The sequence below is a fragment of the Lynx canadensis genome, chromosome B2 (assembly GCF_007474595.2).
Source record: "Lynx canadensis isolate LIC74 chromosome B2, mLynCan4.pri.v2, whole genome shotgun sequence".
NCBI lineage: Eukaryota > Metazoa > Chordata > Mammalia > Carnivora > Felidae > Lynx > Lynx canadensis.
Genome location: NC_044307.1, coordinates 111,065,910 through 111,210,088, shown reverse-complemented (window position 1 = coordinate 111,210,088; position 144,179 = coordinate 111,065,910). Strand labels below are relative to the sequence as shown.

Below are 144,179 nucleotides of genomic sequence, written 5' to 3'. Positions count from 1 at the left end.
AAAACAAGTTTTATTAAAAATTTGATTATTTACTTAATGAGGAATTATACACTAGTCACCTCAAAAAGGCAAAAACACTCATTTTAAGTTGTTATAGTGATATATGCTCAACTTACTATTATCTGTCAAGTATTTATGGCTAAGCAAATAACTCTAGTTAACAGCAAAGAAAACGCTCAACAAAGACACATTTTATTGTTCACATCAATTTTAAAACAAGTAGTGCACTGAAGAAACCACATTTATAGATTCATCTCTCAAAAACCTGTTTTCTCATGTCTTGAATTTTATAGTTTTCATTTTGTCCATTTTGGATATACCAACATAGATTAATGACATATAAAATATATATAACTATCTATATAACATATAATAGCATTATATATTATACAGTATAATATACAATATAATAATATATAACAATACATAATATAACAATGTAACAATAGAGCAACTTCATTTAAATAAAATCAGAATGTTATAACAAATGAAGATATTTATTGTTTTCAAAAAGAGCTATTTTAAAAATACTTGCTATTCAACTAATTTAATAATTAATGTAAAACTGCTCCTCACCTGTATTTTCACAGTGAAAAAATAGAATGAAAAGAATTATACCTAATGAGCTCAGAGTGGTTACAAAAATTAAATGCTATAAAAGTCAATTAACCCAAAAGAAGGCAAGTACAAAAGAAAAAAGAGGAGCTAAGCCCAAACTGGATCGGACAAATAGAAAACAAAGGGCAATATGGTAGACTTAAATATATATATGCATGTTTTTCTACAAGAAATTCTAGTTTAAATATGAAGTCACATATGTTATAAGTAATAGAAAAAATACCATGCAAGTGCTAATCATTAGAAAACTGAAGTGGTTGTGTAATTAGGAGACAAAAATAGAACAGGAAAAGGAAACTTACTAAGGATAAAGAGGGACATTTTATAATGATGGAAGTGTCAATTACTCAATTACTATTCCTTGCAAAGGGTCATGAGGAAGTAATGCAATACAGAGTGATGAAAATATTCTCCATCTTGATTAGTCTGTTGGATACTTGGGTGTGTACATTTGTCAAAATTATCAAACTGTATACTTTAAATGGTTACATTGTTGCATTTAAATTATATTTTAACAAAGTTAAAAAATGAAAAAGAATAAAATTGACTTCTGCCAAATGAACCATAAGTGGGCTAGAGTAGCATTATAGCATAGTGATTCAGAGCATACACACTTTGGCCAGACTGCCAGAAGTGAAGTCCTGTCTCTGTTCCTTACCATAAATAAAATTAACTGAATCCCTTCATTTCTCTGTGCTTCAGTTCCTCTTTAAAATGAGCAGAGTCATAGTTAAATGGTCATTGTAAGGATTAAATGAATAAATACAAATAAAGTGCTTAGTAAGTACTCAATAGATGTTAGTGATTATCTAATACAGATTATATTCTGTATTTCCTGCTTAACCTTGGTTAACAGTGGACACTTCTGACGATCTGTAACATTATTTTAACACACTAAAGGGAGAAAAATAGGAGAAGAAGAAGGAGGAAGAAAAATAGCCCTTTGCTGGAAATCATTTTTTAACTCAGGGATTAATAAGAATTAATTTGTGTGTCTAGATTTTTAGCTTGAGTGATGACAAATATCTTCCTATAATTTGACTTGCATAGTTGGCAGACGCCCTATGGGGAAAGATGGCAGCCAAACACAATTTAGAATTGTTGCCAAGAATTCTTGTTACTCGATTTGAAGACTTTTAGGAAGAACTTCTGGACTGTGTGCTGTTACACTACGCAGATAGGATGTGCTTAATTAGTATGTTTGAATAAATGATTGAATGTGGGTGGGGGAGGGTGGAAGACTCATTCTGAGTATGTGATGCTTGGCCCTGCCTTATAACTTTATAAAGGAAAAACCCAAGAAGAAAACAAAATATGACATTGGTCCCAAGGGAACTTGTTTCTTTAAGAAACTTCTCAAAGCATCATGTAGCTCTACCATTTTTCACTGTAAGAGTTAGAAGCAGTCTTGCTAATTGATGTCCTATTGAGCAATGGTCTCTAATTATTTTTTATTTTGCACCCCATCAATAAAAAATGCTGTGTCCTTCATATATATAACTTATTCATAAGTTATATGTATACATAACCATATTAACATAGTATGAATATTATGAATAGTATGAATTTTATTACACAAAAATATAAACTGAAGAGAATGAGATGAAGATGAAATAAATAATATTTTTTATATTGTCTTGTTAATTGCAGACAGCTTCATGTTACCATTAGCTACTATTTTGAGGTCAAACAAGCTTAAGGGTGAGGGTTATCTTCAGTAATAATGTCCATAAATTTTCACATTTCAAGTGATCTTCTTGTAATTGTGAAATTCTAAGCCAACTCTTTTTTTGTTAAAACTATTTATATGCTCCCAATTTATATCTTATGATGTGACTTAGAAAAACTCACACTAGGAATAGAAACATATAAGCAGTCATTTTTTGTTCTAAGGTTGTATGTTATTAGCATTGTCTTAACTCTTCAGTATTTCTGTAGACATTTTCCCAGTCTTTTCATCTCATTTTATAATGCTTCATTTAACTAAAACTCAGTAACATTATTTGAGAATTCACTTACGTGTGTCCCCACTCAATGCCAGTAATTCACAGTAAGCTGAAAGGGGATGAAAACTGGGACTACCTCTAGACTACCACATGCACTCTTTCCTCAAGACATTTCATGACAAGTGACTGATAGTATGCCTGTGTAAAGGGACAATGTCAATCCACATATAAAGATACTAAAGATTAATTTAAATCTCATTTTATATAAAATTAAATATATGTAGGAGTACTAATAATTTCTTCTGGAATCTTTCTTGAAGTAGGCTACACGTGGAGCCCAAAGGGGTCTTGAACTCAAAAGACCCTGAGATCAAGAGTCAGAGGCTTAACCTAATGAGCCACCCAGGCACCCCATCTTCTGGGGCCAATATTGTATTGCAGAATCACTGAGATTCATGTACCCTCCTTGAGAGATCAATCAGGAAAGAAAGTCCACAAACCACATAAGGAGGAGAGAACCCTCAAGGATAGCAGGTATGTATTTGTAGTCTAGACATACATATAATAATGTAGGTCTTTCTTTTCCTATAACTGTATTTGATTCCTAACTCAACTTCCCATTTTTATCTAAGTGCAGAAACTTTATATAGTCAATTTTCTGCAAATTCAGTAAAATTTGTCGTTACTGAGGCATTTTAGGTTTCCTTTTTTTTTTTTTGTTTATTTATTTGGGGAGAGAGAGACAGCGTGAGTGGGGGAGAGGCAGAGACAGACAGACTGAGAATCCCAAGCAGGCTCTGCATTATCGGTACAGAGACTGATGTGAGCCTGACATGGGGCTCGAACTCACGAACCATGAGATCATGACCTGAGCCAAAATCTAGATTGGGTCCCTTAACCAACTGAGCCACCCAGGTGCCCCATGGCATTTTAAGTTTTCACTAAGGCAATTCAAGGATTCCTTCTTCTTCCTTCTCTATGAGGTTTCACCCAAGATCTGAAGACAGGGGGATGAGATGGAAGTGACAGAGGCCAGGGGCCAGGAAGGAAGAGAATTATGGTGGTATCACAATATCTAGTTCTCAGTCTTCTTTGGACATTGGCACTCATCCCCAGTGCATCTAATGTTGATGGTCCCTGTCCCACACAAGAGAAAGGGCACTGTCGAGAAAGATTACAAGATGTTTGGCTGGAGCCACTGCTTGAAGCTAGACTTTGAGGCACCTATTGTCACCACTGATGAATAGGGAAGGGGAAAGCCAAAAAAAAAAAAAAAAGAAAGAAAGAAAGAGCAAAAAAGAACTTGTAAAAGCCAACACTTTTGAGTTGAAAAAGGCTGAACTTTTGAGTTACTTGAAAGTCTCAGGATCAATTAAGAAAAAGGGTATAATCCCTGAAGAGATGTCCTTGAGAGGGTAGACGTGTCTGAGAACGACAGCGCAGTGAAGGAGTTGCCATAGGAGGGGGGGCATTCTGTCATCTAAACAGAAGGGATGGCGGAGCACATGGGCACTGAAGCAGGGAATCTAGCAGATTTGATGGGAGAAAATGAGAAAATACTTGCCTGATTTTCCTCTGTGAAATATGATACATTCATCAGCTGAAAATAAACCTTAAATGAATGAAGATTATCTAGGTTTGATGGAGACTAAGTAGAATCTACTTTGTGCAATTCCTATTTGAACTTAAGTTTGAATTTAGAAAGATGAAGTTACACGTCTTATACAACTGAGTCTTGCGGGCCCATGGTGGTACCCAGATACGTTGAAGCCTGTCTGTAACAAATACATGCACTACAGAGCGAAATTATGTTGAGGTGACAGATGGAGAATATTGGTGGGTAGGAATGAGGCAGACTCTAAAGTTATAGTACTTTCAGATAAACCTCTTGGTGTGAGCAAATTACCGAATGCTTTAAATTTTCTAGGTAGGTATATGGGAATCAGTGTAAGGAAAAAAACAAGAGTCAATAGAGCTTTATGAATTGCCACAGGAATTCAATCTTCTAAATCCCTAGAGAATACCTAGGAAAGAATGAAAGTTATATTAGAACCCATTCCTTAGGTTCTGAATTTCTTTAAAACACTGTCTACAAAAGCACAGCAAGACACAGAGCTCTAGTTACCTTGCAGATTAGCCATCAAGCAGTGGCAGGTAGGTGCGTGCCAGGAGACAGACCTTGCTTGTTCGGGAGAGGAGTTTGGACTCCCTGGTAAAGCCAGAGAGAACCACTTAGTCACAAATAAAGAACCGTATCAGATAGCTGCTAAGCATTTAGTCTGGAGGAAGCACACTTCCTTTTCTTTGCTTTTATGAAGACGGCATTTTGTTCTTGGCTTAAACTCTTAAAAGAAACCATAACTAAAACCAACTAAGACCATGCAGGCCTAGGAAAGCTCAACAAATCAGAGAGGGGCCACTTACCCTACGTAGCCTAAGCTCAACCACATTTTCTCGAACTGAACAATTATGGCAAAGACTAGCCAATCACCACGTGGTGGGTGTGGACATGGCTAGGACTTTGGTGGGGAACCTGGCTACATTGGCTGTAAACTCTGAGTGCCATAAGGCTTGGTTTGCTAGAAGGGAAAGTGATTATCCTAGTTCAGACCTATTGTCCTGGCATAATTAGAAATGGCTTCCCCTTTTACTTTCAAAAGTTTCTGAAGCTTAGACAAAGTGCACAAAGCACCCTATCTATAAGCAAAGCCAATTCTTCTCCCCTTATGTAAAAGTTTTCATCAGGGCTTATTCATGAAGGACAGCTTCAGCCTGCATTCTGGTCAATGTCCTCAGAGGAGGGCAAGGAGGGATGTGAGTGGCTTAGGCCAGCACTGAAGGAGAGAAACCCCTTTAAAATGACTGGCAGTTCTATTCAAGAGGGTTGCATATGGAAGCCACTATTTAGGCTTAACCCTGGAGGCAGAGCAGGAAAGTACCCACAGTACCATGGGATACATTGCGTGATGAGGAAGTTACTAGTCTTGTGAAATAGATTTTGGATGGGAAAACTAGGTCTCAGTATTTTTGGACATTGCAGACAGGGACAAACACACTTAAACGAGAAGTCAGTTTTCTTTCTCAGAACACAAAGCTACTAGAACAAAATAATATTTCAAAAAGTAAATCATTGATTCTTTATTTTTGATCCTTAGCCTTTTTCTCAGTCAAACTAGTAAATCACCTAGCTAGTCAGCTAAGTCACCAGGGAAGGAGATTTTTTCCACAGAGGAAAGCAGAAAATATGGGTCTGGTGGAAAGCTGGGGTAGGGCAGTAGATTTTCAGTTATAGACATCTAAGCATTTGGATTTGGGGACTCAGGCTTAAACAAGAGCCAGTCCCCTTGCCGCCCCCCCCCCCCCCCCACACACAGATTCTATAAGGTCCATAGGGAGTAAAGATTACTTTGGGCAGCGGTAGACGCGTGAGAGAAAAAGAAGGGAGTGGAGCAGGGAAGCCAGAGAGCTTGGGAGCTAGTGAGTCCCTGATGAGGGACTAACTCCTTTTCCACAGGCTGTGAGGTGTAGTATGGAACAGAAATCCTGTATATGTTTGGAAGGATCTGAGAGACAGATCGTGCCTCAGTTTTCAGGTGGAGGGAGAGGAAGTGGCAAGCTTAATGAAGTTCCCTTCTTCCCAGAACCATAGCAGAGTGTTATACTAGAGGTTGCCATTTGCATTATCTAAGTAGGTGTGTCTGACACAGAATTTCCCGGAGCTAAATGTGCTGAAAAGAGGTGTGAAAATAGCTAAGTGTGGCATGAAACCAGAAAGGAATGTAGACAAGATGCGGTAGTTACCTGAGTGCAAACCTTGGAGGAATGGAACTTCTCAGCAAGGGTACTGGCATGCATAGATGATGAAAATCGAAGACAAATTGTATCCTACCACACCTTACTCCCTCAAGGACCCACCATCATGATCTGGAATGTATGCCTAACAGCAAGGATAAAGGTGAAGGTAATAATACTAGTAGCAAAAATATAAGACTTTCTACAGACCGGCCACTATTCTATGTAGTTTCCATGTACATTAACACATTTAACCCTCACAATAATTCTATGATGTAGGTACCATTATGAAACTCATTTTGCAGATAAAGAAACAGGAATACGGAGGTTAAGAATAAAAATCCTGAATTAATTTAGATAAAGTAGACTTGACTGATATCAGTTTCATGATACCTTGACTGGTCAAAAAAGTTATATTTATATATGCATAAATTTATGATACATTGAATTTTCACACAAAGATCTAAACCCACTGAAAAGATGCTTTGTGTGAATTTTTAATTATGAGGTATTATATATAACAGATAATGGCAAACTGAAGCATATTTCGTATCAAAGAAAACCACAAAATAAACCCTCCCCCCAAAAAAATCCCAAACCAGAAAAAGTGAGAGTAACTGATGCAATCCAAAAGAACAGGGTAAATGCTACAATCTTTCCTTTTCTCTTCAGTATAAACCTAGTGTTTCAGTGTTTCCTTATTTTCTCTATCAACTACCTCCTGACTTCATTTTTCTCTCTTCATGGGCCTTGCCCTGAAGTAAATCATCTCAATCATGCTTTTATCAACACCTTAAATTCTGTCACAACATCCAGGTTTAGACCACATTTCTTGTCTCTGTCCATCCTGTAGATCCCACAGTAAGAGTACAAATGGGGGCTGTTAAATGTACGTTCTATGATTTCACAAGGCTGAAAATTAGCAAAATATCAAAGACAGAAGAATTCAATTTGCACTGTTAATGAACTACCAATGTATGATTGAGTAACATTGACAAGCATATTTTATGAATTATCATACAATTATTCCATAAAATATATTTTCTTGCCTTCATTTAAGCAAAATAACTATGTATTAATCATCAAGATTTTTTTAGTTTTTTTGTTTAATGTTTATTTATTTATTTTTTTTTTTAATTTTTTTTTCAATGTTTATTTATTTTTGGGACAGAGAGAGACAGAGCATGAACGGGCGAGGGGCAGAGAGAGAGGGAGACACAGAATCGGAAACAGGCTCCAGGCTCCGAGCCATCAGCCCAGAGCCCGACGCGGGGCTCGAACTCACGGAACGCGAGATCATGACCTGGCTGAAGTCGGACGCCCAACCGACTGCGCCACACAGGCGCCCCAATGTTTATTTATTTTTGACAGAGAGATAGACCACAAGTGGGGGAGGGGCAGAGAGAGAAGGAGACACCGAATCTGAAACAGGCTCCAGGCCCTGAGCTGTCAGCACAGAGCCTGATGCGGGGCTCAAACCCAACTGTAAGATCGCAACCTGAGCCAAAGTCGGAAGCTCAACCAACAGAGCCACCCAGGTACCCCAATAAGAAGGATTTTTCACCTTTTTTTTTGTATTCTATTGGAAACAATTATTCTTTTTTTTTTTAATTTTTTTTCAACGTTTTTATGTATTTTTGGGACAGAGAGAGACAGAGCATGAACGGGGGAGGGGCAGAGAGAGAGGGAGACACAGAATCAGAAACAGGCTCCAAGCCATCAGCCCAGAGCCTGACGCGGGGCTCGAACTCACGGACCGCGAGATCGTGACCTGGCTGAAGTCGGACGCTTAACCGACTGCGCCACCCAGGCGCCCCTGGAAGCAATTATTCTAAAGGATTAAAAGAAAATATGTAATTCAATATGTATAAAGCATGAACAGTTTCATTAAAAAGTAGATTAAAATTCATGTAAAAATCTAAAAGTTAAAATTATTTTTATGTGTTTTCAAAGTACTTTTCTTCTGAAATATCCAACATGATCTATTAAAATTGTAAAGCCCATACAAAAAAACTAATGAATATTAAACATTTAAATTAATAAATAGTATTTAATTTTTAAAATTCACATACATCTTATTATGTCTGTCAATAAAGTTTAAACTACTCAGTAGAATTCCAGCATTCAGTTTTCATCAGTTGAATTGGACTCACAATGTATGTTATATTCGAAAAGTAATATAAATTACATAATACTGTCAACCTTGATAATAAAATAGCCAGCTACTTTGCCAGCAAAATGAGTTTATTTGAGAATAGCAGAGGAAGTGCAATTTGGGACAGGCAAGACACGGTGAACTATAAGCAAGTTCAGGGAACAAGGTAGAGTGGTGCTCTTTTACAGAGGAAAGAAGGAAGTTAGGAGGGGCTGTTTGGAATGAAATAGATGAGTGTTTGAGGCTGCGCAAATTCTCATTGGCTGAAATGTAGCAGTTTCTCATTGGCTGGGTTGTCGCTGGGCCAGGAGCAAAATCTTCCTTCCTCCTCCCCTGGTAGTAAACTAAGCTTCTTCTTGTTCGGTAAAATAAACTGCAACAAGTGGCACATGGGTGAGGGCTCCCCATCCAGAGCTTTCCAACCCAACCCCATTTTTGACGAGGTTTTCCTTCACACATTTTCACAATGCTATAAAATGGTCCTCCATCATATGCAAGTGTCTTGAACGCTGTTACAAGTTATGGTTAATACTGTAACCACAAATTGCAACACAAAAAGAAGCAAGAATGTCTGGGATTCTGGGAAATTATATTCCATAATACAAAACTCTACTGCATCTTGCTGCCTGTGAGAAAAATTTGACAAGTCGATTTGCTTTTTATCTTGGCTAGATGAGTCTCCTGCTCAAATCTTCCCTGCCCTTGAAGCATTGTTTCTGACGATGGCAAACAAACAGCCCACAAACAGTCATGGCAGTTAGGCATAGTTGCTTCTCATTTCATATAGGCTACAGGGAATGATACGCAAGAAAGTGGCTCCCTGGGGCCTGTATGGTGTTAGTCATGAGAGAGGATATATAGGATTATAAATCATGCTACCCCATTTAGGAGCACCACATTCCTAAAAACAGAGATGCACTTATTTTCCCTAACATGGAAATGCTCACATATACACAAAAATAGGGAGAATACTAATCATCTCTTAGCTTCCACTGTTATCACCTGGGTCATATGTTCCTTAATAAATTTGTGCAGGGGCATCTGGGTGGCTCAGTGAGTTGAGCACCCAACTCGTGATTTTGGCTTGGGTCTTGATCTCACTGTGAGATAGAGATGGCAGTGCAGAGCCTGCTTGGGATTCTGTATCTCCCTCTCTCTCTCTGCCCCCACCACCCCCCCCCCCGCCCCCAGTTCACACTGTGTCTCTCTCCCTCTCATAAATACATAAATATTAATTTTTTTTAAAAATTTCTCTCCTTCTATGGAATTCCATTGGGTTCATATGGGGCTGACCCTCCCGTTCCTTGCCACAGTGGGAAGAAAGTCATTGCCCATCCAAGTGCCTTCTTTCTAGAGTGAGAAGGTTCAGTACAGGAGCATATCTCCAGTCGGACTGACCAAAGTATTCCAGAAATTATTTCCTGGATCTGTTGGGGAGCAACAGTCTCTTCCCCCAGTGGGATGTTTAAACTGGGAGTTAGAAGTCTGTGGTTGTTGGTGGCTGTCTTGTTAGTCACATATGTAGACCCAGTGTGAAAAATCAAGCCTGACAGAGACAAGCAGAACCAAGGGAGAGAGGCAGAACCCCTGCACACAGCTATTAAGGCACCAGACATAGAGGACAGAAAACAACAGCATTATTGAAGGCCCTCGGCCCCTTTTTTCAGAAGTTACACCTCTGGACTACAGTTACGTGGATCAATAAATCTTTTTGTTTAAATTCAGATTGAGTGGAGGCGCCTGGCTAACTCAGTCGGTTAAGCATCCAACTCTTGATTTTGGCTCAGGTCACGATCTCACAGTTTGTGGGTTTGAGCTCTGCATCGGGCTCTGTGCTGACAGCACGGAGTCTGCTTGGGATTCGCTCTCTCCCGCTCTGTCTGCCCCTCTCCTGCTTGTGCTCTGTCTCTCCCTCTCAAAATAAATAAATAAAACATGCAAAAATAAAAAAAAAATAAATTCAGATCGAGTGCCTGCATCCTGCAATCAAAGAGTATTATGATAAATTTAAGTTAATCTACAATAACTTGATTAAGATGATCACATATAGGTTCATATAACAGATGCAACCTAGCATGACAAGCAGGGAGGGGCTGGAGGAAGGCAGAGAGGAGAGAGTAGCCACTTATCGGTGCTAAAGAGACACAAATTGCCCCATCAAAAAAAGTGTGCGCTGAAGACTGGTTCCCAGCTAGTTTAGCAGTATTGAGTATCTGTGCAGCAAAGATCAATTGGTGTAGTGTCCTCAGATAACAGACGTTTAGAGGTTTGAAAATAGTAGACAAGGTGTGAAGACCTTGCGTGACACGAAGAAAGTCACCATTTCCGTACCTTCAGCTCTGCCGCCCGTGCCTTCTTGTGGGTTCACATCTTCCAGAGAACTGAAAATCCTGAACTTGTGGGACAAGCTGTAGTATTTCAATTACTTTAGTTTGAGATATGGGGATTTTTAAAAATCATAATAAGAACCTTGAGAAATTAATCATCTTTATGAAAAATAAAAGAAAAATGCACACTAATTTACCAATTTCTGTGAGCATTAGCGTATGTGTAAGAAACAGGAAATTGTTAAAATAGAGCTTTTCTTCTCTTTTCACAAAATGTACTTGACTAGAAATAGCAAATTTAGAACAACAAACATTAAGTTTTTAAATCCTGATGATTAACTTGACTAAGAAGCCATATAATCCCAACAATAAAGTTGAAGTAGTTTGTTACCAAAGAGCCACAGGGGAAAAAAAACCTAATTTGATTAAAGTGTTTTGTGACAGTTTATCAGGAATCAAGATTTAAAATGTTTCACTGCTTTAAAGGAATTAAGAACCACTATAAGAAAAGTTTGACATTTAAGAGCACTATCATAGGCATTTTTGTTAAAGCTGTAATTCTCACCAAATATTAAAAACTATAGTCAAGCTTAAGCTTGGTGTATCGTAATTACTGGGAATCTTTTATTCTAAATATATTCTCAAAAACTGTAAGATACTGGGGCACCTGGATGGCTTAGTCCTTTGAGCATCTGACTTCAGCTCAGGTCATGATTTCACAGTTCATGAGCTTGAACCCCTCACCAGGCTTGCCGTTGTTAGAGCACAGAGCCTGCTTGGGATTCTCTGTCCCTTTCTCTCTCTGCCCCTTCCCCACTTGCACTCTCTCTTTCAAAAATAAATAAACATTAAAAAACCTGTAAGATACTAAGAAATATATAGCTATTATAGCATATATTTTATTATTAAATGACAGTTTTGTTTCATTATGCATGATTCAACAAGGGGAAAAGGTATTTGCTTAGTTAAAAAACATGTATTATGCTTAATACACCATACTTCTTGGAGATTAAGTACTCTACATGTTGTTACAGATTTATTGTAAATATATTAAACTAGAAGAATCTCTGAAGAATCTTTTATGAAAGAATTCAGCAGGTACATGCCAATGAGAGGTGAATCTGGGGAGCGAGGAGGTGCAGGAATGGAGGTGCTTTTGTGAGTGGAAACAGGGCAGAGACTGGGGGCGGGGGGAGAATACGGGAAAAGCACCCTTCCCCAAAAGCAGCTGGAGAGAAAGTGGAAAATTGGAAACAGTTGCAGAAACTAAACTAAAAAGGGATGAGGGAGAAAGGAGAAAGGAAAGGGTTTAACTTCCACTAAGACTGTAAACAAAGGGAGCACAAAGGCTGCAACTCCGCAGCTCAATACTTGGTGGTGCTCTGGTGGGAAGGGCGAATCCCCAGGAACAGAGTGGGGTCCGGGAACAGAGTGGCGTCTGGGAGGTCCTCAGGCCACACAGGGAAAAGCGGTTCCACTGCTGGAAGGACATTTGGTAGAGACTGTTGAAGCCACCTGGTCCCAGCAGACCTCAGAGGCGGCCACATTCGCTGGTGCTGGGGCAAGATCGTTGAGGGTGAAGCCTGGTGCCAGATGTGTTTTGTGATTTTCCATAATCCCTGAGACGCTGCTGCTACACTGTTTCGCGAACATTTTCTGGGACGGGCTGGCACGTGGCCTCAGTTTTGGGGCACTGGCAGCAGCAGGGTCCAGCAGGAGTTCCTGGGTGCAGCTGATATTCGGCCATTGCTCATTCGGCCATTGCTCAGTGAGACCCTCCCGCAGAGGGGCGGAACGGGTCAAAGACGCAGCCCTTCTGAAGTAAGGGGCCAGGGAAAACAGCCGCATCTGAGACAAAACTCGGGAGAGAGGTACTGCCTGGGGCCTGGTCACAGAGAGTGAAAAAGTGGGGAGTGGACGAAGGCCGAAGACAGAGAATAGGTGCGCAGTTGCTAACCCCAGAGAAAATTGGGTAGCTGGGTGGCGCCATTTTTCCCATTCTTGCACATGCACATACACACCTACGAGCACTGCAACAATCCACCCCAGTAGGCTAGCAGCGCCTCTAGTGGAGAGAGGAGCCATTACACTGAGCCCCGCCCAACTGGGCCAACTTCAGTCTTCAAGAACACAAGTCTCACCGCCAGCTTAGTTTATGGACTATAAAGCTCTACATAGACTGACTTCTAGGGGAAAATGAAGCAATTTCAGTCCTACTTCAATTGTTAACAGGTCCATCTATTCAATTTTCTTTCTTTCTTTTTTTTTCTCTTTTACACTTCTTTTTCTTGAATACAGAAAGAGAAAAAATTCATTTTTATTTTTGATTTTCATTAAAAATATTTTTCTTTAATTTTTATTACTATATTTTTTACTTTTGTGTAATTTTTTCAAATTCTATTTTACTTCCATCATTTTATTTTAGTCTACTTCAGTGTATTCACCTTTCAAATTTTCAAATGATTTTCTTTTTTTTTCCTTTTTTCTTTCTCATTTCCTTTCTTTTTCTTGAATGCAGAAAAACTTCATTTTTACTTTCAATTACTATTAAAAATATTTTTCTTTAATTTTTTACTATATTTTTTGCTTTTATGTAAATTTTTTCAAATTCTATTTTACTTCCATCATTTTATTTTAGTTTACTACATGTATTCACTTTTTCAAATTTTCAAACGATTTCCTTTTTGTCTTTTTTCTTTTTTCTCTTTTTCATTTCTTTTCTTTTTCTTGAAAACAGAAAAATAAAAATTCATATTTACTTTTAATTTTTATTAAAAATATTTTCTTTATTTTTTTCTACTATATTCTTTACTTTTGTGTATATTTTTTCAAATTCTATTTTGATCCCATGATCTCATTTTAGTCTACTTCAGTGTATTCATTTTTTCAAATTCTCAAAAGATTTCCTTTTTCTTCCCCCTCCCTTTTTTTTCTCTAATCTGTTGAACCACTTTCAACACCCAGACCAAAACACACCTAGTATCTAGCATCATCTATTCAATTTGTGTGTGTGTGTATTTTTAATTTTTTAATTTTAATATTTTTTAATTTTAGTTTTTTTAATTTTAATTTTTCTACCTCATTAATTCCTTTTCTCCCTTCAAAATGACAAAATGGGGGCACCTGGGTGGCGCAGTCGGTTAAGCGTCCGACTTCAGCCAGGTCATGATCTTGCGGTCCGTGAGTTCGAGCCCCGCGTCAGGCTCTGGGCTGATGGCTCAGAGCCTGGAGCCTATTTCCGATTCTGTGTCTCCCTCTCTCTCTGACCCTCCCCAGTTCATGCTCTGTCTCTCTCTGTCCCAAAAATAAATAAACGTTGAAAAAAAAAGTTAAAAAAAAAATGACAAAATGAAGGAATTCACCCCAAAAGGAAGAGAAGGAAGACATGATAGCCAGGTATTTAACCAACATAGATACAAGCAAGATGTCTGAATCAGAATTTAGAATCATGATAATAATAATACTAGCTGGAGTCAAAAATAGATTAGACTCCCTTCCTGCAGAGATAAAAGAAGTAAAAAATAGCCAGAATGAAATTAAAAATGCTATAACTGAGCTGCAATCACAGATGGATGCAGCAGCAGGAAGGATGGATGAGGCAGAACAGAGAATCAGTGATATAGAGAACAAACTTATAAAGAATAATGAAGCAGAAGAAAGGAGGGAGATAAAGGCAAAAGAGCACGATTTAAGAATTAGAGAAATCAGTGACTCATTAAAAAGGAACAACATCAGAATCACAGGGGTCCCAGAAGGGGAAGAGAGAGAAATAGGGGTAGAAGGGTTATGTGAGCAAATCATAGCAGAAAACTTTCCTAACCTGGGGAAAGACACAGACATCAAAATCCATGAAGAACAGAGAACCCCCATTAGATTCAACAAAAACCGACCATCAACAAGGCACATCATAGTCTATTTCACAAAATACACAGGCAAGGAGAGAATCATGGAAGTAGCAAGGGAAAAAAAGTCCCTAACCTACAAGGGAAGACAGATCAGGTTTGCAGCAGACCTATCCACAGAAACTTGGCAGGCCAGGAAGGAGTGGCAGGATATATTCAGTGTGCTGAATCAGAAAAACATGCAGCCAAGAACTCTTTATCCAGCAAGGCTGTCATTCAAAATAGAAGGGGAGATCAAAAGTTTCCCAGACAAACAAAAATTAAAGGAGTTTGTGACCACTAAACCAGCCCTGCAAGAAATTTTAAGAGGGACTCTCTGAGAGGAGAAAAGATGAAAATATACATATATATACATACATATATATATATATATATATATATACACACACACCATATATATACCATATATATGTACATACCATGTATATGTACATATATATACCATATATTATATATATATACATGTGTATATATATATACCCCAAAAGCAACAAAGATTAAAAAGGACCAGAGAACACCACCAGAAACTCCAATTCTACAAACATCATAATAGCAACAAATTCATATCATTCAGTACTCACTCTAAACGTCAATGGACTCAATGCTCCAATGAAAAGACTAGGATAACAGAATGGATAAGAAAACAAGATCCATCTATATGCTGCTTACAAGAGACCCACTTTAGACCTAAAGACACCTTCAGATTGAAAATAAGGGGATGGAGAACCATCTCTCATGCTAATGGTCAACAAAAGAAAGCTGGAGTAGCCATACTTATATCAGACAATCTAGACTTTAAAATAAAGACTGTATCAAGAGATGCAGAAGGGCGTTATATCATAATCAAGAGGCATATCCACCAAGGAAACCTAACAATTGTAAACATTTATGTGCCAAATGTGAGAGCACACAAATATATAAATCAATTCATCACAAACATAAACTCATCAATAGTAATACCATAATAGTAGGAGACTTCAACACCCCACTCACAACAATGGACAGATCATCTAATCAAAAAATCAACAAGGAAACATTGGCTTTGAATGACACATTGGACCAGATGGACTTAACAGATATATTCAGAACATTTCATCCTAAAACAGCACAATATACATTCTTCTCCAGTGCACATGGAACGTTCTCCAGAATAGACCATATACTCGGACACAAAACAGCCCTAAGTAAGTTCAAAAAGATCAAGATCATACCGTGCATATTTTCAGACCACAAGGCTATGAAACTCAAAATCAACCACAAGAAAAAATTTGGAAAGGTAACAAATACTTGAGACTGAAGAACATCCTACTAAAGAATGAATGGGCTAACCAAGAAGTTAAAGAGGAAATTAAAACGTACATGGAAGACAATGAAAATGATAACACCACAACCCAATACCTCTGGGACACAGCATAGGCGGTCATAAGAGGAAAGTATATAGTAATCCAGGCCTTCCTAAAGAAGGAAGAAAGATCTCAGAGACACAACCTAACCTTACACCTTAAGGAGCTGGAAAAAGAACAGCAAATAAAACCCAAAACCAGCAGAATACAAGAAATAACAAAGATTAGAGCAGAAATTAATGCTGTAGAAACCAAAAAAAACCAGTAGAACAGATCAATGAAACCAGAAGCTGGTTCCTTGAAAGAATTAACAAAATTGATAAACCACTAGCCAGTTTGATCAAGAAGAAAAAGGAAAGGACCCAAATAAATAAAATCAAGAATGAAAGAGGAGAGATCACAACCAACACAACAGAAATAAAAACAATAACAAGAGAATATTATGAGCAATTACATGCCAATAAAATGGGCAATCTGGAAGAAATGGACAAATTCCTAGAAACATATACACTACCAAAACTGAAACAGGAAGAAATAGAAAATTTTAACAGACCCATAACCAGTAAGGAAATCAAATTAGTGATCAAAAATCTGCCAAAAAACAAGAGTCCAGGGCCAGATGGCTTTCCAGGGGAATTCTACCAAACATTTAAGGAAGAGTTAACACCTACTTTCTTGAAGCTGTTCCAAAAAATAGAAATGGAAGGCAAACTTCCAAACTCTTTCCATGAAGCCAGCATTACCTTGATTCCAAAACCAGACAGAGACCCCACTAAAAAGGAGAACTATAGACCAATTTCCCTGATGAACATGGATGCAAAAATCCTCAACAAGATATTAGCCAACTGGCTCCAACAATACATTAAAAAAAGTATTCACCACGACCAAGTGGGATTTATACCTGGGATGCAGGGCTGGTTCAATATCCGCAAAACAATCAATGTGATTCATCACATCAATAAAAGAAGGGACAAGAACCATATGATCCTCTCAATAGATGCAGAGAAAGCATTTGACAAATACAGCATCTTTTCTTGATAAAAACCCTCAAGAAAGTAGGGATAGAAGGATCATACCTCGAGATCATAAAAGCTATATATGAAAGACCCAACACTAATATCATCCTCAATGGGGAAAAACTGAGACCTTTCCCCCTAAGGTCAGGAACAAGACAGGGATGTCCACTCTCACCACTGTTATTCAACATAATATTGGAAGTCTTAGCCTCTGCAATCAGACAACAAAAAAATAAAAGGCATCCAAATCAGCCAGGAGAAGGTCAAACTTTCACTCTTTGCAGATGACATGACACTCTCTATGGAAAACCCAAAAGATTCCACCAAAAAACTGCTAGAATTGACCCATGAATTCAGCAAAGTTGCAGGATATAAAATCAACGCACAGAAATTGGTTGCATTCCTATACACCAACAATGAAGAGACAGAAAGAGAAATCAAGGAATCGATCCCATTTACGGTTGCACAAAAAAACCCATAAAATACCTAGGAATAAATCTAACCAAAGAGGTGAAAAATCTATACGCTGAAAACTATAGAAAGCTTATGAAAGAAATTGAAGAAGACACAAAAAAATGGAAGAAGATTCCATGCTTCTGGATAGGAAGAACAAATATTATTAAAATGTTGATACTACCCAAAGTAATCTACATATTCAATGCAATCCCTATCAAAATAACACCAGCATTCTTCACAGAGCTAGAACAAATAATCCTAAAATTTGTATGGAACCAGAAAAGACCCCGAATAGCCAAAGGAATCTGGAAAAAGAAAACCAAAGCTGGAGGCATCACAATCCCAGACTTCAAGCTATACTACAAAGCTGTAACCATCAAGACCGTATGGTACTGGCACAAGAGCAGACAATCAGATCAGTGGAACAGAATAGAGAACCCGGAAATGGACACACAAACATATGGGCAACTAATCTTTGACAAAGCAGGAAAGAATATCCAATGGAATAAAGACCATCTCTTCAGCAAGTGGTGCTGGGAAAACTGGACAGCAACATTCAGAAGAATGAACCTGGGCAACTTTCTTACACCATACACAAAAATAAACTCAAAGTGGATCAAAGACCTCAATGTAAGACAGGAAGCCATCAAATTTCTAGAGTAGAAAGCAGGCAAAAACCTCTTTGATCTTGGATCAGCAGCAACTTCTTACTCAACACGTCTCCAGAGGCAAGGGAAACAAAAGCAAAAATGAACTACTGGGACCTCATCAAAATAAAAAGCTTCTGCACAGCCAAGGAAATAATCAGCAAAACTAAAAGACAACCGACAGAATGGGAGAAGATATTTGCAAATAACATATCGATAAAGGGTTAGTATCCAAAATCTATAAAGAACTGATCAAACTCAACATCCAGAAAACAAATAATCCAGTGAAGAATGGGCAAAAGACATGACTAGACACTTCTCCAAAGAAGACATCCAGATGGCCAACCGACACATGAAAAAATGCTCAATATCACTCATCATCAGGCAAATACAAATAAAAATCACAATGAGATACCACCTCACACCTGTCAAAATGGCTAACATTAACAACTCAGGCAACAAAAGATGTTGGCAAGGATGCAGAGAAAGAGGATCTCTTTTGCATCATTGGTGGGAATGCAAGCTGGTGCAGCCCTCTGGAAAACAGTATGGAGGTTCCTCAAAAAACTAAAAATAGAACTACCCTACAATCCAGCAATTGCACTACTAGGTATTTATCCAAGGGATACAGGTGTGCTGTTTCGAAGGGACACATGCACCCCCATGTTTATAGCAGCACTATCAACAATAGCCAAAGTATAGAAAGAGCCCAAATGTCCACCAATGGATGAATGGATAAAGAAAGTGTGGTATATATATGCAATGGAGTATTACTAAGTGATCAAAAAAAATGAAATCTTGCCATTTGCAACTACATGGATGGAACTAGAGGGTATTATGCTAAGTGAAATTAGTCAGTCAGAGAAAGACAAAAAATCATATGACTTCACTTATATGAGGACTTTAAGAGACAAAACAGATCAACATAAGGGAAGGGAAACAAAAATAATATAAAAACAGGGACAGGGACAAAACAAAAGAGACTCATAAATATGGAGAACAAACTGGAGGGTTGTGGGATGGGGGATGGGCTAAATGGGTAAGGGGCACTAAGGATTCTACTCCTGAAATCATTGTTGCACTATAGGCTAACTAATTTGGATGCAAATTTTAAAAAATAAAAAATGAAATAAAAAAAGAACCTTTATGAAAAATATACAATGTAGTTAATTAATTCAGTTGAGTAGTAAAACATGTCAGTATTTTTGCAAATAAAGGTTTTTTAATTTAAGCATAAACTTGCACATATTTGGGTTTTTTTTAATTATATGGCTAAGAATTTTAGAAACTTGTGGGCATTTCCAAAAATTTTTTTAAAAAGTTAGTATGTCAGGGCACCTGGGTGGAACAGTTGGTTAAGCATCAGACTCTTGATTTCCACTCAGGACATGATCTCACAGTTGTGAGATTGAGCCCCGAATCAGACTTTGCACTGACAGCACAGTCTGCTTGGGATTCTCTCTCCCTCTCCCTTTGCCCCTCCCCACTAGCACATGCCCATTCATGCACACTCGCTTGCTTGCTCTCTCTCAAAATAAACAAAGATTTAAAAAATTAATATACTTGGGTGCCTGGGTGGCTCAATCGGTTAAGCATCCAACATCAGCTCAGGTCACAATCTCACAGTTCATGAGTTTAAGTCTTGCATCGGGCTGTGCTGATGGTTCAGAGCCTGAAGCCTGCTTCAGTTTCTGTGTCTCCCTCTCTCTCTGCCCCTTCCCTGCTCATACTCTGGCTCTCTCTCTCTCAAAAATAAACAAACATTTTTTAAACATTTTTTTAATGTTTATTTATTTTGAGAGACAGAGTACAAGCAGGGGAGAGGCAGAGAGAGAGGGAGACACAGAATCCGGAGCAGGCTCTAGGCTCTCAGCTGTCAGCCCCATGTGGGGCTCAAACCCATGAAACCTGAGATCATGACCTGAGCCAAAGTCAGATGCTTAACCAACTGAGCCACCCAGGCGCTCCAAAAATAAACAAACATTGAAAAATTAAAAAATATATATATCTATAGCAAATATACCTGAAATAAATTTCTTCACTTCTATAGATAGAATTTTATGTTCAAATTTTCAAAATAAGATTCAGAATGATTATACAATGATGACGAAAAATACTCTAAATAGCATTAATGAGTTTTTTCAGATTTTTGTTGTTTTTTGTTTTTGTAGACCTATATACACGTATGCGTATATACATCTGTGTGCATGTGTGTACATTTCCTTCTCATCAAATGAGGTACTGAATCAAAGTGAACAGTTTTTGCTAAAAGGATCATCTAGGAACGTTTAATTCATCATGGTTCCCAAACTAAGATTGCTAGATCCACTTTACAGTGTTATTAAAAACTATTTAGGGGGCGCCTGGGTGGCGCAGTCGGTTAAGCGTCCGACTTCAGCCAGGTCACGATCTCGCGGTCCGTGAGTTCGAGCCCCGCGTCGGGCTCTGGGCTGATGGCTCGGAGCCTGGAGCCTGTTTCCGATTCTGTGTCTCCCTCTCTCTCTGCCCCTCCCCCGTTCATGCTCTGTCTCTCTCTGTCCCAAAAAAAAAAAAAAAAAAGTTGAAAAAAAAAAAAAACTATTTAAAGCGTGTTAAGGACTACTTAATATTTCATCAATACATCATCTAATTGCTCATTAAAAAGTCTGTACATTTCCACTAACATGAGAGACACAATAACTTATTAAGATTAAACTCTTAACATGCCCTAGGAACTGTGCTGAGCACATTAATCTCATTTAAAACATTGCTAATCACTCTAGGAAGTAGGTGCTATCGTTATTCTTAATTTACTATAGGAAAATGGAGACTTGTTCAGGGTTTGCAATCTCAGAGGGATAACAGAATTCTCTCAGGTCTGTCTGCCTCAGACCCAGGCTCTTAACCACCATAGCATATTGCTTTATTTTGGCTAATTCAACAGTCAAAGAAAATAAAATATGTATTTTTCACATTCTTATTATTTCTTCAAATATTTGTTTTTCCTCTTTTGTGAACTATTTTCTACTATCATCCCTTATTTATTTTTTAATTTGAATACTAATGCTTTTCTTATTGTTTTGAGTTCTTTTATATTGTCTAAATAATTGGAAATATTTTGCTCAATTTTCATCTTTCATTTTATATAATGAATTCTTTCTTAAATAGTGAAATCTATAAATTTTTTCAGACTAGAACTTGTAAAAGAGTATCTGCATCAGTTCCTTCAAGTAATATTTCAGGATAATCAAGGTTACACACTCAGATAATTGCTAATCTCTTAGTATAACATGGAAGGCAGCAGGTAAGAAATATACTATATGAACATTATATACCAAATTAGATTGGAACTTTCAAAATTATTTATTTAAGTTTATTAATTATTTAATAATTATTTTTGAATTAGATCACTTTTTATTCTTTTTTTAAGATTTACTCAGAATTAAGATGTGTGGCTATCTGGCTCAACTAAAACATAAAAAGGTCTAAAATAAGTATGCATACATATATAAACTATGCCGAATGACACAGAATACGCAGAGTTGTGGTATGTCTGCTTGACTTTTTTTTGTGTTAGCTAGATACAGGAAAATAAATACAACTTAGCACAAATCCACCGCACTTTTCTTGGCTTTCTCTACTTCATTCCTATTTTGGAAAAAAATCTCGACCTTCATCCAAAGAGGTGGCCAAGGGTTGAATATTACATTGGTCTTGCTACTAGTCCTGCCGTGAAAATAGAGTTTACTTTTTTCTCTGCCAGATGAAAGTGAGAAGTAAATGATTGACAAAGTGATTCCCAAGGAGGAAATTCAAACATTTGCGAGGGCCAAAGATAATTTTTTTAATTTCATGCTCTCCTCCAATTCGTTGTCTATAAGCATAAATGTTTATGATCTAGGATTCATTCTATCCCACACGACAGCATATGATTTGGCAAGTTTGCTTTATAGAAACCTGTGTTCATATGAAGGAAAAATAGGGTGACAAACACAAAGTATGTTTCCAAACAACTTCTCAAAAAATTCTCACACTCTTTACCCCTGTTTTTGCTTAGGAAAAAGAGATGGTGTGAGTCATTATGGAAAATAATCCCTCTTACTACTCCTATTTCCCCACATCCTCTCCCACACAACTTCAAACATACACACACACACACACACACACACACACACACACCAAGAATTCAGCCCCCAAAATACAGGACGGACAGTTTTGTAGAGATGGGTTTATTTATAACAATGTAATATTAACATTTTCTGGAAAATACAGTAAACTGTAGAAAAGACAAATTCAAATAGGAGCAGTAAAGCATTTAAAAACACTTTTTATTTTTTATAATTATTTAATTAAACAGAAAACAGTGATAACAGAATCCATAGGAGCCAGATGTTAATGGAAGATTAAAAACAAAACAAAAAAAAAAAAACCCTCTTGTAAAAAGTGACATTTTTTGTCTCTACACTAAGTAGCCTCAAGTGTACCAAACTCTTGACATGGAAAAATGCTTCTCAACAGCAACCTTGGCAATATGTAAAGATGATCTTACATTGCCAAATGGGCTTTGAGCTGCTTCCTAATTTACTTTTTCCTCAGTTTGTTACTCGATGTTACACATATTAATATGCCATCCTAGGCTAATCTGACTCCAAAACTCTCATCATGCTTGTGTTTCAATCTTCCTATTCTTCTATTACACACCAAATTGATTGCAACCAACCACTTCTATTGTTAGGAGAAAAGCATACTATAGAAAATATGGCACTCATAACTAATATGCCTGAAACATGATGGTTTTCCAGTTGATACTCGTGGAGCCAAAAGACTCGAAATTCAGGGTGTGTTTCAGCAACTATTCAGTAGAGACGGAACTACTCCTCATTAAGTTGTCTAGGCAACCATTTGGTGAAAAATCTGCAGTTAAATTTTTTCCTCTCGTTTTCTCTTTTTCTAGAAGTGACTATTTTTCCCCTTGTTTTCCACTATCCATTCCTCCTCACGTTTCTCTTTATACATTATCTTAGGCACTTATTCTCCTCTTTCTTTTTTTTTCTTATTCTTCTACTAATTATCCAAACTTTCTTTCCCTTGGAAAAGAGATCAAAACAAACACTTGCCTTTACAGTTGGCCTATCAACTACCATCTGGTTATTATTTTGTTCCTTTTTAGAAAATCAACTGTAGATCTTTCGTAAAAATGGAAATTCTGCTCACTTATGCTACCAGAGCGTGGTAGAGTGCCAGCTTATTAAAATGCGGGAAGTGTCAGTGCAGAGACAACAGTGGTTCAGACTACTTTCCACATCCGCCTGCTTTCTTTTAAGGCTGAGGGCATTTGAAGTGCTATTTCTTAAGCAACACCAAAAACAAACAAAGGGTGAAGAAACTTTGATTTGAGGAAAGATTGCTTTTGTTAGCAGATCGCTAGCTAGGATGAGTTAGATTGGTAAGAAATAGATCATATGTTCTGGGAGGGGGAATATGGGAATGCTGAGCGGTCATTCGTATGGACTGAGGTTTCTTACAGCATCTGGATGTGGGTCTCTGATGTGGAGCTCTTTTTGACAGATTCAGCTAGTTTTGATTTGCTGCCACCCATTTCTCATGTGACTAAGAAGAGAGCATAATATTTTCATTTATATAATTTAAAATAAAGGTGTTTGCTAGCTTTCATCGTACTGCTTCACTACTCAAAACAACAAGCAAAACCACCTCTTTTCGGTGTTGCTATTGCCTACAGGGTAGGGTCCAGGTGCCTCAGCCTGCCTTTGCCAAGTCTCTAGAATCTGAATCTCATTTCCAATCTTATTTCCCAAGTGTCTCACTACTCTCTGCACCTCAGTGTCAACCACACCAGCCCACTTATCTCCAAATACGCCATGTGCATTTCTGCCTCCTCTCAGCCTTCGTTCACATTTGAAATGCTCTTTACATCCCACCAATTGTATTGTCTATTATTTGCAGCTGGGCCATCAGTAGATACTCTGAAAAGAGCATCTAGAAAGGCAGCCACTGTGGTCTCCCCTCCTGTCTTTTCTGACCATTATTGCCAAAGACCTCAAATTCCAGAGCCATCTAAGAATAAGGACCAGACGAGGTGAGGGGTAATAGATTATGTCAAGGGATAAAGTCTTAAGAAAGGGAGAGTAATGTCCTTATGGTCACTGGCCACTCATATAAGGTGGTTCCTTACTAAGTGTGAGACGGTGTTTCAGGACATAGGTAAGTCAGACGTGTATCAGTGGAGAGTTGCCAATTTCCATATCTTGAAGAAACAGTGACGGGGGAGGGACAACAGCTTCAGAAAGGCACTCAATTTAATTAAATTGAGTAAGTCAAAGTTTTATATAGTATTACTTGTTATGGAGTCTCTGATCATTTTTTCATTTAATACTGCAAATTTATATTATCACTCATTTGTTGAAGATGCAGTTGTGAAGACTGGACACACAATGTCCAGTCTGCCTCCTCTTACCTGGAAAACTGAAAGAGCCAGAAATAAAATTAAAAACAAGCAAAACAAAATATCAATTTGTTTTCAAGTTAAAAGTGTACATTCCACTATTGCTGATAGCCAATTTTATTTTCTCAAAGCAGCTCTTAAAATGTGCCTGAAAATAAGAAACTAACAGAGTTAGGTAAGATTTAGAGGCCTTCTAAATAACTTCATTCTACATGTAAGAAAACCAAAGTTCCAAGAAATAAAGACTGCTTGTATTTGAAAAGAACCTGTGAATGAAAAAGAACCTCTCTTTCTTTCTTTTTTGGATTTTCTGTCACTCTTGGTGACAGAATCATCCAAACCACTGGGCCTCATTTTCTGCTAATTAAGTGAAGTAACTACTAAGCTATCTCCTTGGGGTCTATAGCCTCTGATGAAACAGACTCCCTTCCCCTCCACCCCAACACAGGCTCACATTATCTCCTGACCAACCACCTAAACATCCATTGCTGTAAGAAAGCAGGCGTTCTCACTGGCAGAGTGGGACCGTTCATTTTGTCAATTACCAATGGGGGGGGACAAACATTTGGGGAGGGGACCCAAAGCCATCTTGGCTGTGGGGGGAAAGGGGAAGACTGGTAGGAAGATGGTAACTACGGAGGGCAGGCTGGAGCTAGGAAGAAGGTAGGCTTCTGTGAAGTTGCCCCAGAACCTTGGTGCAAAAGCAGCACCATCTCAGCATGTAGTGCTCGGCAGAGGAAGTTAGCGTCTCTTGTTCTATTTAAGGGCATGGGTTTCAAAAACCCCAGCCATGATAGGAAGCATCAAAAGAGGAAACTAATCCCCATACCTAGACCAAAACCACCAAAGAGAGGCAATGTGGCTCGGGGACAGCCTGCAGGCAGCGGCATCTATGGAAGTAAGAAAACCCCAAGGCAAAGGAAAAAGGAGAAAGGAGTTCAGGGCTCAATTCTGAGGCTGCTGAGTATTCTTTAAACAGACTTTGTTTTAAAATCTTGCCTTTAAGCACACCCTCAACTTCAATCATTATCTTAAACTTTTTACTGGCCTGTGCCTCAGTTTCTTCAGCTGTGAAATGGGGACAGTAATGCCTACATCAGCATTATGAGAATTAAGAGGGTGTGCGTGGGTAAGGCACTTAGAACAGCACTGGGCATATAGTTCACACTGTGTTTGCTCTCCTTTGGAAAGGTGATACAAGTTAGTGGTTAAAAGCACAGATTCTGGATTCAACTTGCTTTGGTTTGAAACTTGGCTTTGCCATTTACTAGTATGGCCTTGGGCAAGGATTTGTCTGGCCTGTTTTTTTCATATGTTGTGCTCTTAAGAGAATTAAGTAAACCAACACACATAAAGCCCTGGTAAAAGTCTTTAACGTATATTGAGTGTTAGCTATTAATGCATATTAAGCATTGTCTCTCCATTCCCTTCCCTGCCCACCCACATGTGGCCTATCACTGAATCTGGAACTTGGGTCCAGTGACAGCACTCCAGAGATATCAAGAAGCTGTGCTCAGGGCCTCTCACCTCCAGCAGGGACTTTGCCACGACTATCTGGCCAACACCCCCTTTGTGCATGCAAGTTTCCCACACAACGTGCAAGGGAATTTATGGAAAAAGTTTTCCCTATTTCCCTTTCTGCCTTCAGGAGACCAGGAATAATCACTTAGTTAACCCACATTATATTTTCATGAGACTCATCTTCCTCCTAAGTGGAGGGGAAACTCTGAAGTGATAGAAGGTATTTTTAATTAAATCGAGAATAAAGCCACACATTCATATACCATTTACTTGCGCTCAAGCTGCCAGGGGCTTTTCAAAGTCTCAAAGTCACAATTGAAAATAGCACTTTTAACTTTAAAAACATCAAAGGCCAATTCTAATCTAAGACTGTAGAGAATTCAGAACTGTTTTTAACTTGATTTTAATGAATAAGACATTTGTGCATAACCATCTTAAATTAAAAAAAAAAAGAAAGTTGCCCCTGTTATACAGAAAAAAGAACTCTTTGTTGCATGGAAGAAAAAGTTGTAGCCTTTGTATTTCTAAGAAGTGTATTTTTAAGATGTATTAGAGCACCCTCTTTTGGTATCTAAGAACACAGATATCCTAAAAATTCAATAATCAGAGATTAGCACATTTTCTTAAACCCATAATTTCCTTTCTAAACTGTCTCAGAAAAATTGTTTGAAATAGTTATTTTTGTTTTCTGCTGTTGTTTTATTTGTTTTTGCAATAATCCTGAACACACACATAGCATAATTGCTGAAACAAACAAATCAAAACAAAACAAGTTGGAAACCTTAGGAAAACATTAAATGTGACAGAAGTGAAATCAGTAAGAAACGTGATGCCAGCACCACCTAGTGTCGATTTTGAGCAAATGTTGCATGTAAAAAAAATTTACCCAAAGGAATACAATTTAGGTTGAATTTAGGTCAAAATTCTGAAACCAAATTCACATCTATTGACTGATATCCCCTTATTTTTTCTATTGTTCTCCACAGTCTTTATAATATCAAATGAAGAAATATTTTAAAAGTGAATTTTTTTTACACGAATAGAAATCCAATTTAAGTGCAAATGTAATTATAAAACTGGAATATTCGAATGTCTAATGTCTCTAAATCACCGCGAAATCCTTCCAAGAGCTCTAAAAGTAAATTCCATACACTCAAAGGTGGGGCAAGACTTTTTTTTCTCATCTTACTCTGAGAAGAATTGTTCCCCGAGGCCTCTGTAGTGATGCCTGTCCAGGGCTTCAGGGACTCCTCTGCCATCAGTGCTGCCAGATATTATTCAGCCTCTGAAACATACCTACATGGAACAAAGGAGATCATTTCACTTGCCTGTGAGGCCCTACCTTTAAGATATTCACAGTTCATGACAGATCATTTTTGTGATTCCCACAGAATATCAGTGTGCCCTTTCCAGTTATAGGCAGCCCCAGGACAAATGTGAAATGCGTCAAGTTTGGGTGTGGTGCCTCTCTCTTCAGTTCAGCCTGTCCCCACTTTGCATCATTTCCAGGGCACTACTTCCCTCCCCAAAGAGCCACAGGTGCCTCACTATTTTCCATTCCTTAGAGTCCTGCAAGCGAATGGCAAATTAAATGGCAATTGCACTTGTCATATAAAATCTTTTTTGTGATAAGGTAAAATATAAATGAATAAAGGAGGGAGTGAATAAATAAATGCCAAGCAAATAAATAAAATTCCTTCTGCTAAGGCATAAATGCCTCATGAGGGCTTATGTGCTATTCTCTCTATATACAACTTTTTAAAAATTTTTTAGGAATCCTGAGTGGAATTCTGTTTTGAGCAGAGGATCTTTTGGTGCAAGAGAGGCAGTCACATCCTGACTCTGAGAGCCTCATCCTGGGTCACTCTTGCCTTTCACACTTTCACACTTTCTTACTTGTGTGAATTCCCAAAGGTACTCCCTGAATCCATTTTCTTCATCTGCAAAATGAGAAACATTAGCAACTATTTTGTATGATTATTATTATGAAACTTCAGAGGGATCTACTATGGTACTTAGTAATCACCAGTCACTCAAAGTATGACTATATAATTATTATTACTATTATCATTATTATGTATACATATTATTATCATTATTCCTATTGGTATGTGCTCAATAAGAAATCCTCCCTAGAATTTTAACAAGGAGCAACAATACCTTTCCAGCCTTTTGCTTGAGCCAATGTTTCCACTTTTAAACAGCTTCAGATTCTCCATGTTCAATAAGAATTAACATCAATAACTCTGGAAAAAATGGAATCCACTCTGGTTAATCAGTCCTAGTTTTAGCTAAAGACGTGCTGCTCACAGGAAGAAAAGAGAGCAAAGGAATAGGAGGAAAATGTACTTTAGCAAATGACATAGAAAAGAACAGACATTCACCTTAAAGTCTGCCACTCTTTATGCTCAAGCAATTAATAGTAATGATGACGATAAAAATAAAAAATAATAATAGCTTCTCTATGTTCCAGACACTTTCCTTAGCAATTTACTAGTATTCACTCATTTAATTCTCATAATTCATCATTTTATATATTGAAGCACAGAGAGTGCTTCAAAAGTCCTGACAGCAAACAGTAGAACTGTAATTTGAATTTGAGGTGTCAGTTTTTACAGATAAGACAACAGGCTAGTGTGCTTTGTAACTCTTCCTGTCTCTCCCTCTCCCCCTTTCTCTCTCTACAACCATCACCTCCCAAACTGGTCAAAACCACCTAAGCTAGAGAAATTGAAGCAAACGCACCATTTCCTCTTGGAAGTAGGATGCCTTGCTCTGTGGTAAATCACAGTCTAAGATGGTTCCCACCTTTCCAGCCCAAATTACAAAAATATCTCTTGGCACAAGGAGCAAAATTGTTTTTTATTCTGCTTTCTCTTCCTTTGAATAGTCAAGTTTCCAAATAACTGCTTAATAGCTTTATTATTCCCTTTTGTCCTGGTTTATCTGACAAAAATAATTATTATTTAGCTACTGACTAAGCCAAGTGGCTTATATATAGACAATGGCAAAAATGGGCTTCGAGACTTTCTTTAATGAGCCCAACTAGATAGTTTTGTTGACACTGTCATTGACAATAAGCAAAGATTCCTCCAAAAGAGCCTGATTTTTTTTTTTGAAAAGTTGGTAGGCTATTTCAATTTTGTCTTTAAACTACAATTGACCTCTCATTCCCCTTTGTCTGGATTTTATCTTAGAAAAAAATCCTTTCATTAGTAAATATTCAACAAGCCTGATACCTCCTGTAACATATAATACTTATAAATATGTATATAATGGAACATTTCTGTGTGCCTTGTGATGAATAAGTGGTTTAAGATATACATTTGGAATGTATGTCATTGCCAGAAGTAGTGAAAGGGACATGGCTTCGTTTCTGGTCTCCTAATCCTAAATGAGAGATAAATACCATATAATACTGTGACCCAAGAGTTGTTAATTTTTTTTCTTTTACATTTTCATGGAACACATTACTCATTTAAGTACTCGAAATTCTGTTTTGTTGCAGTAACTGTCATAAAACACTAGTGAGGTGACTCATTGTTAAAGGGTAATGTTCATCACCTGTCAGCAGCTTATTAGTGTGACTGAATTGGCACTAATGTGGTAATTACTATGAATTGTCAATTTCCATTATAATGTCTTCTCCCAGCACCAAGAACTAGGGATGTTTGTGAAAGCACACAGAAAGGCAGAGATAGCCAAATTAACAAACTCAGCTGCCCACAACCTCCACCACCAGAAAATAATGGCAAAAGCATCTGGAATAAAAATGATGATGATGATAGTCAATATTTATTGAATAAGTATTCTTTACCAGGCATTCACCAAGTGTTTTACATATAGCTCATTTATTACTTCCACTAACCCTATAAAGTATGTACTATTCTTAATATCACTGTACAGAGGATAAAGCTGAGACTTGGAAATGATGTAAATTTCCCAAGATCATGTAGCTAGTGAGTAGGAGAGCTACTCAAATTCAGGTCATACATATCCAAAATCCACATGCTTACAAAACCCACCAACCAATTTAAAAATGGGAAGAAGACATGAATAGACATTTTTCCAAAGAAGACATACACATGGCCAACAGACATGAAAAGATGCTCAACATCACTGATCGTCCCAGGGAAATACAAATCAAAACTACATTGAGATATCACCTCATACCTGTCAGAATGGCTAAAATCAACAACACAAGAAACAACAGGTGTTGGCAAGGATGTAGAGACAGGGGAACCCTCTTACACTGTTGGTGGAAATGCAAACTGGTGCAGCCACTGTGGAAAACAGTGTGGAGTCTCCACAAAAAGTTAAAAATGGAACTACCCTATGACCCAGTAGTCACACTCCTGGGTATTTACTTAAATATAAAAACACTAATTCAGGATACATGCACCCTGATGTTTATAACAACATTATCTATAATAGCCAAATTATGGAAACAGCCTAAGTGTCCATTGACTGATGGATAAAGAAGATGTGGTATATATATGTATACACACACACACACACACACACACACACACACAATGGAATATTACGCAGCCACAAAAATGAATGAGACCTTACCATTTGCAATGACACGGATGGAGCTGGAGAATATTATGTGAAGCAAAATAAGTCAGGTAAAGATAAATACCATACAATTTCACTCATACGTGGGATTTAAGAAACAAAACAAATAAGCAACAGGAAAAAAAGAGAGACAGAGGCAAACCAAGAAACACTTGACTATGGGAACAAACTGATGTTTACCAGAAAGGAGGTGGATGGAGAATGGGTGAAAAAAGTGGTAGGGATTAAGGAAGGCACTTGCTGTGATAAACATTGGGTATTGTATGGCAGAGTTGAATCACTGTATTATATACCTGAAACTAATATTACACTGTATGTTAACTGGAATTTATTTATTTAAGTTTAATTGAGAGAGAGAGAGACAGAGAGAGAGAGAGAGAGAGAGAGAGAAACATAGCGTGGGAGGGGCAGAGAGAGCAGGAGATACAGAATCTGAAACAGGCTCCATGCTCTGAGCTGTTAGCACAGAGCCTGATGTGGGGCTTGAACCCACAAACCTCAAGATCATGACCTGAGCAGAAGTTGGACGCTTAGCCAACCGACTGAGCCACCCAGGCACCCCAACTAATGGAATTTAAATAAAAACTTTAAAAAAATAGAATGAGGGACCAAAACAATAATTATTTCAGAAAGTGAGCCTTCATAAATTTAAAAGAACAGGGGAGCAATGAAGACTCAGTTTGATGTTTGCCATCGTGTTTTTATACATAATACAATGTATATAGCTCATTCACACAGATCGAAAAAGGAAATTATAGTACAAATACTAAACATTTGGACAGTAGGAATGTTCTGAAAATTTGTAGACAATAAAGTACTAGTGATTAATTTTTAAAAAAAATCCTTGTGCTTAACAGTTTAACTCTGCTCCAGGGTTCCTCAAGTTCTACACTACTGACATGCATAGCCAGATAATCCTTTGCTGTGAGGGTCCACCCACCGTGAGGGTCCACTCCCGGGACTGCAGGATATTTGGCAGCCTAGCAGCATCCTTAGCTTCTGTCCACTAGAAGCCAGCAGCGCTTTCTTTCCCCGGTCCCCAGCCTAGTTGTGGCCGTCACAAATGTCTCCAGACATTGACAAATGTCCTCAGGAGGTAAAATTGTCATTACCCTGCAAGTTAAAAATCACTGTTCTCCTCTAATACTCTTTATACTGTTTATACAATATCATGTCATCAATAACTTCCTGAAATACAATTTTAGTGTAATACATTTAATTGAAAATTAAATTAGTGCTAGGGGTGTCTGGGTGGCTCAGTCAGTGAAGCGTCCGACTTTGGCTCAGGTCATCATCTCATAGCTTGTGAGTTCAAGCCCCGTGCTGGTCTCTGTGCTGACAGCTCAGAGCCTGGAGCTGCTTAGGATTCTGTGTCCCCCTCCCTCTCTGCGCCTCCACTGCTCGTGCTGTCTCTCCCAAAAATAAACATTAAAAAATAATTTTTTAAAAAGTTAAAAAAAATAAATTAGTGCTACACCTAAGATATTACTTTTGATTATTTTACCTAAAAAAATTATATTTGAGAATTTAAAACAATCAGGTTCTTTGCAATCTACCCCTTTGGTATATATAAGATATGAAGTTAGGCTTCGCCAATGAAATAATAAGTAGGAGGTGATTTATGTTGCAAAGTTTATTAACTTCCTCCTCTAAAGTGTGTCACCATTTTTCAGTTGGTATACTTTAGAAGATAAAATTAAGAAGACTTGTATCAAGAACAAGTTTCTTGAGCAGTGAAGAGTTTATTTGATTACTGTATACAGACATGGCCTAAGTCAACAATCAAATAAAATATAACTGCATGCATATATATCTGAAAATTAAAATAAATTCATTAGTCCATTTTCTAAAAATTCAGAATTTTACTATTTTTCTAAAATGTCTAATAAAATTTACTACAACTTTGGTTTTGCTTTTGTTCCTTTTAAAATATATACTTAAATATATATTAAAAGCAAGTATTTTGCTATTTCTACCTACAACATTCACTAAATATTTGTGTCATGTTAGTTACTTTAGGGAAGATATAAAAATGATGGTCTGCATTCCTGAGGAAATCATTTCAGAAACAAGTCACAATACACATAAGCCCTAAGAAAGGAAAAGACAGTATAAAGCAACTAGTAAAGTGTTTTGAATAAGTCTTATTAAAGAAAAACATATGCACACACATACACCAAAGTTAAGGAAGATAGTGAAATTCATTTTAATAGGCATGTTCCATATAAACAATTTGTCACAAATTTTGTATTTTAAGAGTCTATAAGAAAAATCACAGTATGCGTAGACTAGAAGCAAAATACATCAAACAAAAATATCCTAAAGATATTTAAGTTGTCAAAGTTTTGCAATTTTTCCAAATCATTTTAGGGTTTGGGGAAAAATAGTGCATTTTTGCTTTAAAAACAAATGTTCTCTATGTGTTTTTGACTATTATTCCTTCTCATCCAAAAAAAAAAAAATATTGCCCTACAAATTCCATAGTTTTAAATGAATGGTGTTTGTTTTATATTTACTAAGAAAATGGTTTGCCCATTACCATAAAAACAGAATTAAAAATACATCTGGCTAAGTAAATCCAAAAGAGAACAGTGGATTTTGTTGGGTTTATAGATAATGATATGTATATAAGTGACCATACATTCTTAACCTTTTCCTTGGGTGCAATTTGGAAGTAATATGCCTTTTAGTAGCCTACATTGGACATTGTGGTTGCATTCCAAGTGAGTAGCTTCACAACAAAATTATCTAATACACACGTGTTGCTTAGGGCTGTAATGTTACCATAGTTACTACCAGATCAAACATCTCAGGAAAGCAGGGCCACTAAGTCTTTCAGTTTACAGAAATTCAGCACTTTTGATAGTTTATGAGCCTTCATTTTTCTTCTTTTGGGGGCTTTTCCAATTGGCATTGTGTTGTTTCTTCATCTTTCTTTTTTACATCTAAAAAATAAATAAATAATTCCGTTCATTTATAGAATATAGTGAAATATATTTTATACTATAGTGGAATGAAACCATTAGTACTTCCTTTATGCATCCTAATAATTCTCTCCTTTATTAGGAGAGGCTTTGCCCTCAATCTAGATATGGAAACTATACAAAGAAAAGAAATATGGATAGGTTTGGGAATCAACATTCTCCTAGTTACCTTTCCCTCCTATTCTCCAGAATTATTACATGCGAGGCAGTCTCCTAGGTATTATCACAATCTCCATTTATAGATTAGTCTATTGAAATACAAACAGGTTAAGTAACTTGTTCAGTCACAGAGCTAGTAAGTGACAGAAACACAGTTTGGACCGGGTCAAGTGGCTCCATAGCCCAACCCCCTTAATGATCTCCCTAAAGTTCATCACACTCTCTCCAACTTCCTCACAGTTTCTATCTCCTTTGCTCTTAGGAGATGATCTCACTACTTTGCAGAAAAGAAAAAAAAAAATCAAAATCTTCAGGTAAAAGCTCCCTCAACCACCAAATTTCTAAAACCCCGTAGTCTGTACTTATTCCTTCTACCCTTCCTCTTATTACAATGGAAAATGTGTTCCTCAGGACTGGTTACATAACTTATTGGAGCCCAGTGCAAAGTGGGAATGTAGCACCCCGTCTCCAAAACATATGGAAAACTTCAAGACAGCAACAGCAAGTGCAAATCTCTTCTGAACCCAGGGCCCTGTGCAACCAACCACACCTCACCGCACAATCCTGGAGCTGGCCGTGGTGCTGCTCAGACTATCCAAGTCTATTCCTTCAAGATCTGGGACCCTCTCCATTTCTGCCTCATCAGCAAGCTGACTCTAACAATCATCTCCCGCCTCCATTTCACCTGACTTTCCCTTTCTCCTGACTCCTCATGTCCTCACATCACCACCAACTTCGAACTAACAAAGGCCTTCTTTTAACTGAAAATTTTCCACATACTATCTTGTCTTTTATCCTTTAAAACGTATCATCTCTTGAGGTCTCCATTTTAAATGAAAGCTATTAAGTCTCTTCTGCCTCCCTAATACTCTTGCCAAAATCATCACTGGCATCTTTGAAGTTCAATATGATGGATTCTATTCAGTTCTTCAATTTTTATTCAGGAAATATATTATTAAACATGTATAATATACCAAGCAGTGAAAAAAAAAAATATTCCAGCTCTCAGGAGACTTCTAGTGAGGGATATGGGGAATAAACAAAATAAGTAAAATGTATGGTATGTGAGGAGTCCTAAGTGCTATGGAGGAGAATAGTCCTAACTGTTATGGAGGAGAAGTGCTATGGAGGAGAATAGGAGTTTTCAAGAAGTCTTGGGGCATGGAGGTTGTGATTTTAGCTAAGGTTAGCTGGGGAGAAGGGCCATGCAAGTAAAGACCTGAAACGGTAAGGGGTGAGCTATGCCAATGGCAGGGAGAGAGCATTCTAAGCAGAGGGAAAGTTAGAGTCAAAGCTATCAATGTGCAGGAAGGAACTGCAGGCAGGATAATACAGAGAAAAAAGAACAGAAGATGGCGTCAGAGGGATACCAAGAGACCAGATCTTTTGGGTGAAAAATGGCAGCTAGCTGAACAAATCTGAAAGTAGAACTGACAATTATTGCTGATAGATTAGATACACAGTTGAGAGAAAGAGGGGAGACAAGGATGATTCCAAGATTTTGACTCTGGCAACTGGAAGTGTGAAACTGCCATTCACCAAGACGGGGAAGAGGCAGGAAGAACAGGTATCAGGGAGAATATCTGGACTCCGCTTTATTATCCATTAAGTTTGAGATCCCTCTTAGATAGCCAAAGCAGGGGTCAAATAGGCAGATGGATTTATGAGTGTGAAGTCAGTGGAGCTTCTAACTGGAGAAAATAAATCCATGAGCTATCAGGAAAATGATATCGTCCCAGTGAAATCGGACAGTATCTCAAGAGGAGGGAATGTTGATAGAGACAATGTAAAAAACAAAACCAAAAACAAACAAGCAAACAAGAAACCACTGAGTTCTGGTACCATGTAATTCATTAAGAGATCAGAGAGAGAAAGAAACAACAGCAGGAGAGGAACAGCCAGTGAAGCAGGAAGAAAACCAGGAGAACGGAATGTCCAAGAAGCCAAGAGAAGAAAAGTCTTAAGGGGAAGAAAGGGACGGTGCATCATGACAAAACTTCCAAGAGATCATGTAGGATGGAAACTAAGAATGGACTGCTGATTTCATCAGACACAATGCTACTCGTAATCTTGAAACAGAGGGGTGGTATGGTGAGGATCAGAGGAACAAAGAGGATTTGGAGGCATGTCCATTCTAAGGGCTTTTTACTGGCTGCTCCTTCTGCAAAGACAGCTCTTACCTCTGATCTTTGGTGCCTGCTGCTTCCTTCAGTTGTGATTCAAAACACATCATTGTCATTCAGATTTCAGTGAGGGCTGTCCTAATTTCTCAATCTAAAACCACAGTAACTCTACCACAACATCCTATTTAATTCTCTGATAGAACGGATACTGTTGACATATATTTATTTGTTTATAACCTAACTCTCCCATTGTAGATATCATCCAGGACAGCAAGACTTTATGTCTGTCTTATTCACCCATATGCTGCTAGTTTTTAGAATGGTGCTTAGCACTCAGTGGGCACTAAATTGAACAATGGATCAAATGAACAGTGATAGAGGGAGTTTAAGGAAAGGCCCTTTGTGACATTTACAGCTGCCGCCCTCTGTCCCTACTTGCTCATATGTTATCAGGCATCATTGTCCTCCCTATCACAGTTATTAATTTATAAGAGATAGATTAAGACAAAGTGTGAACTGGGCAAATTTCAGACAGGTTAGTTTCATGCAGGATGCAAGACATTTGTGAGCCTAGAATTTTTCCCACCTAAAAATATTTATCAACAACAACAACAACAAAAATCAAAGAGGATAGATCTGAGGGAAACCACTTAACCACCTACTAATCCACCTAATAACCCCCTTTCCTTTCCCTCTAAGGGAATGTGACCTTACTTAGAACAATCCTTATTTTCTTTTGCTAATAACTTCCTTGCCTCACCTTCCTTCTTATAAAAACCTTCCATTGTGTACAACTCCTCAGAGCTCCCCTCTACTTGCTGGATAGGATGCTGTCTGATTCATGAATCACTTAATAAAGTCATTAGATCTTCAAATTTACTAAGCTGAAATTTTTGCTCTTTAACAATATAAAAATAGTAACTATATTGTTTCTGATAATGGTCTCTCTAGCGACGGAAGTAAAATGGTGAAAACTACTCACTCTCCTACAAAGAGTTAACCAGGTAACATCAGTAAGCATTAAGGTTTTGTGTGTATGCAGTTAGGGTACGTAAACTCTAATTAGGCCCATTATACTAATAAGCAACTTAGCTTCTCTCCCTCTCTAGTTGAGGATGGCCCTTCAACAGCAACATTATGTTCTAATAACCATATTCCATTTTCAAACTTAAAAGGCCGAAATGATTACACACATTTTTATTTATTTTCCTTCTTTCCAATTTCCCATCTTATAATAGTTTGTGTGTGTGTATATATACTTTTTTTACTACTACTTGTAGTATCTCATAAGAGAAATGCAATGACCTCTGGGAAAAGATGAGGTGTCCCTGGCCAAACCAAGATTTACTTATTTCATAGGGATCAAACCAGGAACATTTGTAACTTTACCAGGTAGCAAATAATCTCCTGAAGCAAAGGACCAAGAGCCCTCTTCTGGGACTTGCATGAATAGTGTAGATATGCACAAACTTCTACCTTTCTCTTGCCTCATTGCCAGCGAGCATAAATTTCTGTACACATACTAAAGTCTACCTTGACGTCTAACATGGGGCACAAAGCACAGGTATTCTGGTAACACTTTTTTCTTTAACCTCTACAAATATTTTTAAATAAAAAGACTCCTTTAAAACTTCACTGAGAGTATCATTATATTTATTTCCAGAAGACTAAGCTCTGGAAGCTGTATGAGATGTATGTAAGAATGGGGTGAAAGACCCGAGATTTCCCTTCATTAGTTTGACAGCTCCCTTTTTTCCTTAATTCAACTTTTTCCACTGAAGAACAATCACCTTTTATACAAATACTCACCTTAAAGATTTCATCTTTAACTGATAATAAACTTCTTCTTAGATGTGAGAAACAGAAGGACTTGAGAATACTACAGTGAAATAGAACCTGCCAAAGTGGTTTGCCAATGGATGACAGAAAGAAAACTATTTCATTTCTGAGTGTTTCTAGATAAATGTTGTAAGTTTGTTGAGGGGATTATATCTGTTCACCTCTGATTCCCAATTACTAGCACTGTGCATGGCTATACACGTTCAATGAATAAATAAATGTTCAGCTTCCACATACACATCGAGACAAAAAGGTAAAACTGTCCACTTTCAGAAAGCCTAAAAAATGTACTTAGCCTTAAACAAACACTGAGAGATTTTAGTAGGCACTTGTGAAAAAAGGCACAGAAAAAAAGAGCACTTATGACTAGTTAAAAGAGAGACTGTTCCAGAGGAAAGGACTAAGAAGAGAGTGCTACTGTTTTGAAGAGAATTTGTGTGTTACCTTCCTCCATGGAGAGGGCCTCCAGTCTGAGGGGCAACTCCGAGATTCCACTTGTCCCCGCTGAGCCCTGGATGTCTGGCACCGCATTCCGGCGGCCTGTCCTTGCTGAAGATGCAAAATTGTTGACCACAGGCTCCACATCAGTCATTTTCGATGAATCTGTCCTCATAGCAACATCTACAAATAGAATGTGCACATGAAGAGGAGGATGAGCCTATTTTGAGGTAAATGTTCACAGTGGTGGTTGAAAGGCATGGCTAGATCAAAATCACAACAGGCTGGAGAATCTACTCATTGATCACACCCTGCATCTACGTCTACTGTTATGGTCCTGAAGCTTCCATTTGCACATTAGCACATTCGCTGAATAGAGAAGGAAGTTCTCAGTGTGAGCCAGGTTGCTATAAATACACCCTGAGCCGAATAAGCCACTTGGATGCTTTAGGGTGCAGTAATCTCTGGCTTTTGTTCTGTTTTTCTGTGGATGGATCAGCCAAACTAGGGCTTGGAAGGAAATGAAAACTGACTTGCTTGGCCACTCCTATAGAGACCCTGCCTGCCAGTTTTTGTTTGTGGTGCTTGTTCAGGCTGAAACTAAATTACTATAATTTGTATGGATCAAACAAAACACACTATGCTCCTACTCTTTAAATATGAGAAGTTCCACTTTATCTCAAAGGCATTTTTCCCCTAGTGACAGCTGTGTATTTCTGCCAGTTCTAGTCAAAGACCTAATTTTCAAAAGCCTCATGTTCATGTTTAGGAGAGTAGAACCTGTATTACCTTTCTTGCATTTAAGTGGAAATGGTAATTACTCATGCTTTCCTAAGCATCCTTTATCTTTCTAATAATTGTACCTATGAAAGAATTCTTAGGAAATCATTTACTGTACAGGGAGGGAAGGAGGTAGCAGATTCTGTTTATTCTAAAACTAACCCTCTTTAATATGATGTTTTCTAATGAATCTTTCCTAAGAAGTCAACACTGAATAGTATCTCAAAAGCAACAGAAGCGGCAGCAAGCATTTATTGAGAACCTATTAAGTACTAGGCTCTCAGTTGGGCACTGAGAACACAAAGGAATAACATACTTTCCTGTTTTTAGGGGACTTGCACTCTCAAAGGGACTTTGCACCCTCTTTTTCCTCTTTGATGCATTGGTATACATGCATACCACAGAATGTGCTGAGTATCAACCAAGGGATGGAGATAATCATCCTTTGAATCAATTAGACTTCTGTTTAGTATTTGCCAACTGTCTGGCATTGACAGACAACATAGATTAATATAAAAAGCACTGAACTATTAGTCAAAAAGAACTTCACTCCATTATAGGCTTGCAGGTGATATTGGCTAATTCATTTAATTTCAGAGTCAAGGTTCCTCCTCTGCACAATGGATATAAAAAAAATCAGCCTAACTGGTACACAAGATTTTTGTTAAGAACTAATGAGATAAAGGATATAGAAACTCTTGATAATTCTAAAATTATGTCTGGTTATTGGCACCATTGTTCACATCTCACAAAGTTTTATTCACTCCACTGCCCTTCTATGTATCCTTTTAATCCTACAAAGAAACATCTTCCTACTGGAAGTCCTCTTGAACTTCCTAAGAGGGAAACCAGAATGTATGCAATACAACATAAACATTTTCATATCTATTGTCTCATTTTAAGTCTCCCAATAATCCTTTGACATAGTAAGGAATAACCCTCACTCACTACGTGGATGTGAAAACCGTGGATGTGATTTATTTAAAGTCACAAAGCTGCTCATGTAGCACCCAAGAATGCAAATCCAGTTTCAGTTCACTCTGAAGGCAAGATGACATGGATCGCCACAAAATTATCTTTCCAAATCTCTGTGACATGCAGACAGTCATACAATAGCTACTTTTGATTCTGCCCTTGATTACTTTTTAAATAGGGAAAATATCATATATATAAATACACATATATATACATACACACATACTTACATATGTGTGTGTGAGAGAGAGAGAGAGGAAGGGAGGGAGGGAGAGGGACAGATTCCTCATCTTTTCATAGGTGTTCCTTTCTGGCTTTGAATGGTTATCTTGTGAGACCCCCACGCCCCACCCCTCCATGTTACATGAATGTCAATTACAGATCTCTTCTCTAGAGCTTGTGAGAAGTGTCTCACACCAAGTTTGGAAAAAGACCCCGTTTGCCAGCTTCCACTCTGTCTTCAGCCAATTAACAGCACATCGAAAGCCATGGCCACGATCAATGGTGTATTTCTGTGGAGCATTGTCCTGTGTCACACAAAGAAGTTAGCTATGGTAAGTTTGGAAGAGCAGCTCTGAACACCTTGATCATTACTGGCCTGACAGTCCAAAATCTTAAAGATAACAACACATATAAAAATATTAAGATATGCTATTTAAAATACTTAAATATGATATATTTTATGTTAAATGAAGTGAGTGAACTTCTTTAGTAAGACAGTCTATGTTAAAGACCTATTGAATTAGAATTTGTATATTGAAAAAGAATTTCTAAAAGGTGAACTTCCATCAAATGAAGAAATTCTAGGCTCTGGGTTTATTTCAAGGTTTCCTTGCTTTTGGCTGCTATTTTGCTTTTGCCTTTATATTATTATTTCAGACACAGGCTTTCTAAATTAGTCCTTTTTTGTCGGTTAGTGTTAGAAAACAAGATCAAAAAACTATCTAAAAGTCTGTCAAGATTTTACTCATTAACTACCATTTTAAGGTAAAAATCAGAACTGGATGTGTAGGAAAGCCAGACAACAATAGGCTGCTTTACCCCGGAGCTTTACTTGGTCATTTCCCAGCTCTCCCTCTTCCTACTACCATCTTCCTTTCAGAGCCGGCCACCGACGCTGATGCTGAGTGACCAGGATGTCATGCTCCAGCACAAAACAGACAGTTCACCCAGCCTGGACCCACAGGACTACAGGGAGACGTAGCTTTCTACAGTGAAGAGTCATCTCATCTTCCTGACAGAAGGTGTCGGTGACTTAGAGGCTGCTGGCTGGAAGGAACATTGGAATCCACAGTGTGATTCTCAACTGGGCTCTTTTAATCCTCTAGCAAAGACATTGCCTGCAGCATTGGAAATAACCTGAAAGTCCCTAAGGGAAGAATGGCTGAATAAACTATGTATATAATATTATGGAACGTTATACAGTGATTAGAAAGAATGTGCTAAATCCAGTTAGATCCACCTATGGAGATGCATCCTTGACACTGTGAAATAAAGCAAAATTCAAAAGTAATATTTACAGTGTGTGGGGGAAAAGTAATGAATATAATATGATCTCAATTTCATAAAAAGAATAAAAAATGCTAGTGGGGAGTGTAAGAGAGAACAAGGAGAATATTAATCATTTTTTGGTACTTCCTTACATATATAAACTTGTACAATGAGCATAGATTATTGTTGTGATTTAAAATAAATGAAATACATTCACCTGGAAAAATTATAAATATACAGATATTCTAGCACAGAAAGGTGCTAAAAGTGATATTTTGATAATTTAACCAAAAATAGTGTATCTTGAAGTGTAAGCCTCTTCCTGTACCAAACAGCCATCTTACCTGTCTGTTGTTATTGTCCTCTGCAACATTGATTACATATGCCTGATTTTTCTTTTAGAGGGATGATTATATATATAGTAAAAGATTTCAAAATGGAGCAAGCAAGCAAGCTTGGCTAAGAAAGTTTCCTTTAAAGTAGGGCCAGGATGGGTGCTGGGTGGCTCAGTCACTTGACCATCCAACTCTTGATTTTGGCTCAGTTCATGATCTCATGATTAGTGAGTTTGAGCCCCAAGTCAGGCTCCATGTGGAGCCTGCTTGGGATCCTCTCTCTCTTTCCTTCTCTCTCTGCCCTTCCTCCACTTGCTAAATCTTTCTCTCTCTCCCTCTCTCTCAAATAAATTTAAAAAAATTTTTTTTTTAAATACAGCCAGTAAGCCATAAGGGAGGAGGAATTTATGCACGTCCTCAGCAGAGAAACTATGAACTTTTTGAACTTTTAAGCTATCCGCAAGCCCTCAGCCTAGACTGAACTTCCCCCCTCACCGTGACAATTGGATCTTCTGTGGTCTTCACTTCTAAAGGAGCCAGTTGGGTTTAACAAGCTTCAACCATGCATTTGCATTCACAACCAATCCCAGTTAACCTAATTTCAATTCCTGTTTTGCAGAGGATCTAAATGAAAACTACATTCCTAACCTTCCACCTTTATATAACCTTGCCCCACTCTTTGTCCTCCTTGGAACACAATTTGGGTTTCTATCTCAATCTATGGCTCCCAAACTGCAATTTTAACTGCCCACATAAATGTCTGTTTTAATTTTCAGTTAATTCTTTCTTTGTCAACATTATATATAAAGTAGAGACAACTGGTCTCTTCAAATGCTTTGTGATGTTTAAAAAATATATAACCTATAGAAAGATGAGGAAACACTGCTAATAAACACGGAAGAGAGATTAACTTCCAAATTCTTTTAAATTTCTGGGCTTATGCTTTGCATTCTGTGTGTGTCTCTCTCTCTTTGCCCCTCCCCCACTCGTGCTTTGTCTCTCTCTCTCTCTCAAAAATAAACATTAAAAATAATTTTTAAAAAATTTCCAGGCTTAAAAAGCTAATTACGTGTATGTTTGCTAACTAAGGCAACAACTCTTCCTCTTTTTCTTCTACAGAATTAGTAGAGGAAATCTGGAAGAGTGCTGCTTTGTCAGCTGTGAGTGCTTACAGAGCTGAACCCATTTGGACATTTGAAGATTTCCCAGAAGTCCCTGCATGCCCCCAGCATGCATCTCTGTTGAAAATACACAATTTTCAGGATGCCTGACCAAAAGACCATTAAACAGTCATAGATACACACACATGCCAACATCTCTGCAGTCTCCACAATATTGAAAATTCAACACCAGCACAACTGAAGAGAACAAAGATGTCCAAGTTAAATGAAGCATATACAAAATTTTGATGTATATACAAAATCACTAGCCAGCTCCCAATGGGCTTAGAAGAGCCTGCTAAGAACAGAATGTATGTTACAAGCGTAATAATAAACAAAAGTTTGGAACACCTGGGTGGCTCAGTCAATTAAGTGTCTGACTCTTGGTTTTGGCTTAAGTCATGATCTCACAGTTCATGGGTGTGAGCCCCATGTTGGGCTCTGCTCTGATAGTGCAATGCCTGCTTGGGATTCTCTCTCTCCTTCTCTTCCCTCCTCTGCTTTCTCTCTGTCCCTTTCTCTAAAAATAAATAAATGTAAAAACACTTTTTTTTTAAGTTTCTATAAACAGGAGCACCTGGGTAGTTCAGTTGGTTGAGCATCTGACTTCAGCTCAGGTCATGATCTCACAGTTCATGAGTTCGAACCCTGCATCGGGCTTGCTGCTGTCAGTACGGAGCCTGCTTCTGATCCTCTGTCCCCCTCTCTTTCTGTCCCTCCCTCACTTGTGCTCTCTCTCAAAAATAAATAAATAAATAAACATTTAAAGAAAAGATTCTATAAACAAAAGTTTTTGCAACTTCTTTCTCTCCCAACTGAGATGATCTACCCTCTTAGCTCACACTCATTCTTTTCCTTAAGTTTCCTTACTTGAAGCCAAGACTGCAAGGTCATTACCTTTTTTCTAAATCTGTGGATCCATATCACTCTCTTCATCTCCCACAGTGAAACTACTACTCATTCTGCATGTAAGACTTGAAATAAACTTCTCACACACTAAATGAGTTCTCTGGGAGAAATGAGTTCTCTGGGAGTATGAGTCAGGGTATCTCAAAAAACACTGAAAGTAACAAGGAAGAACATGTACTTTGGAAAGTCATTGTTTTTCCTGGTCAAAAGAGAGGATGAAATAGAGAGAGACATACACTGTTCTCAGTTGATTAGCAAATTCCTCATCTGGCTCTCTCCAGCGTTCAGTATCTTAATACCTTATGCTAGGTTTCTTCAGTTCTCTGCCTACAGCTATTATTTTGCAAGATTTTATTTTGGAACATAAACACTTCTTCCAAATGAGGTGAGAGAACTGTAACAATTGCATCTCAATGTGGACCAACAGAAACCGCTTCCACTGAATAATTAAGTGTCTGGCCCTGTGCTAGGCCCCCACACTACAAAGAGGAACCCCCAGAATGGTGAGGTCAAACATATTCTGATCTTTTCAGTACCTTTCTTGACCTCAAATCCTACTCTTTGGAAATAAAGCAAAAGTATACACCTCGAAAAATGGGAATCCTAGCACATCTATTTACCTAAGTATCAAGACAATTTTAGGGTAAATAGAGCTTACATGAAATGTATACCTGTATAAAAATTATGTTTTTAACTTAGAGATTTTTATTTTTTATTTTTTTAATTTCTCCATTTTTGGAGTTTCTGTGCCTCAAGTCTAAGCCAGAGGAAATTCTACCTCTTGTCTATTGACACATATTGTTTCTCATGCTTAGATTCTTGCCTGATAATGATATAAACAGACCCTTCAACATATATTGGTAGATGCATGAAAGCTATTTTTACCATGCATAATTTTTGACAACTTAGACCTATAAAATTCTAAATATAAAGCCATATTGATTTTTCTATAATCTCCTAGGTAAAGTAATGAACAAATCTGAATACCTGTCTGGCACAATTACATCGTTAAACTAAGATAGGGTCATTTAGGACAATAATATGGACTGATGTGGATAAAGATAAAAAAAATAACTGCAATAACCACGCAACACCCTTGAGTGCAAGGGTCACATTTAACTGGTCATTCTACTCTAGAAAAAACTTACCCCAAACACACCCTCCATTAAAGACTCTACGGAGTTAGTTTGCCATAGGCCTACTCCTACCCTTGCAGCTTCCCCAAAGGACCTGTAAACTTAAGTGATGCGGACCCAGACACTGAAGTGATGCGGACCCAGACACTGAAGTGATGCATTAACATCATTAACATTAACAACATTAACATTAACACAGCCAGTTTGTGTCAAAGTCTTTTCTAAGTTCAGACAGTACTGTTCTGTTGCTTTGAAACAGACGTCCCTAATTATTAGTACATTATCTTGGGTTGCGTGTGCATGGGCGCGTGCGTGGGCGGGTGCTTGCGTGCGTGCATGCGTGTGTGTATATTATGCCAGATAGGTGGTATCCGGGACACGCAGTGATATTTTCAGTTCTCCTTTAGGTGAATGTAATTCTAAATGGTTATAACCTGTAGCACAGCATCCCTCCTATCTTACATCTTACATAGTTTGGACTTTTTGCTTCTCACCTTTTTATTTCTATCTTTCTGAGAGATTAGAATTGAGAGCACTTAGCTTGAATTACAAGGAACCATTTTCATTTTTTCCCCCACTTTACCTGAAACCCTGCCTGTATTCCTCCATTCTCATTTACTTTTCACATTTTCCTTTCTAACTGAGGGACTCAAATACCAGTGTGTTCTTACTTCATTAAGGTGGCAGAGCCTACTTAAGAAAGTATTTGGATTCTATTCAAAAGTACTTATTTAACAACGACTCTGTTCAGAGCGCTGTGCTAGTAACTGGGATTTGCCACAGTAAGGACTTCCCCTGCTTCAGCTGGAGACCTGGAGAGGCTCAGTGCCAGGCAGCTCCCCCAAATGCACAGAGGAGGTAGTGGTTAGTTCCAAAAGAGAAGATGGGGTAAGAATGCACTGAGTGGGGTCCCAGAGAAAGGGCTAGAAAATTCTAATGAGAGACTGCTCTCAGATCATCCACTTCTCATCTTTGCCTTTTTCCAACTATTTTTGGACACAAAGTCTTCCTAGATTTCAATAAAGGCACAAAGATTCTTCAAGCTGAATTTGCACTACCAAGAAAATGAAATAATTTTGAGGATTATATGGTTTGCTTGCACCAGTCCCATCTCAGAGTGAACACAACCTGTCTGTGCAGGGGGGTTTTAAACGCAAGTCCTAAGAAGTCAGTTCCTTTTTTAATGAGACAGTGGTTTTAAACTGTCAAGTGACTTTTGATGACATCAGTAGGAAGGAGAAAAAGGGAAGTTAATCTGACCAACATGGTCACAGTAGAAATGTCTTTGTATCCTTCTGCCTAGTATGTGGACTGGCACACAGTTGCCTATTAAGTTCAATAAATATTTAATTCATAGCTGATACCTATAAATTATGGGCAGGCAAACACAGCCAGTGAAGGTGCTTTTAACTACTAATATTCTTAATAAAGCCTGAAAATTCATTTAATCAAATATTAAAATGAATTATATTACATTAACAATAAAGTAGCTTTGTGGGCAGGACATAGATTAGTGGTAAATACAATGCCTTGCAGGTGTGGGTAACATCAATTGTCATATGCAGAGCAGGAGTTAATGTAAAAACTCTTATGGAATCACCCTCACCCATGGCATCTAAATAGTTATAGTTTTCAGACATTGGCTGTCTCAGAGGATTCATAAACATTAAACTGTGAACCGACTGCCCAACCTAAAGTCAGTTACACACAATTAATCAGCTTTCCCTTGTGCAAATATGCAATCCTCTAACACTTTAAAATGTTCTTTTTATTTTGACAGAGAACAAGTGTGAATGAGGGAGGGGCAGAAAGAGAGGGAAAGAGAGGATCCCAAGCAGGTTCCACACTGTCCGTGCAGAGCCAGATGTGGGGCTCGATCCCACAAACCATAAGATCATGACCTGAGCCAAAATCAAGAGTCAGATGCTTGGGGCGCCTGGGTGGCGCAGTCGGTTAAGCGTCCGACTTCAGCCAGGTCACGATCTCGCGGTCCGTGAGTTCGAGCCCCGCGTCGGGCTCTGGGCTGATGGCTCAGAGCCTGGAGCCTGTTTCCGATTCTGTGTCTCCCTCTCTCTCTGCCCCTCCCCCGTTCATGCTCTGTCTCTCTCTGTCCCAAAAATAAATAAACGTTGGAAAAAAAAAAAATTAAAAAAAAAAAAAAAAAGAGTCAGATGCTTAACCGACGCCCCTCTAACACTTTAAATAGACAAGATCCTGTATTTTTAAAGTGTTCAGCTAATTCTCTTTTACCATTTTCATTCTCAATAAGGGGGAAAATAAAACCCTTTATCCTCTGGATTTATTTTCTTTGCCTATGATTATTATTGAGAGTGATACATCTATGACAAAAATAGTTCCATAACTATTCTTCCAATGTAGAAGTAATCTAAAGCAATAGCTTAAGAATGGACACTTTAAACTGCATACTTTTATTTCAGAAAACTTTTATAACTTATATACACTTGTCTTCAAAAGGAAAAATGCAGTGATACAAAAGAATTATTTTTACCAACATACAAAAATTTATATATGTAAATGTGTACCATATCCATCAAAGCCATTACTTTAGGAAGCTACATATGTATTCCACCTCTGAAAATATTTTTATGACTCCATCAGTGTAATCCACTTTATACTCATATTTAATATAGTGGTAGAATAATACTATGTTTAAAATATAACATTATATTTTATAGTGAACTGTTTTTAATTAAAAGCTATCCCAATTGATCACCTATTTCTTTGTACTACCATGACTTCAGGTTGTTGTTTTTTTAATGTTTATTTATGTTTGAACGAGAGAAAGGTAAGAGTGTGAGCAGGGGAGAGGCAGAGAGCGAGGGAGACACAGAATCCGAAGCAGGCTCCAGGCTCTGAACTGTCAGTACAGAGCCTGATGCGGGGCTCGAACTCACAATGAGATCGTTACCTGAGCCGAAGTCTGACGCTTAACCAACTGAGCTATCCAGGCACCCCAATTTCAGATTTTTTTCTAAGCCTCCTTAAGTAATTTAGATTAGCATATATTTGGAAGAATTCTGTTTCAAGTGAAGATTTGAAAGCAGAGCTTTGAGCAATGTTAGAATTACTGAACTACCTTAGCAAGCCCTTGGGATGACTGCTCTTAAATTAGTCCTTATATTTGTTCAGCAGTCCAAACAGAGCAATGGAAAGTTTGGTCACCTAAATGTGAGCATGTAGTTGAATCCTGCATTGCCATCTAATAAACTTGCGACTTCCCACAAAACATTTAACTTCTTTATTAATTAAGTTTCCACATTTATCAAAAGTAGAATTAAAATTACCTATTTTACTACTTTGGAACCCAACAAATTATTTGATATAAATGTGCTTGGTTAACAACTACACAAATGAAATTTGTTTAGAAATCAGTCACGTTAATTTATAGGCACTATAATAGATTATCATAATAAACACTGATTATCCTGTTAAAGTCTGCTTTTGATTTGGCTCTAGAGACAGCCTCTGACATTGTGAGTTATAAAGACAAGAAAAAAATTAACCCAAAGGTATTTCCAGAAACTTGGTGTTTAGGGAAAAAAAGAGCATAAAAAGTTTACAGTCTGGCTTCCAAATCCCCCCACACAAACATCTCAAAGTTGGCTACCTCTCTTAGGTAGCCACCTGTGACAGAAGACTGAATCTTCCTTACACCCTTCATCATGGTTTCTCCCTAAGGGAAAAAGTTTCATATACTTTCAGCAACAAAACACGTTTAAGTGTTTCATTAAAGTTAAAATGGGATTGAAATTGTCACTTTCTTCATGATACCTGAAAAACAATTCTTAATCTGAGTATTAACATAATGACATAATATGGTGAGGAATTAGAAGGGTCACAAAACACCTGAGAGAACTCTGCTTGCTCAGTAAAGCTCACCACCCCACTTAAAACAATGTCTTCTTCCTGTAGCTCTTGACCTTCCTTTCTTAATCTGTTCTACTGTACCTTAGCACTGAGTAGCTTTGACACATATTATAACTTAGTAGGATTGCACTACTATTTACTGTCTATCTCCCTCTACTAGAATAAAAGCTCTACAAAGGCATAAGTTTTTGTAGGCTGTTTCACTGATGTATCCATAGCACTAAGTCATGCCTGGCACTCACTCAGTAGGTACTCTAATAGAGTTTGTTTACTGAATGAAACAATTATCTTTCCACTTCTCTTTTTCAAAATGAATTTTTTTCTTTTTGCATATGAAAGTAACACATGCTCATTGTCGGAAAAAAAGTGACAATTCTTCTGGAAGAAGAAAAAACAAATTGCCTTTTATCCCATTATCCAATGACAGCACTATTATAATTCTAGTGCATATCCTTCCAGTATTTTCTCAGTGCTCACATAGACAGATGCACATAAATATCTTATATACCTATATTTTAAAGCTGGATTGTATTTATTTGATATCATTTTATTATATCTCTTATAAATCATTTTATCTTATCTTTTAAAATATAATTATTTTCAGGCCAACATAATTCTAAATTTTTAATGAAAGTTGGAAAAAAAAATTTCCTAGAAAGCTAACATTTCAGGGCTTATACCAACCATGTAAAATAGGCATAGCCAAAAGCCCAAACACAACGCCAAAAGGAAAGAACATAACTAAGGACTGAAATCATTCACAAATCTTTCCTTTTTTTATATTTTTAATTTTTTTTTAATTTTTTAATGCTTATTTATTTTTGAGAGAGAGACAGAGAAAGAGAGACAGAGCATGAGTGGGGGAGGTGCAGAGAGAGAGAGAGAGAGAGAGAGGGAGACACAGAATCCGAAGCAGGCTCCAGGCTCTGAGCTGTCAGCACAGAGCCCGAAGCAGGGCTTAGACTCACAAACCACAAGATCATGACCTGAACCCAAGTCAGATACTTAACCAACTGAGCCACCCAGATACCCCCACAAACCTTTTCTTAACTAAATTGGATGAAGTTGATTTATAAGCAAGATGCTTTTTTAAACTCACATAACTTTAAAAGTTCCAGTGATGTCTGTTTTTTGTATTGCATCAATGTATAAAAAATTTGGGGGGATGTCTCTTAGTTCCTTTTTGAATAGATTTAATTTTCTTTTTTTTTCCTAGCTGAGAAAAAAGGAGAAATAATTCAGCCTTTTCAAGCTCTGGTTTGTTTTCTAAGTTCTCTTCAGTACTTTATTTTTCTTTGCAGAAGAAATCATTTTAGTGTTTCATCAAGCACAAAATTCAGTCAAAATCACAGTAGCAAAAATTTTTTAAGTTGTTTTGAGGATTTTTGGGTCATACAGGCAAAAAAATAAAAATTCCCAATCAAATAGAAATAACTTCAGAAAGAAAAGTCATACCGTTGAAATATTTTTGTTCATCAAATTATGTATACTGATGTTTGTCTACAATTAAGTTAATAGAAGTAAAATTATTTATATGGATGCATTTAACTTTTATAAAACTCTTTTGTAAAAATAATAAATTCTGTTACTATTTAATATTATATTAAATATATTATTATATTTATATATTTATATTTATAAACTTACAAATTTATATATATTATATAAATTATATATATAAATTTTATATATATATAAATTTTTATAAAATATATATTATATTCATATAATTATATATTATATAATTATTATAAAATAATATTAATTCTGTTACTCTTTAATATTATATAAACTCAATAGAAAAGATGAATCTTCATAAAGTAATATCTGGAATATGTTCAACAGACATAATAAACAATTCAAAACTAGTATATATATTAATTTTCAAAATATATATACAGAAAAACATAAGAGAAATACCCAAAGTTTTAACAGTAGTTTTTTTTTTTTTCTGAGTGGTGTTATTATACATGATTTCTCTTTTCTTCTTTGAACTTTGTTTTCTAAATTTTCCACAATGAAGATTTTCATTATGTGCAAAAAGGCATAAACATGTTGTGAACACACAGTTTTAAATCACTTGAGTGAGATTCAGTGCATGTGATTCTGTATGATGGGATAGTCATTACTATCTTCATTTTAAAGGTGAGAACACAGAGGGCCATAAAATGAAATGGTCTGGCTAAAGCAACGGAGCTAGCAAGTGGCAGAGGTGAGACAGAACCCATTTCACCTGACACCTCAAACGTTGCTCCTTCGGTTACACCTCACCAAATATTTGTTGAACAGAGACTCGGTCTTCATTAAACCAATTGTTACTAAGCATCTACTATATCCTTCATTCAGTGTGAGATTCCAGAGAAATGGTGTCAAATAAGATGAAACACTGTGATTAACAGAGTGGGGATGCACACAAAAAAACATAATATGTGGTCTTTACTCTGAAAGATTGTATAACCTAATTGTACAGATGAAATACGTGCACATTAAAGAGAATGCAAAAACAGAAGCCAATATATGATATATTCAAATACATAGTATAAATGCAAAATGTTATAGAAATATAAAAGGGAGGAGCGCCTGGGTGGCTCAGTTGGTTAAGCATCCAACTCTTGGTTTCAGCTCAGGTTCATGATCTCATGGTTTGTGGGATCAACCCCCTGCATCGGGCCCTTTGCTGACAGCGTGGAAACTGCTTGGGATGCTCTCCCTCTCCCTCTCTCTTTGCCCCGCACCCAATCACACTGTCTCTGTCTCTCTCATTATAAACCTAAAAAAAAAAAAAAAAATATATATATATATATATATATATATATATATATATATATGGGAAATGGTTATTGAACTTGGGGGTAATTAAGAAAAACTTCACAGAAGCTGTAGAACACATTGGGCCCTAATATTTGGGAGGGATTCATACAGATAAAAAAGACATGAAAAGGCTTACCAAGCCAGGGAAATATCTTAAGCTAAATCATGAAGTGAGTGTCAAAGGCAACATCCAATTAAAGGAAAGGAAACATCTGGCTTTCATGGAATGTTAAGCCATATAGAGTTGGAAAAATAAGTTAGAGCATAGTCATCACTAGAACCAAAATTGCAAAGAGAATGAATGCCATTAAAAGGCAGATTAAAGGGAGATGGTAACAATTGTAAACATTTATGTACCAAATGTGAGAGCACCCAAATATATAAATCAGTTAATCACAAACATAAAGAAACTCATTAATAGTAATACCATAATAGTAGGAGACTTCAACACCCCACTCACAACAATGGACAGATCATCTAATCAAAAAATCAACAAGGAAACATTGGCTTTGAATGACACATTGGACCAGATGGACTTAACAGATATATTCAGAACATTTCATCCTAAAGCAGCACAATATACATTCTTCTCCAGCACACATGGAACGTTCTCCAGAATAGACCATATACTCGGACACAAAACAGCCCTAAGTAAGTTCAAAAAGATCAAGATCATACCGTGCATATTTTCAGACCACAAGGCTATGAAACTCGAAATCAACCACAAGAAAAAATTTGGAAAGGTAACAAATACTTGAGACTGAAGAACATCCTACTAAAGAATGAATGGGCTAACGAAGCAGTTAAAGAAGAAATTAAAAAGTATATGGAAGTCAATGAAAATGATAACACCACAATCCAATACCTCTGGGACGCAGCAAAGGTGGTCATAAGGGGAAAGTATATAGCAATCCAGGCCTTCCTAAAAAAGGAAGAAAGATCTCAGAGACACAACCTAACCTTACACCTTAAGGAGCTGGAAAAAGAACAGCAAATAAACCCAAAAACATCAGAAGACAGGAAATAATAAAGATCAGGGCAGAAATTAATGCTGTAGAAACCAAAAAAAAAAAACAAAAAAAAAAACAGTAGAACAGATCAATGAAACCATAAGCTGGTTCCTTGAAAGAATCAACAAACTTGATAAACCACTAGCCAGTTTGATCAAGAAGAAAAAGGAAAGGATCCAAATAAATAAAATCAAGAATGAAAGAGGAGAGATCACAACCAACACAACAGAAATAAAAACAATAACAAGAGAATATTATGAGCAATTATATGCCAATAAAATGGGCAATCTGGAAGAAATGGACAAATTCCTAGAAACATACACTACCAAAACTGAAACAGGAAGAAATAGAATATTTGAACAGACCCATAACCAGTAAGGAAATCGAATTAGTAATCAAAAATCTGCCAAAAAACAAGAGTCCAGGGCCAGATGGCTTTCCAGGGGAATTCTACCAAACATTTAAGGAAGAGTTAGCACCTACTTTCTTGAAGCTGTTCCAAAAAATAGAAATGGAAGGCAAACTTCCAAACTCTTTCTATGAAGCCAGCATTACCTTGATTCCAAAACCAGACAGAGACCCCACTAAAAAGGAGAACTATAGACCAATTTCCCTGATGAACATGGATGCAAAAATCCTCAACAAGATATTAGCCAACTGGCTCCAACAATACATTAAAAAAAGTATTCACCACGACCAAGTGGGATTTATACCTGGGATGCAGGGCTGGTTCAATATCCGCAAAACAATCAATGTGATTCATCACATCAATAAAAGAAGGGACAAGAACCATATGATCCTCTCAATAGATGCAGAGAAAGCATTTGACAAATACAGCATCTTTTCTTGATAAAAACCCTCAAGAAAGTAGGGATAGAAGGATCATACCTCGAGATCATAAAAGCCATATATGAAAGACCCAACACTAATATCATCCTCAATGGGGAAAAACTGAGAGCTTTCCCCCTAAGGTCAGGAACAAGACAGGGATGTTTGCCACTGTTATTCAACATAGTATTGGAAGTCTTAGCCTCTGCAATCAGACAACACAAAAAAATAAAAGGCATCCAAATCGGCCAGGAGAAGGTCAAACTTTCACTCTTTGCAGATGACATGATACTCTATATGGAAAGCCCAAAAGATTCCACCAAAAAACTGCTAGAACTGATTCATGAATTCATCAAAGTTGCAGGATATAAAATCAACGCACAGAAATTGGTTGCATTCCTATACACCAACAATGAAGGGACAGAAAGAGAAATCAAGGAATCGATCCCATTTACAGTTGCACCAAAAACCATCAAATACCTAGGAATAAATCTAACCAAAGAGGTGAAAAATCTATACGCTGAAAACTATAGAAGCTTATGAAAGAAACGGAAGAAGACACAAAGAAATGGAAAAAGATTCTATGCTTCTGGATAGGAAGAACAAATATTGTTAAAATGTTGATACTACCCAAAGCAATCTACATATTCAAAGAGATCCCTGTCAAAGTAACACCAGCATTCTTCACAAAGCTAGAACAAATAATTTGTATGGAACCAGAAAAGACCCAGAATAGCCAAAGGAATCTTGAAAAAGAAAACCAAAGCAGGAGGCATCACAATCCCGGATTTCAAGATGTATTACAAAGCTGTAACCATCAAGACCGTATGGCACTGGCACAAGAACAGACACTCAGATCAATGGAACAGAATAGAGAACCCAGAAATGGACCCACAAATGTATGGGCAACTAATCTTTGACAAAGAAAGAATATCCAATGGAATAAAGACAATCTCTTCAGCAAGTGGTGCTGGGAAAACTGGACAGGGACATACAGAAGAATGAACCTGGACCACTTTCTTACACCATACACAAAAATAAACTCAAAGTGGATCAAAGACCTCAATGTAAGACAGGAAGCCATCAAAATCCTTGAGGAGAAAGCAGGCAAAAACCTCTTTGATCTTGCCCCCAGCAATTTCTTGCTGAATACATTTCCGGAGGCAAGGGAAACAAAAGCAAAAATGAACTACTGGGAGCTCATCAAAATAAAAAGCTTCTGCACAGAGAAGGAAACAATCAGCAAAACTAAAAGGCAACCGACAGAATGGGAGAAGATATTTGCAAACAACATATCAGATAAAGGGTTAGTATCCAAAATCTATAAAGAACTGATCAAACTCAACACCCAAAAAACAAATAATCCAGTGAAGAAATGGGCAAAAGACATGACTAGACACTTCTCCAAAGAAGACATCCAGATGGCCAACCGACACATGAAAAAATGCTCAACATCACTCATCATCAGGGAAATACAAATCAAAACCACAATGAGATACCACCTTACACCTGTCAGAATGGGTAACAGTAACAACTCTAGCAACAACAGATGTTGGCAAGGATGCAGAGAAAGAGGATCTTTTTTGCATTGTTGGTGGGAATGCAAGCTGGTGCAGCCACTCTGGAAAACAGTATGGAGGTTTCTCAAAAAACTAAAAATAGAACTACACTACGACCCAGCAATTACACTACTTGGCATTTATTCAAGGGATATAGGTGTGCTTTTTCGAAGGGACACATGCACCCCCATGTTTATAGCCGCACTATCAACAATAGCCAAAGTATGGAAAGAGCCCAAATGTCCATCGATGGATGAATGGATAAAGAAAATGTGGTATACACACACACACACACACACACACACACACACACACACACACAATGGAGTATTACTCACCAATCAAAAAGAATGAAATCTTGCCATTTGCAACTACGTGGATGGAACTGGAGGGTATTATGCTAGTGAAGTTAGAGAAAGAAAAAAATCATATGACTTCACTCATATGAGGACTTTAAGAGGCAAAACAGATGAACATAAGGGAAAGGAAACAAAAATAACATAAAAACAGGGAGGGGGACAAAACAAAAGAGACTCATAAATATGGAGAACAAAGTGAGGGTTGCTGGAGGGGTTGTGGGAGGGGGGATGGGCTAAATGGGTAAGGGGCATTAAGGAATCTACTGAAATCATTGTTTCACTATATACTAACTAATTTGGATGTAAATTTTAAAAAATAAAAAATAAAGTTAGATTACAAAAAAAAAAGACACTGCCTCACCCAAAAAAATAAAAACAAAAATAAAAATAAAAATAAAAGGAGATGGTGTTGGGGTATCTGGGTGGCTCAGTTGGTTAAGCATCCAACTTCAGCTCAGGTCATGATCTCACAGTTTATGAGTTGGAGCCCTACATTGGGCTCTCCACTCTCAGCGCAGAGCCCACTTCAGATCCATCTCTCTCCCTCTCTCTCTGCTTTTCCCCAGCTCTCTCTCTCTCTCTCTCTGTCTCTCTCTCTCTGTCTCTCTTTCTCTCTGTCAAAAATAAACATTAAAAAAAAGGAAAAAAAGAAAAAAGGAGATGGGGTTGGGTGCCTGGGTGGCTCAGTGGGATAAGCACCTGACTCTTGATTTGGGCTCAGGAATGATCTCACAGTTGTGGGATTGAGCCCTACATTGGGTTCTAGGTTCTGTGCTGGGTGTTGAGCATGCTTGGGATTCTCTCTCCCTCTCCCTCTGTCCTTCTCCCCCACTTGCACTTTCTCTGTCTGAAAAAAATATATTTTTAAAACAATAATTTAAAAAAGGATATTGTGTTCCTTCCTCTGAGCACCAGAAAACCATGAACATTTCTAAGTAACATAATAAAAGTGTGCATAAGAGGCATAGTCTGCAAATAGAGGCTGATGTGAAGGAAGATTTTTAGAAGGCTATTAAAAATGGAACTTACAAAAAATGGAACTTATATAAACAAATCCACCATAATAAGAGTGATAAGTTCATTAAAAAATTTATATGTAAATGTACCAGACCAAGCATAGTTTCTTACTTAAAAAGAAAGGGAAAAGGTAGAAGGACTTACAATGAAAACTCATTATAAAGTTTAAGGGTTTACACTACCAGATATAAAGATTCATTACAAAGTATTAGTTATTAAGATAGTGTGGTATTCTTCAAGGATAGACAGAATAACAGAATAAATAGACACATATACATATGGGCCCTTGATTTGTGAATAGGGCATAACTGGTAATGTGGTCACTGAACCACTGCTGGTGATCTTGGAGGATTCACAGAGAGGAAACACCAGAAAACTAGATGGGAAGATTGTTGATCATGGAGAGAACAGATGGGGCTTATAATAATTTGTGACAAAATTCTAGGATTATTAAATAAATGGCTTTAATTTATAGTATCTTCCTTTCAATTTTGTATTTAAATATTGTCATACAGGTAAGTTAAAAGAACAGTGTATAACCTCCACTGATGTCAAAAATTGTTAACAGTTTGCTATATTTATTCTCTCTCTCTCTGTCTAAACATACAGTTTTTGTTCAACCATTTGAAAGCACGTTTCTGATGACATAACACTTCACATCAAATATTTCAGCAAGCATTTAAGAACTGCATTCTTCTTCATATCCATAATACCATCATATTCCCACAACACTCTTTTTTGCAGTTTGCAACTGAGATAAGTCCCCCTTTTCCCTAAAGTACAGCTTTTAGAAATTCCTTTGGGGGAACCAGTGGTTTTTGTATATTTGAAAATATCTGTTTTACCCTCATTCTTGCAAGATACGCTATTCTAGGTTGAAGTTACCTCTACAATCACTTTACAATACTCTCCTCCTTATTTTTTTGCTGTTAAGAAGTTTGTGGAATATATAATTTTATGTGTTGTCTTGGCTGAGCCACAGGATGCCAGGTATTTGTTTCAACAATATTCAGGGTGTCTGTGAGGGTGTTTCTGGAATTAATATTTGGATCAATAGACTGAATAACGAAGATTGCCTTCCCCGATGTGGATGGTCATTGTCTTGTCCACTGAATGCTTGAGTATAATGAAAGACTGAGTAAGGAAGAATTTGCTCTCTCTGCCTGACTGTCGTACAGCTGGGGCATTAGTCTCTCCCCTGCCTTCAGACTCAGACTCAGACGGAGACTGAAACTTACACCATCAGCTCTCCTGCTTCTCAGACCCTCAAAATTGGAATGGAACCTACCATTGTCTCACCTGGGTCTCCAGCTTACTGACTACAGATCTTGGAATTTCTCATTCTCCACAGTAGCATGAACCAATTCTTTATAATAAATAAATATATATCCTATTGGTTCTGTTTTTCTAGAGAACACTGACTAATATACTGTTGGTATAATTGTCATTCGTTGTGGTTTGTGGAGTCTGTTTTTTTCTGGCTTATTTTGAGGATTTATCTCTTTGGTGTTCTGAAATGTCATCACAAGATGACTAGGTACCTTTTTGTTTTTCCTTCTTAAGATTTGTTATGATTCCTGAATCTGAGACTTTCATCAATTTGGGGAAATTTTCAGGTATTGTTTCTTTGAATATTACTTTTTATCCTTTATTAGTTCCTTGAGAATTCCAATTAGACACATAAGAAAGACACTCTATTTCCTTGCATGTTTTATTATTTTTAGTGTGAACCTTTGTTTTTTAAAGCCTTTTCCTTGAAATTACCTGAGCCTTTATATAGGCTCTGAATTTGCCTCTAGTGGGGTCTGGGAGCACTATCAAATTGGTTAGCTTTAAATTCTCAGCTTGGAATTTTTCAGACCACAAAGTTGCAAACCTGTGTGAGGTTCCACTTTTGGTAATAAATGATCAGGAGAATTCCACCCCCGTCCTTTTCCACCCAACCCAAATCAGGACAAGACTGGCGAATGTCCTTGCTGTCTTCCTTTGAAGGTTAGGGTTTTGCCACATTACCCTTGGACTGAGCATGTCACACTCTTCGGCAGCCTAAGCCTTATGCTGGGGACCCAATTTGATTTTCCAACTCGTGTGGTCCGTAAGTTTCTTTCCTTGTCCCCAGAACATGGCTTTTTCAAACAAAAGATGTGAATTACTGGGGAATTCAAGGAAGTAAGTACACCACTCACATGCTTCTAGATTTGTGATTTCTCATTGTTCTGGGCTTATGAAATATTTTTATTTGCCAACATGAACATTCATTTAAAAAAAGTTTTGAAAGTATATCCTACATTTTAGAGTATTGTTTACTAGGGCTTTCTAGAGGACATTAAGTCTTCCATTTTTCCATAAAAGGAAGTTCTAGTTAAGTTTTAATAATTTCTTTCTTTTTTTAAAAAAAATAACGTTCACTGTCTTGTTTCATGGTATAGTGGTGGAGACAAAGGAGTTTTATTTTATTTTATTTTTTAACGTACTCTTTACACCTAACATGAGGCTCAAACTCACAATCCCAAAATCAAAAGTTGGAAGCTCTACCCACTGAGCCATCCAGGTGCCCCTCAATAATTTCTTATCCATATATCAGCAAGATATGCATTTCACTCAGTCAAAAAAAAAAGATGTGCAATAATGTAAATACATTATTCTTTAATAGAACTTATTTTAGCTCACAGATCCCCATATTTCCTTCACGGAAGAAAATAGTCTTGTGATTCCAAGTACAATCATTCACTTCCACGTTAGAATTTATTCTCTCTGGGGTAAATTTCCAACTGAGTCACAGTCATACACACAATTCATTTCTCCATGTGGTGTAAGGCCTACAATTAAGGCTCAATATTAAATGCTGCCCTGACATCTGGTAAAATCAGGAGAGTTCAAATGGACTAAGCATAAGTTTCTCTCTTCACTCTGCTTTCATGGATAAGGTACCCTAGCCGAACACTTCTCCTTATCAAAGGGACCAGGCACAGTCCCTACTTCTCCCTAGATAGCAGTTTTGCCAGCATGTGGAATTATTCAAACAAACCAATCATTCTTCTTATGAGAACCAGAAGGCACCACACACTCTTGTTACTACAAGTCTGCCTCCTATAGCTCTTGGTTGTTCACTCTGTTCCTGAGTATAATCCCTATGAGGCCCTGCAGGGCCTACAATATCCTTCTCCTTGGGCTATAAATATATGCGAGTAATAGTTTGTTGTTGATCTCATCTGCTCAATGCCAAATACTGTGTGTTTAACCATCCGCATATCCCCAGGGCAGGAATCTCTCTCTTACCAAAGGGGTGAATAAGAGGCTTTAAATAAAAACCATTGGTGTCACAAACTGCACGATATGCTCCACCATAACTGAGGACTCCTGGTCAGCCTTAATTAATTACTCTTGGCTAACTTAACAGATTCTGTGATTTGGTAAGTCTGCCTGAGATGTAACAGCTAATTGCTGGTAGGCTTGGGCTATGTCCTGTGTGGTATTCTATTGTCTTTGTCAGCCCATTGCCCTCACTCTCCACCTAAAATTCTCTTGCCCCCAATACAAAAAGTGTTGTTATTTGACTATACACTGGCATAACCTGGTGGTGTCAGGTTTAGTCTGTTTGGCAGGTGATCTCTGCTCACCAAGGATCAGCCTATGTTACCACATCTGGCCTGGTGACTATCCCTGGCTCCTTGGGGAAGCTATATAGACATTATAATTATGCACCTCTTGGACAGGCCAAGAGATAGTCTTTTGTGAGGTTTGTGGAAAGAAAGGAGATCATCACCCTTCAGGGAATTTAGCATGGCATCCTACTTGTAGTTGTTCATGCAAGGGTAGTGACCTTGCTGGTTTCCTGTGCCGCTGCTTCCCTTGCCATTGTTGCTTGCGTTCTCCTGACCCTCAGGAGTATCGAGGTGCACATCCATCATGGCCTGTGGCCCAGGGGCTGGTGAAAAAAAAAAAAAAGGTAGGGGAGGAAGGAACATTGGTGCTCAACTGCTCTCCCAAAGCAAAACTCATAGCCAATGTACCTAGGCTTTGCTCAGTATTGCTGCCTACCAGCACACCAAAGGGCTAATCTTGTCATCATTGGCCATATGGTCTCCATCCAAGCCATAGACAAAATGACTTTACTGGATGTGGACTTTGATCCCAGGAAGACTGGCATTCCCTGAACGAAGAGGCAACCACCTACAAGGAAGGCTACCAGGCTCCTGAACCTTTCTCCAGAAACACCTGGAAGGTCTTCATTACAGGTGATTGTGCAGACAGAAACTGAAAGCTGCAACTTTATGTGGCTAAAAACCTAAAATATTCTCAGGGAATCTGAACAGAGAGGGAGAGAGAGAGAGAGAGAGAGAGAGAGAGAGAGAGAGAGAGAGAAAGGAAGTCCACATGACAGAAGAGGTTGGGCTATAGCAGAGGAAGGCTTTGATCAAGTCTGGGGGTTGGCCCAGGATGTTTTCCCTACACCACTCTGCTCTCCAAGTCTCTGTTGCAGCAAAGATACTAATCCTCAGCAAAACACCCAAGGCATCCTTGTGGCATCATGAAGGGGTTAATCCAAACTTAACTTAAGCCCATGGTCTTAAAACCATATAAACCAACCATTGCTATGAAGAAGGCCCCCAAATGAAAAGAAAGAAAGAACCCTGAATATAGGGAAAGAAAACCAATAAAAAACAACTTAAAACAAAGACCCATAATTTGGCCTAATTGGAAATCCAAAATTTACTAGAAAAATTTATATAGCAAAGGATAAAAGGACATTGATTGGCTTGTGTGAATTACAACCTGGGTTCTGAATTAACTTTAGTATCTACAGAAATTCACCAATTGGCAAACTTTCATAGTTTTGACCAAAATTATGGCTAAAATTACAGTTATAGCTTGGAATCCCACTAAAGTTAAACATGGTATCCTCCATAATCAGGGATTTAGTTAAGGGAGTTACTGAATATAAAGTAGAAGACAAATAAGTATGCCTTACCTTAACTATAAGAATTTTTGTCTACTTTAAATTCCTATGGTTATAACACTCATTGCCTAAAATATCATAGTGGGCATGGACACTCTGACCCAATAAAAAATAAGTGAAAATTAAAATTAAGTTTTTAACACTTACATATGGGCTTAACAAAATAAGAACCCATGACCCACCCCTCCATTCCCTACCCCACCAACCCCATTAAAATAGTTAACGTGATACAATGTAATCTAAAACAAGGTCTTCAAGGATTAAAAGCTTGTTATATAACAGGTAATGAGTGAACCTTTCCCTGATCCCACTGCTATTCCATTTAACAGCCTTATTTGGCCTGTTCTTAAATCTGTATTAAATGAATGGTGGCCTATAGTGGATCGCTGTGACCATAATGCTATGGTTCCATTCGATTAAGGCCTCTACACCCAACAACCTAATAAGTGAAATTGCCGATTCCATCCAATCAGCAACTGGTAAATATTTTGCCACTATAAATTTGGCTAATATGTTCTGTTCAATGCCTATTTCAACAGCCTCTCAGCCACAGTTTCTTTACCACTAAAGGGACACAATACACCTTTGCAAGGAATAGCCACAGGATACCTCAACAGCCTTACCATTGTACACAGTCTTTACAGGCAAAATCTTAACTATAGTAACCTTTCTTCAGGAGCACAGATATGACATTATTTGTTTGACATACTCATTAAAGACACAAGAGTCACAAAGGACTCACAAAAAGGGGTAAGTTATTGTCCCACACATAGTGCAAGGCTCTCCTACCTCCATTAAATTCCTTCAAGTGGGGCACCTGGGTGGCTCAGTCAGCTGAGTGTCCAACTTTGGCTCAGGTCATGATCTTATGGTTCATGAGTTCAAGTCTGTGTCAGACTCTGTGCTGACAGCTCAGAGACTGGAACCTGCTTTGGATTCTGTCTTCCTCTCTCTCTGCCCCTCCCTTGCTCACACTCTGTATGTGTGTGTGTTTGTGTGTGAAAAACAAATAAACATTAAAAAAATAATAAAAAAGTAAAACAGCTACTCTTAATTGAGTCTTTACTTACCTAGGTACTACATTGCTCTATATACATTATTTTATTTAGTCCTTACCACAAATGTTACACATACAGGGTCAGGTGAGGTGGGGTGGGAATTACACCCATAATTCACATGAGACAGCTGAAATGGAGTCTTTCAAATATTAGGAACTTGCTTTAAATTGTTACATGTGATTCCAAAACACGGGCTTTTAATCATTTCATTTTGTTGCCTCCCTTCTAGAGTAATAGACTCCTGTAAGTTTATAAGAGATTAAACAGCATAGAAATGCCCAGAATTATAAAGTCAAGGACCAGAAGCCACCTAAAATTCTCTATTCATCTGCCATATGCATGAATCACTTTATCAAGAATATTTTCTTTCTTTGAACCTCATATTCTCCATAGTGTTGAACCAAACTCAAAACGTTTTTCAAGTAATTCATCTAATATGAAAACTTTAATTCAATGTTGAATCTTAAAAATAAAAATCACAGGGGCACCTGGGTGGCTCAGTCAGTTAAGAATCCGACTCTTGGTTTCGGCTCAGGTCATGATCTCACGGTTTGTGGGTTCAAGCCCCACTCTGTGCTGACAGCATGGAGCCCACTTGGGATTCTCTTTCTCTCCCTCTCTCTGTACCTCCCGTGCTCACTCACTCACTCTTTCTCAAATAAATAAATAAACATTAAAAAAATAAAGATCATGTGATTGCAATAATATTTGCACGTCTGAATAAAAATTAATTTTTCTCTTTATCTTCCTAAGTAACTATCATATTATATATATATATACGTATATATATACGTATATATATGTATATATATATATATATATATGTATACACACACACACACACACACACACACACAGTGTAATTATGTAATCTGTGAACATACCCATTCAGATGTCTTAAAATTTTCACAGTAAAATGAAAGCAAATTTCTATTGTTGGTATAATCTTTATAATTACTTTTATTTTCAGGTGTGTTACTTTTACCTTCCACCTTATCTTACATTACAACAATTATCAGAAGTCACTGAAAATAGTAGGAGGTCAATATAAACTTTTATTTAAAGACCATAAGACTTCTTTTGGGGGGTGTAATTTTAGACTATTCGTTTATTTTTGTTGTACTCTATATTTGTAGTTTTAGTTTGCATTTTGTGGAAAGACATATTCTGATTTCAAAGGAGAGGAGGCCCCAAAGAATGCAACAAAAGAAACCCACTATTAGATTTCCTGGGGGTAATTGAGAATTGACTGCAAACGTGTCTATTGGCCTTTCAGTCATTTTTATATAGTAAGACAAATAAATATGCATTTTACTGTAAAATTCTGAACTCTCCCGTTGAAGCTATAATTATAACTTGGTGACCTTCTCCAAGCTGCTCCAGCTATGCACACCTTGGCTCAAAGATCCTTTAGCTCAGTAGCGGCTAAATGATCAGGCACTCTGCTTCATCCATCTGCTCTAACAGTGACCTCTCTGCAATTTTTTTATAAGCTTTGGATATTTTCTTTTTATAGCTTTGCCAACATAATCATAATGCATCCTGACACCAGACAGTGTAAATTAATTCCTCTTCTGTCTTATGAGCCACAGAGAAGAACCAGATTTTTCACCTTAACACTTGATTAAATTGTGGAAAGAAAGGAGACCAAAAAATGAGGTCTCTGGGAAAACCGTATCTCACCAATGCCAGCCTGGAGACTAAAAGTAAAAGTAAATTTAAAGCAAATCAGCTCTTCCGAAGATTTTTTTTTAACATCTTAACAGGGTAGAAGGAGGGAAACTGAGGAAGAGAGGGAGCAAGGGTGGGTAAAAAGCCTATTTATCTAAAATTAATCTTATGCCAGATGAACTAGAGCAGTCTTTCCCAAACTTGCCTGCTCATGAGGCTTACCTGGGTAGTCTGTTAACAAAACAGACTAGAGCCTCTGATTCAGTGTGTCTGATACCATAGGTATTGCAAGCACCCGAGGGGATTCATGTTGTCACACAAACTTGGGAATGACTGAAGTGGAGTAAAGGTTTGAGGTCAGATTCTCTAATAACACACTAAAAAAACCACAAACATAAATCCATAAATTATCGGGCCTTAGGGTCTAACAGCATGTATTATCCAAAACAATGGTTGTTTTCAACGTTTATTTATTTTTGGGACAGAGAGAGACAGAGCATGAACGGGGGAGGGGCAGAGAGAGAGGGAGACACAGAATCGGAAACAGGCTCCAGGCTCTGAGCCATCAGCCCAGAGCCCGACGCGGGGCTCGAACTCACGGACCGCGAGATCGTGACCTGGCTGAAGTCGGACGCTTAACCGACTGCGCCACCCAGGCGCCCCAACAATGGTTGTTTTAGCAAAGGATACCAATGCATGTGCACAGCCTTACAGAGCTATTCATCCAATTTCAGAACTTATTAAAAATGTTCTTGTAGTAGATTAAAAATTAAATAAATCACAAAATTAACTTTTCCCAGAGCTGTTCTGGGAAAAGGCCATGATGATGGCCTTGGCTACATCAGCCAACCCCTGGACTTTTTCACTATTCATTCTAACAGCCAACCCTGAAGTCCACCACTAAGTAAGTTTAATATGTTTTTCAATAAATGTTCTGCATGAGTTTTTCAATAAATGTTCTGTACTTGTTTTACCCCTAAAGGACCATACTTCCTGGAGGCAGGAACAAACAGGTTCTAGGAGTAGATAATGGGTAGTAGTTGTTCAACGAGTGCTTTCTAAATGAACTTTACATTGATCTGATCTACCAATCCACATGATTTGTACATCCTGTCTGAGCAGCAGGGAGGCTTATGAACCTAAAAGCACTCTGTTGGAATTTTAAGTATTTGCATATTTATACCCTAGATATGGAAATATTTCCAAACTAAGAAAGACATTTCAAGTCACCCTGCTACCCTGATCCATTTCACACCAGATTTCTCATTGTTATCCTTTGACATTTGATTAAGGATGCGAAAGAATTTTATATAGAAAAATTCAGGGCGCCTGGATGGCTCAGTCAGTTAAGCATCTGACTTCAGCTCAGGCCATAATCTCACAGCTCATGGGTTCGTGCCCTGCATCGGACACTGTGTGGAGCGTACTTTGGATTCTGAAGTCTCCCTCTCGCTCTCTGCCCCTCCCCCACTCGTTCTCTCTCTCTCTCTCTCTCTCTCTCTCTCTCTCTCTCTCTCTCTCTTAAAAATAAAGATTAAAAGAAAAATTCCCCCAAATCCATCATAATTAAAATAACTGCTGAAAATACTAAAAAGCCGACTCATTTGTAATCATCTGAAAATTAGTATAATTACAGACAGTTCTAAAGATCTTCACTGTATAGAAACATGGATGCATTGAAAATAGAAGACACAATTGCTCACCAAAGATTCTTTACCCTGGGAAGTTAGCCTGAGGGGCCAGAACATTCTGGATGATATTGACCAAGATATCTCTTGGTCTTTTAAAGAGATCGTAAAAAACAATGGACTAAGAAAAAAGACAAGATTGAAGAAGATCTCACTTAATTCAACTAATATTTAGATGTTCATCTTCTGAATAAAAAAATCAGAAACAATCTTTTGAAACGTGATCAACATAAAACAGCTGTTTATAACAGGGCAAGTACTGAGAACGAGTATATGAAGGCAGTGAAGTACAGGAGGTATTTCAGGATCTCATTAGAACACATTTAGAGCACAATCTCATTACAATAGTCATTATAGACTCTAGGTAATTGCAGGTTCTCCCAGACCAATGGCTCTGCACCCTTCACAGTTGTCCTTCATCAATTTTCTCTTGTTCTCCCCAGCCCCTGATCCTGCCATAGACCCAGTGTCCTCTTCCTCTTCATCCTATTCAGACTAGCTCTTGGAAAATATTTGCTTAATGCATTCACAGAAGTATGCTGTATGTATGGCTCTCTAGAAGAAAAACTCCAAAGTGTTGGACCAAAGAAGCAAATCATTAATGGTGGCACTTCTACAAATTAGTTAATAGAAAAAGAGTGTTATTTGGCAAAGATGTGGGAAAGAATTTCTGGAATTATCAGCATTTTATCCTCTACCTATTTTTTAGGCTGGGGCAGTGGGGGTGGAGTCACACCTGTGTTTTCAGCACCAACCAATTACATAACATTGGGAAGGTTCCTCAAGCGCTTTGAGCCTCAGTTTCCCTGGACCCTGTTCTATAATGCTTCCTCAATGATTAAACCCCTTTATTTTCCATTTGCAGTGTAGGCAAGAGAACCCAGATTTTTAGAGTTTTCTTTCTGGTAATTATGTAGCTTTTAGCTGTCACCTCTTTCACTCCTCCTATCTATACACAAATCTGCTTAAACCCATCTAAACTTCCCAATCACTCAGCAAAAAATAGCCAGGAACTAAAGAGGAAAGTAGTGATTAAAGCATATTCTAATTCACTTATAAGCATTTATAAGCCAATTTGTTTCACTTTTAAGACGTATGGACTAGATACATTTGTTGCAATAAACTCAAAACTTGGAATTTTTTGAGCTAGATAAACTTTACTAAAAATATATTTTACTTGCACTAAAAAGTGTGAGCTTAGAGAAAAACTAATCAGTATGTATATGATAGCTTTTGTTTCATTTGAATGAAGAATGTCCTTGTTCACGTCACTCTTGTATCACCAGGAGACTGCTCCTGGGTCTTTCAGCCTCAGAAGAGATGACTCTTAAGTTCCAAGCTACATACTCCTCCCTGGAGTACTGAGGTTCCTGGAAACGTTGAAACCTTGCATGTTGGGGACTGCAGGACAGTGACAATAATCATACATCACATTGTGTGGAGAGAGGAACATTCTAGCATTTTCAGAAGCCTCTATTACAGCTTTGGAAATAATAAAGACAATACAAATGTTCATCAGATCTTTTTATACCTACCAGCAAATCCTCTGTGAAGCCTGGAGGGAAAGCAGAGCTGCCTAATTTATGTTAACTTAAATAGTCTTTGTATTTTAAAATGTTATTAATTGCCAAGATTAAAATTCAAAACTTGTTTCCCAGTAAATTCTAGTTCAGAAGTAGTCTGAAATACCACGTTTCTTTGATGTATTTTTCAATTAAACTAGCCCAGTCATAACAAAGTATTTTCATTGAGTATTTCTTTTCCATAGTCATTTATTCAATTAAGGTCAAGTTGAGTGCCATTTTACTGCTACGTTAATGCATGAGGTAAGTTCTTTCGAGTCTAAGAATCTCCTTTTCTTTTAATCCTTTCTGTAACTTGCCTCAAGATTTATATAGGGAACATACATTGAGACATTCTCATATACATAACAATAATTATAACTATAAGTAGAATTTTTGGTCCTTTTAAAACTGCATTTCTAAAATATTATCTGCACTCTGACACAATCTCTCCCTTTAATTTATTTTAATGGTAACCCTCATTTTTAAAATTGAAGGTAGTGATGGAAACATATGATTCAGCTCCTAATTGTATCACCATCTATAACTGTGGACAAGTGACTAATTTTTCATAACACATTTTTAATGACCTGTGAGGTTCAGAAGCTGGGTGAAAATTAGTAAGTGCGCTTTCTGCATTTAAGGATATATAGAAATATTTCAATAGGCTAATTTTTAAAATTGAGATGTAACATTTTGTACAAGACACTCAAATGTCTATCTGACCTTCACCACAGCACCTCTGACTCATTTTTTTCCTATCGTACAATTTCATAGAATTGATGCAAAGTCAAATTAATCAATGCTACTAAAGACAGTCAAGAGAAAAAAAAAACAATTGACAATCCATAAGTAACTTGGAGAGACCTAAGAATTTTGGAGGTAGAAGGAACTTTAGTCATCAGCAAATAAATAAACAAAAATTAAACAAACTAACAAAAAAACAATCCTGATTTCAAAGATGAGGAAAAGGGGGCACCTGGCTGGCTCAGTAGGAAAAACATGTGACCCTTGATCTCAGGGTTGTGAGTTTGAGCCCCAAGTTCGTGTAGAGATTACTCAAAAATTAAAAAATTAAAAAATTAAAAAAGAACAAAGATGAGGAAAAGGAGAGCAGATTGTTGGTATGAAGAAGACCTCATTAATTTCAGAATCAAGTCTAAACAGCATGTCACTAGACTTCTAGGCCAGTATTTATCCCACAATAATGATGGATTCTAATTGTTTCAAGGATAAAACAATTTTTTTAACATCAGATCATCAATGGACATGGTGAATATAATTTGCAATAGGAAAAGGCTGAGACTTCAGGTGTGTGTGGGAGAAGAATGTAAACCTTTTGCTATCCCATTCTATGAAGGTCAGGCCTTCATGTGCTTAGGGTGAGGTTTCTGATTGTAAAGTCTATTAGGGAAAGGCATGTCCATATCTTGACCTGCGCTGTGCTTTAGAAGTCAATCTAGGGGCGCCTGGGTGGCGCAGTCGGTTAAGCGTCCGACTTCAGCCAGGTCACGATCTCGCGGTCCGTGAGTTCGAGCCCCGCGTTGGGCTCTGGGCTGACGGCTCAGAGCCTGGAGTCTGTTTCCGATTCTGTGTCTCCCTCTCTCTCTGCCCCTCCCCCGTTCATGCTCTGTCTCTCTCTGTCCCAAAAATAAATAAACGTTGAAAAAAAAAAAATTTTAGAAGTCAATCTATATTCTTCCAAAGCTCTGAAAAAAATCATTCTCCCCTTTGATTGAAAAGCCCTGGAGCACATTGTTAGGGTAGAGAAGGCTTGTTAAATAATAATCCTACCTTGAACTGATGAAATTCAGACAATAACACTTAGTTACTGTTGTAATTTTAAAAATATATTTATTGAGGTCTGAATTGCATAATAACTTCCAGGATATAAAATCATAACATGTGCTGATTTCCTTATGTGTAGGGAGAGGGATTCTAGCCTAGAGTCCAGGCAGGACAGGACTGAAGCAATCTTGCCTGTGGAAGGAAGGTAGACACCTAAAACAAGGCTGGACAGTAAGGAGAGAGCCAACCACTAGGGACACCCACAAATAGGCACAATTAATGGACACTAGTAGAAATGATGTTGAATATCTAATGCTAGGTGACCCATTTTTGCACTATAATTCTCTCATATCATCCTCCAGTCTTTGGTAAAGTTTACTATGTACCACAACCATCTTAGCGATATCTCTGCTTTGGGCAACAGACAGAGGACCCTGAGGACAACCCTAGTGTGATTTTGACTAGAGAGAGCTGCAGCAGCATCAAAAAGTTTTAGGAAACAACAGGAAGTGGTGAGCAGAGAGACCAGAGCATCCAACAAGAAAAACTGACATGCGGCACTTAGGAATCTGAAGATTCTCAAAAATCTAGTTGTGGGGAAAAATAAAAGTTTGTATATCATGTAGTATGGGAGATACAACTAGTTTATTGAGGTTTAATGTAAGATGATGCTTCAAAGTTGAAGAATCTACATTTTTTAGATATCTGTTGATTGAGAAAATATAGAACAGATGAAAAGATACTATGAAATACATATTGCAAAGCAATTAATTCTCATTTTTATAAGAATACTCCATATACATTTGGAAAATGGTAATGTATATGGTATGTGACAGTATTTATTTGAACACAGATACATACATACGGCTTATAGACCCCTCTAATAATTCTGTAGAATCCTAGCAGACCAGGATCCCCATGTTGATAAGCACTGGAGCATCATAAATCCTTGCTCTAGTGGCCAAGAACCTGTCTCCTGTAACAACAAGAACTTTAATCTCTAATATGTAAGACTTCTTCCACCTACTTTACTTCCTCCCTTTGTCCATTTAGAATTACAGGTTATTCAAACTAAAGAATTTCATTGAGCACTCATGTAATCCAATCCTTTCAGTTGGCTTTGTGAGACTGAAAGCTAGACAATCATGATGGTCAATGTTCATAGATAATTCCAGGGGGTCTCACCAATATATCTGTAGAATAGATTGCAAAAATCTCTCATGCTAGATTCCATTCCACAGCCCAATCATTTGTTCAGCCCAGAGTCCTGGTAGCCTGTTTTGAGGACTGAAAACACCCCGCCACTTGAGAGCTATGGGCTCACACAGTAATGGCTTTCTTCACTTGGCCTTATCTAAACCTCAGTTGTTAGACTATGATAGTCAAATGGCAAAGAACCATTCTCGAGTGAAAAAAATAAAATATCACTCCTGAAAATTCGAAATTATTTTCAGCAAGTCTGGGATGGAAAATCTCATTTAATTAGCAAGTGCAATAAGATGTGACATTTACAAACTAATTATAACACATTTCCATTCTTCGTTGGTACACGAAATGATGACATATTGTTCTTTTATAGTTGCCATTTCCAAGTTTTAATTGCTTTGGTTTAATTGGTTTAATCCAAAAAAATGTCAATTCAGTAATTACCACTATGCTGTTGGAATTAGTTTCATTTATTGTGCAAAAGAAAATTTGACTTCAGAAGGAGAAAAACAATTATAATATAATACCAGGGGAAATACTATATCATCGAGATATTTAAAACCAATATTGTATATAACTGAAACTTGGTTTATTTTACAGGAATAAAGAAATGTTTTTCTTTTCAATTTTAAATGATAATATACCAAATAAATAATCAAATATAAATTAATTAACCCAGAATCACATTCACTCCTTTATAAATTTATTAATTTACTTGGAAAATATCTGCTGAGTTCCAATTATATGCCTGACAAATCACTTCTAGAACTACTTTCGTGGAATCTAATAATGGGTGATAAAAAGAATAATCAACACAAATCCATGCATAAATACAAAATGTGATCTTAGATGAAAAATTAGTTTGTTTTGTGAGTGTACCAGAACCTGATTCATTGACAATATGAGCTATGAGAAAAAGGAGCTAGCTGGTTGGTATAGAGGTGGAAGAAGAGTATTTCATGCATAAGAGAAAAGCATAGCACATTTCAGACACTGAGGGATGGCCAGTGTGGCCTAAACACAGAGAAGAAGGTGGGAAATGGGCACAAGATTAAGTGGGTCGGTTAACAGGGGCTATATCATTGGGGCATGTTAAGAATTTGGTCTATCCTAACAGCAATGGAAAGTCATGAAAGTTTTTGAAGCAATAGCATGATGATCAAAATTGAACTTTAAAAAGATCACTTTGGTGGCAGCAAACAGAACAGACTGGAAAAGAAGAGTGGATCCAAGAGATGAGTTTGGAGACAATTGCAGTATCCCAGGTGAGAGATAATGATCAGTCAGAAGGTAGAGTTTATGCCTTCAATTTAACAATCTATAAAGTCTAAAGTTATTTGTGTTCTACAAGTAACCTATTTTCACAGAATTACACGTGTCAGACTCAAAGGGAAAGCAGAGTGATACAATAGAAGGTATGCCTGCTTTAGAATGAAATACACCTGGTTTAGCTCTGGTCTGAACTTTTGGCTCCACTACTTATTAGCTAAGGGTCCTTATACAAAGCATTAAGCTCTCTGAGCCTCAGCTTTCACATCTTTTGAGTACATAATACTACCTCCCACAGCTGAGAAGACTAAGTGCGACAACGCATATGATATTCTCAGCATGTGGAAGGCCAGTTAGTATGAAGAGCCCCAGGACAGATGATTTCATCCCCTCATGTTAGAGATCCTTGAATTCCTTTGAAACCTGTTCCTCCTCCTGGGTTTCTTTCTCAGTGAGCAGCACTAAAATCCACCCAGTTGCACAAATCAGAGCCCAGCAGGCATCCTTTTCCCTCACCTCATGACCATCAAGTCATATAAACTCCATTCTCTAAATAGTTCCTCAATTTATGGACTAACTGCTTTGCTTACTCTCTTTCACTAACCTAGTTAAAGTCATCAACATCACCAGATTGGATTATCCCCTTCACAAATCATCCTGCCTCAGTTTTGTTTCCTTTTCCACTCTTCATGCCAGCCACACAAACCTTACTATCTTAGCTCTTCAACTACTCTCCTTAAGCCAGGACAAAGTCACCTGGTTTCTTAGCATGACTAACAACACCCTGCAATGATCTACATTCTGCTTACATCCCAGCCTCACCTCTCGCTGCTCCTGTCCCTGTGGTCCAGCAGCTGAAGGAAACTGCTCCTCACTCAGGACTCGTAGAACTCAGAAATACACTCCCTTCACCTCAAGACTCAGGCTGATGGATGAATGCAGTTCCTCCTGGCTGGAGCACCCTTCTTCGAAAGCTTCTCTTCACTGGATCAATACCTACTCAAAACTGAAGCCTTGCCTCAGATGGACCTTTGGGAGGCACTTTTCCTCTACCTGAAAGTATCCCAAGAGTGTAGGACAGCCTAAACTTAAATTTCATTATTTGAATGAATTGAGTGAGCAGTCAAGTGGCACTTGGCGAAGTCAATGAGGCTCACTGAATTGGCGAAGGTCACATAAGTTGTGGTTGGTAGTGTGAAAAGAAAACCCAGGTTTCCTGCTACAGGTTGTAGTATGCCTTTCTTTCCATCATGCTGACACCTACCTTTATTAATTTATGATTGCATTAGCTCTCTTCATTAAGCCTTAGAAACATTCTCTTCATGTGCTTGCGAAATGTTGCACATTTATACTGTGGGTTATGATTTTTTCACTCAAAACAGACCAATGTCACTTCCTTTTCCAAGATTTCTTTGACTTTCCTGAAGTGGTAACCGTGGTTCCCATAACACTCTCAAGCACTCCTGCAGATTTTTTACAGTCATCTCCTTCCCCATGATATTGTAAGCTCTTCTGAAAGTAGGACAATTCTAGATTCATTTTACATCTCTCGTACCCAAGGCTGTTCTTGGAACACAGTAGTACTTAATATTTGTTGAACTTAATGGTACTCCAAAGCTAAACAGTGTCCAAACAAGGGCAACTAATATGAGATAAGGTATGCCAAGAAAAAGGTGATGCAAGAGTAAGAAGACAGGCAAAAACAATGATGGCTCTGCCATCTAGAGATAGAGAGTGTAAGAAAAAGCAGATGGCTCTGGCTAAGACAAAGAATCAGGAAGGCAGCTGGGAAGATGGGGCCACTGCTGAACAGGCTGCCTCTCCTGGAGAGTACCTTCAGTCCCGCAGTGGCCTTCCTGCCTCTTTGTATTCAAGATAGAGAACTAGAGATGGAAAGGAAGAAGCTGTCACTTTCAGAGAGCTGAAAAGTAGGAAAGCTGACTCATATGGCACTTTCTATGCCTGCTGGGAAGCCTAAAGCCAACACTAGAGTAGCTGGTTTCACAGGTTTGAAATGGCAGAATCAAAGTCAACTAATTGTAATGGAAATGGAACTGAGCTAGGGGCAGAAATCCAAGTGTTGGTTCTAATCTTGCCCTGTGGCCTTAGGCAGACTTCTGAGCCTCATTTTTCACCTCTGTGAAATCAAATATTTAAACTAGATGGTCTCCAACAGCCCTTTTTCATTTAGGGATTGTGCAGTTTATGGGATTGGCTCCTGGATTTATTTAAAGTAGCTACATAGGGGCGCCTGGGTGGCGCAGTCGGTTGAGCGTCCGACTTCAGCCAGGTCACGATCTCGCGGTCCGTGAGTTCGAGCCCCGCGTCAGGCTCTGGGCTGATGGCTCAGAGCCTGGAGCCTGTTTCCGATTCTGTGTCTCCCTCTCTCTCTGCCCCTCCCCCGTTCATGCTCTGTCTCTCTCTGTCCCAAAAATAAATAAACGTTGAAAAAAAAAAAAATTAAAGTAGCTACATAACCAAGGTAGAGAAGACTGTCAATCTGATTAATTTATGCAAATGCAGACATCCAAGCTCATCTCTTCACTCCTGAAACTTGAACTAGACCAGTTGAAGCATTAACCCATTATGATATCCCCTCATCCACATATGGGAGGCACAGCCATAAGCTTTATCGATAAAAAGTTACAGATGTGGTGGGGCTGTAAAGCAGTGGTTTGCAAATACCCAAATCAGTATGGCAACTTGTTTAAAACACAAGTTACAAAGCCTTGCTCCAGATCTACCAAATCAGAATCTCCAAGATGGAGCCCAAGAATATGTTTATATTTTTATATACTTTTTTTTTTTTTTACTTTTTATAAACCTCACATGTGATTTGATAATTAGCTAGTTTGTGGCTCATTTTTAAAGGAAAATTAGTGTTTCTCAAAGGGTAGCCTGTAGATCATTTTCATGTGAATTATCTAAGATGCTTGTTAAAAATATCTGGGAATGTAGCCAACAATCTCCATTCTCACTATTCTTTCAGTGATTTTACAAAGAGCTTTTTTACACACTGACAAATGAAATCATTATGTGGGTAAAACCTCAAAGTCTATGAAAGAATATAGTAAAGATAGGAAATTATGATTGCAGTATAGGTTTATCTCAGTATTATTATTATTATTACTATTTATATTGCATTGTTTCATCATCATTTCATCTAATCCCCATAACAAGCCTATAATATAAGCATTTTAACTTCATATTACTTACAAGTTGAAGCACTAGAGAATTCAGGTAGCTTGCTCCAACACATAAGATTCATAATATGGGTGCACTGGAACAGAAAATTAATGTCCTGGAACTAGGAAACAACTTATATTGCAACAGAATGTGTAATTAAGATCTCAGTACACATTTTAATTAAACAATTTGCTGAGATCTTATCTGATGAAGCAAGTTAGAAATATGTCTCAGTTCCTATTGGTTGGTTTTATTAGCTACTACACGAATGTTAATGCCATTATAATAATCATAGATTACACAAGATAAAATGACTATTAACTACTAAGCAACAACGTTTCAGAGATGTCCTAGAATCATAAAATGATCTAAGGTAGTCATTATTTCTAGTCAACAACCTTCAAACACAAATATTTACAGGTGAGAAGTCCAGAAGTATGCTAAGGTCTTACCCCCCCTAGTAAAGAACCCACCTAGCTCTAAACCTTAATTACCTGACTGCTTCATTAATCTGTCTTTACTCAACGGGCCCTAGACTCTGTACACCTTGACTCAGTGTGCCAACTACTTGCCTTAATGCTAGAATAGGATTACATGAGACTTCAAATGTCTTTCAAGGAATAAAATATTAAATGCTGTTACTACAGATACATTTTTAGGACAAAGCTTTTTTTTTTTTTTTTTCATTGACTCTTATCAATTTATCTAAGAAAATATTTGCTTGTGAAAAGATGTGTTTGTCTTTACCGCTTGGTAAACTGAAACAGAAAGGGTCTCCCAGATTCCCTGTTCCTGAGTTGGCCAGTTTTGAATCTGGCATTTCAGAAACTGAATGAACCTTAGCAATTTTGATACCTAGCTTTGATTTTACAAAAAAATTCACTGAAAATGTAAATAGAAAATACAAAGTCATCCAAAGCCATGTAAATTTTAACAGAATACAAATTCTCTTTCCTGTGTTCACACCCTACACTTTTCCTCTTCCTTCCCATTGATGTTACAGACTTTCTAAAATATGTGGATACACAGGTATTTTCACAAAGGGGAAAAAGTAACAAAAATGACATAAAAAAAAGAGAAATAAATCAAACATTCACTTGCTGTAGATAGACTTGATGAAGATATTCTGATTGAGATTTGGTTTCTTTGTTTCATTTTGTAAGAAGTGATTATTTGTGTGCTTTACTTTCATTCAAATTTTGCATGCCAACTCAGATTGCATAGCTATATCCTGTCAAGTGTTTTCCTGAAGGAGCCATTTCTTCCACAAAATCAATATCTAATTTTCTAAATAAAGAAGAAAAGGATACTTACAAGTCTCAGATTAAGATATGCTGTTATTTCTAAGAGGTTTAGGAAGAAACTGATAAACTTTCTTTCCTGTAAATTAATAAAAAAAAAAGCTATTAAGAACCAGAAAAAGTATAAATTCAGTTAGACTAATAGATTTAAAGATTTTGTCTGTGCTTTATTTTTTTTAAATAGAGTTACAACTGATAAACGCCATGACTTGCCTGACTTCTTGTGAAAAGCAGAACCTCTAATTCTACAATAAAATTTTCTGTTAAAAGTCAAAATGGCTTCATTTCAAATAACAGGTGTTAGTATCTAGGATTGCCAGCTACAATTACTGCATCAGTGCTATTAGGGATTAATGTCAAGTTGAGAAAGTCATCATCTAAAAATGACAGGCCATTACAACAAATACTTGTAGGCATAGAAACATGACTGTAAGCAAATACTTGGCATGACCACACCTTTGGGAAATTGTAAAACATAGGACACTTTTCCAGTATAACTGTAGAAATATTTTTTACATTTCTTAAGTGCCCTGAGGCATTGGACCAATATTCCCACTACCTAAATGGAGACCAGTGGAAAGAATTCAACCATCTTGCTCCTAGAAACAAAGATAAACAATGTACATTCTTGTTCACAGAATGGGGCCTGTATCTCAAGGTTGAGCACCTGACACAAGATGGGTCAAAAATAATTGGGACATGAACCATCAGTATTCACACTGGCCACTGATAGCAGAAGGGCACTTTGCAAATTCCCTCCACCATACTCCCACTGCCCTCAGCCAGCCTACCATTCATTCTTCCTCGACTACGGCAACAACACCCTAAATGACTCTTCGCATTCTTGCTTCCTGAAACTCTGTTCTTTACAGATGTCAGACAGAATTATGTCGAAGTAAATGTGCTCATGGTCATTCTAGAATTAATCCTTCACAGCCTTTCCATCATCTACAGAATCAAGTTGGCCCCAATATAACTCTCCTTCATTTTCACCCAGGTCCAACCTGCATGAATCCTAAAGCTCTGAAGTCATACCCAGCCAATGGCACCCCTGTGCCTTGTTTATATTGTCACCATGACTGAGGTTTTTTGCCCTCAATCCCCTCCCCATCTCGTGGCTAGCATATATTCAACCATCCAGGGTTAACTTAGGCGCCCCTTTTCCAGACTTCTATGTTCCCTCCCCTTTGCTACAAAACACTCTGGTGTATTTCTTACTAAACTTATACATTTCGGATTAGTGCCTTCCCATCTCCACCTCAGACAGTTTTTTAAAGCCTTTTGAGGACATGGACTGTGACTCATTCCTCTTGCACAACATTTTGCACGTGGTAGGAGGAATGAAATAAATATGTTGAATGTCAAGGTGCATGAGGTACTTTTCAGACTCAGAGCTTCCTGAATGCATACTTTTATCACTGTGAAATAATTTGAAAATCCGAAACAGGCATCTTTTAACCTTGTTCCTATACCCAGCTTCCCATATGGTTTTCACTGTTCCTCTCACTCTGCATCTGAGACTGTTTCCCTTCAATTGAGCCCAACTGTTCAAGCCAAATATAAAGAACTGAGAAGAGGAAGAGAAAAATACATGAAAACATGATCATGGAGGAAGTAGCAATAAAATTCAATTTTATAAGCTTCAACATTTATATAATACAATGTAAATATTACCCCTAAAAAACAAGATTAAGAAAACATACTTTTGTGGTCCTAATTTTTTCAAACATCTTCCTATACCTCTTGACAAAGATCTAGTAGAAACTGCAAACAGGAACCCAATTTAAAGTCAGTTTGATAAAACTAAACATTGTTCTTTGTATCTTTAAAACGCATGTTTTAAAAAAACCCTATGTTATACCTTTTCCATATTAGCATTTTCATTTTATGAAATTCTACTATTTCTACCCTTTGTAATAGAACCAAGAAACAAAAAGAGAAAGAATATAGTGGCATACTTATATTTTCCTCTCCACCTCTTTGAGGCTGTGTTACATACAAATATACTTATGGAATGGACTTTGAAAATAATATTCCGTACATATTTTTGATTATTCACACACATCAAAATTCAGATGTACAAGGGATATGCTAAAGATTAAGAGGCTGAGAGAGTCTACTTATCCTAAGTTATCAACTATCAAAATTTTTACTAACAAAAAAGCAGTAATTTCTGTTTCAAGAATAGTGGCATGCCCCTAACAACAACAGAAAAATCCTTTAAGCACACATCTCCTATTTATGAGTATTTATTTTTATAAATTGTAACTATCATTATACTAATAGATTAATTGAAGTTATATGTTATATCATAATTATCATATGTGTTAAATACATTAACAGAAACTTAAAATAAAATCAAAATAATATAACTGGGTATTCTATTATGTTCTTCCTGAACTTCAATATAAGATGCAGAATCTGTTAGATTCTGCAAGGTCTAATTAGACCTCTACAAGATCTAATTCTTTCTACTATCTCTCTTGGAACTACAATTAAATCTAGAGAAAACATGGTGATATATATGACAGCTAAGAGATACCCAAGGCAAGAAGGAAGTGGTCTCACCCAAGGGTGTTTGTTGCATGCCTTATGAGAGGAGCAGATTAAAGTGTGGGTAGGTCAGCAAAAATCCATCCTATTAGAATTACACGCACAACCAGAATTGTGAATCATCTGTCTAGTCCAGTGATTTTCCAACTATTTTTTAATACATTTTTTTCCCAAACGAATTCTTTAGCAGATGGACAATATGTAAGACAGATACAAGCAACACTTCTCAGGTGAAAGCAGCTTCAGGTTCTACCCACTCTCTCCTCCCCCTCCTCTCCTCTCCCTCCAAAGATGTAGTTTGAAAATTACATGACCACACTCCCACTTCAGAGATGAGGCTACCAGGCAGGACATGGAACAAGAGCAGTCACTTCAAGACAGAATGTAATATTTTAGTGCGATTTTTTAAAAAAAAAACAAAATTAGTTCAAAAACTCTATGATGAAAAAAACATCAAGAATTTAGATAAAGATTTGACCCTGTATTTGTGCGACTCAGCCTCACATACCTCACCCTAGACCTGGACATGGTCTAGTAACTATTCTGAAAGAATAAAATATAAAAATAATGTCATATTAGTTGTATTAAGTAAATGTCTCTATATTACTTAGGGCTATAGAAAAAGAAGAAAATGTAGTCTGGAAGACAAAGCCCAAACAAGGTGTGTTCTACAATATACACCTTCGCACCTTAGTCTGCAGGACTGAGGATGTTGTTTGGGAACAAATAGGCAACTAAACAACTATAATACGTGAGGTAATGCTCAGATCATGCTTGCATTTGAGCTATTTTACAATTTCAATGAGCTACTAAATCTAGTTACAGCTGCTTCAATAAGCATTCTTCTATTTTTGTTTTGTTTTTAAAAACAAATCATCACTCTAAAATGCACAAAACCTGCAAGTGAAATGTGTCAAGTGAACATCAGCTGATTCCTAAAAGCAAATTAACCACTTCAACTGCAAGACCTAGTTTGAAAAAGCTGTTCTCAAAATGTACGTAACCTCTCAAGCATTACAATGGTGAAAACAAGCTTCAAAGAAATGAATCATTGTGACATTAGAAAGTATGTACATTCATGAGGATGTTTACTATTCACAGAACCCATGTGAACTGGTTTAGGAAAATAAATGACTACATGTCTGACACAGAGTAGGCACTCAACACATATTTACTGGATAAATATATGAATCAATGAATGAATGAAAGTTGAAAAAAAGATTATAAACAGGTAGACTAGGGCCAGATTATAGCAATAATCGCACCTCGGATAAACGTCATTGGCTACGATACTGCCACTGCGCAAAGCTGGGACCAGATTATAAAGAGCTTTGAAACAGAGACTTTGTGCTGTGGGCTACTGAGCACAGATTTAACAAGAGGGGGGAAAAAAAAGTACCTCTTTAAAGGAAATAATTGATGATTTTATAGGGAGCCAACAGTAAATCCAGCTAAAAGTCTCTAGAAATAATCTTGGCAATGGGCAATAAAGACCCACCCAAAGGGTAAAAACATTAAAATTGGAGTAAGGAAGGTGGAAGGTGTGGCAGATGCTGCTGGTTGGCTCCCAAGCTCTTCTCCTCATCTTCTGTAGAAATTGGAAGCTTAGCTGGGCACATAGCTAAGAACCATATATCCAAACCTCCCATGCTGCTAAATATGACCATGCAACTGTATTTTGTCATTTAAACGTGGGCTATAAGCAGAAGCAATGTATTTCATTTCTAGGTTATATCCTAAGAGAGAAGGAATTGTGGCCTCTGCCTTTCAAACATTGGTTTGTACCTGTCGTGCTGAGCCATCATTCACCAAACAGACAAGGACAATCAAGACTCTGGGGATGATGACAAAGCAACAAAATGGAAGGAGGCTGCATCCCCAACATGGCCATGCCACTATTCCACCTCTGTACCATCTACCTGAGCTGTCCATGACACGGAACTAAATTCACATTGTGTTTAATCCACTGTTATTTTTGTACTTGGTGATAATTGGCAGACTGATCTCTTAAATAATATAGATGATTCTAAAAAAAGCATTTCAAGGGGATCCTGGGTGGCTCAGTTAGTTAAAGAAGCTGACTTCAGCTCAGGTCATGATCTCTCAGTTGATAAGTTCGAGCCCTACACGAGTTCTGTGCTGACAGCTCAGAGTCTGAAGCCTGCTTCGGGTTCTGTGCCTCCCTCTCTCTCTGCCCCTCCCCTGCTCATGCACTGTCTCCTCCCCCCTCCCCCCACCCCACCTTTCTCTCTCAAAAATAAACATTTAAAACAATAAAAAATTTTAAAAAAAAACATTTCAAAATGAAAAAAATCCATGGAATGAGGTGATGGCTATAGTGAATAAAGGAAAGCTTCATTCTAAGCTTTTATGTTTAAGAAGCTGGGATAACAGAACCACTAACAAAATAACAGATGAGGGGGAGAGCTGATGAAGTTCAAATGGTGGCAATAGAGCCAAAGGGATATGCAGGGTAAGTCACTGGAACAATGCGCCTGAAACTCAGGCAAGAGGAGAAAACTGGAAATGGAAATCTCAGCAATTTTGTATAGAATATATAGTTGAAAAGATGCAAATTGACAGAATCTCAGACTCAGAGAGATCAGTGTGTCAAAAACTGAACAACGGGGTGTTCTCCCAGAAGGCAGGAGGAAGAAGCAATAATCAGCAAAGGCAAAAGCAAAAAAAAAAAAAAAAATCTGTTCTTATCTTCATAAGAGGTTAATGATTGAAATCATGGAATAATAGAATTAACCTTAATACCAGAAGACAAACAAATTTAAAAGGGATTTGATATAATCTAAACTTCTTAAATCTGTTTAAAGTTCTCATAAAAAATTAAAGCAAACATTTCTTGAGATAAAAAAGCATTAAGCATCGTTCTAAATAAGCCAGGTCTCAATCATGCGTTAGTTTCCATTTAAACGTCCAGAATCCCAAGACAGAAAAGAATAAGCAACAGGTACTTAAATCATGTGTCTCTTCATTTTTCTCACAGTAAAGGAAGGAATGAGGGGAGAGAGGGAAAGGGGAATGGAAGCAGAAGTGTTCTGCTACTGTCTCCATCCTTTGTACCAGGCTGATGTCTGTAAATTGAAATGACAAAATGAAACAAAAGCCTCCTCCCCAACTTTTACTAAGTTACATTCAAAGATGCAGTGGATCTAAATTTCACTTTGGATCTACATTTACTTCACAGTGGATCTAAATTTATACTTTGAAGGTAATACAAGGTTGCCAACATGCAAGTCAACTATGACATACAAGAGTTTGAGAATCTATATTTACTCGCCAGATGTGTTCCAATTACTGGAAGGTCACCAGCATTCCAGAATATTCAGACCACGTTATGTGCAATGCTCTTCAATAGTTCTTCCTCCCCACCCGGCCTCTGTCATCCACCCAGGAGGACACTTTTTAGGGAGCAGTCAAAGCAAAGATTTCTGTTTTTCATTCCACCATCCACTTCAGAATGAAGAAAACAACCATACTCTGAGAGATTATTTTCTCTCCATGTTTTGACTACGGAATGTACATTATAGTTACCCAAGAGACATCAAAATTCCAGGATTCTTTAGCATTATATTTTCATTGAAACCAATCATAACAATTCACTTTGTATGAGGAATTGATATTCTCCCTTCTTTCCTTTGAAGAGAAGTCTGTTACTAATCTTTTCCTCTTCACATAGTGATTGCATTATCCATGGTGTTTCAACTGTTTGGGGGGTAGTTTTTGGCCTTATTGTTTCTAGCATTATACTTGAGTTTCACAGTCAATCTTTTTTAAGTTCTTAATACTGGCTCAAATTGTGGGATTCCACACACACCCCATCTTTTAATATAATGATCAGAATTCTATTCATTCCTCTAAGTAAATCAGGGTAGAAAGGCCCACCCTAAAATGACCTCTCCTTTATAAATGGTTGTAAAATACCTGAACAAAAGTTACTGTACACCATCAAATTAGCTTGGGAGGGAAAAACCCACTTTTTTTCTAATTTTCAGTTGATACAAGGTAAGAATATGTGTGTATTAGGATGGGGGAAGAAGGAAGGATTGTATTTCATGGTACTTAGCATAAAGCATGCAAAATTGTCACATTTCACTCCCACCTGGTCTGGCTCTCTCCTCAGGTGTGGCTTGTGTGGTTCTAAGATTCCTGGCATTGAACGTATATAAAGTGAAAACCACTCTGATCATTTAGGAAAGCCCCTTTGTCTACCTTCTTACCATGTCTCATAGAAAAACCACATCACTGAAACACCAGATGCACATTTATTATAAACTACTCACTGTTTCTTAATGTTGCTTGCAAAGCTCCAATAAAGGAATTTATGTTTTAAAGTTTTCCAATAATATTAAACTTCTTAGCCTAGATTACTTTCTTGCTTATATCACAATCCTCAAACACCAGGAAATCATCTCATAAGTCTCAGATGTGTTCCATATGGCTTACACCATTTTAATAGGTATATCTGGGGCTAACACGAACACTGTTAAGCATCACAGTTAATGATAAAACAGACTTAAAATTTTAAGCACTAACCCCAATACTCTTATATTCAGTGAAAACCATTTTATATATGAAAGTGAATATACCAACTCGGGAGGGAAGGGAGCTAACAATTCCTGAGTGTTCATGATTTTCCAGATGTCTTAAACATTCTCTAACTGAATCTTCACAAAAGCCCTCAAAAGTAGATGTTAATACTATTGGATCCAAAAAGAGCCTGAGGTTATAATAGAGCCAGCACCAAGCAGTGTTAAGATTGGAACCCAGGTCTGCCGGACACCAAGTCATACTGTGCCAAGAACAGCAGCATAACTTCATTAAATCAACCCACAGGGGCAGCACAAAGTAAATATGTGGGCAAGGAGAGTTGACCAACTCTACTTTAGAGGTTATTTTGGATATGCCACATTTCTTTTCAAAGTGTTTTTAGGGGAGTCTGGGCAGCTCAGTTGGTTAAGCGTCCAACTTCAGCTCGGGTCATGATCTCACAGCTCATGTGTTCGAGCACGTCGGGCTCTGTGCTGACAGCTCAGGGCCTGGAGCCGGCTTCGGATTCTGTGTCTCCCTCTCTCTCTGCCCCTCCTTTGCTCACGCTCTCTGTCTCTCAGAAATAAATAAACGTTTAAAAATTAAAAAAACAAACACAAGTGGTTTTTACAGGATATTCTATCAGCGTTGGACTTTAATACCAGATGCGCCATCCTCACCTTGATGAGGTCAGTAGCCTGTTTAAAGCAGTCAGCTCTGTTTTTTTAGAAGCACAGCAATATCCCTGAAGGCCATTCGGGACAGCAGTAAATGTGTTATCATCTTCTATATCTACCAGAAAGTGATTTGACAGGCTCTTAGATTAACAGAGGTGCTAAGTAGGAGAGGAGTACCAAAAACTGTAAATAGATCTTCAATTTTAAATAATATATATTATATTAAGCATAATAATAATATATACTATTATTATATACAAATTTATTATTATTATTATTATTATTATTATTATTATCATTTAGTGTCCTTTGGGGTAAGTCAAGATGCTCTTATAAAATGGACATAAATAATGACCTCTTACAAAACAGTAAACACTTCGGACTTTAGTTTCTATATGTACACAGATAACCTGTGGGAGCTTTAAGGGCTCTTCAATGTAAGCCTTCTTGAGCCTCTTTGAGGGGCAGTGTCACAGGCGGGAACACTGGGCAAATGAAGTCAGACACTCCTAAAGGTCTGGTCAGAGAAGGCTAAAGCTGGGAGAGATTCTAATACTAAAGACAGTATAATGCCATGCACATGAGGTTTGGAGCCAGACTGTCTCTAGAACTTAATAGCTGTAACTTGGATAACTTCAGCCCAGTTATCTTTATTTATAATGTGGAAAGAAAACTTCTGCCTCACAGAGCAATATGTTATGAACATTAAGTGAGACAATGTCTGAAAAGTACTTGGTATAATGCCTAACACATAATAAGTGCTAAATAAACAATAGTCGTTATTCGGACATTCCTTGTGCCAAAGGAGAAACTGTACTTTGTACTTACTGAAGAGTAAATGAGTAACACAAGATCATAGGCCATTTCTTCATTGGGGTGAGGGGACAGGAGGGAATATAAACTCAGCTTCATCGAAATCAAATTGCTCTAAATAACCAATTACCAACATAGGACCAGAAAATGTCCAAGGAAATTTCAAATGCACTTTATTTTTTTTTCATTAATAAAACTGACTTTATATCCAACTCTTTTTCCTCTTCCTGACCTCCATTTCCTTTTAAAACTAACTCTGTATGAATTCCTGTGTGATTTTGATTCTCTTAGTGGTTGGGCTAACAGTGGCCTTCTTGAATCTACTTTGTCCTGATATTCTCAGTTATTGCTCTTTCTCCTATAGTCTAGGAAAAGCATACATAAAAGAGAAATATATTAGAGGAACTTTATTCAAAAGTCATATGTCTTTGCTAACTATTTAACATGCTGCAGATTTAGATATTTCTATCTAAATAAGATATAGAATGTTAGTTTCAGATTTTAGATTAATATTAAGAAAAAAGCCCACCCTGGAATAGTATTTTGAGATAAATCCATTCATAAAGGGTCTTTTAAGAGTACCTCTTGAGCACCAAAAGTAAGAACAATCTCTAAAAAGTAAACGGACCAGGTAAAGACTTCATACTCAGTTCACTGGTAAAGAGACTTAGGCTAAAATGTTCATTTCTGGTTTTCCTACTTATCTTTGCTAAGAGAGGCAGCCTAGTCTTGTTTCTTTTTGTCAGTTGTTTGCTGTTCTTTTGAAGATTTTTTAAATCCAGGTATATGGGTCAACCAAAAAAAACCCTTCACTTTTCTAATTTATGATCTGTATAGAACTGGAGAGGGATTTGTAGCAGGTTACTGCATTAGGCCGTACGGACTGCACTTCATGTCTACCACTCACACCGTAGTCCCACGCTCGTGTCTAAATTTAAAAACTGTTGATGCCATTGAAGTACAATTTTAGAATAAAGGAAAACCTTAAGACACTTTTTCTAAAGATTTATTTTTCCCCAGAGCACTGTTTACTGGACACACTAAATTAAATATACTTGCTTTCGAGATGAATTAACTTATTTTTTTGTTGATTTTTTTACCTTATTTTAATTTTATTATTTTTTAAAATTTAAACCCAAGTTTGTTAACATATAGTGTAATAATGATTTCAGGAATAAAATTTAGTGATTCATCACTTACATATAACACCCAGTGCTCATCCCAACAAGCATCCTCCTTAATGCCCGTCACCCATTTAGCCCATGCCCGCACCCAACACCCCACCAACAACCCTCAGTTTGTTCTCTGTATTAAAGAGACTCCTAGGATTTGACTCCCTCTCTGTTTTTATGTTATTTCTGCTTCCCTTTCCCTTATGTTGATCTGTTTTGCTTCCTAAATTCTACATATGAATGAAATCATATGATGTCTTTCTCTGGCCGATTCATTTTGCTTAGCATAATACACTCTACTTCCATCCACATTGTTGCAAATGGCAAGGTTTCATTCTTTTTGATCACTATATATATATATATATATATATATATATATATATATACATACACACACACCACATCTTCTTTATCCATTCATCAGTCAATGGATATTTGGGTTTTTTCCATACTTTGGCTATGGTTGATAGCACTGCTATAAACACTCGTGTACATGTGCCCCTTCAAATCAACACTCCTATATCCTTTGGATAAATACCTAGTAGTGTAATTGTAATTGCTGGGTCATACAGTAGTTCTATTTTTAATTTTTGAGGAAAAGAAGATGAATTAACTTATTTAGAAGCCTTCACTTTAACTTATTTAGATATGCTTCGGGGCACCTGGGTGGCGCAGTCGGTTAAGCGTCCGACTTCAGCCAGGTCACGATCTCGCGGTCCGTGAGTTCGAGCCCCGCGTCGGGCTCTGGGCTGATGATGGCCCAGAGCCTGGAGTCTGCTTCCGATTCTGTGTCTCCCTCTCTCTCTGCCCCTCCCCCGTTCATGCTCTGTCTCTCTCTGTCCCAAAAATAAATAAACGTTGAAAAAAAAAATTTTTTTAAATAAAAAAAAAAAGATATGCTTCACATTAAGACATTAAATTCAGGGGCTCCTGGGTGGCTCAGTCTGGTGAGCATCTTGACTTTGGTTCAGGTGGTGATCTCGTGATTTGTGAGTCTGAGCCCCACATCGGGCTCACTGCTGTCAGTGCAGAGCCCGCTTCAGATCCTCTGTCCCCCTCTCTTTATGCCTCTTCCCCACTCTCACTCTCAAAAATAAAAATAAAAATAAAGATATTTCATTAATCAATAAAAGATTATGGACAGACCAAAAAAAGAGGCAAAACTCAACAAAAATAGATACAATGTCAAAATTATCTCCTTCCTTGAATTTGAGAGTGACTACATGTCTCAGACTTAGGCCAGTGACATTTATTACTAACTGAATTAACATCTCCGATAACAGCACTTTATTCATGTCAGGATTTATCTGGCTCGGAGAAAAATGGCAGCTGCAGTGGTGATTCACTAAAACCGATTCTCAGCGAAGCAGCTGCTGCGGAAAGCTGTGCTCCTCACATCAATCATGCGCTGATTGTCACAGGGAGTTGAGTCACATCATCTGCTCAGTCGATTGATTTCGTGATTGTTGATATTTGCATTGCATTGCAGTACTACTGTTGTCATATCATGCTGCACTAGTTGAAATAACATCATCTGGGGGACACTTCAAATATGAGAAAACCCACATAATGATGAAAATACAGCCATTTTGTGAAGGAGGTGCTGAAAGAGCAATCACTCTAACTGCTAAGAGACTAACTTATTTTTAGTAGAGTGAGTCCACCCACTTCTGTGCTCCTCTGAGGAATTGGCCTCAGTTGGTCACACTTCAGCAGTGTCACAAATCCCAGATTTGGAGTCATAGGTTGGATCGTGTCCCCTAAAAAGACATGTTGAAGTCCTAACCGCAGTACCTGTGAATGGATCTTATTTGGAAATAGAATCTCTGTAGATATAACCAAGTTAAGATGAGGTTATACTGAATTAGGGTAGGACTTTAACCCAATATGACTGTGTATCCTTATAAAAAGAGGGAAGACAATGTGAAGACACAAAGATACAGGGAAAATGTCAGGGAGAGATGGAAGCAGAAGTTGGAGTAATGCATCTACAGGCCAAGGAATACGTGGTGCTACCAGAAGCTGGAAGAGACCAGGAAGGATCCTCCCCAAGAGGTTTTGAAGGGAGCATAGTCTTGTCGACAGTTGTTTCAGATTTCTGGCTTCCAGATTGTGGAAGAATAAATTTCTGTTCTTTTTAAGCCATTCAGTTTGTGGTACTTTGTAATGGCAGCCCTTTTGGGGGCATCCATCTGGAGATGGCGAAAGAGCATCAGCTGATCTTAGAGAGCGTGGGTATACACAGTGTTGACCGAGGGAACCATAGTGCCTAAATAGACTTTTCTTACAGGCCATGTTTACTCAGATTAGAGACCGTTCTCAAATTAAAGCATCCTTAAGTGTGTAGATAATTCTGAGGATAGACAAAATCAAGATCAGACTAATGGGTCTTAGATGTGAAAATATGTAAAAATAGCTTGTGATGAACCAAATATCCCATAACACCTTGTGTTTCTAGTGCCTCCTGTCAGTATTAACAAATGTCAAGCTGTCACCACATTTACTTCTAAAATGTTCCAACACACTCAAAAGAATGAACAGATGTATTAGAATCACTAGAGTACCTATTTCCATGAAGTTTTTCAAAGCAAAGAAAGTGCAGAAGAAATGGCACGGTCAGGATAAGTAAAACAGGAATAGGCTTGAGGGATTAAGGCATTAAACTAAACCTTCATAATTCTTGCTTAAGCTTTTTTTTTTTTTTTTTTTTTTTTTGGAAGGTAGAAAAACATAGCGCTAGATTCAGACACCCTTGAGTTATGCTAGCTCCACCACTAGTGAGGTCTGTGTCTTTGGACAAGTTACATATCCTCTCTGAACTTCAACTCACTCATGAGTAAATGAGACTAATAATCCCACCAACTTTATAAAGAAAGCATTTGGTAATTATTAGCAATTATTATTACTACTAATCTCCATGTTAACTTAAGTTGCCACTTCACTCATGGAAGAGATGTGCCTCCACACCTCTGCTTTCTGTTTTTAAACCAGAATGAAATAAAGTCAACTGCAAAATAGTTCAACTCTAAATTTGTACCCATAGTGCCTCACCTCCCAGTGGATGACATGCAATTGGACAGAAAAAGTAAGTCTTTTGCAAACCTTGTTGACAAGAATTTTTCTAAAATATTCTAATCCCTTTCTCCTGTTTGGTAAATGGAAGATACTGGACATAACACTATCTTTTAAATCATTGAGCCTCTTGCAGTTTTTGATGGTCATTATATATTCTGAATATCAAATATTATTAGGATAATCTTTCTTATATAATACTTCAAACTAGTAAATATATCAAAATGGTCTTCTATAATGTACAAACATGCTCATTGTGCTGTTTATCCCCTTATAATGTCATCCTATTCTTTTGCTTCATTTTGTTTCTTCTGAAGTAGAACTTCAGATATGTAAAAAGCCAGTTATCATGGCCTCACTCTTTTCTTCTCAAACTATCAACTATAGGTAATTTGATATTTTTAAAACTTCTTCCAACATGTTGAACAGTTGTTTTTGAACCCAAATTAGTTATTTACTTTAAAGGCTGACAACTTTAATATTGTTGATTTCAGTTTACCAATCTGGTCTGAGATATGTAGCAATTCCACCACATGGTGCCCCTCCCAGTGTTGTCTCATCAGCAAAGTTGAAAAAAAAAAAAGATACAGGGAAATATTCTAATACTAAACAAAGCTTCCCCGATAACAGTGCTAAGAATGTCAGTAGAGATTTTTCTCCACCTTGAATTGTGCCCATTCAAGAAAGGAATACAGAATTTATAAATAAATAGATTTTGGATCTGAAGACTTCACATGGCTAAGACAACAATACTCCCCAAACTGATCTACAGATTCAAATACAAGCAACATCAAAATCCCAGCTTCCTTTTCTGCATAAATTGACACACTGATCTAAAATTTAGCGGGAAAGTAAGACATGTAAAACAGCCAAAACAATCTTGAAAAAGAACAATTCTGGAGGACTCACACATCTCAATTTCAAAACTTAACACAAAGCCATAGTAATCAAGACAGTGTGACACTCACATAAGGACATACATGTATAACTGAAAGTCTAGAAAATAAAACCATATATTTATGGTCATTTGACTTTCAACAACAGTGTCAAGGTACCTGAATTGGGGAAAGAATCGTCTTTTCAACAAAGGGTGCCAGGACAACTGGATATCCAGATGCAAAAGAATGAAGTTGGACCCATCTCATACCATACACAAGAATTAATTCAAAATGTATCACAGAGCTAAATGTAAGAGCTAAAACTATAAAACTCCTAGAAGATGAATAAGAATAAATCTTTATGACCTTGGGGTAGGCAATAGTTTCTTAGACATAACACCAAAAGCACAGGTAACAAAAGAAAAAAATAGATAAACTGAACTTCACTAAAATCAAAAACTTTTGTGTATTAAGGGACACCTTTCAAAAAGTGAAAAGGATATTCACAGATGCGAAGACACTATTTGCCAATCATATACCTGATTAGAAACTTGTATCTAGAGTATATAAGAACTATTACAATTAAATAATAAAAGATAAATAACCCAATTTAGAAAATGGGCAACAGATATTAATAGACATTTCTCCAAAGAAGGTATGCAAATAGTCAATAATTAGCACATGAAAAGATGTGCAACATCATTATCCAATAGGAAAATGCAAATTAAAACCACAATGAAATACCGCTTTATACCGGGATGGCTTTGGACAAGTATTGGCAAGGATATGGAGAAACTGAAAGCCTCATTTAGTGCTGGTTAGAATGTAAAGTAGTGCAGCCTCACTGGAAAATAGTTTGCCAATTCCTCAAATCGTTAGACATAGTTACTATATGACCCAGCTGTTCTACTCCTAGGTATATATACCCAAGAAAAATAAAAGGATATATTCATGGGAAGACTTATACAGGCACAACATTTTAACATTGCTTCACAACAATGTCATTCATAATAACCAAAAAGCAACCCAAATATCTATCAACTGAAGAACACACAAACAAAATGTGGCCTGCCTTTGATTTAGTTTATTCGGCAATAAAAAGTAATGAAGTACTGATACATGCTACAATGTAGATGAAATTTGAAAACATTACGCTAAATGAAACAAAACACATATATGTTTCCATGTACATAAAATGTCCAAAATATGCTAATTTATAGAAACAAAGTAGATTTGTGGTTTCTTGTGGCTGGTGTGGTGGGGGGGGTGGTTTGGCGAGAACCGGGGAGTCACAACGAATGGCTTTAGGATTTCTCTTTGTGGTGATGAAAATGATATAAAGTTGATGGCAGAGAGATGTATGACTATGCTAGAAACCATTGAACTAGATTCTCTACATGGGTCACTTTTATGGTATGTTAATTATATGTCAACAAAGATTTTTTTTAAGTTAAATAAATTTACTGTAAAACATCCATAAAGGATGTTAACGTTCAGCGTAAATACTAATATGAAAGAGAATTTATGTGCAATATGCCACACAAGATTATCCATACAGCCATTTATTCTTAAAGAATTTTGAGCAACACATTGATTGCAGATCTCAACTTGAACTTCTTTTTTTGAAAAAGGGAACATAGAGTTAGGATGCCAGCTTGTTACATTTAACATATCTCGCATATTTTCTCTACCTTTTGATTATTTTTCTAAAATAGTAAGAAACATCTAATATGAATATTCAAACTACAAATAGAAATGTTTCTATATAGAAAGGTTTATTAAAGGGGTGAGTATTTTAGATAAGTGGTAAAGTGATTGCAGGAATATGCAAATCACTGAGATATTCTCCTCTATTCACAACTCAGTTCCAAATCTGTTTTCCTGAAGAAGCCACACATTTCCATAAGAAAGCGTGCTTTCTTTGGTCTTTTAATAACAGACACAATCATCCCTCAGACTATAAAATAGTATGGGAAGGGGGTTGTCTTATTTTATTTTGACCAAGAATTTATGTTTGATAGAACAGGAATTTTTTGGTGCAAGTAACCATAAATTTATTTAATTCTAAGATATTCATGCCTTTCATGCTTTCCAGTGATTACCATCCTAAACATGCAGTAAGCTCTCTTGGCCATGAAGTCTATGTGAGGAGGATGTGACTACGTCTATGGTTAGGCTTCTAAGAGAACAACTGATCACAGAGTTACAGAATGCTAGAGTTGGAAGGAGCCTTAGAGAAGAATATATTTAAATCTTTAATCTCCATTCTCTAATTTCAGGAGAGGCCCTATATGCCATCGTTCCTGAACGAGTTGCCAAAATGAAGAGCAGAGGCAGAATTAGAACTCAGACCTTCTAAGACCCTCCCCAGTGTTCTTTTCACCACATCATATTGTCTTTGAATACATAACACAACATGGGTTTCTTTGCTCTTGACCATGTTGTCAACAAGAATGAATGTGCATACAAATAACCCACCATGTTTTGTGGGGCTTTTCTTATGCACATCAGAATCCTCTGCATTCTGCTGTGTTCAGAAAACACCTGCAAATGATTCAGTGTTTAGATTTTTCATTCAAGCAGAATTTGACATTTCTAACTCATTTGTAAAGGCAGACTGAAGTACATAATTAATTTTCATGTTCTTTCAGAACATTTTAATATCATGCTGCACAGGATAAGTGTTTTTCTTTTTTCTATTTCTTTTGTGCAGTGCTTTCTATTCACACAGCCATTCTCTGTGTCTTTTCGTATAAAAGCTTCTTGTATTTTACATTTTTTTTCCTTATTTGTGTCCTCTAAAGATAGCATGAGCAGAAATCACTCAGCTAATAGATTTTCAAATTCTTCGCTTTTGCATTTACAAAGTCTCCTCTTGCTAATTCATTTAACCAATGCCAGTCCATGCATAGACAACTTTACCCAAAAAAAATCTGAGATAGGGGCACCTGGGTGGCTCAGTTGGTTGAGCGTCTGACTTTGGTTCAGGTAATGATCTCGCGGTCCATGAATTAGAGCCCTGCATTGGGCTCTGTGCTGACAGCTCAGAGCCTGGAGCCTGCTTCAGATTCTGTGTCTCCCTCTATCTGCCCCTCCCCCACTCATGCTCTGTCTCTCTCTCTCTCTCTCTCTCTCTCTCTCTCTCTGTCTCTTTGTCGTCAAAAATAAATAAACTTTGGGGCGCCTGGGTGGCGCAGTCGGTTAAGCGGCCGACTTCAGCCAGGTCACGATCTCGCGGTCCGGGAGTTCGAGCCCCGCGTCAGGCTCTGGGCTGATGGCTCGGAGCCTGGAGCCTGTTTCCGATTCTGTGTCTCCCTCTCTCTCTGCCCCTCCCCCGTTCATGCTCTGTCTCTCTCTGTCCCAAAAATAAATAAAAACGTTGAAAAAAAAAATTAAAAAAAAAATAAATAAACTTTAAAATTTTTTTTAAAAATCTGAGATAGTTTACTAAATTAAAATTTTAGATGCTAGTTAAGAATATGACTTCTTTCAAACAGGGAAATTCTTGCCTGGGCCTTAAGAACAACAGAATATCTTCCTCTACTAAGTTAAAGCTTACTCAGTGCCTGAGTGGAAAAAACAAATAAATGTTATATGATAGATAAATCATATAACAGCCAAATGGTTTTGCACAATGATTTTACACTTTGATTTATCAATAGATTCAAATGATTCACAATGTCTTTTAAAAACATAATTAAATTTTGCATCATCTCTGAGGGAAACAGCATGGTAAGGGCTGAATATTCTTGATGCCAAAAATTTTAAAAATATGTAATAACTGTCTTGAAATTTAAAACTACATTCAAGTATGTTTTATGTGTATATATAAAGTCTCATTAATTTTGCTAAGTACATTTATAGAGTAAATAAAATTCTAATGAGAAGTAGAGATCTTCAAACTTGTCAAGAAAATGAAGTATTTAGAAGTAATCTATTTCCATGTAAATAATATGCAAACAAAAACATTTTACTCATTTAAATAGTCCATATGACTTCTATTTGATGAATTCTAGTTTTTGTTTCTCATGAAAAAAAAATTGCCTTGATTAAAAAATTAAATACAGCTTCCTGTTTAATATTATTATAAAATGTTAATAACATTAATCTATGATTCTATCATATTCAACACTATATTCCCAGTGTTTAGAAGACTGCCTGGCAGATGGTAAGTAGGGGCTTAATAAAAATTTATCAGGGCACCTGGGTGGCTCAATCGGTTGAGTGCCTGACTCTTGATTTTGGCTCAGGTCATGATCTCACAGTTGTGGGATGGAGCCCTACACTGGGCTCTGTGCTGAGCGTGGAGCACACTTAAGATTCTTTCTCTCTGCCTCTCTCTCTCTGCCTCTCTCTCTCTCTCTCTCTTTCTCTCCATCTCTTGCTCCCTCTACCCTGGCTCGTTCTCTCTCTAAAAAGAAAAAAGAAAATAAAGTGAAAAAAAATTTGTCAAGGGGCACCTGGGTAGCTCACTTGGTTGAGCATCCGACTCTTGACTTTAGCTCAGGTCATGATACCAGGGCTGTGGGATGGAGCCCAGCATCAGGCTCTGTGCTGAGCATAGAGCCTGCTGAAGATTCTCTCTCTCACTCTCTCTCTCTCCCTCCCTCTGACCTTCTCCCTTGCTCACACACACTCTCTCTCTCAAAAAAATAACTGTCAAATGAATACTAAATAAATGAATAAGTATCATTGTTAATATAAACATCTAACATTACCCAGTGCTTTGAATGTACCAGGAATGATGTGAAACTCTATTTTGTTGCTTTCATCTTCAAACAGCCCCACTGGGGATGAACTACTGTCATCTCCATTTTATACATGAGGCCAAGTTTATTTTTTTATTGTTTTTTTAATGTTCTTTTTTCAAGTTTTTAAAATTTATTTTAATTAATTAATTTTTAAATTTACATCCAAGTTAGTTGTGCAACAATGATTTCAAGAGTAGATTCAAGATGCCCCTTACCCATTTAGCCCATCCCCCCTCCCACAACCCCTCTAGCAACCCTCTATTTGTTCTCTATATTTAAGTCTTTTATGTTTTGTCCCCTCCCCTGTTTCTATATTAGTTTTGCTTCCCTTATCTTATTTTCATCTGTTTTGTATCTTAAGGTCCTCTTATGAGTGAAGTCATATGATATTTGTCTTTCTCTGACTGACCAATTTCCCTTAGCCTAATACCCTCTAGTTCCATCCATGTAGTTGCAAATGGCGAGATTTCATTCTTCTTGATCACTGAGTAATACTCCATTGCATATACATACCACACCTTCTTTATCCATTCATCCATCGATGCACATTTGGGCTCTTTCTATACTTTGGCTATTGTTGATAGTGCTGCTATAAACATGGGGGTGCTTGTGTCCCTTAGAAACAGCATACCTGTATCCTTTGGATAAATATCTAGTAGTACAATTCCTGGGTCATAGGGTAGTTCTATTTTTAATTTTTTGAGGAAACTCAATCCTGTTTTCCAGAGTGGCTGCACCAGTTTGCATTCCCACCAGCAGTGCAAAAGAGATCCTCTTTCTCCGCATCCTCGCCAACATCTGTTGTTGCCTGAGTTGTTAATGTTAGCCATTCTGACAGGTGTGAGGTGGTATCTCACTGTGGTTTTGATTTGTATTTCCCTGATGATGAGTGGTCTTGAGCATTTTTTCATGCGTCTGCTAGCCATCTAGGGCTGTCTTCTTTGGAGAAGTGTCTATTCATGTCTTTTGCACAGTTCTTCTCTGAATTATTTGTTTTTTTGGGTGTTGAGTTTGATAAGTTCTTTATAGATTTTGGATACTAACCTTTTATCTGATATGTCATTTGCAAATATCTTCTCCCATTCTGTTGGTTGCCTTTTAGTTTTGATGATTGTTTCCTACACTGTGCAGAAGCTCTTCATTTTGATGAGGTACCAATAACTCATTCTTGCTTTTGCTTCCCTTGCCTCCAGAGATGTGTTGAGTAAGAAGTTGCTCTGGCTGACTCTGAGGTCAAAGAGGTTTTTGCCTGCTTTATCCTCTAGGATTTTGATGGCTTCCTGTCTTATGTTTAGGTCTTTCATCCATTTTGAGTTTACTTTTGTGTATGGTGTAAGAAAGTGGTCCAGGTTCATTTTCCTGCATGTCACTGCCTAGTTTTCCCAGCACCATTTGCTGAAGAGACTGTCTTTTGTCCATTGGATATTCTTTCCTGCTTTGTCCAAGAATAGTTGGCCATACGTTTGTGGGTCCATTTCTGGGTTCTCTATTCTGTTCCATTGATCTGAGTGTCTGTTTTTGTGCCAGTACCATACTGTCTTGATGATTATAGCTTTGTAATACATCTTGAAGTCCGGGATTGTGATGCCTCCAGCTTTGGTTTTCTTTTTCAAGACTGCTTTGTCTATTTGGGATCTCTTCTGGTTCCATACAAATTTTAGGATTGTTTGTTCTAGCTCTGTGAAGAATGTTGGTGTTATTTTGATAGGGATTGCTAATGTTTATTTTTGAGAGAGAGACAGAGACAGAGACAGAGAGGGAGAGAGAGAGAATGAGTGGGGAAGGGGCAGAGAGAGATGGAGACACATAATTTGAATCAGGTTCCGGGCTCTGAGCTGTCAGCACACAGCCTGATGTGGGGCTTGAACTCATGAACCGTGAGATCATGACCTGAGCTGAAGTCATATGCTTAACGGATTGAGTCACCCAGGCGCCCCTACATGAGGCTAAGTTTAGAAGGCTAAGTAAATCTCCAAGGCTGCCCATTGAGCAAGTTTGACAACATTAACAACATTCTTATAGATCAGATACTAAAATCCTCAATTTATAGATAAGCACATAGAGTCTGTTATCCTGTTTTTCCCTCAATTATTAGGCTTATTTTTATTATGGTCTTTTTTGAGTCATAAGCCAAAGAAATAAAGTATAGTCACAGTCCTTCCATACTCTGTTCCAAGTCCTGTTTTTGGTTGGACTCTGGTTAAGGCATAAACATATAATAAAAGTAACTTCTACCTGGCAACTAAAATATGCTACATAAATAATATGAATTATTATCATAGTGTGCCTAACATTTTAAAGATAAATATGATTTGATTATCCTTATTTCATTGATTAGAAAACTGAGGCTAGGAGAGGTTGCCCAAGCCACAAGCTAGTTAGTGCCAGGGTCAAGATTCAACCTCAGATTTTCTGTCTAATCCAAACACACTTACCAAATTATTAGTACTTCTCATCTTCTGGGGATAAAAACTTTCCCAGAACTTTGGCAAACTGAACCTGGTCCCAAAAAGCAGACTCTTCTCTATGAGCTTCACAAATTTCAATGATACATCAAAGCAATAAAGACATAAGGGGCACAACATATTATTAGAATTCTTCCATAGTGGACCCAGAGTATTTCCTGGACAAGAAATCCATTGGTGGTAACCTAATTTTCACTCCACCTTCCATGGAATATAAACTCTTCCACTTGTCTTTAGTAATATTAGTGCCTTATGCTTGTGATACTGCATTTTTCATGTTTTATTACATTCAAAGCTGACCAAATCTATTCGTAAAAATATCTCATTAATTTCACACATTTTCTGAGCTAACAATACAATCTTTATTGTATACAGGGAAAGGAAAAGAATGAATGCTGAGAACTTCCCTATTGAAGAGATCCATGTTTCCTTCAGAACCATCAGTGACCCCTGGATCAGATTTAAGGTAAAAAAATATAGCAGCCAGCAATGGTCTGGAGGCAGATAGGCTGTTGCCAACAACATGAGGCTCTCCTCTGGCCATAACTGAGAAAGAGTTCCACACAGAATGTCCCTACAACTAAGGAAAAATCAAGCTTGAATTCTGAGCTTGTTAAACTTCTATAGTAATGTGCACATTACCCCATCATGAGAGCAATAACTGCAAATTTGAAAAAAAGAGCAAATGAGTGTATACATGAATGAAGGCAATTAGTGAAAAGTTCAAAGTCAGGCAACTGGATTTGTTGCACCTCAAGGGATAATATGTAAGTTGTAATCTTAAAAGACTCAGCAACCTAAGCTAATACATTTCCTACTCTGTGAGTAATATATGTACCCCAAAATTTATATATATATGCATATAACTTATATATAACAATAATTACATATTATAATTATATTGATTATATTATAATTATATAAATATATAAATTATATAAATAAATATATATACATAATTACTTTTCTGAATTTGTAAATCAAATCTGACTCATCATTTACTAAGGACTATTCAATTATCATAATTATATAGTAACTTACCCAGAGCCCATATGTGCAGGTGTTGTCAAAGTATAATATAAATGACTTCACCCAAACCACTTCTGTAAATATAAGTTATATCCAATATTTCCTACTAATTACTTCAGAACTAGCATGAAACTAACCTCTTCCAAAAATATTTTAGGGGGCCCTCCAGAAGATTAAAATTACATAACATTTCTAATTATTCTTAATTCTGGAACTAAGGTTCCAGGCAGTTTTTTCTTTGAAATTTGCATGAAAGACTAGTAAATTTAATGAATATCCTAATCAACATGATGTAAAGAATTTAATCTAGAGATTCAGGACAACAGCAGAGAATTAGAATTTGTGAGTATTTCTTTAGGGTTATCATATGCATCACCACATATCTAATATTTGATAAACCCCTTATCTTTAGTTACATCGCTTAATTGCTCTAGCAAGAGCTGCAGATTCCTGCCTCCATGAGACTGAATCGAGAGAACTTTTATTGGTGGTTTGAGTATGTTGAGATGTAGCTGAAAGTCAGTGTTTAAGCTGAATTACTCCCTAATCTTTAAAGCTTAGACACACACAGCTGAAGAAAGCTCAATAAATATCAATGCAGTTTGCTGAAAACATCAGTGTAAGATCCCAAGAAACTCCTGCTTAACTGTGAGGAAGAAGAAAGCAACATGCAGATATGCCCAAAACAAGAGACAATCCAAATACTTCTGTAATCATTCACTTATAAGTTCTCCTCATTACCAAGTCTACAAATTACCCTCAAAACAAAGCTTAATTAGCTCCAAAGTATCATCTTAAGATCAGTCATTGGTGTCATTAAAAGTGAGTAACAATATTAATGTAAATGGTGATACTGAGTTAGGATGAATAGCCAACTGAATAATCACTCTGAAGAAAAAACAAAACAAAACAAAAAACACTAACATTTCCAAACATCTTGGTGATGTTCATGAGAACTTCAAATGAAGAAATCACCGAGAGCAATTTAGACTCGAGTTCTAGTGGATAAAGGGAGAAGCTGAGAGCAACCACTTGAAAGCTTTGTCATTCATTCATTTAACAATGTATTGGACAACTAAAACCTAGAGGTGAGTAAAGTAGTAAATAAGAAAGGCAATATCCTACTAATTCACAGTTCTGAGTGGGGCTATGAAGGGGAAAATGAGAAGTCAAGGACAATCTAAATTAGGTGGGGAGATCAGAGACAGCACTCTAAGGCAAACTTGGTAGAGCTGCCCATGGCAAACATACCAACTGCACCATGGAGCAAATATGGGGATCACCAGTGACCTTGTCTTCACTAATAAAATGATGTACTTTTACCTACATGCCAGTTCTGCCTCTGCACCCTCAGTATCACATCTACAATTTAGTGATGCCCTCATTTCTCTTCTCTTCTATTCTGGGGAGTCGTGGCTCCTCCCTCCACCTCCTTTCCCCTTTACCTCCTCCCAGCTGGTCTCCTCTTGGCTGGCTGTATGTTTAAAGCTCTGGCTCTGAGGTCCTGCTGTGTTATGAGGCCAGGATCAGAAGAATGAGAACCAGCCAGGTGATATGTACGCATGGGGACAAATCTCAACACTGATAAGTCAGTGTGGCTAAAAAGCTTTTCTTGATGTTATAGGAGTGATTCCTTACCACAATAGCTACGCAAAATGTATTTTTCTCAAATTCAAGCACTACATTTAAAAACCTAAGTAAACTAATTTCATCTAATTCCCTATAAATTGCTTCTTTCCAATTATTTAGGAATGTGTTTAAGGTCTTAGTGTTCAGTGTACCTAAAATAAAAATGAGGTTTATGCTATTATTTTCATTCTTTAAAAGAGCATTTAAAATTTGATGATATAGGAGCACCTGGGTGGCTCAGTCGGTTGAGTGTCTGTCTTCAGCTCAGGTCATGATCTTGTGGTTTGTGGGTTTGAGCCCTGCATTGGGCTCTGTGCTGACAGCTCAGAGCCTAGAGCCTGCTTCAGATTCTGTGTCTCCCTCTCTGCCCATCCCCCACTCGCACTCTGTCTTTCTCTCAAAAATAAACATTAAATTTTAAAAAATCATTACAAAATTTGATAATATAATGGCTACAACAAGATAGTGTTTTAAATAACAGATTTACCAGATCTGTTATTTTTTTTTTATTTTTTTTTTAACGTTTATTTATTTTTGAGACAGAGAGAGACAGAGCATGAACGGGGCAGGGGCAGAGAGAGAGGGAGGCACAGAATCGGAAGCAGGCTCCAGGCTCTGAGCCATTAGCCCAGAGCCCGACGCAGGGCTCGAACTCATGGACCGCGAGATCGTGACCTGAGCTGAAGTCAGACACTTAATCGACTGAGCCACCCAGGTGTCTCTCAGATCTGTTATTTAATGGAGATAAACATTACCCTGGTCAGATTCTACTGGCACACACAATAGCTCAATAACCAACTGTTGTTTTTAGGTATAAACATTTGCAGATGTTAAATCTGAAGATTCCTAGTTAGCAAGAAAAAAAATCTAAGAATATTACATATCTGGGCAAACAAACCTCACAATACCATGAAAGACAAATTACCATCAGGGGTAGAAAAAAAAATACTAAAATAAGCACCTTCTTAGGTTTCTAAGTTTCAAAGCCCTATAGCTGGACAGAACATAAATAATTGTTTCTTTTTGAGTGTTTTATAGACAGAATCAAACCCAAAATGACTGTGTTCCTAAGAACTTTTTTATACAGGCTAACTTTTTAAAAATTAAGTTGCTTTTTTTAGCAATATAATTATTGTCTGTTTTCTCTAGTGATTTACATTTTTCCCATAATTTTCATCACAATTAGTAGTTGTATTATTTGCATGTTTGTTTGTCTGTCTTCTCTGCCAGACTATTACCTCCACCATGAAGGCAGCTACCATTTCCACTTTTGTTGCATGTCCTTAGGTCCCGGTAGGCCATCAACATATCTTTATCAAATACATGGTACCTATATATATGAATTTAAAATCCCTGAGTGGAATGCAGGAAAGGAAACATGGAGACTAACAGTTATTTAAATTCTGACCATATTAGCAGTATAAACAAAAAAGTAAACTAACAGGAGCTATATTCTTTTTGTACATGAGGAAAATGAATCTAAAATATTTAGATGTCAAAATTTCTCTTCCCAATACTAAAACTGTGAAAGAGTATAAATTTTTTTTTAAAAAGTAACGTAATATATTCCATCAGGTTATGAGTAAATCAATACAGAAAAATTTAACAACTAATGATTAGGAATAAGGCTTACGTTTGTTTTTAGAGTTTGAGGATAGAATACGAAAATGTAGGTTACGTTCTTAAAATCTACAATCACACAATAATGCCAGTTGGTATTTCTATACCTTAAAATATACAACCTTAGCCTTGGTTAACAACACTGAGCATAGTAGAATTTCAATAAACATCTATTAATACAAATGATATTCTAGAGGTAAATGGTAATTATTACGAGTTTGCCTTTAGAATATGAACTATGGAGGCACAGTTGAAAGACTGGAGGAAATGTCTAGAATGACAACTCTTACCTCCACCTTAAATGTTATTTGTGTACACATTTTTATGTTCGGAAAGTAGAGAGGTGGCAACAAGAAAAATATATCTTGTTAAGCACCTACTCTGTACCATGCACTTTTCATACACATGATCTTATTCCAACATAATATTCTGAATTATCTCCATTTTTCTTTTTGAAGAAACCACAGTTTAGAAAATTTAACTCGGAGCACCTGGATGGCTCAGTTGGTTAAGCCTCTCACTCTTGATTTTGGCTCAGATCATTATCTCATGATTCATGAGATGGAGCCTCACTTGGGGCTCTGTGCTGACAGCATGGAGCCTCCTTGGGATTTTCTATCTCCCTCTCTCTCTCTGCCCCTTTGTTGCTCACATGCCTGCATTCTCTCTCTCTCTCTCTCTCTCTCTCTCTCTCTCTCTCTCTCTCTAAGAAATAAATAAACATAAAAAATTTTTTCTGTAGACCTAGATTCCTTATCATGTGACCCATGTATCCACATAACCAGGTCAGGCCAGGGAGTCACTTGGGCCTTACTATACTATACCTACTTCTCATGCCACGGAAAAGTCCTGGGGACCTGCAGACACAATAAGACCTCCTATTCTATTTGCCAACAGCAGAGTCAATACACTTGCTTTGACCCACAACACTCCCCCAGTAAGACGGGTTAGAAGTCTGATCCTACCAAGGGTGGTGGGGGGAGCTTGGTCAGCCAGACACAAATTACTAACCCAAAATGACTGGTGTCAATGCTGTTTGATGAATGTGCAGTTATAGGTATTGGCCCAGAAGCATCTGTCATATGAAAAAAGCAGGTAGAGGGCCCAAGGACTCTTGATATACCATGCAGCAGCTTAGATTAGGAGCAGGAATACTGACTCAGTGACAAATACATGTGTGAGGAAAACATTTTATGTGTCTATACATCTGAGTTTTTATGACCCAGCTGGAGCTATGTTTCATGGGCTACTACTTGGAAAAAAGAAAGCACAGCAGTACTCCTTCAGAAGGGGGCTGCTAAGTAAGGTTGTCAATAAAAGGCCTGTAACCCTGTTAATTTTACCATCATTAACCCAGGAGATTCTAAATGGCAATGGGGCAACCGAATTGGCATCTGGATCCATGGGCGAGGCAGAGACCCAGGGACTGTGCTATATGTCAAGAAAAGTCACTACTGTCCATCCAACCACATCCCATCAAGTCTTCCACTCCTTCTACAAAGAAATAAGAAGTAGCCCCCTCTCATTTCAGTCACTTCAAGGAACTTGTTTCTAGCCCTGACGGAGACTATAGCCCAGACTCTAAAGATCTCTTCTTGCTATGCATGTGGGGGAACCAACATGAGGAGATCAATGGCCATGGAAGGCTAAAGAATTAGGTCCCCACAAACCTTTTAATGGAACAGAATGCCCCAGTCCTCCTACTGGGGTTTGGCTCCAGACCTCAATTATTGGGAAAAACTGCCTTGCCTGGTGGGGAAAAAAGTTCACCATTTTGTTGGAAGCCAAATGTGCCCAGGCCAAAGATTTTATAACTCAACCGCCCAGGAAACTCAATGGTGGGGGTCCCCAGATCACCTTGAGGCAGATCCCCACCCCTTGTCTAAAGAATGAATTTATTGGGGCGCCTGGGTGGCGCAGTCGGTTAAGCGTCCGACTTCAGCCAGGTCACGATCTCGCGGTCCGTGAGTTCGAGCCCCGCGTCAGGCTCTGGGCTGATGGCTCAGAGCCTGGAGGCTGTTTCCAATTCTGTGTCTCCCTCTCTCTCTGCCCCTCCCCCGTTCATGCTCTGTCTCTCTCTGTCCCAAAAATAAATAAACGTTGAAAAAAAAAATTTAAAAAAAAAAAAAAAAAAAAAGAATGAATTTATTGCTATGAGATCACTAAGCAGATATTCTGGATTCAATGTTTTAGTTCAAGGGTTAGAAAAAGGTCTAACAATTTGCGTGTTTGGTTAAAACATGGACCAACATTAAATGAAATCAAAAAGCCAGAACTGACTGCCTTGGTATAGAAGAAATGAATAAATGTTAAAGTGGCTTATTATGTATACATGCTTACCTACCCCCGGAGGGTGAAAAGGACACAACTGTCATTATGATGTGAGAAATAGATTTGTGAGGGAATCCCCAGGTTCCTTGAATAAATCTGTGGTCACTCTTTGTAGGTCAGAAATTACAGTGGGAATTGCTGCCATTAAACTGGCATCCCTAAATACAATGAGGAAAATTGGATGCCAGGGCCAAGTGGCAGCACTTAATCACCAAAGACAAAGCAGATGTGGTTACCATAATGGACAGCAGAACCAAAACAATAATTAGAATAGCCTGACTTGCAAACAGAAACTGATGGCATTGGGTATTTGATCATGGTGTCTCTAGAAAATAGATGGGCAATTTAACACTTACTTGATCTGTACAAACCTAAGAATTCTAGGACTAGTGAGCAGAAGTCTCTCTTGAATCATTAAAATAGAGTCACAACCTCTCAATCAATTCCTCATCTTAACCTACTTTACATACCCAGAACCCTCTGAATGAAGGAGAGGCCACTACCTTTGAGAACCTGCTGTACTGACAAAAATTCATATTGTTGATCTTTCTCCCAGCCTACAAGCACCAGTGGCAGGCAGAGATGTTGTTTGGAGATTTGGCAGGCCCTGTTGGTGAATACAATGCAAACCTTGAGGCTTTTGGAAGAAAGCTTTACCTTCCTCTGCAGATACCTACTCTCCTTTTGAGAAACAACTTCCGGCTTACTATGGGCCTTAGAAAAAAATGAACACCTAACCATAGCCCACCAAATTATCATGAGACCTGAGCTTCTTATCATGAATTGGGTGCTGTCTGACCCAGCAAGTCATAAAGCTGGGCATGCATAGCAACACTCCAGTATCAACTGGAAGGGATATATATGAGATTAGGTTCAAGCAGGCCCTGAAGGTATAAATAAATTACAGGGTGAAGTCACCCAAATGCCAATGGCCCTTACTCCTGCTACATTACCTAATCTCTACCCATCCACACCTACTGCCTCAAAAAGAGTTTCCTAAAGCTAGTTGATTGTAGAAGAGAAACCTTGGGCCTGGTTTACAGGTGCTTCTGTCTGATATACAGGTACCACTTGAAAGTGGTACGCTCCCTTTCTCATAGATCTTGGAAGTGCAATGGTGAAGGGAAATCCTCCCAGGAGGCAGAACATTGAAAGTGATGCTAGGTTAGAGAGAGAAATGGCCAGAGGTATAAAACTGTCCTGGTACATAGGCTGTGGCAAATGATTTGACTGAATAGTCAGCAATTTAGAAAAAAAAAAAATTATTAGAAAATTGATGATAAGGAAATTAGGGGAAGAGATTATGTCAGTAGACCATTCTGAATGGGTAACAAATGTGAAGATATTTGTGTTCCATGTGTATGTTAACCAAAAGCTGCCCCAGCAGAGGAAGATTTTAATAATCAAATGGATAGAATGACACTTTTTGTGGATATTGTGCCTCTTTCCCTAGCCACTGCTGTCACTGCCCAATGGATTCATGAACAGTGGCCATGGTAGCAGAGGTGAAGATTATATATGGGCTCAGCAACATGAGATTGCACTCACTAGGCTGACTTGGCTATAGCCACTGCTGAGTGCTCAATCGGCCAGCAGCAGATACACACTGAATTCCCAATATGGCACCATTCCCCAGACACTCTGCTAGCTATCTGCTTCCATCGTGGAAAGGGCAGTGCTTTCTTCTTACTACAAGAGATATTTTGGACATAGAGCTTCTTTCCCTATGGGCAATATTTCTGCCCAAATTGCCATCCATGGATTTATAAAATGCTTTATCTGTTGTCATGATATTCCATGCAACAATGCTTCTGGTCAAGGAGTTCATAGCAAATGAAGACCAGCAATGCTCACTCACTGGTAATACCATATTCTCCATCACCCTGAAGCAGATGGCATGACACAACAGTGGAATGGCCTTTGAAGACTCGGTCACAAGGCTAGTGAGGTGGCAGTACCAGGCTGGGCTCTGGCAATATCCTCCAAGAGGCTATATATGCTCTAAATCAACATCAAATTTATAATACTCTGTCTCCCACAGATAGGATTCATGAGTCCAAGAACCAAGGGTGGAAATGGGTGTGGCACCACTCACGATTACCCCTAGCAATCAACTTGCAATCTCGTTTGATAAATAAATGCACAGTTTCTCTAGACAATATTCACCATTATAAAGAAAATCTATTAGAAAGAACCATGGATTTTCTTCTATTGAAAACAGTACTTGGAGAAACAATCATTGAAGCTTTGGAAATTCGTGATAGCCACGTTAACCAAAAATAGTGAACATCAGCTTAAGATTTACTTCAAAATGTAAGGAATAGGAAACTAACAGAAAGCTGTTAAAAGTTAAGCCACAGACAAAAGACTCAATTTTCAATTTTCTCTCTAATCCTTGGAGGTAGAGGTCCTGGTTTGACGTAGAGCATTCTCAAGTCACATAAGTTGGCCAGATATTCCCCTAAATGATGATTACCAGGGAAAGGGCCAGTTCACACTTCATGTCATTTTAAGGAAATTAATTTCAGCAACTTCTGCACTATCTTCTTTTCCATTTCAAGTAAGTGCAGCCAAAAACAACCACCTACTTGCTAATCCTCTCACTTTATACTCTCTTCTCTGGTACATGACCACTTCCTTAGGATAAATCCAAGGAGAGGAAGGAATAGTAACACCTCTATACTGTATGTTTTACTTAACTTAGGCCCATGTGAGTGGGTTCAACTGTGTGGAATTCAATCTGATCTGAAGGTTACTGCAAGCCTTAAAGAAAAAAATAGCAAGGTTCATTACATCAAAGTTGCCTTCTAACCCATTAGAAATAAAGGACAGTTTAGTAATTAACATGCTTACGTTTTTCAGACTGTCAAAAGACAGTCACATGAGTCTATACTAAGCACTATCAAAGTCAGCATCTGTAAAGACCTGCCTGACTCCCTACGCCAGCTTCCCTCCAGGCCACACAACTCTCAAAGTGAGGATGTCACAAGTTCTCTTTTCTCTGAGGCTTCCCCTCTCCACCCCTCATCCCCCATAACAGAGTCTTTGCTTTAATGCCCTGGATGGTACCCCACTGCCTCCAAAATGGGCCTCTGCACTAGTCAATCCAGTTTTCCCAGGGCCTGAATTTCAGGCCCCAGTCCCAGCCCTAACCCTGGGGCCCCACTATCTGTGATCAGACCTCTCTGTTTATCTGCCTTGATATCGCCTGCTTCCAGACTCTGTGTCACCATGGCACGCCCACCTGCTGGGACACCATCTGCTGCACCTTGCTGGTCTTCCTGGACTCCGACCCCCTGCCTGTCTGGACAGCCTCCTGTAGCTGTCATCATCCTCCCTAGATAAGAAGCCCACTAGCTCGACTGGACTTTCTCCCATCAACTGAAACAAATTCCAATTAGCTTCTTTCACTCTGATAGGCATGTCTGTCCTGTCTTTAAAAAACAAACTGATCCATCCCTCTACCAACAAGCTCTTATTCTGATGTTAGGCTCCTCTGTACCCTACAAAATATTTCAATTTAACAGGTTTCAAGCTTAATTAAAAGAGATTGCACGTTTTTTAAACAAAGAGTTGTGTGTGTGATAAGCTTAAAAAGATAGAAGCCACGTACAAATCTATACTAAAGAAACCTGACAGTATTTTCACTAATACTACAGAGGTGAAAAGCAACCATCAAATTCAGCTTTCCAAACAGCTTGCTATCTAATAACACATTTATAAAGACAGAAAATGAAAAATGAAATAAGTGACATTAACCCTTAGAAGGTAAACAAAATGTCTACACAATACAAAAAATAAGTTATAGAGGTTGTCACAGTCTATACAATTATGAGATGGATAGATATTTTGCCTAGATTTTAAAGCAATTCTTCAGTTTATGCTTTAATTTAAAGCAAATGACAGGGGCACCTGGCTGGCTCAGTGAGTGGAGTGTGTCACTCTTGATCTCAGGGTTGTGGGTTCGAGCCCCACATTAGGTGTAAAGATTACCTAAAAATAAAATATTTAAAAGTTTAAAAATGACAAAAAAAATGATCAACATTAGACCACATAGCCACTAATACTCTCTGTAGAAACAATGTTGTCAATAGTACAAGTTGAATGAGTTAAAGGTGTGTTGAAAACAAAGGCAAGAAACAAAAACTTAGAATAATACAATCTTCAAATTGGAGATACTCTTATAGAAATCAAACCCAGTGAAGTCTGACCACATGAAAATTGTACTAAACAGTCATACAGGCATTAAGAAATTTATAAATACCAATTAATTTAATCTTCTTAATAACTCTCTAGGATAGGTACTATTTTATAGATGAGAACCCTGAAACACAGAGAGGTTAAGTAACTTGTCCCAGAACAAACAGCTAATAAATGGCACAACCAGGACTGAAATTTGGCAGCCTAGGATTTGATCCACTGCACGTGTTCTCTCTCTGAATGACTTACTAAGACTTACACAGCTAGATCACGGCAAAGCAAGGTATCGAACAGAGATTTCACTTCCGACGTTTAGTGATCTTTCCATCAAATCTTTTGTGTCGTTTCAATGTTTACCTAGTGTCCGAGAGACATGAAATCATATATGGTGGGCTAGTACATTGCCACAAACAAAACAGCCAAAGAATATTATAAAGTACTGCTGAAATTACAATTGATGTGATGTGATTAAGCTATGATATGTGTTTAAGTACTAAGAACAGACTCTTCAAACTAACATATAGAATAATTATAAATCAAGTGGCTCATGTTAGGGGGCCCCTTGGCAGTCAGCTCACACAGTTGAGCCATGTTCCACATAATATACAAATAGCATATAACCACAAACCAGACTAAACCAAAGAGGAGCCTTCATAGGTAGGCAATGTGGGTATGACTGAGGGATATTGTCCTTTTAGCCACCCTGCAGCAGCCATGCCCACACATAAGGAACTGTTATACCCTGAAGACTTTAATAACAATCAGCGGCTAAAATATTCATGAAGTCTTTCAACAATGGGAAGATATGTCATCTGAGACAAATAATAATTACCATCTCCTGTGCAGCTTTTGGACAATGATTTCACCTTTTCAAAAGTTATACCCATGACCTTTTAGGGTTGTGTTTTAAAACAACCATAAGCACTTCCCTACCAATGGATTTTTTATTTTTTATGACTATAGTTATAGTTTCTATGCTATTTACAAGACAGTATAATAGACTGATGTTAAATTAATAAAAAATAGGATATGTTCTCAAACATCTGTAAATGAGAATTTTTCAGGCTGAACTTATTTGTAAAACAATCAAATTACCATAATCTTATGAAGAATCTACTCAGGTGAAACTTGATACTTACAACATGATAAATCTTCACTTTCAGAATGGCATTTAACTTATATAGAGTACATTAGTACTTAAATTTATTTCCAGCAGGTAGTTAATAGGTTTTATTTATCTTATAATTGTACAAAATATCTTGGAAAAACAAAAACAAATTTAAAACAAGTAAAATTTAAAAACTATTTTCAAGCCTTTAACCCAAGGAGCTATATTAATTTAGAAGTTTGAAATGAAATAATGAATTACTTGTCCTAACTCCATGTACTATAAATGATCTAATTTGGTACCAGTTTACTATGAAGAACACCTGAGATTAAGCCTGCTTAAAGGAAACTGCAGACCTTAGTTGGAACTGAAAACCCTTGCTAATTGGGGAGTTAGTTCTGTCTCCTCCACAATCTTGGCACACCCAAACCTTGCAGAAACAGACATGTCATGTTCATTAACTCGCCAGCTGTTAACGAGAAAACTATAGGGCTAAGCAAAGCTGACAAGTAACTGGAAAATAAATGACCTCTAATCACCAGTGAAACCTTATTTACCTGGCCACATTCCGCTACCTATTGGGACAAAAGGAACAGAGTGCTAATCCAGTGGAAAGAAGCAATAATTAGGGTTACTTGGGCCATCATAGAAAAACATGATGGATTAAAGCCATAGTGTAATCAGCTATTCTAAAGGCAGGATATCAGGCATTTTCCTGATGAAGTGGCCCTAAATCCGTTATCTTCTATCTTTTTTAAACATAACAAACAACCTGATGAAAAGAACAATGGATTGGCAAGCTTTGTCTATTTTACCCCACACAATTGTTTCAGATTTGGGCTGGGTATTTCGAGGCCTTCCATTAACCAGCTGTGTAACCCAGAAAGTCATTTCACCTCTCACAGCATTGTTTTTTGTTGTTTTTATTTTTTTTTGTTTTGTTTTTCATTTGCAAGTTAATTCTTCATTGTGATTTGCCTGGGAAAGTCCTAGTTTATTTACATTTTCCTGACTTCCCATCCAGCTTAGTTTTTGTCATTTTCAAAAGGTCTCAGTGTTGACAACATAGTAAGACGTAAGTTAGTATGATGCTTTCTCCTAACTCATCCAGCAATAACATCCTGTCATCCATGAGCCTGATTTAGGAGTAAGGGAGGCCACTAGATATGAATAGCAGATGTCTTATCAAGGAAAATAAAAATTTCACCAGGGAGGACAGAGATAGAATTATATGTAACTACAAAGATGTCAAAAACAGTGTTGTGAAAAGCAGTGTGAAGTTAGTTTTGTAAATTTTAAACACACAAACCAGGACTAAATATTGAAGTGGTTGCATAAATATGTGAGTAAAAGTATAAAATGGATTGGAACAATAGACACTAATTCATAGATGCTTCTGAAAGGAGGTCTAATGAATTATAGCTTTTTATTTCTTTAAAAAGAAAGATGAAGCAAATATAAAAAAAAATGATAATTCTGAGAGATGGGAGTTGATTTTATTCTTTGTTGATTTTATTCTCTGCCTTGTTTAAATGTCTCAATATAGAAATTACAGAACATGCACTACTGAAACAAAAGAAGGCGGAGCTAATCAAAGCCAGGCCTGGAAAAGTAAACATATAGAAATGGCTTGTTAATTGCAGCTGGTAAGCATAACCTGCAGTCAACCAGTCTGCTGAGCTGGTGTTACAGGCAATCACTAATTGCTTTATTGGTTCCTGTTGGCATAACCTGGCTCTAGTGCAACCACCTGAAGTTCCTCCGGCCTTCTTATGGTTGAATCGAACTATTCAATGGTTGATACCAACTACATGACTGAAACACAGGAACTGATTGCAACACAGGTACTTAGTGACAAACAAAGCCCCAGCGACTTTCAAAGTCATCCAACATGCATAAGCAGGCTCTCTTTGAACAGGTCATAGCACATTGTCCAAGATCCTTTTTGATTTAACTGGCATAGGTTGACAATATAGGTCCCTTAGCATAATTCAAAGAGCTAGAGACTGAGCTAAAAAAGGAATCTTTCTAGCTTCTAAGAAGAGATAAATACTAAGCAAATGCTAACAAAATGGAACAACTGACCCAATGTGTTTTGTAATGTTGTATGTGCTTATTATTGCTCACTGCACATTTCAGAAAGATTTTGTTTTTATAAATCCCAGGATAGGGCAAGAGGGACTTTCTACAACAGTGGGAATCATTTTTACTTGCTGGATGGTTTAAAGCAGTCCAAGTGTTCCCAGGATAAGACTCTAGGTCCCCATTATAACACTACCAGTTACCAACTGTCCTATTATAGGCTAAACATTTTTAATTTGTTGACTTATACTCATTTTATTCAATTCTCAGTGCAGTCCTAGGAGACATATGCTATTACTATCCCCATTACTCTGATGTTGGAATGAGGGCTTGCAGATGGGAAATTTGGCCAAGGTCTAGGAGTTAATTGCAAAGCTGGTGGGCCTGATTTCAAAGCAGCCATAGAGTCTCTCAATGTATTGTCTTCAGGGGAAGCCCCTACTGTATCAACGATCTCAATAACAGATCATAGAACTCTTATCCTCAGAGAGAAGTTAACTACCGGGGCGCCTGGGTGGCTCAGTAGGTTAAGTGGCCAACTTCGGCTCAGGTCATGATCTCATGGTCAGTGAGTTCAAGCCCCGCGTCGGGCTCTGTGCTGACAGCTCAGAGTCTGGAGCCTGTCTCAGATTCTGTGTCTCCCTCTCTCTGACCCTCCCCTGTTCATGCTCTGTCTCTCTCTGCCTCAAAAATAAATAAATGTTAAAAAAATTTTTTTTTTTTTTAAAAAGAAGTTAACTACCAACCCTCCATCCCCAGGCTCTTACCATCCCATAAATGAATTCCTTGTGCCACATTCTTTCCTAATGGTACCAATCTTCTGAAACCATTTCAATTACAGAAATAGCTTATTACCATTTCAGGTAGCTATTTCTTTGATTAAATAAAAACAGGTCTTCCTCTGATTCCCATCCACTCAACCTATTCCTTCTTAATCATATAGAACAGATGATATTCCTCATGTAATTGAAGAAAGTTAGCATGTCATCTACAGGACCTCCCCAAACTACTAAATGTCAGCCACTCCTTATATGGCTCTCTTTAGGGTCTCCTCAGATTCTGGCAGTTCACAAACCCTGGAGAATTGCAAAGTGTCTTCAGCTCTGTATCCTCAGTGCTCACAACAGTGCCTGGCACAGGCTAATCGGGGTAAGTGCTCAATAAATAATTAATGAGAAAATGAGTTTTGCAAACTCTACAAACAATAAAAGACTAGTATTTTGATCACTAACAATTAGTGCTTTCCTCCCCTTTACAGGGGTGTCTGTTTGTTCTGCTCTTTTGTTTGTTGTTTATTTGTTTTGTTGCCCATTTTTCTCTCCAGAACTGACTGCTTCACAAACAGTTTTCTAACAATCTGCAAAGATGACAGTCCGGCTAGCATGAAATCAACAAGATTGATTTCTTTATCTTTAGGGTTGTACTTGTTCAGTTTTGTTACTCTTATTTAACACAAAATGGCTAAGCCTCTCTTTTGCTTTTATTATGGGAAGAGAATATTCTAGGGGTACCTGAGTGGCTCAGGAGGTTAAAGCGTCTGACTTCAGCTCAGGTCATGATCTCACAATTTGTGAGTTCAAGCCCCACACAGTGCTCTCTGCTGTCAGCGCAGAGCCTGCTTCAGATCCTCTGTCACCCTCTCTCTCTGCCCCTCTCCCACTTGTGCTCTCTTTCTGTCTCTCTCAAAATAAATAAATAAACTCTTTAAAAAAAAAGAAAGAAAACATTCTATACATTCCTTTTGGCTATCTCCAGGCCTTTTTCTGAGGATGGTCAACAAAATATACATACTAAGTGTATATCTATGAACAAAAAAATGTATGTTTTAATCAATATTTTTTTAGCAGGGGTATTAGAGCTAGGGACTAAGCTGGATTAATCTTTTTTTTTTCTTTTTCTTTCTTTTTTCTTTTAAGATTCAGACATTTCTAGACATGCATCATGAGCCAGCAGGAGAAATCTGCCAAGGATATAACTTCATAAGTACCTAAAATTTTTTATAGGAAGGACACTGATAATGGCTGTTTGCCAATCCCCAGCACCAAGACCTCTAAGACAAAAAGCCACCTATTAATAGTTCTGGCCCATGCATAAGAGAAGGAGAAAACTCTTTAGAGTTGGTAGATAAAAAGAGTTAAAAAAACAAACCTGATCCAAGAGCAATGGTCAAGTTAGAAAGAAGGGGAAAGGTGGATGAATGCAGAACATTGGGCAATTTGACCCTGGAGTCAAAAGGCCACCACAGATGGAGAAGAGGCAGAGGTGGGGGAGTCCACGTCAGTTGAGGGACCACCATGGAAAGGCATGCAGCAGGGGCAGTGACCTCAGGAGGAATAGCAGTGGCCAAGAATCAACACATTGACCAAAGATACTGAGAAGGACTGAATGAGAACAGAAAAAAGATTAGGAGGTTCATGGGTCTGCTGGTTACTCTTTCTCATGAGATATTTGGGGCTCAGAGTTTAGCAACTTTTCTAATAGGGTCCAAGATAGAATATTACTGTTTTGTTAGTGTTAGTGTAAATTGTCATAGTGCAAGCTGATATTACCTGGGATATTTAAAATAAAATCAAACTTTTTTCCTTTATTTCTTTGTCCATTGATGACAATGAATTTTGCTTTCCCACTTGTTCTAGGGCTCCAGCATTGAAGGAGCGAAGCTACTCTAGAGGGAGATGAAGAAAACAACCTTTCTTGTACTATGCTCTACAATAAAACAGGAAATACTTCTCTCCAAATTTGATCATCATGACATTCCTCTGCAATTATCCACTATGACATAATCCAAGACAGGAAACTGGAATGATTTCATTTTTATTAGAGATAACATTTTAACTCATTATACAAATTCAAACATTACTCAATCATATTGTCAATAACTTCTATTGAAATGAAATGCTTTGGAATATGTAAGAATTATAAAACTGTCTACCTGAAATTCCTTACTTTCTTGGATAGTTTAACTCAAATTTCATTGACCTTTTTAGGTGGAATAATCCTAATTTCTCTGTCACTATTTGGTCATTTCTAGAGTCCAATCTTTATTTTTAGCTAAGACATACTATATATTCACTCTACAAAATGTCTGTAATGCTTTGTGCCTACAGCAGGTGCAATACCAAATGACTACTATGCCAGAATGGGCTCTGCTTTAAGCCTTCAGAGAGCGGTGTATTTGGAATATTAGTCAGAACTTGCTGATTTATTAATTCCCAAAATATCAAGAAAAAATAATTTTCAAATTTTACATTATTAGGCATGCTGCTTGAATCTTTTTTCTCCTTATATGTACAGAAGTTTTAATATGTTCATTTTCAATTCTATAAAGCTTCAATTATGGTTTCTGCCCTTGATGTCATATTAGACAAGATTATAAAAGTATTCACCAATCTATTTTCTTCTAGTTATGTCTCACTGTTCTTTCTTCTTTAATTTTTTTTTTTAATTTTTTTTTTCAACGTTTATTTTTGGGACAGAGAGAGACAGAGCATGAACGGGGGAGGCGCAGAGAGAGAGGGAGATACAGAATCGGAAGCAGGCTCCAGGCTCTGAGCCATCAGCCCAGAGCCCGACGCGGGGCTCGAACTCACGGACCGCGAGATCGTGACCTGGCTGAAGTCGGACGCTTAACCGACTGCGCCACCCAGGCGCCCCTCTTCTTTAATTTGATAGATATTTGTATCTTGTGTGAATAGAAGATCCAAATTTACAGGATTTCCTAACATTAACCAATTATTGGAATTGTGTTCATGTAATAGTCAGTATTTTCTCCCCTAACATGAAATGCTGTCTTTATTATACATTACCTTTATGTGCTTAAATTTCTTTGGGGAATTTTCAAGCTGACTTAGTTCCTCTAAGTCTCTGTTTTAGTAAAATTACTATATCATCTTAGTAATGGTAACTTTATAATATTTTTTAATACTTGGAAATAAAATTCCTTCCTTATTATTCTTTCTCAAAAATGTGCTTTCCCAGGCTGCCCCTTCTTTCACATGAATTTTAATAATCATTTTGCCAACATATTCCTAAAAATCTGTTTTTATTTTGTTTTCATTTTATTTCATTTACTTATTTATTTTTGAGACAGTGTGTGAGCAGGGGAGGGACAGAGAGAGAGGGAGACAGAGAATCTGCAGCAGGCTCCACGTTGTCAGTGTGTGGGGCTTGAAGTCAGGAACTGTGAGCTCATGACCAGAGCAGAAGTAGGACACTCAATGGACTGAGCCATTCAGGCACCCCAAAATCTCTGTGTTTTTAAGTGGAATTGCATTGACTTTATAAATTTTGGGGGGGAAGCCAACACCATTACAACATTTGCTATTCTCATCCAGGAATACAGTATAAATCTCCATTACGCCTAATCTTATTTTGTGTTTCTCAATAAAATATTATTGTCTTCATTTAAGCCTTACACATTTAAGCCTTAATTTCTTACACAGTTTACTCATAGATATACAATATTTTATTGCTATTATAAATGAGATTTCCTCATCACGTTTTAGCTGTTATCGAAAAGTCAATGGATTTATTCACATTTATCTTTTGTATGGCAAGTTAACAGTTTCTTATTCTAATAGTTCTTCAGTTAATTTTCTGGTATTTTTCATAAAAAATATAATCATTTTTAAGTGAAAAAGATGTCACCTCTTTTCTAACAATTAAAACCTTTGAGAATCAGCATACCATATAATTTGACATTAAAGACACATGAGTTAAACTGCTTGAGTTCTAATCACTAATTAGCTGTGTGACCTTGGCCAAGTTACTTAGTTTCTCTGGGCTTCAGCTTCTTGATTTATAAAATGAAGATGATAATAGTTCGTATCCTAGGATTGTGGTGAAAATTAAATGAGTTAATATTTGTAAAGTATTTAGAACAGTTTCTAGCATATATAATTAAAGTTTTAAAAATGTTAGTCTTTTAAAAAATTTGTTGTATTGGCTAAAATTTATAGAATGATGTTAATTATAAATGATGAAATTGAGCACTCAGTAAGCCTCTAACATTTTGTTTTCTTGAAATTGCTTTTTCACAGTTTAATAATATCTCCCTATTCCTAAGTTACTCTGTTGTATATATGTGTTTTTTCTTAAGAGAAACAGAGTTGCATTTTAACAAATGTTATTTGGAATTCTATTAAGAAATAAGAAGTAGGAGTTTTATTCTTTAGTCTATTACTATAAAATTATTTTAATAAATTTCCCAATATTGAACCACTTGTACATTCCTAGTATAAACATCATTTATTGTATTATTCTATTTTGTTGATTCCTACATTCCTATGTCCAGTATTTCAATGAATTTCTGTGATTCCTTTTTGTCTTACTTTTACTAGTGTTTGGGGGGGGGGGATTTAGAGTTATGCTTTTTTTATTAAATGAATCAGAAAAGTGTTCATCTCTTTTGTAGAGTTCATAGAATATGAGATAAAGTGTTGGGGAAAAATGTGTATTTTCAACCACCGATTATAAATACCTGATGAAAACAAGATACTTTACTCATCTAAACAGAATATTTTAGCTCCTGCCAAATCTTGCTATCCAAGCTGGTCAAGAGCATAGGCTTAAGCATCAGACAAAATTAGGCTCAAATCCTAACTTCACCACCCACTGGCTAAATGTGTGCACTTGGCAAGGCGCATTTTTATCAGAGAGAAAAACATTCTTTCCTTACCTTCCTCACATGGGGTTTTTGTGAGGATTACAGAAGATTATCTTTATAAATCACTATATACTCCACCCACAATAAAGACTCAATAAATTATTTTGTTAGTCTTAATTTTCCTTAAATACAAAATTAACGTTTACAATTTTACTTGCTATTTTTTCTTAGTATGGAGATTTTGTTTATTTATAGGGAAAGATAAGTGCTTTTGATAAAACTATTGGTATGAAATTGTTTCATAATAAAAGGTATATTTCAATTAAGACGTGTTACTCTCTGCAGTCATAAATTTAAAAGTTGACATGAAAGTAAAAATGCTCCAATAACACATGAAAATGAACGTATTGCCACTGTCTCCATGAAACTACTGTGGGTCATTAAAAAAAGTTGTACTCGTTTTGAGAAAACCAGGCAATGAGCCTAAACCAAATTTAATGTCTTCCACTCTTTCCTGTTCCCTTGGAGCTTTTTGTTCTCATGGGAATCTGAGAGTGGGAGGAGAATGTTAGAACCTTCACACAGGCTGACGCTTACTCCATGTTTTCTGATCTGCCATCTGAAGTGCAAGGGTGGGGGCAGGCCCCTCTCTTTGGCTGGGAGAACACAGCACTAAAACAGTGAAGTGGCCTCAAATATAAGTCCTACCAATGTAATAGAATTTTCGTGAAATATTAAGATTGCAACATGAATGTAGCCTCATTTTTAAAGGACACAATAGGTGAATAAAAGCATACACAGATATAAATATATGTGATATATATTCTATATATACATATGAGTATATACAGAGATCTGTATATATTCATATTCACCTACACAAATGGGTATCATGTATATATATATGTATATACATATATAATTATTATCATATATACGTTATTTGTAAATATGAAATACATGGTATATATGGATATATAGACACATATCACCAGCACAAAGAAATCTGTTTCTCAAAAAAGAGTATTTCACATTTTGTCCACCAATCAGTATCATCAAGAAATATTTACTTGGGGGCACCTGGGTGGCTCAGTCAGTTAAGCATCTGGCTCTTGGCTCAGCTCAGGTCATGATCTCACAATTAGTGAGTTCGAGCCCTGTGTCAGGCTCTGCCTTTCTCTCTTTCTCCCTCTACCCCTCCTGCACACACTCTCTCTCAAAATAAATAAATAAACTTAAAAAAAAGAAATATTTGCTTGTATTTACTATGGTCTCTGAGGAGATTAGAATTGACCTGATAGACCTAGTGAGTTTCTCTTCTGTTTTAAAGACTATAAATTTTAAACATTATTTTGGTAAGCTGACTTCCTCTGCTAAGAACAACTTAAACAAGCACAACTAAGAATGTAAATATCAAGCTAGGCTCAGCCTCTGTACTAATCACTGGTCTCCGGCAAACACAAGATGAAAATGTCAATCTCGAATTCTCAGCATGCGTTATTTGCTATTAATCTGACATTAACAATAGATTCTACCAAGCTTCGATTAAACTGTATCGACTTTTTTTCTAAAATAAAGACTACCACTGCACCTTTTCTTTGCTGTCCTCTGGCTTTATAGCAACAAAGATATTTTTAGGGACATCCTCAATAGCAGGATCAATGGATCAAAAGTGTACCTACTTCTATCTTTTCTGCCCTGTGTGGCCTCAATAACTTGATGGTTTCCAGCTTCCCCCAGATTTCTCTTGATCAAGTGCCTTTCAGTATACCCGTGACCCCTGAAGGAAACAAAGGGGGAAAAAGATTTATTAAGATTAACATCTCTCATTCCTTGTCTATTTTGGAAAAGAACACATGGTTCCTTCGGCAATAACATTGTCTAACTTAACAACAAAATGCTGCACAATTTTAAAACAACATTCATTGTTATTTTTCCATTCCTCATCCTGATTTTTTTTAATACTCTTCTGATTTATAGCAGGAACAGGATAAATTTCCTTGAGTAAGCAGCTCAATACTCCCTTATAAATGAGGAGTGTGTTTCTTATTATTATTTGATTCACTGTTCAAACTCATCAGTTGTGTTCTGAGCAATCTTTCTTCAGTTTTGCTTCTAAGACTGTGTAACATGAGCAGTCACACACATTCTTACTGAATAGTGAAATCACCTATATAGCAAGATATATACTTTTCTTCAGCTCTCCAAATTTCCAATGAAAATAGATTCACTATGGGGCGCCTGGGTGGCGCAGTCGGTTAAGCGTCCGACTTCAGCCAGGTCACGATCTCGCGGTCCGTGAGTTCGAGCCCCGCGTCAGGCTCTGGGCTGATGGCTCGGAGCCTGGAGCCTGTTTCCGATTCTGTGTCTCCCTCTCTCTCTGCCCCTCCCCCGTTCATGCTCTGTCTCTCTCTGTCCCAAAAATAAAAAAAATAAAAAAAAAAAGATTCACTAGATGAGTGACAACCTTTCTCAAATGTGTGATTTTAAAAGCACCAAATCCCTGCAGCAATCCATATTTGAATTCCAACGCCAAGAAGCAAAGACATTGTTTTCCCCATAATATTTGGAATTATGGAAGATAAAATGAACCCAGTAAAATTTAGTCTACACCTAATGCCTCCATATCAAGAAGTAGCTTGAAAATTTGCTGTGAATAGGCATCTGATCCACTTGCTAGGTTTTCCTATTCACACTCTTTTAAGTATTTACATATCAAAAGCCCCTATTTTAAAACTAATTGTACAGAAAACAAATTGGTTATTTTCACTTCTACATATATTCCTGACAGAGGTGGCTGAACCCAGGTCCCCTTTCACTGGGGCCGTCTACATATTTGAGCATGTGGTAAATGTTTAGTTGTCCTAGATGAGAGCACCATGTTTCATGTTAGGGAGATTACCTGTTCCTTTTTCTACAAAGTGTGGGGCCAGTATTGTCGATATTCCTATGTTTATATGTGCTGTCTAACTTTACGAGGGTTATTCAGAGCAGGAAAGAGTCCAGAGCTGTCTGCTGTTTTCTTCTCACCCCTCTTCCCCATAAACCACCAAACTCTGTCTATTTCAGGCTCAGAATGTTCCTCAGCTCACTCTTCCAATTCCATTACCATATGCCCACATCTTCCTCCACCCCATCAGTTCTTTCAGATGTTACAACATCGCTCAGTAGGCTCCCTGGTTCAACGCAAGCCTTTTCCAGTCCATATTCCACACACCATTCATGTTGGGACACTCACTGAACTTTTAATTTGTATAAAACCCAAGAATTATACATAGTGGAAATGTTTAACCATTATTCTCAAATGAAGTATCTTGTCCCCCAAATGCCAACAGCATTATGCTAGCCATCTTTTAAGGTAGTTTTCAAATAATTTCATTACTCTTCTTTTTCCTTTGCTTCTCATATTTCCTCATAGCTTACAAGTAATCCAGCACAAGAAAGTCCGAGGGCATTGTAATAAAGGGCAGAAACAGTGATCTTAGTTCTAGTTCCAGTTCATCCAGTTCATCCATTTATCACCTGTTGACTTTGAGGAGTCATCTCCTTTCTTGTTAGGTAAATGGCAGAGCTTTATTTATCAAATGGGGATGGAAATATTTATCTTGCTTATCTCTATAGGCTGTTCTGGGAATCAAGGGTGATCACATACAATAAAATACCAAATATGCAATACTATTATTACCCTCCCCGAAGAACTGCAACAATAAAAAATGTGCTTCTTGTGTGTTAACTCTAGATTCAGATTGGGATCCTAGAAAAGGTAGCTGTGATCACACTTTTAAGTCTTGCAGCTTCCTTCTGGGACTATGATGCTCTAAAGGGTTTTGTTTGGGCTTCCAAAGTGGGGGAAAATACAAAGGAATCATACTCTAACATATTTGGATTTCTAAGACATGCTGAATCTAAAGAGGAAAGAAAAGGAAAAGGGGTTAAAAACCGTGACAAATTTTAATTGGCTAAAACTACCATAACTGAAATAATCCAACTGTCATTTATGGCACAAATGTTAGTGCAGTCTCCTAAAAACTCAGATAATTACTCCATACATTACTGGACACTTTCAGATACGAAATATGTGCCTATTCTCTATCATTCTGTTGTAGGTTTTAACTGGAGAATGTGGAATGTGTATAACAGGATGACTTTGTTTTGCTTCTAAAGAGAAAATACAAAATATCAACCCAAATATCATTTCATATATAAACAGCATCGTAGCCTCAGTTTAAGGAAGTGTATATTTTAGACTTAAAAAAAGGATGGGGGGAGCGCCTGGGTGGCGCAGTCGGTTAAGCGTCCGACTTCAGCCAGGTCACGATCTCGCGGTCCGTGAGTTCGAGCCCCGCGTCGGGCTCTGGGCTGATGGCTCAGAGCCTGGAGCCTGTTTCCGATTCTGTGTGTCTCCCTCTCTCTCTGCCCCTCCCCCGTTCATGCTCTGTCTCTCTCTGTCCCAAAAATAAATAAACGTTGAAAAAAAAAAAAAAAGGATAGGGGGATATATTTGAACTCATGCATCTAAACAAACTAAAGAAAGTGTAGAAATTAAGTAAAGCAAGAGAAGGGCAGAGTGATAGGAACAAAGACCACAGCTATATTTTCTTAAAATTGGGTGAAATGAATGTTAATCAGAGTTCACAAAGTCTAAATTCTCCTTTGAGTTGCATAGATACAACCAAGTAAATAAAATAACTCTCAGTGAAGTATAATTGTATTTGAAATTATTGTCACATATTAAGAAGGATCTGGAAGTTTGTTTGTTTATTCATTTAGATGCTCAAAATCAATACTTACTGAGTACCTTCCATACATGAGACTTTGCACAAGATGTGATAAGATGTACTGGTTTGAACCTGTTGGCCATATTGGGCTAGAAACAAATGCCAAAAGAATTGCACCAACAGCCCACATAGAAACCACCCTGCTCCTCTGCCTACAATGTACATCATCTTTTGCTCTCAATTAGCAGTGTCTAGGCCATCCTTAAGGGATCCCAACTCAAATGCTGCTTCCTTTGTAAAGCTCTTTGGAATTGCTCCAGTTTGAGACTAATCATAATCCCTGCCACTAAATCACTTTGTTCATAACTCTCCGATGCACTAATCATGGCAGCTATGCCTTACGGCTCTGTGTGTAACAATCTTCCTTAGCAGCCTGTGAACATCTTGAACGGCAATGTTTTATTCATCCATCCATGGGACTTAGCACGACATACTGTAAGTACTCAGGTAGTGATTACTGAATAGAAAGTTCATACATCTTTACTTGCAGGAGCAAAAGATGTATCATAACTTTAAAACCAAGATTTGCAAATGTTTTATGTTCACTTTTGCTCTATGCGTTTCTTTAAAAAATGAATTTATGCCATGAATTTATACTTTGGTGGAAATATGGAAAACTCATGTATTCATGTATAAAAGTCTTCACAGTAAAATTAGCATTATTCTATTCAAATTCTTCTATTTGTTCTTGTTTCTCTCTCGTTAACTCAACCTATTCTCTCCTATTTTTCCTACTATATATGCTTGATTTCTATAACAGTTTTTAAACCAACTAGCCAAATCCTTGACAACTACTATATTTTCAAAAATTTTGGTAGCTATTGCACATACATAAAATTGTAAATAACCTGTTTCATTCATTCATTCAGTCAGTCAGTCAGTCAGTCAGAAAACTGTTGTCTACCACAAGGTAGACACCATGGAGGAAACACAGACCGTTTCAGGAGACAGAAGGTTACAGCTAGAGTAGTTGATAAGAAATACATATAAATGACCAAAATCAAAATTCAACCTAAATGTCACATTTCTACTTTATCTGAAATTATTAATTAAACAATTTTTGAATGAAATCTTAGTAGCTGAAAAATGAATTAAGAGGAACTGATGAAAATGACAAAGAATCAGATATATTCATGTTTCCCATGCAGTTAATACAAATAGTTAAACAGCCAGCTGTCTTCTTAGATTCAAGTCAATATCATAAATATGTGTAATAGGCAAAGTAAAAACAAGTTTTCTAATTAAAAATGTAATGCCAGCATTGTATAACTGCCTTTATTATAGGAATTTGGCAAACTTGACCAACTTTGTCCTAAAAATATTGACAAACTTTGCTCCCATAATTCCACTGTGAAATTCCCTTGACCTGTCAGGTCCTCTGGATAATTCTCTTTTTACTTTGCTGTCGGTGTTGCTGCTGCTGCTGGGACAGAAATGAGACAAAGAGGTTTTAACATTTAATAAACACGTGTTCTGTGTCATGAGCCTTGCTAGACACTTAGCATTTTCCTCCATTTAATCATCACAATTAATCTACTACATAGCAGACTTTTTTCAAAGCTTAGAGATGGTGAGATACCTCCCTAAGGTCACATACCTAATACGTCACAGAGACAGAATTCAAATTCAGATCTGACTCTAAAGCCTGTGATTAATCCACTATGCATCATGATGCCTCACAATATTCTTGGGACTACTGACCTAGCTTCTATATATAACTTTTTCCCTATATTATTTTTCTTTTATGACTAAACAATAGTTATTGTTTTGCTTCAAAGCTCTAGGAAATACCAATTTTTTGGAGGATTGATTCAAAAATAATTCACTTGTTCATTTCCTCTCATTTTTCTTTTAACCACTTCCCATTCCTGCATATCTCATACCAAAGAGAAACAACTTTAATGCTAACTGCTGCTGAATTTATTTTTCATGTTCACAGAATTTGGGTGGATGGAAAGAAGCATAATTTAAAAAGCCCCCTGCTATAGAGTATAGGCCCAAAGAATAAAATAAAATAGGCAAACTTAGTTTGCACTCTCTTGCATTATATCATTAAAACCCAAAACAAGTCTGTTGTGAATACTGACTGGGTTGTCCTTATGAAATAATATTGTACTTAAAGAATTCTGTAATGACTGAGAGCACAGATTCTAAAGACATACTTTCTGATTATAAATCTGTACTGTGTACATTTGATCTCATTACTTAACCTTTCTGGGCAGGCCTAGATTTCCCCAAATGTAAAATATCCTTAATAATAGCACCTATCACATACAGTTGTTGTGAGGGTTAAATGACACATGTACTTAAGTGAAGTCATATAGAAAAATTCCCAGTACATACTGTGCTTAATGTTTTAGATTTATTAATATTCTTTTTTTTAATTAAAAATTTTTTTTTATGTTTACTTATTTTTGAGAGAGAGAGAAACAGAGACAGAGGGAGACAGTATAAGCAGGAGAGGGGCAGAGAGAGGGAGACACAGAATCTGAAGCAGGCTCCAGGCTCTGAGCTGTCAGCACAGAGCCCGATGCAGGGCTCAAACCCATGGACTGTGAGATCATGACCTGAGCTGAAGTCAGACGCTTAACAGACTGAGCCACTCAGGTGCTTCTAGATTTATTAATATTCTTATATAACAAAAATAAGTAGAATGCTCCTACCAATGATGCATATGATAAAAACAGCAAAATGATCATGATCACTCTTAGGTGGTAAGCAGCTATAAATAAGGCATCTTAGAAAAACATTTAAATTTTCTATTACTATTGATATGTATATCCAAGTAGTCCTCTAACTGAATGGCTTAGACATATTAGCGAGTGTGCATGCATGGGTGTAAAACAAAAATCTGTGTGAAATTTTTGAGAGGAATTTTTAAGCTTTTAAGTTTTTTGCTTTTGTTTTTGTTTTTTTTTGTAAAGAATATAGTTCCCTCAAGGAATATAGACCCTAATGCAACAGAGAAGCTTTCCCTTTGTACTCACAGCAGCAGGCAAACAGTTAAAGCCCAAGGCCAGAAATACTAGATGAAAACAAAGTGGGAGGAAAGGAAATCAGGTTCCTATCACTTCTCTCTTGCTGGTCAGTGTTAATTATTTCTCAAATCTGACGGCTGCACGTTCCTCTGCTTCACACTTTAGCCTCTGATGCAACTATGTGTTATTCCAAGATATTGAAAGAGCTCAATTTTGGCCTTTAAAACATGCGCCTGGATCTTCAGGAGAAGCCATTGCTCAACACAGGCAACTTTCATTCCTAAAAGCAAAATTCAGCCTTCTTACAAAAGCTGATTAGTCTTGACATTTTATCGACTCTCCTGAAGAGCCATTTAAGGACTGTGTCAAATATTAAAAATAAAATAAGATGTGGGCCTGGTGAAATTATCTTCTGATTTGACCAAACCAGAATTAACTTGCTGATTTTTCTCAAATGTACATACTTGTTTTGGCTAAATAAAGTTAATAGGGAAAGTTACATATTCCATGAGGCATAAAGAAAAAATTACTTTCCATTACCCAGAAACCTTACCTTGCAAACTAAGCCTGAAGGAGAAAGAAACTGGAATGAACGTAGTTGAATGAGAATTTTAGCTGCGACAGCTACCTGACTTGCTCCCAGTTCATGTTTAATTAAATTTACATCAATAATTCCATAAATTGCTTGCATGGTCATAGAACATAAGTTATCATCTTTGATCCTAAGGTCAAATACTTACTGCTAACAACCCTTGTGCCTCTGAGGGAGGCTTGGCCTCCTGCCAAACTGTACTGCTTCATCTACGGGGGCAGGCCCACTACCGTAACACCTCATGGGGGATGATGCACCACCATGGCCCCTTGGTTGCTCGGCAACAACCCCTAATGACTGCTCCTCTAGGACTGCTAGGCAACAGCACTGAGTCCCCCCCAACCAACCCCAGCTGCTCCCAGTGCACTGCTTCTCAAGAGGGCCAGGTTAACAGGAGGCCAGGGCCCTAAGTGACTAATCACATAATCTATACATATTTCTCAGAATGCTCTCCAACTGTCACTAAATAGAAATCAGTGAGCTAGGTCCTACCCTGAAGGGTACTCTTGAATGTATCCTTAATTTAAACTCTATCCTTGGATCTTTAGAGAAGCAGACAGAAAACTAATGCATCAGAGCCAGAATCTGTGGCCAAAAAAGTCTATTTTAAAAAGCACACACACATAAAGGAGGTCATTCTTTTTTCAATCAGATTTAAAATGTGACTTTCAAAGCTTTCATAATTTCAAAGAACTTTGCTATTTAGATAGTGCCTGTTAACAGACCAAAAAAATGGGGAAAACATAAGAACTTTATAAGCCTATTCCTGAAATGTTTTAACACATAGCTCTATTTAAGTATAGCAATGTCAAGGAAAGACCTTCAATTCTTGTCAATAGTTAAACCTACATTTACATATTCAGTTTCAATGTATCAGTTCTATATTCAACAAATCTAAATTAGTCATATTTTTCCATTTATATCCGACCTACCTCTTAGGACAAAGGCAACGACTCAATCAACCAATCTAAAAACTTGCTCACACATCAGAACATGAGTACAGCCTTGCCCCTATCTTCCTCACTGTCCCTTACCTCTCTGTTGTGCAGGAAGAGGCAGGTGCCTTGGGAAACATGGGCTTGCAGCCAGTATACCATAGTACAAATAAGATTCTGCTACTCCACTACTTTAAAACCATCAGTCAAGTCCAAGCTATTTAGCATGGCACGAAAGGCACTTCTGAATCTACTTCCCATCAAACTTCCAGCCACACCTGCTGGGTCCACTATGTGATTTAATTATAGTTCCCTAAACACACTACATACTTTAGGTCTCTTTCCTCTTCCTAGGACACATTCCCCTTTGCCTGGCAAACTATTGGTTATCTGTCAAGATTTAGCAATAACATCACCTCCTCTGAGAAACTGTCCCTGATTTTAGAATTACATATAACTACCTCTGAGCATCTCTACAACTGATTCATACTACTGTGATGGCATTAGTCACATAGTTTTACGGTTATTTACCTACTCAACATTAACCCCATGTTGTTCAAGGGCTAGAACCTTATTCTGTTCAACCTGGTTTCCTCGGTGCCTGGCATATTCCTTAGCATTAAGGAGGTGTTTATACTATATTTAATAATGATTACAAAATAATGCGCCTAGACAAAATTGTAAAATACATGCGGATAAGGCATTTTTAACCTCTTAATTAAACAGAGATGGGTAGCAAAGCAATTTACTAAAAAATAAAATGAAAACTAATCTCCTGAATTTGGGGCTGCTCTCTCTGTAAACTATGATGAATCATTCTGAGCAAATAAGTAGATAGCTCTGCCGTGATACAACCCATCCAGTATTATGGCTAAAATAAACACATTGCCTGCACCCCTTTTGTTATAACTATAATAACATCAAACTCAAGGGAGCTACATGGTCTGGTAACCAAATCACTAAAAGCTAGTCTGGAGCTGGTAATAGGGAAGATACTTTCCCTTTCAGTTTAGCAACTCTTAGAAGAGCTTTTGGGGGCACCTAGGTGGCTCAGTTGGTTAAGCGTCCAACCTTGGCTCAGGTCATGATCTCACAGTTTGTGGGTTCGAGCCCCATGTTGGGCTCTGTGCTAACAGGTCAGAGCTTGGAACCTGTTTCAGATTCTGTGTTTCTCTCTCTCTCTCTGCCCCTCCCCTGCTTGTGCGCTCTCTCTCGCTCACTCGCTCTCTCACTCTCTCTCTGTCAAAAATAAATAAATAAACATTAAAAAAAAGTTTTTGAAGAAATCTTGGTGTAAGTAAAATAGAGAAGAGAGTATAAAAGAAACTAAATAACTAAACACCAATAAAGCAAGAAAACATTTTAATTTTAAAGTTTCCTAAGTAATAATTTGCAAAATTTTATTTATTCAACATCTGTCTCCCTCAAAACACTAATTTAAGAAATAGGAACATGACCAAACAAAACACAAAAGCCCACAAATGTTGCAACAAAGTGTAATATCTCAAAGCTGTTCAACCTTGCCTCACCACCTCAGGAGCTACAAATACAGGCCTCCATTTTTTAATATAACAATACTTTTATGATTTTTTTATAATAAGTGCACATATATGTTTATGTAAACATATTACCAAATACTTTGATATTAGCAGTAATATGACTATCTAGGTCAATCCATGCAATACAAACTCTAATCAATGGAAATCTGAATTGTGCGCCTATCTGTTAAACTCAGAGAGAATTCTTAGTCTATTAAGAGCCTGTTGGTCCCATATACAGCTAAGGCTGTGTGCTTCCTCAGGTAGGAAACCTGTATCCTTGGAAGTATTAGACTGTGTGCCAGAAGGTACTCACAACCACGTGATAAATTTTGAATATCAAAGCAGTCTTACTTGATAGTATATATATTAAAGAATATTTATATTAATTAAAACAAAAGAGGGGCGCCTGGGTGGCTCAGTTGGTTGAACGACTGGCTTTGGCTCAGGTCATGATCTCACAGTTTGTGAGTTCAAGCTCTGCGTCAGGCTCTGTGCTGACAGCTCAGAGCCTGGAGCCTGCTTTGGATTCTGTGTCTCCCTCTCTTTCTCTGCCCCTGCCCCACTCATGCTCTGTCTCTCTCTGTCTCAGAAATAAACATTAAAAAAAATTAAAAAAAAAAAAAGAAACACGTTATAAATTAGAATGCAGGGGCACCTGGGTGGCTCAGTTGGTTAAGTGTTGGACTTCAGCTCCAGTCATCATCTCACCATTGTGAGTTCAAGCCCTGCATGGGGCTCTGCACAGACAGTGCTGAATGGGCTTTGTATCCTGTCTCCTTCTCTCTGCCCCACCACCACTCATGCATGTGCTCTCTCAAAATAAATAAATAAACTTTTTAAAAAATTGTTAAAAAGAAGTAGAATGCAAAATTTATACTTACTTGTAAGATGAATATAAAATTTCATTGAAACTTTGCACTTTTCTATGGAGCACTTAAGTTATACCCTAGATTTCTGGGAATTTTTTGGTGGAAAAGAGGGAGAACAATTTGACCACAGCATAACAGAATAGGACCATCATTTCCTCCATTCTGGATAAGACACTGCTATTGATACAACTTAAAAATACACTACTTTTGTTTGACAAGCACTTCACAATACCAATTCATATTGAATTGCCATAAACCAAAAATTTTTAAACCAATTCTACAAATAACCATTTTTTCACTGTCTGGTTTCTTTTAAAAATGCATGCCACTCTTATATTTATCCTCATCTAAACAACCTGTCAAAATAATTTTTGACTCATAGAGTACCACACTGATTATATGACTCCCTACTCAAAAACTTTCAAGAACGCAAATTAGCTACAAATTTAAGTCCAAAGTTCTCATGCCAGCATATAAAATTCTTCACCACAGGGACGCCTGGGTGCCTCAGTCAGTTAAGCATACAACTTCTGCTCAGGTCATGCTCTCTCAGCCTGTGGGGTCGAGCCCCGAGTCGGGCTCTGTGCTCACAGCTCAGAGCCTGGAGCCTGCTTCAGATTCTGTGTCTCCCTCTCTCTCTGCCCCTCTTCTGCTCATGCTGTATCTGTCTCTGTCTCTCTCCCTCTCAAAAATAAATAAACATTAAAAAAAAATTAAAATTCTTCACTACAGCTCCAATGTATCTTTCTACCCAGTCCCTAAAATTCTTTTTTAATTTTTTTTTATTTTATTTGACAGGGAGAGAGAGAGAGAGAGCACAAACAGGGGAAAAGGAGAGAGAGAGAGAGAGAAAGAGAGACAGAGAGATAGAGACAGAGACAGAGAATCTTAAGCAGGCTCTGCGCTCAGCACAGAGCCTGACTCAGGGCTTTCAGGGCTCCATCCCACAACCCTTGGGATTGTGACCTGAGCCAAAATCAAGAGTCAGATAATTAACCAACTGAGCCACCCAGGCAACCCTCAATTTTGTTTTTTTAAAGTTCCATATATGCAAAGGATTTTATAATTAATGGTGGAAATATAGGTAGAGCCTATTTTCTTCTTAATATAATTCTGAAACTTCTTGATTTTTCACTGCAATGTAAATTATCTCAGAAACACTTCAAAAATTTTAAAGTTAAAACTTAGTGGTATTTTAAGCGGCAAATATTACGGGCTCTGGAAAGAAAATATAGAATAACTCATTACAGTGTAACAAGGCAGAGTTGACAAAAAAGATAAGATTGAGTAAGAATCTGTGATTCTTGGTGAAGAATTTACAATAGCAAGCACATATGGTTCTTGAAAAAACTGAATTCTACATTTGAACGTTGCTAATATTTAAAGCAATGTATTTTAATGGATTGGGTATGTTTTTCTTTTGCTTTCTCATTTCTGAAATCAATGATTACCACAGGGTGCAGCAAAATTAGAATGTACTCTTTTGGTAAAATGGAAAATTATCTGTTTCATACCCTTGAGATCTGAAAGTTTATCTAACCAAAAACTATCTGACGGGTTACTTTACATATGAAGGAAAAATGCTGGTTTTTTTAAAATTTGCAATAGTATACAAACTGTATAACATCATTACATCAATATAAAAATATAACCCTACAAACATACAAAAATTGGAAGATACTCAGTATTGAATATTAAAACTAATATTAAAAAATCTTTAAATGTTCTTGTGTGATGGCTTTATGATAAAAATATCTGAAAGAAGTTGACGAAGTAAACCTTTAACAATATTTCTGTAAGACAATTTGAGATATTTTCAGATAAATCCTAAATTGTTGTTATTATACAAAATCCTTATTTCATTAATAAAATCCATATTTCAAGTGGATCATACTGAGATAAAACAACAAAGTAAAGAAGTGAACCCTTTGACTATTAAGACCAATAATAATTATTGATAAATAATATAAAAAGTTTTCAACAAATTAGGATAAATTAAGATACTTTATTTAAAGTGTTGGTAAAAATAAACATCTATGAGTAAAAAAGTGCTTTGTTTCTCCCCAAACTAGAACCCAAAACATGGACTCCTCAGAGTTGGAACAACTTATGCTGGGTTTTACTTGAAGTTTAATACTTTTTGGCAAAATTCCACAGACATCTCAGGGAACTGACCCAGATCTACTCTGTGAGGAAAATACGTCTCACATCCCCTGACAACCTGCTCCCACTCCTCCTTGAGGCAAACAAATAAAAATTATACCCCCCATGTTGTAGACTGGTCCCATTTCTGCACTGTCAAATCCAAGTGGTACAAATTAATGGAAAACCCGAAATGACCTGGTTTAAACCAAACCTAGTTCAGTGGGTATATGACTTGGACTATTTCAGGATACAGTGGGTGCATTGCCCAAGTGAACACATTGCTTTTTTTGTAACCATCTTTACAACTAATACTGAGCACAGGGCATGTGTCATGCTCAGCAGCAACTGTTCAGAATGTCCAATTCGAGGGGCACCTGGCTGGCTCAGTCGGTGGAGCATGTGACTCTTGAACTCAGGGTCAGGAGTTCAAGTCCCACATTGGGTATAGAGCTTAGATCAAAACAACAACAACAACACAAATAAATAAATAAGACAAAACAAAACAACAACAACATTAAAAAGCTAACAGGTGGCTAATTTATGAGGATGAAAAATGAATAAATATATTAATGAATAAATAAATGTTTAAAAAAAAAGAATGTCCAATATGAGTGAATGAGCTGAGTATTTCGAGTTAGAATGGTAAGCTGTGAATTTAAGCCCCAGTCAAACCCGGCATTTGATCTCAAATCCGCTACTTTCTATTAAATGACTTTGAAAAGATATTCTCTTCACCTACTTATTTAGAAAATAGAGCCATAAGACCAACTCCACAGATTGGAGAATAAATGTAATATGTGAAAGCACCTAGTCTGGGCCTGGTATGTTGTTCAGTAAATAGTTAAGTTTCCATTTGCTTAACATGTATGCTCATTTCCACGTGAAGAAAAAGTTAACATGGTCCCTTCGAAAAATTTTAAGCCTCTGTTACATATTGAAAAAATACGTTATACGTTGAAGTTCTCTACATTTGCCCTAATCCCATTTCCTCCTTTGGAAATCAGCTCCATAAACTATCTTTTCTGTGCCTTCGGCCTCTCCCACACTAATCACTTTTTCATGGCATCGAAAGAGAGAATCAAGACCTCTCCTTGAAACAGTAACTAAAAATTAATTTGACCCTATGTCCTGACTCCCACTACCCACCCACCTTTTTCTCCCTATTTTTGGTTACAGTCATAGGATGGGCACTCAACACTGGCTGATCCCATTCCCTTACTTTCCATTTTTCACCCAGTAAAATCTGGCCTCCACCTCCCAATCATAAAACTATTACTCTGACTGGTAGGCTACTTGTCAAATAAAAAGTCCTTTCAGCCCTTTTCCTACAAGGTCATCTCATGACTATGACCTATTGATCACACCACACATTTTGACACGCTACATACCCTTGTTGCTATGACAATGCCCTTTCCAGCTTCTCTTTTTTGGGCTCTCAGGAGAATTCACTTCCTAGGCTTCCATTTTATCCCACTTCCCTTCTCATTCTACGTGCTTGCCATAGAAGTCTCATCATTATAGTTAACTTCCTGTATGCCTCCTGAGCTTGTTAAAAAACAGCCTCTTGGATATCTTCAACTCTGATTCCTCTTTTACTCATCATCTTCCCCCATACCCACTATATTAGTTTCCTAGGGCTGCCACAACAAATTGCCACAAACCAAGTGCCTTAAAACAATATGAATTTACTCCCACACAGTTTGGGAGGTCAGCAATCCAAAATCAAGGTGTCAGTAGGGTTGGTTCTTTCTTGGGGATTCAGAAAGAGAATCTGTTCCATAGATCTCTCCTAGCTTCTGGTGGTTGCTGGCAAATCTTGGAATTCCTTGCATCTGCATAACTCCAGTCTCTGCCTCTATGTTTGTCTTCCTCCATGTCTGTCTCTGTGTCTTTTTTTTTTTTTTTCTTATAAGGATAGTAATTGTATTGGGTTAGAGACCACCCTAGTCCATATTAACCAATTACAACTGCAATGACCCACTTTCTAAATAAGGTCACATTCTGAAAATCCAAGAAGTACATGAATTTTGAGGAGACATTATCCAACCCAGTAAATCTGCCAAATTTGCCCTCATTCTTATATTGCCTCAAACCTCAAGCCAAGACTCTGAGAAGCACTCTTTACTACCACCTCTTTCTAACTTCATATCCCACTTGTCAAACCTGATCATCTTCAGCTTCTAATATTTCTAGACTTCAAATACTCTTGTTCATCTCTAATTCGTTATCCCTAATCCCCAATTTACTCTTTAACATCTCTTTCTGGGGCTACTACACTAGGTGTTCAACCTCCCTCAAATCCAAACTTGTCAGAGTTACAAGAGTATATATAAATACATACATACAATTTCATGGCATATTAGAAAGATGTAGAGCTGCTTTTTATTTTTTGTTACTGCTTCTTTACTGCAATGCACACAATCATGATAGCTCTCCTTCTTCAGGGATGTAGGAACTAAAAGAAAGAGTAGTTTCTGTGGAAGCTCTGGACTCTATAACATCTTCTTTTGGCTTCGTGGATTCTTTATAAACCTTTAGCATGTGGAAAATCTATCATATCTACAATCTAGCTTTTTATTAGATTTCAAGGCCTCTTTGGGAAAGACAGACAAGAGGGGCTTATTTCAGTGTTTTGAAATTTAATAGTATACCTTGGCTCCAGAGACTCCACAAGAGAAGTACTTATTCTCATTTTTTAAATAAACAAGCATAATAAACTAATGTAATTACATGAGTTATAAGCCATCCTTAGTTATGTGCATGCATGTGCATGCACACGTGCACACACGCATACACAGATTTTTAAAAATACTGTTTTCTTCTGAGACATATTAGCCCAGCCCATAAAGATTAGAAATAAAGAATTTTATAGTAATTTAAGTAGACGCATGCTTGGGAAGACTGCTTAACTCTTCCCTGTCTTCCATGGTTTTATTCCTGAAACTATAACACTGGGTATCAGTTTCCTCCTTTATTCCACCTCAAAAGTGAAAGTCTTAGAGTTAACCATGGTGATTTCCATATTCCCAAGTGGGGATTCTTTTTCATCAACATAGTAGATTTTAGAGCTTAAGGAAGTGGAGACTATGGGAAGGGAGAATTTAAGAAATAGAAGAAAAAATTTAGCTCCATTTATTTTGCCTATAAATGCTACAAACAAGTTCCAGCCATCTTGGCCCCAGACTATGTAATCTCAAAGTGCCTTCATTTTCCTTGACCCTCTTTCCAGTCTGAGAAATCTCATTCTAACTGATCCAGGATTCCAGGTGAGATTACCTCTTCCTGTTCAGGAATACAGTATAATGAATCCAAATTATTTTATTCTTAGACAACTCTGAACTTCTTTTGCAACTAAATACCCAACTGTTGGACACCATCATATTTTAGAAGTAGAAGTGTCTGGAGGACACAAATCCACTCTGATTTATAAAGCCCACAGCCTGCAACATACCCGGGCATAAAACTGGTCTTGCCATTGAGAACTGGAATAAAGAGTATATCTCACTTGAGTGAAGAGTAGACTATTTGAGTTCTCAAAATCAGTTGTATATCCAATAAAACAACAGCAACAACAACAACATAACCACTTTTGGTATGTTCAGATTCTTAACCTGGAGTTCTTTTTATGTAATGTCACCAACTGATCATAACATAAAAAGTACATACAGCATATTAACATAAAAATTTCTGAGACCAACAAGATTCAGAAAAGCACTGTACTAATGGCAGAAGTTTTAAAATACAAATACAGGAGCTCTAGATTTATTCTCAATATGTGATTTTTATACACATCATAAATATGCAATCATAGGCCTTAGATCTCCACATCTAAGAATAGAGTATGTTTAATTATTATTTAAAAGAATTATGTGGCATCATGGTTAAGGAAGCTTATTTTATCATAGGATTTTAGGGTTTTTATATTCAGAAAAATTATTTTTTAACTCAATTAAAATCTTGTATTGAGGGAATGGAAAACCACTGAATTTACTATCAGCCCATTAAGGTCTGAGTGTCATCAACATTTTGAAACACAATTTTCAAATTGCTTTCTTTCTCATTTTCAATGGACATAGAAGGAAATTCAGTCTTTATTAAGCCTGATTTACTCTCATTAAGCATTAAAAAAGGAAATTGGGGAGAGGTATGAATAGGCAGAAAACAGAGGATTTTTAGGGCAATGAAAATACTCTGCATGATATTACAATAATGGATGCCTGTCATTACACATTTGCCCAAACAATGTGCATAGAATGTAAAAGAGTGAATCCTAGGTTAACTATGGACTTTGAATGATTACAATATGTCAGTGTAGGTTTATCCATTGTAATAAATGCACCAGTCCTGTGGACGATTTTGACAATGGGGGAGGCTATACATGTGTGAAGGCACCGGTTATATGGGAAATCTCTGTACTTTCCTTTCAATTTTACTTTGAATCTAACTAAAACTGTTGCAAAAATAAAATTGTCTTTAAAAATATTTTATTTCTGAGAAATACTACTTTTTTTCAAAATTATCTGAGCTCTAAATTCGAAAGAAAGAAAAGTGTTTCCTCTCCCAACCTTCTCTCTACATGTATGTATCAAATCATATATGATCCAGTAAGAAACATTTATGTCTCCAGAATTTTTGACTTTTTGTAAATATAAAACTTCTACCTAAAAATCACTCTATAATGCTCTTTAAAAGTTAGACATAAGTTTATCATACAACTCAGCAATTCCACTGATGAATATCTACCTTTGAGAAATGAAAACATATGTACCCGTTAAGACTTGCATGAAAATGTCCTTAGCATCATGATTCATAATAGCCTCAAACTGAAAACAACACAAATGTCCATTCACTAATGAAGAGAGACAGAATGTGGTATATCCATACAATGGAAAAAAAGAAATGAAATACTGATACATGCTACAACATAGATGAATCTCAAAAACATTATGCTACGTAAAAGAAGCCATAAACAAAAGACCACATATCGGATGATTCCACTTATAAGAAATGTCCAGAAAAGACAAATCTATAGAAACTGTAAAGAGATTAGTGGTTGGGAGTGAGAACAGAGACTAACCATAAATGGACATGAGGAATCTTTTGGGGGTGATGAAAGTGGTATAAAAACTGAGTTATGATAATGTTTTTACAACTTGGTAAATTTTCCTTAAAAATCACTGAAAGGGGTAAATTTCTAAAAATCTAAATTTCTAGTTTAAAATTGACTAAAGAGGAGAAAAATTGTCTAACGCAAATGGTATGTGACACATTTTTAAATTTCCTGCATAAGTATTCCATTAGCCTTGGATATTTTGTTGTAGAAAGATGTGGCAGACTAAAGTCAATTACTTAAGACTCCCCCCCCCAAAAAAATCATACTTTGCTTCAAAATGGAATCATTTTATCTTCTGAAGCGTCTTTTTAGAAAATGAACGCTTTTGAGTAGTATCTACAGAGGGGCATTCAAGTATGGATCATATCCGTAGGAAACAAAAAAGGTTTTCAAAATGTTGGCCTAACCAACCTCGATCCACAATCTACCCCATTACAGGACTTTCTGTGAGCTTTATGGCCATCAGATCTCATTTTAACAACCCAAATTCTGAGCTTTCTGAATATTAAATCTCAGAAGGATTTTTTTTAATGTGTAGAAACGCCGATATGAAGGCATCTTGTGAAGAGACAAAGTGGAGAGACAGATTTTGAATCTACATGTACATAAAGATGTAATGCTCACAGTAATTCTTACCCAATTCTTTTTCAGTATACAAACCGTTGTGTTTTTACTTTTTGATTTTTTTCTAAGTGGATATTTAAGTGGTCTCCGGGCTCAGATTTCTACTTTCTGTCCTGCACAGACTCCGACTAGTAATAACTGAGGGGTTTTTTTTGGAGGGGGTAGTGTGGGGTGAGGTGGGGGCTGGAGGGTTAAGTGTGTTTCCCTTTTACCCCGCTCATGCTAAACGTTTTCGAAAGGAACCGAGTTCAGTTGCGCTCCCTGGGATGAATTCTACGAAGATGGGACTGGAGGGTCAGTCTCAGCCTTATTCTGCAGGGAGCCAGCAGAGGCAGACGGGCCATCTCCCCCAGAAGACACTTTCAGGTGCTTCCCCAAGGGATTACAGCAGCAGCAAGCAGGACCCACGCCCTCCATCTCCTAAGCCCCTGCTAACTCCCGGGCAGGAGTCCTAGGCTCGGGGAAACCTCAGGATCATCCGGTCTAATCAGTCCCGTATTTTGTCAAAGAATGAACGGAGACTAGTGAGGTGAGATGAGGTGAGTTGGCTAAAGCCACAGAGCCTGACGCTGGCAGAGCGGGTTAGAACTCGCGTCTCTCTGCTTTTCCGGTGGCCGCCAGCAGCTGCCTGGGGCTGGGAACGCGCAGCCCAAGGAAAACGACGTGGCATTGCCGGCGAGAGAGGCTAAGGGCTCAACAACTCAGGACAGGAGGTCACTAATGTCCACCTTCAGGGCAGACTCTGCAAAAAACACGTAACCAAACCTCCCAGGTTATGCCTATTGACCTAAGCTCCCCCTTGCACCCAGACAGTACCTCAGTTTGCATACTAATGATGTGGCCGCTCTAGCACACCGGGCACCTGCTTTGAATTCCCCCGTGCCTGTGAAGACTGAGCGGAAAATGGGAAAGTTGCACTTACCACATCTTCCCTCACTCAGTCTCCCCCGACTCCCCAAGTCCTTTCCCTCCCTCCTTCGCACAAGCCATGCTCACGCCCTCTATCCCTCCACCTGGTACGTACCAGCCGTGCGCAGAGCTCCGCGCTGAGCCTGGGCCAGGTGTCCTCGCGCGCGGGTTCGCCCAGCCTCCCTGTGGCCGAGAGCTGCGACGCGGGCTCCAGCTCCCTGCCGCCTTTCCCGTCCACTGCTATGCGGACGCCTCTGAGCTGCTGGGCTGGGGCGCAGCCAGAAGGTGGCAGTGACTCGGAGGGCGGAGGGAGCGACAGGCGGGACCCGCCCCCGGCTCAGAGCGCTCCCCCCCCCCCCTCCCCGCCACGCACACACCCTCCTCGGTATCCGCGTGCAGTGGAGCTCTGGGCGCCGTGAGGCTCGCGGGGAAGAGCGACAGTGGCTCTTCCCGGTAGGCGCCCCGCGCAGGACTCTCCTGCAAGCGTGTTAACAAAACTCGTCAGTGATCACAGAACCTCTGTTCTACCCTCCTGCCACTCTGTCCTCCTGGGTGATTGCTCAGGTTGTGTTAAGAATTCGCTTGATGTGAGTGCAGGAATTTCGCCACTCTCCCAGTTCCCAGACGCTACAACTTGTCGGTTCGACCCATCGTGTGCGCCCGGGGGGATGTATTCTCCAAGAGTCCTAAGGTTGCGTTTTGATCTACTCGTGACTGTTTGGAGAAGGTAGGAATGTGCATAGTTTTCTTATCTGCACCCAGAATCTGGGTCTTCGTGTTTATTAGCAGATTATTTTAACAGATTGGGAAGGAACATACAATGCCAACAACTTTTAGGCAAAGAAAAATAGATAATAATGCCATATCCAGTTTCGTTTTCAGGTTCTCACAAGGAAAATTAGGTCCTTATTAGGGTTTCACTGTGTCCTTTGAAAGCCATGTTACCTGGAGCCTGCTTCGGATTCTGTGTCTCCCTCTCTCTCTAACCCTCCCCCGCTCATGCTCTGTCTCTGTCTCAAAAATAAAATAAAACATTAAAAAAAAAAATTTTTTTAAAGAAAGCCATATTAAATGGATGACAATAGTGCTGAAAAAATTAAGATACGATTCTCTGGTTTGTCCTCATTAAAGTCCTGAGATCGCCTCTGTTTTCCTGAAAGTCGTTTTTAGTGCTTAAAATCTTAATACCAATATTCGCATTGGCATTCTGCTCTGGCTCCCTAACCAAGGCCTATGATACCTGCTTCACTAATGACTACTTCTAAATTCCCTTTTTAGGCAAAGGCTATGTGAGATACAAAATTATAATCAGTCAAATATTTGATTTAAAATACTAATGGTGCTACAATCAGGCCCTTTAAGTTACTTAATATTCTTACCCCCACAATGTAGTAATAATCATCACTATTTTCATTTAACAAACCGAGGTCCAGCGAGGTTAGATAAGGTTTGAATAAAGTGAAATAGCTAAGACTGCAAATCAGTTTTTTTTTTTTTAATTTTTTTTTTCAACGTTTATTTATTTTTTGGGACAGAGAGAGACAGAGCATGAACGGGGGAGGGGCAGAGAGAGAGGGAGACACAGAATCGGAAAAAGGCTCCAGGCCATCAGCCCAGAGCCTGACGCGGGGCTCGAACTCACAGACCGCGAGATCGTGACCTGGCTGAAGTCGGACGCTTAACCGACTGCGCCACCCAGGCGCCCCTGCAAATCAGTTTTTGAACTTAGGTTTTTCTGCCTTTAAGGTTGATCAACTTTTCTAAACTTAAGATCTGTTAATAAAGCTTATGATTTTTCTAAATGTCGATCCTGTATGTTTTATCTTCTAAGAACATAGTTCCTTGTGTGGTTGTTCAAATATTAATTAAAGGAATTGAGATTGATATTTTTAGTGTAACTTCAAAACTTATTGACATTATCAAAAATATTTGTATACCAAATATATTATAAATATTATTATTAAGGCAAATTATTCTGAGTCCTATTCATTTGAGATAGCCTATAATAATGATACTAAAACGTTTAAATATTTGAGGGGCGCCTGGGTGGCACAGTCAGTTAAGCGTCCGACTTCAGCCAGGTCACGATCTCGCGGTCCGTGAGTTTGAGCCCCGCGTCAGGCTCTGGGCTGATGGCTCGGAGCCTGGAGCCTGTTTCCGATTCTGTGTCTCCCTCTCTCTCTGCCCCTCCCCCGTTCATGCTCTGTCTCTCTCTGTCCCAAAAATAAATAAAAACGTTGAAAGAAAAAAAAATTAAAAAAAAAATATTTGAGTTATACTATGATGATCGGATTTTTATGATTCTGCAACTATATTCCTTGTACTCACAAAATTTGTTTTGTTAGCCTTGTATTTTGGGTTAAATTTGATAATATCATTAGTCTTTACTGATACACTTTTAAATTACATATTTGAAATAATCAGAATCACTTGAATGTATGTCCATGAACACTCTATCTTCAGTAGCTAGAGTAGCACAAAACAAGTGCTTAAAAGCAGTTTTTTAATGAAAAAATGTAATTTCACTTCCTTCAATTAAGACAAAATAATGACTTAAGAAACCACTGTAGAATGCTTTTGTCTACTTAGATTGAAGATTTTGATAGTCTCTCACTTCTATAGGAAAGTAAGGGAGATGATGCCATCAGGTAAACAGCCTAAAGGTTTGCAGTAACTGTTGCTAAGAATGGTAGAGAGAACCTGACCATAAATCCAAAGAAGTACTTTTGAGTCCAGGAACTGGTGGTGGTAGTAGTTGCACACGGTTGTGTGAATTTTTGTAAAATGTATGATTCTAAATGCAGAAAGTTTAATCAACTGTGGGGCTTTACCAAGTGGTCTGATGGAAATACTAGGAGAAAACTTGGCTGCCATTACTAAGAGAGCAGGTGAAGGACAGAGCCATGAGATTAATGTAATACTACATAGGAGAATAGGTGGAGACATAAAAAAAAAGGAGAGAAAAAGAAGTTAAGGAGCTACAGATATAAATCAAATGAGGGAGAGAGAAAAATAAGCTATAGTCAAGGTGGGATAGGTTTCTTGAAAGTTCTAACAGTAGTGATGACATGGTTTATGGAAGAAAAGTGGGTGAGGTTGGCTGACATAGAATGAAGATGAAGAAGTTGGAGACTAAGGTACTGGAAAGGCCTTTCACATGGACACTGAAGCCACCAACAAATAAGAGAAGCCATGAGAGTGAGTCATATACCAAAGATTTCCATGAATGTGGTGGAATGATCTGAAGCCAAGTGGATGACTGTGCAGAGTTGGGGCAGAAGGTACATATACAGGAAGCAAGGGGCTAAACAGATCAAGGGCTGATATAAGAGGTGGTCCGCTGTTCAAAATCAATACTGGGGAGCTACAAGGATATCAATGCTGCCTTCCATGGCTCTAGGAAGTTAAACAATAAGCATTTTATCCTGAGGAAAGAAGATCTATGGGAAACTATTCTCAGAAGAAAGTTGATTTTCACATAAAGCAAGAAAATGGATAAAGCATAGTGTGAAGAAGTTACCAAGGTAGTGGAATTTATCAGTATTGAACAAAGACTCTGCAAGGTCAGAGTGGATACATTTAGGAGGCAGAGCTGGCCTCACAAGTATCCAGCCTGTGAGTAGCACAGGGCTCTATTCTAAAAAGGCCCTGGGGCACCTGGGTGGCTCAGTCAGTTAAGCATCTGACTCTTGGTTTCGGCTCAAGTCGTGATCTCACAGTTTGTGGGTTCGAGTCCCAAGTCAGGCTCTTCACTGCCAGAATCTCTGCTTGGGATTCTTTCTCTTGCCCTCCCTCTCTTCCCCTTCCCTGGGGGATCTCTATTTCAAAATAAATAAATAAACATTAAAAAGAAGAAGAAGGAGAAGAAGAAGAAGGAAAAAGAGAAGACAGCTCCATGGTTCCCTTACAACTCTTCTGTTCTTGTCTTGAAATTCCTAGTTTTAAAGTGACCCCACATTTTCATTTTGCAATGGTTCCCCCAAATTACGCAGCCAGTCCTGTTTGGGGGAAGTGAAGAAATTGGAGTACAGAGAAGGAAGAAGCAGTACAATCCCTCTGAGAATTAAAGTATGGGAGAGACTGAATCAGGAGGTGGTATTGTGAGGGGAAGCCAAGAAAGGTGGAGGAAGCTGTGTAGTTGTAGGGTTTCAAGTGACATCCACTTGGGCTCTCTTCAGGGCCAGGCCAGCTGAGATGCGGGCAGGAGAGGCACACAGCAGTCCCCATCAGACTGCTCCATGTTTCCAGAGGCTAGTTTCCTAGGGCTGCTATAACATATCTCTGCAAACTTGGTGACTTGAACCAGCAGAATTTTATTTTCTCACAGTTGTGGAAGCCAAAGTTTGAAATCAAGGTGTTGGCAGGGCAGTGCTCCCTCTGAAGGCTCTAGGGGAGACCCCTTTTTGCCTCCTTAGCTCTTAGTGGCTATAGGTGATCATTGGTGCTCCTTGGCTTGTAGCTGCATAACTTCAATCTCTTCCTCCACCTTCAAGAATATTCTCTGTTTTTCTTCTCTGTGGTCTTCACTTTTCTCTTATGAAATACTTTACCCGGTTAATCCAGAATAATCTCGTCTGGAGCTCCTGATCTTAGTTACATCTTCAAAGACCCTTTTTCCAAATAAGGTTACATTCACAAGTACTGGGGTTAGGACTTAGACATATCTTTTTGGAGACTAGCATTCAGTCTACTACAGTGAGGTTGGCTGAGGCCATACGAATAGCCAGTCTGGATGACACTGGCAGCTGATAGCTTTTCAGGTCTATTTAGAAAACCAGGATATCTATAATAATGTGAAGCTTATCAATGTTTCTAAAGCTTTCCAACCATGAAATTTAATACATATGAAACCAAAAGATTAAAATTGCCTAGAGAGACTTTACATCCCCAGGAGTGACTATCTGTCCTTGGGGACAAAATGCACTGAGGAGAGGAGTCCTGTACCTGGGACAGTGTCCCATCTGGTTATAGAGAATTGAGCAAATGGAATCTTCCACTCCTCCTCTTCAGCCATCTTCCATTCTGGAGGACATATGTGGTTCCCTGGTACTAAAAGAGAGTCTACAGGATGACCGCATCTCTCCCTGAAAATACAAGATTTAGAAAGATTGGAGGAATGACCTTGTGAATCTGTATCAGATGCTGAACTAGCTTTCCAAATCATGACTTATAAAGAACAATCTTAAAAACTCCTAAAGAAGGAAGAAAGGGGCGCCTGGGTGGCTCAGTCAGTTAAGCGTCTGGCTTTGGCTCAGGTCATCATCTTGCAGTTTGTGAGTTCAAGCCCCGCATCGGGCTCTGTGCTGACAGCTCACAGCCTGGAGTCTGCTTCAGATTCTGTGTCTCCCTCTCTCTGTTCCATCTCCACCCTCTCTCTCTTTCAAAAATAAATAAACATTAAAAAAATTTTTTTAATAAAAAAGTAAAAAATTTAAAAAACTAAAAAAAGAAGGAAGAAAGAAATGTTGAAACCGTTCTGTGCCAACCTCATCCTCTTCTTCCAAACAACAGGCACTCTGAGAAATGGTTGAGTAGCTACCAAAGTCCAATGGAGCTCCCCTTAAATACAGTCACACTCTTCTGCTTATAATAGAACAGAAGCCATAAATTCCTTCAAATGTTCCACCTATTTTTTCTGGATGATGACAGTGAGAAGGTCCCATGTTGTGCCAGTGGGGGCAGCAACATAACTGGGCCAAGAGCTGCAGATCAGAGGAGCAGCCATCTTTGGGTGACCTTGAAGGAAGTTGCCTTGAGACCAAGTTTGGATGACATAGTGGCCTTTGGCAGAAGGGAGTAAAGCCTGAGTTGGCCAGTGGTGACTCTGCTTCTGTGGTGTGGAAGAAAAGATATCATCACAGACCCACATCATCAAGGTTGGTGAATCCATTCATCTGAGGCTATAGAGTGAGAGGTAGAGCGAAGAGGAAGAGGATGCTCTCCTTTTAGAATTTAAAATAGAAATATTCTAACAAAGTATTCCAAATTATCATTACATTCATACGTTTCTCCTGCTTCTAGTCAATGGGGCATCATTTCACAGAGTAGCAGAGTATATGAAAAAAAACAAACAAACATTAAACAAAAAAAAAAAAACACCACTGAAAACAGGAAACCTTGTGCTCTGATCCCAAGTAGTAAGGCCATTAATTGTGAATATTCTCGCTAAAGTCAGTTTTCTCTGAAGGGAAAGAGAAGCTATAAGATCAAAAGATTGTCCTGCTCTAAAACTCTATAAACTGAATTGGCTTTCTTATTCAATCCAAACTCTTCAGCCCAGTGAGAACACCTTACCCACCCATCTCCATCTCACTTCAATTCTTATCATTTCCCAACCAAATCCTTTTCCAGATAAGCTAGTCAACTTGCCAGTCCCTGTGACTGGCTTCTGCAGTCCAACATTCATAATTGGTGTAGGTGATATGCTTATTTTCACTACTTTCTACTCCTAAACAATGTTATTTAATTTCCCCAAACTCCTGTTCACAAATAATCTACTTATGAAGACCTAGTGGTGAATTTTTTCCATCTCTGATCAATTTGTTCAAACATATGTGTTTGGGGAGTGTAGCAATGTTAAATTAAAAGAAAACTAGTATTTTCTTAAGCTCTTGGCATGCCCTTAAAATACTTTCATCTGTATTAAGTCTCCTAATTAAACTGTAAGCACAAAGTTCTTATATTCCATAATAGAATATATGGAATTTTCCAACTTCTTCCAGTAAATAGACAATGTTTTAGAAACAATAAAAATAAAATTCCTAACCATGGAGCCATTCACTGGTACAGGACTGAAACATTCTTGGCCCAGAGTAGGCATTCAATAAATATTTTTATATAAATATATAAGTAAGTCAATCGACCCTTTTCTATTCAACCATAATTTTATACACACACACACACACACACACACACACACAAACACACATGAA

At 37.7% G+C, this 144,179-nt stretch overlaps 1 protein-coding gene and 1 pseudogene across 2 annotated transcripts; both read right to left on the bottom strand.

Annotated features, from left to right (window-relative positions):
• Positions 1 to 32,928: 32,928 nt before the first annotated feature.
• PKIB (cAMP-dependent protein kinase inhibitor beta) lies at positions 32,929 to 137,494 on the bottom strand. Of its 2 annotated transcripts, XM_030314608.1 has the most exons (5): positions 137,363 to 137,494; positions 118,446 to 118,543; positions 76,250 to 76,315; positions 38,296 to 38,472; positions 32,929 to 33,691 (listed from the first exon to the last, which is right to left on the bottom strand). In XM_030314608.1, exons 4-5 carry the CDS (start codon positions 38,462 to 38,464, stop codon positions 33,624 to 33,626), a joined length of 237 nt encoding a protein of 78 aa, XP_030170468.1. In that variant the 5' UTR covers positions 38,465 to 38,472; positions 76,250 to 76,315; positions 118,446 to 118,543; positions 137,363 to 137,494; the 3' UTR covers positions 32,929 to 33,623. The 2 variants fall into 2 exon arrangements, with proteins under 2 accessions (XP_030170468.1, XP_032449218.1); XM_032593327.1 differs by lacking the exon at positions 118,446 to 118,543.
• Positions 79,940 to 80,099, bottom strand: LOC115515185 (annotated as a pseudogene).
• Positions 137,495 to 144,179: the final 6,685 nt, after the last annotated feature.

Excerpts from the sequence above, each read along its gene's own strand:
- PKIB (XM_030314608.1), bottom strand. The coding sequence starts at position 38,464 with ATGAGGACAGATTCATCGAAAATGACTGATGTGGAGCCTGTGGTCAAC. Across the intron at positions 33,692-38,295 it reads GGCCCTCTCCATGGAGGAAG|ATGTAAAAAAGAAAGATGAA; the intron begins GTAACACACAAA and ends TTTATTTTTTAG.